Genomic DNA, 108,009 nt, shown 5'->3' with positions numbered 1-108,009 from the left:
TTTATGTCTGTGGTTTAACGTCGCAAAGCGACTCAGGCTGAGAGACGCCGTAGTGAAGGGCCCCAGAAATTTTGACCATCAGGGGTTCCTTAACTTGCACTGGCACCGCATAGAACAAGGGCCTCTAGAATTTTGCCTCCATCTAAATTCGACCGCCACAGCCGAGCACCATAAGCACTGAGCCACCGCGGCGGACACTCATTCCATTTTCTATGTCATCAAGAGGCTCGAAAGCAAAAGCGTCCAGCATTGCCATGAAAGTACGAAACTCTTTTCCTTGCCTGTAAAGGTTCACCAAACCAAGCTCTAGAATTTTTCGCCGGGTGCTCCGGCACCGATGATAGAAGCCTGCCTTTATGGTAACGCCTTCTCCAAAGACTCCCTGGAGTGCGTTCATGGTTACCCTTTCAAAGTCGTACACAACGAGATCCGGGTACACAGCCAATCCAACCAGAGTTCACTGATCTCGAAGTGACCTATACAGCTCTTTGTAGGGTTCTTGATCTTCCCTTGCCTTGGAGGCGCAAGCAACGGACACAACATCCTCGCCAAATGGTACAAGAATAAGGCGTAGCTGTACGAGTGTACGATGGGGGGCTAGTTGGTAATCCATGAACTAAGAACGAAAACCACGCAAAGGACGATACACAGGGAAGAAGTAGACAGGACGAGCGCGGACTTGCAACTGTTTATTGAAACACATCTTCCTTCCATCACTCTTAAATAATACTCTTAAAAATGAATCCCAATGACAACCCACAAGAGGTCACTAATGAAGTTTTAACGTCTTTTAAATCCAAGGCTTGCAGTTTGAATTTTACTGTAGAATTGCCTGAGAACTCTTGCTTACAGTTCTTGGACTTGAGATTGTTTTTCAGTGAACCGGACCACTTGTGTTGGATGTACATGCCTAGAACAAAAAAAGGCCCTTTTACCCTATGACTCCTGTCACTCGAAGCTTATTAAGAGAGGAATTGCTTCATCCTGCTTGAGGTCATCATTATTTAAGTCTTGTTTTCACAAGATTTCACTGAGCTTTTCCGCTCAAGTTGTACGCCTAAGTTCTGCAGGGTTTCCCTTGTCGCTTCTGCAGGCCGCTGCCGGGTCTCTGTTGAAAACCCTCGTCCCAACTTCTAGTGCTCGAGAACCTGGCATTCGTGAGAGCGGAAGTTTGAAGTACTGCCCTATGTACATGAGACCTCGCATGGCCTGAAGAGAGTGGCAAGGAAATTCGGTGTGGAAATCTTCATTTCGGCGCCTTGTAAGCTGTCCCGTTTGTGCGGGCTAACTAACAATGAATCAAGAACAAAATCAGACTGTGGTGTTAACCACAAAATCAAGTTTGTGTCCTGTAGAATGGCAGTAGTGTATGAAATCCCGCTTAGTTGCGGCTCAGTTTACGTCGGACAAACGGGACGCTGCATTAGTAAGCGCCTACAAGATCATAAAAATTCGTTGGGCTCTCACAGCGGCATGCATTTGCCAAAACACTTCCTTTCGTGTAAAAAAAAATGCACGCCACTCTTCGACCGTACAAAGATAATCGGAAGGGCCAAAGACCAGAAAACACGTGAGGTCATCGAAGCCTGGCAGATTGATAGATATGGGCCCGATAAGTGTGTAAGCGAGGCTTCGGTCCATCTGTACAAGAAGGAACTGAAGTTCCTGAACTCGATTAGATAGAGATTGCTTGTTGCGCATGCGTAGGGTTGGTGATGGAAGGAAGATGTGTTTCAATAAACAGTTGCAAGTCCGAGCTCGTCCTGTCTACTTCTTCCCTGTGTATCGTCCTTTGCGTGGTTTTCGTTCGTAGTAGCTGTAGGAATCCCTGGGGTGCGAGATGGAAGTTCCCGTCCGTAAACCATCTGCTACTCTCGGCTAGCAACTGCAAGCAAGTTGTGCTGCCGTATCATGAGTCGTTTGATGGCACCCGCTTAGATACCTTTTTTTTTTCAACTTTGCTACTGGAGACGTTTTTTTTTCTGGGGTTGTTTTTCTTTCTGGGGACCTTTTCCAGAGGCGTTTTTTTCTGGAACACCTAAGCAGCGTAACAACACGTTTAGGATTGCTTTTGTTTATTATAACTCTGCAGAAGAGTGTTTCATATTGCCGCAAACCCTTGTAAAGTTTATGTTTTCATTGCACGAAGCGGGCTGCGTGCGCCTTTTTAGCTTGTCACGACAGAGGCCACCGAATTTCTCGAGAATGACTGTTCCTACATTATTTGATATCGACGCAGATGTTGTAGACAGCTTATCTCGAAGGTTAGCAGTCATCTTTAAAGCTCAACGTTCTCGAAACTGAGAGAATAGGTTAACTTCGGTATCTTCGTTGTTTCTAAAGGCTGTCAAAATTCGCCAGGAATTAACGCACAGCCCGAAAGAAATATTTGGTCTCCCAGAAAGCGCCTGCATATAGGAAAGAAATTTCGAAACGATTTGCTGCTTTTGGAGTCGTTGCTGTATTATTACTTGAGAAGAACTGTTCTGACGCTAGAATGCACTAAATATCGATAACAACACTGAGAAAACAAAATGAAAACCTAAAAATAAGGGGAGCCCATACAACACCTAGGAAATTAAGTTGCACCGCTTGTTAGTAGGCGCACTTTCAGTCTTTTGTCTGCCTCATACCTGTAGTTAAGCAGTAGAAATTTCTTATACACTACATGATTGGTATTTCTCTAAGTCAAAAATCTTTTAAAGCTCTGGACAGGAAAGTTTCGCTCGAAGGTGAATCAATGCTTCCACTGACATTACATTCAGTAACACGTCATAACTTGTGACCCCAAAAGGTAAGGCGTACTCAGTTTTTATCATTCAGATTTTTCCTAGGGTCTTTGCACCCGCAGCCATCCTCAAAATAAGTGGCTCCCCCCTCGTGGGCGGACGCCACAGCAACCAAGCACAAAAAGCGAGCGTCTGGGGAGTTGCCATTCGACAGGAAGACCATCGCAAGCCCACATTCATTCATGCTGTGCCAAATAAAGAACTTTATGCAATGGTTTCCAAACCCATTAGCCTCTCTCACCCGATAAGCGTTTCTCTCACGCACGGTTACCGGAGGCGTGAAACAAAGGTTCTCGCTTGTTTGTTTTTTTGCCACGCAGTACATCCTCGCTGTGTAGTGGACGCTACCAGCAAAAATTGGACGCATTTAGGCATCGACTGTTCTACCCTCGAGCACGTAAGAACAGGACTCTAGTGCATGCCGTCACGTTCCGTTCGTAGCTGCGACTCTCCACAAGGAGGTCGGGTGGCCCTGACTCTGCACTAAACCACCTCAGACTTCTGTTAAAAATATCAAGGCCCATCGCGACAATCGGGTCAATTTGCTTGTTTTCGAAGACAAAAATATTTTCTCGCCATCACCGTCATAATAAGCAAACGATTGGGCAAGAAATTAAGTTATGGAAATCAATTGTTTTACGTATTTCACTTAAGCTTTTCCAGCTAAGTGAACGACATTTCTACTCCCAAAGATCACAAGCTCGCACCAAATCCGCGCATTCGGATATGAATAAAAAATTCAGAAAAAAGTACAACTTCTCAGGGATTGATTTTTTTCGATATATATTTTTTCTTACTGTATTAGTTATATCTACTTGTCCAAGCTCTCCAGAAGGTCAAAAGAGTGATCAAATATACAGGACTAAACGAAGAGAATTTACGCAAAAAAGAAAATTCTAAACTACTCTAAATATCCTTCTAGCCGTATACTTAGCCGCAAACGGCATACAGTGGGGACTGTAGCAAAGATATAAAATGCAGCGGATTCTAGCAGGCAAAAACACAAACTTGAACACTAGTCTTTGTTTTAGTCAAAAAGTAATGTTGAAGTTGAGTAATAAGGGAGTAATTACTCATTGGCATCCACCCAAGCGCAGCCATACGGCTACAAAGGAAAGCTTTACAGCTTTCTCAGAAACTTCGTAGTTAAAGAAAAGTTCGTCCTGGTCCGGGGTTCGAACCCGGAACCACCGCCACACCGGAGCAGTCGCTCTACCAACTGAGCTAACCGGGACGGCAAGCTTATGGTAGGGCGAGAGCGAATTGATCAATAACTCGAAGTGGGAACAGTGGATTTGGTGCGAGCTCGGGTGGATGCCAATGAGTAATTACTCCCTTATTACAAATCTACTCCACCTTGGGGGATTCCCCTAAACATTTGACCAACACTGTTCCCACTTCGAGTTACTGATCAATTCGCTCTCGCCCTACCATAAGCTTGCCGTCCCGGTTAGCTCAATTGGTAGAGCGACTGCTCCGGTGAAGCGGTGGTCCCGGGTTCGAACCCCGGACCAGGAGGAATTTTTCTTTAACTACGAAGTTTCTGAGAAAGCTGTATAGCTTTCCTTTGTAGCTGTATGGCTGCGCTCGGGTCGATGCCAATGAGCAATTACTCCCTTATAACAAATCTACTCCACCTTGGGGGATTCCCCTAAACATTTGACCAACGTTGAAGTTGAGTGCTAGTGCCGAAATCCGCCTCTACTCCCTGCTCGTTCTTCACTGCAACGCACGCCTCAGGCAAGGAGCAGCGAAAATTGCAGCCGATTCTGAAGTGTTGCAAGTGGTTGCCTCTAACCTTCGTCTTCGAAAGACTGGCTAACGTGTTGATGCATTTTCGAACTACTGAACCCTCTGTCTTCTTGTTCTGCAGAAGAATCCAGTACATACATTGAACGTGCTGAAATATGAAGCCTCAAAGGCTTCATATTTCACTCCGCCTGTGTAACTAAAATAGGAAAATATCAGTCTTATTTTCCCTTATTGTGGTCTCTGAATACTATTGCTGGCTTACGATCGTTTCACACTTCCAACGGCGTCATTCAATTCACTGTTGGCACGTGGAGTGGCGATGAAATATAATTCCTCCTTGAAAACCTGAAAATAATTTGTCACGAGAACTGCGCCTATCTTATTTATGCTTATATATTTCTCATAAATATAATTGGAAACGTTGCAGATTCAGCTAATTTTCGGTAGGTGAGTTATAAACTTCACTACATTTTTATCCGCCGTGGTCCAGAGCGGTTGATTAAGAGCACTGGAGGTTGCGCGCTCGGCTACTATTGCTACTATCTGGTTTTAATATCAAGAAAAAAAAGGTTTATTCCAGGCGTGTACATGCGCCACTTCCTTGTCTCTGTGAAAATAGAAGACACACTCAAGGCAGGAGCTCCAACTTGACACGAAGCTTGTCGTCCTCAACAAAGCCGTCATTCAGGAGATCCGCTAGGACAAACGACAACGCCGGCAAAAAAAAACCTCCATTGCTTGAAGTTTCGGGCTTTTGGCAATGCTTAGAAGATCGTCTTGTTTTACCCTCGACCTCCCGTTCGGCGCCATCTTGAGGGTGCACGACGCTCAGCTTGATCCTTTGTTCGAATGGCCACAGAACAACATCGTCCAGGTCGCCTTTGTACAAGTGGATGCGAGGATGCACACTAACCGAGTCGCCTCTTTTCCGGAAACTTAGGCCGGATGATATGCAAAAACCACGCAGGCACACGCGTTCGCTGCCATAGCTAGCAGCGCCCTCCTTCAGCGCTTTCTCTTCGAGGCATTTTACACCTTGTACAAAAAACTCGCACCGAGTTGCTTGCAGCTGAGCCAGTGTATGCACTTTTGTGATGCGCTCCAACGTTTTCTCACCATTCTCCCTCCCTTCTGTTCTGGCTTGCTCCAGGGCAGCTGTGATTTGCGAAATGCTTCCTGCAGTTTGCGTTTTCATATTACCCAACTGATCTGTCAGTTGTTTTTCTAATCGGTTCACCCCTGCGGAAAGATTGTTTACGGCGTCGCTGCGTGTGGTCAAACATTCTTTGATTTCCGCGTTTGAGGCCAAGATTTCGCGCAAGGTTTCCTTTAAGTTCTGAGGAGTTCGTACAGCAGCTGCCACTTCTTGCCTTAAAGCTTCCTTGAATGTGTTGATATCATGAGACATTTCATTCAACCTGTCACCGTGTGTGCTATTATCAGCAGCGATCCTTTCCAGACAGCCCATGATTTCTTCCGCCTTCGTTTCAAATGCTTGGCTGAAAGTAGCAAAAGACGCATTTCCATCCTTGGGCTCGCAATCGCTTTGGGATTCCAGCGAGGCGTTAGTCAACGAGCCGCAAGTTCCCGATCTGAGGTGCGCACACACTTCGCTACAGAGGACTTCGATCGAGCACTTTGGGCAGCAAGTGGAATGGTGCACACATTCCCGCTGGAAATGGTGGGCGATCATGGAAGCAGCCGCCACATGCTGGCAACCCCGTTCTGCATTCCAGCACTTGACCTGCAAGACAAAAAGAGTATATTCATTGAAATCACAATTACCTCTGCAACGATTGATTTTTTTTAACTTTTGTTTTTAAGTTAATTCTGCTGTGAATTCACGTCAGCACTTGGTTGAGCACAGGGGCCGTAGGATGTTATAGATTTGCTGATGAAAACCTGCAACTTTATATCTGCCACAAATGAAGTGCAAAGACACTGTTCCATTTTCACTTCCGCGCTAACCTCACTCTGATTCATAGCAGTGTAATGCACGAACTAAATTTAAATTACTATAATATTTACACCTTCCTGTAACCGGTGCCACGATTTTAGGTATCCCCATGTGCCTTCATTTTGGACCGAATGCCTACCTAGTACGTACAGACGTACATTGCAGTAAGCAGCAGCAGAGAATGACACTAAACAGCACCCATGTTTAATTGCGCGCATGCTGCATATATGGCCTCGTTCAGACAAGGTAGGATCATAGGATATCGTGCTCTCCAGTTAATCTGGGTAGCAGACGTTGAAGAGGTGGTAGACGGAGACGAAAACATTGTAAAACTGCTGCGACTCTTGAAACTGTGGTCTGAGAAACTCAACGACAAGATGATAAGATTCCTACCGCATGAAAGAACGCGTGATTGTAGTTTATTCTACATAAACCTACTACAGTACTGGATCATCAGACATCAGTTCATAATTATTAGCAAACGATGAAGAACAAGGGTTTGCATGCTACTGTTCAGAAAAATAAACTTTGAGATTCACTCTGCACGCTATATGTATTAATTGTTGGTAACGGAATACTCTGTATTGCTCTGTGAACGGGGTGCTGGCCTTTGTCAAGCCGTTACAGGCTTATTGCTAGCACCCCGTAGCATCACGCGTTTTGTAACATCATTGTTGATGCTAAATAACTTTGAATTTGAATTTGATGCATTAAACGGGAAAGGAAACGAGTTTCGTCTTTTGAAGCATTAAATAATGCTAAGTCTTCGAGCAACCTGGCGTTAGATACGGGTTTTAAATCATAAGCAAAAATATCGCGGCTCGTTATATGCCTTCGCTTAGGACCGAAACAATTACCACTGTTGGGGAAACTGTTCCGCTGCAAGGGCAGTTGCTGTAAAAAGACAAGTGTTCAATGAGCAAAACCACGCTTACGACAGTAGCGGCGACACGCTTAGCGAGTCGCTTTGATTTCTTACCAAAAAGGCGCAGTCTACTGCATACACTACCGTACTGCGGTGGACCACGACAGCAAGAAGATGAAAAAAACGGAAGCCTCTCTTCCTCGTGAAAAAGCAAAAATAGAGGTCTTTTTTTTTTAGTCATGAGCGCACCTGACTGACAGCGCTGGTTGTCCACGGTATATTTCGCCTCATATAGCATTACAATTGTTCAGATTAGCGAGCTGTCACTGTCATTAACGTACCGCATAACACTGCACCCAAGCAGCACAATCAATCGGCCCAATGTTTCAAATGAATGGTGTCATTCTGGTCCATTGTAGGATCGACCTTTGTCAATTATATTCGGTCTATCAGCTGTGCTGTTTGGGTACCTGTCGGAACTTCGCGGATAAGAAGGTAAATTAACAATCGCTTTTTTTCTATTTTGGCGCAATACAGAATACCATGACATACGATAAAACACTACGCCCGACGATCATCTTTAACTGCTAAATATTTGTTTTTTCCCACAGTCTTGTTTACTCACAGATTCGGAGAGCCAGATAGAATGCGAGAGTATTAAGAGGGAACTCCGTCCATGCCTGAGAGATCCTTCAATAATGCAGAAATACGTGTCCTTTCTTTCAAAGCTTCGAGGCTTCCGAGTAATCTCCGTGGCTCCATAGTGCGGCTACGTTACTACGCCATCTGTATCCACCATTCCGAATATTCGAGAAATGAGAACAGCACTCATTCAAGCATTTTCACAGCGCCATGTAAGGCCAGCCAAAAATTTGTATTAGTATCGGGTTCTGTCGAACAGCCAGTTCATCAGCGCCTTATCACCGCACACAGCGGCAAAATCAACGCGATTTGGCGGAGCGATGAATGCTGTTGCTTTGAGGAGCCTTGCCTGCCCTTGTCTGCACTTTAGAGAACCCCTTCTCCCCGGCTCTTCCCACATGCACGCATAACCCCCGCCACTATTGGTGCCGTCGTCGGAGAGTGAAAGCACACGCGCCACTTGCCTATTGCATGATGTTGCAGTATATCTTTTTTCGCAACATGCAGTCCTCGCAAACAGCAAAGAAGGAAAAAACACAACGCACTGAACGAAAAACAGACCTTGTAGAAAGAATAAAACGAAGGCAAAGTGTGCAAAGAATTAGGCTGTTTTGCATGAAAGTAAAAAACAAGGATGAACTTGGGGAAGCACTACACCGAATTAAAGACCACGATCACTTTCTCCGTGGTGAAGATTTCCAGACGGTTTCCTGGTGCGGACTGTACTAAGGTTAGGATACACTTAGTTCATCCCATGGTGAGCGAGTTTGACACCGCAAACCTTCCTGTCGGGGGCTAGTTTCTATTCAATGCACGGATATATTTTAATGTGACATCGTGAGTTAGGGAAGGCACTTAGTGCAGTTCAAGGGGTACGACAGTAGAGAACAAAATAACACACAAAAGAACGCGCTACCATGGCATACGGCAATACAGAACTGTACAACAATGGAGTGAAACTTTTTGGTAAGGAGTAAAAGCGAGTGGGTCCCTCTGTCCATTTCTTGTGCCGCGTGTGGCACTGCAACTTCTTTTGCAAACGTTATAAGAATTTTTTCTTGCCAAAAAGAATCAGCGACGATAGTACAAGACAAAGAGAAGGGCGGTAGTTGAGTGACTAACCTCTCGCCTCAGCAGCTGATCTGGAGGAAGGTCCCTCCACTCGACTTCGTCTTCGTCGTGCCACTCGTGGCCGTCCAGCGGACAGACGTGCATCTTTTCCTGGGCGCATTGTTCGTAGCACGAGTCGCACAGCACGTGCATGCAGGACAGCAGTGCGGTCCTCTTGCGCACCAGTCCGCAAGCACTGCACACCCTGTTCGTCGGAATGGTCTTCACGAAACTCAGAGGCCTCCAGTCGAGGTCCGGGCTGAAGCCGACGAGCGTATATTGGGTAGCGGCAGGAGGCATCACTCTTCACGTGCGCTCGCTCGCCGCCGCCTGAAAAAGTGCAGTTTTCCGCCCTCGCCGTGCGGGCTCTTATCTCGTTTTGTCGTCAGGGCGACTATCAGAGCGGCATCCGCTGCCTCTCGCGAAAAGTATTGTCTGCTGCGCCCGTTTGGCTGCCGTTATCTTTCGAGCTGCATTCACAAGCTCTTCTTTACGTAGCTTTAAACCAGGGGTCTTTCTTTCGGAAGGGTTCGAGCGAATAATGATTTCTGTTCCGTGGCTAATGGCCGAAATTAAATTTCCCAGCACATTAGAAAATGAGGTACTCGATGTGAATCGCTCCAGGTGTTGAGTGGGTATGTCATTGTAACATCGAATGGTAATGTTTCACTGTTAAAACTTCTCCGCCGAGGTGCGTGCGTTCGAGATTCGCGGGTTGCAGCCCGTCCGTGCCAAAGTTTCGACTCCAGCGAAAGCTCAAACATTCCTTGCAAAACTATCCCGCTTTGCGCTGAAAAACAAGTGTTATGATCGGCGTCTCGTAGTGCCCTACACCAACGCACGAATAAAAAACCGACAGAATCGGTTTAGGACTTCATGGCTGATATATCCTTCAGGATTTATTTATTTATTTTTCTTTAACTACGAAGTTTCTTAGAAAGCTATGCAGCTTTTCTTGTTAGCCGTATGGCTGCGCTTGGCTGGACATCTGTGAGTAATTACTCCCTTCTTACTAATCTACTTCACCTTGATGGATTCCCCCAAAACTTTTGACGAAATCGTTGAAGCATTGTGCTGGTATTTTAGAAATAAAGAGTTTTGCACGAATTGTTTGTTCCTTGTGAAACTGTATGTTCTTTGTGAAACTGTTAAACGCTCGAAGCCTCAAATTACTTGCAGCCAGGCCTACACAACGCGATAAAAAGGCTCCCGTGCTGGAAGTTTCATGACTGAACTGACCACATTGAGAAACTGCGGATTGGCGTGAAAATTAGGTACTGTGTGTAACACGATGAAGATTTGAAGTTTCCTCTGGCATGAATGTTCGCGTTCGCTGAAACGCCTCCGGCAAATTCTCATCCCGAAATACAACGTGAAGAAATTAATGAAGGGTTCATTTTGTAGCGTAATTTTTATTTTCGCAACTACCCAGCAGGCTACGGGCAGTCGGTACGGGTACAGCAGCAGAACACCAGCCGCTTCGTACACGAAGAGCAGAAAATCAAGTCGAAGCATATCCCGCTACTTATATTGGGATTCTTACATGCGTTAAAATTGAATACGGCTTTTTGGCGGTCGTGCTGGTGCATGAAGTCAAGTGAAGGAAACAGCGCAAAAGACAAGGAGACAACATTTCATTTCTTCATTTACTTCTGTCCCTATTAGGCACTGTTATACTCCGACGTAAATTGCGCGGAACTGCCACGTCAAGCTGTCAAAAGCGAGACCCTCTATAGTCCGACGCCGCTGGTCCACCGACGTGTTCGGAGGCTTCGGCGCGCTCTCACGGTGCTGGCGTCGAAATGGAACGTGTTCCCATTCTGCGCCGGGCGCGTCGAAGCAGCGAACCCAGAATGCACCGCGCGCGTCGGCTGCGGAGCACGTAGCCGCTGCTCGGAGGCAGCAGGCCGACGAACGGATTTCTGCGCATGCGCGCTGCTTGTCGGTCAGTGCTGTCTCGCATCGATGCGGCTGCATTATAGGGGTAACATAATAGTACCTTACCTTTTAATAGCACTTCATTTCTTCCAGTTTGCATCTTAAGCTTGATGCCACGTTTGGAAGCACCAAAGCCGTTTATTACAACACCATTGCCGAGGGCAAAATGCTTACTGACCTCGAAGTCAGCTTCGGCAAACCTTTCCTAGTTTGCGGTCTTGTATGGATGACATAGGGAGAACTTCAAGTGTCTAGTTACCCACAGTTAAAGCACCACTGACTAGAGGTCTGCACAATTCAGATAAACAAGCTCAAAGCATTTTGAAGCATGGAAGATTAGCTCTACCAAATACCAGAGCCATGCGCTCCCTGAAAAGCAGTAAAAATACAAATCGAAGCCCGTACGCTCTTCCCTTCAAGAGACCAACCTCCTCATTCTCTACGTTGCTCTCGAGCCTTCCAGCTAATATCTTCTGGGAAACCTTCGGAAAAGGCATTCTAGTGATGCGTCGTTCTGAAAGACTAGTAAAGGGTAGACTTAGCCGGTTCACCGTGTCGTCTACTCGTTGCGCGCACGCTTTCCGTAGCGCCTTCTTTTTTCGCACACGCATAAAAGCCCGCCCCGCCCGCACCACCCCTCCCCCCTTACCCCAAACCGGGGTTTTTAGTTACTCGTGCCAGTTCATGTATGCCTCAGGGTGTTCTGTGCGTGTACCGTGTCGCGTGTCGTAGAGGCTTCACCTTCGCTGGCGCACTCGACCGGTCCGCACACAACTGCTTCTCGCTCGTCCATCTAATCTACCTTGCCACTGTCCTAGTTTTCCTTGGCTTCGTTGAAAGGCAGGAACTTAGGAGCAGTGGAAAGACACAAACACATAGAACACAGCAACACACACGGAGCAGTGCAAACGTGCGTTTCCAAGAAATGTCGGAGGACGGTTCCTTGGTCTGCGCTTCGCCGTGCATTTCGAACGTAAGCGACTCCCGCCCCTCCGGTCCTGAAACGGTGGGGAGGCCTCACCAAAAAATAAGTAAAAAACGTGCACGAAAAAGAGTCTCGCTAACTCCGTCAGTGAAAAACACCGAACAGATATATCAAAAGATGCCGTCGCTAGCATGTTGAGGTGGTCGAGCTGATCGCGTCTCTCGATCGTTCATTGTGCGGAGAAAATGTAACCACACTGTTTCGTCGCTGCATGTGCACGCAGCGACTGGAGTCGAACCACGATCTGGCACAGATTTCCAGAATATTATGCCTTGAGTCGTGACTGACCCCAACGCATCTTCCTTCCAGACACAACGGTCACAAATATAGTGCTTGCATAAAAAACTTCACTCCGGACGACTACGTCCATGGTACAAGGCTGCTTCAGGCAATGAACAGCCTTCTTAACCGCGGCTGAAGGAGGCTGGGGCAAGGAAGTAAACTGGGGCGAGGAAGGACAAAGAAAAACAAAAGAGTGACGAAACACCGCGAGAAGAGTCCCCAAGGAGCAAATTAGAGAGGGCTTTCTGAGCCCCCCCCCCCTCCCCCAAGTAAAAAAAAAACCGGATAGCACAAAGCAAGAAAAGAATTCTTTTCAAGGCGCAGCCGTCAAGTAGACATGCGACGAATTCCACCATACATCCGGTCTCCCGCTAACACCAGTGGAGAAAGGCCTTATTTCCCTTGCGGAGCCTACTCGACGAGGCACGAAAGGGAAAAATGTCCGGGAGGGAACCGAAGGAGCGTACCGTGGCGAAGTAGCTAGATTGCGATGGCTGTAACTAGGCTACTAATGAGTCTTTTCAAAAAATATTTGCGGCCCCGCATTCCGAGGACGATGCCTCGCTACCAGAGGTATAGAAAATATTTTCAACCAGAGGGTGGTCAGTGGCCCTTTAACCAAATGAAGAGAGGTGAGCGAGTTGGTCTGCTATTGGTGGGTTACCAGCCACTTAGCAAGGGGGCGGGGGGGGGGGGGAGTGCGTTTTTAGGGGCGAGGTGTGTGGATGGCTGATGAGTAGTACTTTTAGGGACGCAGGTGGGTAGATGAAAAGTCCTGTGTTTGGGAGGGATGTGAAAAGGTAAGTACGGGGTAGAGCTTCAGGAGGGCAACGTGGTCGGGTGGTGTTAAGTTCGCTGAACTTTCTGCGGTGCCATCCAGCCTCCAGCACAGTGCATGGAACCGCGGACGCACAACGGACGCACCACGGACGCATGGCGCGACGCGTGTCGGTGGCTGCTCTGTTGTTGCTGGCGGCGCCGTCGCTAGAACGCTTGTTCTCTCTCCGGTTTGCCTCCCCACCACAGATACTTTCTAGCACGAAGCGTTCTACAGTTCAGGTTTAAACACCTGCGGTCGTCGTGTTTGTTTCCAATGGATGTTTTTTTTAACCTTCTCGCGTCCCTGCGGATTGCTGTGAGGACGCGGGTGTACGGTGGACGATCGGTGCGCGATGCGGCGCCGATGGGTCTGTGAGCGTCCGATGCTCGGAACCTCACCTTTTTCTAGGTATTTGATTGGCTGACGGAGGCTTTGTTGTCCTTTCCCTGGGCGTCGATTGGGGAAAAGTGTCGCCTGTTTATTATTGGTTGCTGTCCCCGCCAAGGGCGGAGACAGAAGGCTTAAAAGGGAACGCTCCCGGTTAAGAGAGGCTGATTTCGTGTGATCAACGTTTCAGTCATGGCGTAAATAGTTTTCTCCTTGCTTGCTTCTTCTCGTTTATTCATGTGTACTTAAATAGTTAACCTTGTTCAGCCGTCGAGTAACGTGACTTTTTGCGACTCCGAACCATCAAATCATCACCATCGTTTCACCACGTCTCCACGTAAAGGGGAAACTCAACTGGCGCAGTCGGCATAGGACCGCAATGTCTTTCTACTCGAGGCATTGGACGGAAGGTGAGAAGAACAAGTCGGTGGACAAGCTACAGAGTAGCACGTCCTAAAGGAGGAAACGTGAAGCTGCGTTGTGGAACAGACGTCGAGACGCTTCAAGAACGCATGTCGAGTTCGAGAGGACGCCGGAAGCTCAAGTCAGCGAGGAGCTGAAGGAGCTGGGCGAAGGCAAGTCTTCAAGGGTTCGAGACAGCAAGCTGCTGAAAGGAACCAGGCGTCCACATCGAAAGGTTCGGCGCAAGAACCAGGCGACAAAGTGCAGCAAGTCGAGTCGGCGAGTTTCTGAGGGAGCCAGGGCTCAACTCGTCCGCATCAAGGAGCCTGCTGTTGTCACTCAGGACGACACCCTTACAAAAATGACTTTTGAGCTTCAGTTGACGCCTTGTTGAGCTCCTGCTGAATCAACTGGAAGCCCACATGAACTCAATGTATGTTGAGCCTACTCAACACCTGCTACACGGAATTTTTGTTGAGCGTAGTCAAGAGATTTACTGTTGAGCAATTTCTGTTGAACTTAAGCTGAATCATCTCAAGGCAGCCGTTTCTATGCCTAACTAAATGAAATCATTTCGACAGGCATCGTGTAAACTGAACCTGATCACATTACACATATTAAGAACGCACGCAGCACCCGTTAACTCTCATAAACCGCTCAGTCATTTTCTTGCATAGAAAAAAGTGCAATATGCTCATTCAGGCATACCTACTTTGGATGATTCCTATCTGCTCTCATAAAAAAGGGCGCTTATTTATGCTTTATTTAAGTTGTTTATGAATGAATCAAGGTCGTCAAATAATAGACCGTTGCATATGAACTTCATTACTTCTACTACACATAAAATAAATAAATATGAATAGTAGTAACTGACATAACTTTGCTGATCGGCAGTCTACAACCTGCGCAGGTCCGGACACCCCTGAGTAGGACTATATAAGGGCGAAGCCGAGGTTGCACTTGTGATCGTGTGGAGTATCTGTTCTCGCTTCGGCGAGCGCGGCTTCGGCCGCTTATCTGATTTTTTCAGCAGCGTCCGCTCCGGCGGACGCAGTTGTTGCTGCGACGCGCGTCTTTTCTTGCCTTTTTCTCTTTCCTCTGATCTCTTACCTCTCCTCTATCTGCACGTGGCAGCGGTGGTGGCTTGGCTAGAGCCAGTAGCAGGCCCGTGCAATTTCCTTTTCATCCTTCTCTCAGTCACAACAACAACAACAACAACACTTGTGATCGTAAGATGAACTCTGTCAGTTTTTTCTATAGCCTCGTGTGCAGTACTGTCCCATGCTCTTTATCTGATGGATGTGTAGGGCTAAGGTGTATGTATGTATATATATATATATTGATATACATACGTGTTCGTGCGTATGTGTGGAGCACTAGGACACAGGGGATGACGGCTTCACGGTAACGAGAAATTGCAGCAATAAATACGAATATACCGCCGAAAATTGCATTGGTAGTCGGTCCATCTGGCGCAATACGAATGTATTCCCAAGATTTTTTTGCTTTTTTACCCCAGCCAAGATTCAGAATGGCGTGTTGATTCACTCCCGTAATTCCAACATGAATTCAACATGAACGCAAAGCAGAAATTTCATTGAGAATGCTCAACTCTAGCACAGTGGCCACTTTTCCAATGAGTTTCAACTCGGCCTCAATCATTCACCAACACTAGCCCATTCTGGTCACAACAAAAATTCAACATGGCGTGTTGAGTCTGCTCATGAGAACTTCAACACTGTCTCAAGAAGCATTTTTGTAAGGGCAAGATCACCGTGGCAGTGGAGAGCAACCAGTGAGGTAGGGGACCTTTCTGCTTTCTCCGAATTCACCCTGTCGATGTTGCGTTTACGTACTAGAAACGATAGCACGTAAATTGGAGATTGCTGCCTCACGGTATGATCGGGAGGGCATGATGCGATGCTTGGAGGTTGGGGAGGCAGAAAAGCTGCTTGAAATTGAGAACTTGAACTTTTACTTCAGCTAGAAAAGGCAAAGCTTGCGCAGATGCAGTTGAAATTGAACCAGGGAACGAAAGCTGATAGCGAAATCCTATTTGCGGCAGTTCAATATTTTCACTGCATGAAATATGGGCATTTAATGATTCAGTGTCCGAACTCGAAACGAGAACAAAATATTTCCGCTTTGAGGAGAGATGTGGGCAAACTAGCAGCCCATGTGGAGATGCGGGAGCCAGATAAGCTGTGTTCAGAATTGGAGACGACCTTTAATAAGATCAGTCAACCAGACAACACGGAAGATCAGGCATGCGGCGACTTGCATACCGAAGATCAGTGTCCCGAAGCCTGCGTGGATTCAGGGACTGAGAAAGAGCTTAAAGGAGAAATTATTCAGTCACTTTCCAGGGGTGAGGGCTCTGATAAAACTAAGTGGGAAGGTGCGTCTCTCCAGGTAGCAGAAGCTGATCTGACGTTTGTGCCAATGGCTATAGCTGTGAACGCTGCAGCGGTTAGTCAGCAGGGCCCAACCGTGTGTGCTGTGCCAGGAGAGATGGCTGAAGGCATAGGAGCGTTAGTCACGCCTGTGAAGCACTGCCTGCCAGAGCAGGTTGGCGCTAACTCCGAGGCCGCAGTAACGCTCGACAAAGAGGTAGAGCAGGCACCAATAGCGGGAACACTCATTGCAGGCGGAGGTAAGCTAGCTGCCGAAGATGAGGTGGTTAGCCAGACGGTTCTCACAACATGTGCAGTGGCAGCAGATGTAGCTGATGGTGTAGTGAAGTTGGTTACACCTGAGACGCACTCGCTGTTAGTGCAGACAGAAAGAGAGCGGCTACATGAAGAAAATGAGAGAGCTGATTACGAAGAGCATTTCAAAATTCTAGACAAAGCTGAGACGCCGGTAGAGCTTGAGGCCAATTCGGTAGGTGCAAAAGTTTTTGCAGCAGATTGTGAGCTAACAAGAAACGATGAGGCCGCGTCCGATGCCGAAGAAGGAAATCCTGAAAAGAGGAAGAATGAAGGCATGCTTTTCTTTGAAGGGAACGTTGGCGGGCAACTCTACAAATAGCTAGCGCTACCCGAAACGCAATGTAAAACAGCACGTGAGGTCGCCGATGACTACCCTCCGCATTCTTGGCCTGCATTTACAGGACACGGGGAAAAACAACCTTACACTGAAAGCACTAAAACAGTCCACCTACTCCGTCATCCATCTTCTTAGAAGGGTTTCACATTCACGAGCCGGTCTAGATGAAGCAGATAATCTCAAGGTACTGCATGCGTTTGTGCTTAGCCGCATTCTTTACGCCACTCCTTACCTAAACCTCTCCTGTTCGGATAAAGACAAGATCAATGCTCTTATCCGCATGGCTACCAAAGCAGCGCTAAACCTACCAAAGAGCACTAGCACGGACAGACTCTTAAAATTAGGAATGCACAACACTATACAAGAACTTATAGATGCACATCGCTACACACAGTACCTTCGTCTGGCTGGCACGGAAACTGGACGATATATACTGGATTCTCTGGGAATTCGCATACCGGCACACACGACAGACTTCATCTCTCTCCCTCGCGCCATACACTCCGCGCTTATTCTGAAACCCCTTCCTAAGAATGTCCACCCTGAATACCACCAATCCCGCCGAGTCGCGCGAGCCAAAGCTCTCCATAAAGAATATGGCACTTTAGAGGATGTGCGCTGGGTGGACGCCGCGTGTGGTACAGACCGTTCAGTAGCTGTGGCTTATCATCCAGCAGCCCCCCCATTTACCCATTTCATAGACCCACCTTGTACCCCGGAAGAAGCAGAGGAAGCAGCTATAGCAATAGCCATTGCCCAAACGAATGCGGCTTATATACTAAGCGATTCCAAAACAGCCATTCTTAACTTCGCCCGCGGACGCGTCCATCCCCCTGCGTGGCAGATATTGAGAATGTGCACCCTAAATCCCGATAGGCGTATTGAGCTCGTGTGGGTGCCGGCTCACTCTGGCAATCCCGGAAATGAGGCCGCCGATAACATAGCCCGAGGACTTATTTGTCGGGCAAATGGCGACCCCAGCCGGGATTTCTCGAGGGAGCGGGCACACACGTTCTCAGAACTAACTCAACAAGCACGCCTTGCCCGTCGACTCTATCCCCCTCCCCACCCCCGCCTATCCCACTCCCAACAAATCCTCTGGAGGCGACTCCAGACCCGAACTCTTCCTACCCCTCAGCTTCTATCCCACTTCCGCCATGTTTCCCCCGAGTGCACTCTCTGCGGAGAACCGCACGCCACCCTAGACCACATCCTCTTCGGCTGCCCTGCCGATTCTCCCCCGCAGGGACAGCCCGCCATCGGTACATGGGAGGAATGGGAGGCCCTCCTTGCATCGCAGGACCCGGACGCGCAACTTCGCTGTGTGAACCGGGGTGCCAGTGCCATGGCCCTACGTGGCCTGGACACATGCGCGTAATGTGAGGGCTGTGCGGTGGCCCTGAGACCTTGTACGGTCCAAACTCACTTGCTCAATAGTTTTCCATCCATCCATCCATCCAGGCGTCACCCTAACGTGAAGTTCAAAGAGGCGAACGCCGACGCAATAGCAGCAACAATCCTCGTTGCGCGTAGGCAGTCAGTGAGCTCTGTCTCAAGGAAAGTGACGAGGTAGACCTGATAGTGGCGGCAGCCTTTGCAACCGGCGTTGTTTGGGATAATTTGGAATTTTGGTCCAATCTTCTGGACAAAGTGCAAAAGAAAAGTTTTGTTTCGAGATGTAGGCGGCTAGAAGTTACTTCTGCCAGTTTGGGGCACCGATCGGACATGGTGGATTCTGGAATGTGCAGATTGGTTTCCAGCCTTGTGTGTGCGGGATCAAATAACCGCTGTGTGCGCGCATGTGTGCGTGTAGGTGGACCGATTGGACAGCTGTCGTAGTACATGTGCGTGTGTAGTTTTGTTGTCGGACACCGTGGTTGAGCTTTAATGTCCCACTGACAACGAGTGTCCGTGTGACATTCTTGGGTGGGAGGTGTTAAGTTCGCTGAACTTTCTGCGGTGCCATCCAGCCTCCAGCACAGTGCATGGAACCGCGAACGCACGACGGACGCATCGCGGACGCACGGCGCGACGCTCGTCGGTGGCTGTTCTGTTGTTGCTGGCGGCGCCGTCGCCAGAACGCTCGTTCTCGTGTTTGTTGCCGCTGGACGCTGGACCCCTCAGCGACAGCTTTTCCTTTTTCTTATAATAAAGAATCTTCGGCGGTGATTGTTCCCGTAGCATACGTTCATCCCGTGTGCACGTGTGCGGGAGGGGAAACGAAGAGGAAGGCAGAGGTTCGGAACGCGGCGAGTTGAGTGTTTTTTGTGTGCGTGCTCGAAACTTCTTTCCTAGGTATTTGATTGGCTCGCATGCTTTCCCCAGTATTTGATTGGTTGTTGTCCCCTCCAAGGGCGGATACAGAAGGTTTAAAATGGAGCGCTCCCGGTGAAGTGGGGCTGATTTCGTGTAATCAACGGTTCAGACATGTTGTAAATAGTTTTCTCCTCGCTTGTTTCTTTTCGTTTATTCATGTGTAAATAAATAGTTAACCTTCTTGTCCAGCTGTCGAGTAACGTGACTGCTTGCGACTCCGAACCATCAGTTCATCATCGTTTCCCCACATCTCCACGTAAAGGGGAAACTCAACTGGTGGGCAGCCTCTTTTTTAAGGATGTGGGCGGGTCTTCTGAAGAGGGACATGGGATGATGGATGATTGCTGATACTCCTGTAAAGTGTAGGTTGGTCGGTGTGTGGTCTTCTGGCTGGAGGAGGGGGGGGGGGGGGGGGTCGAGCCATCGGATGCACTTATGAAGGGCAGAAGTTAGAGGGTGAGTGGAGGGGGTGCTTCTGGAGGGTGAAGGCTCCACACGCTGCCCTCTTTCGGGAATGTCGCTCATACTGAAAATGAATTTAAAAAAAAGAGCGCTAGCTGGATTTCGCACCAGCGCCTGGCGTCGACTGCAATATATGTCTGGCGCGCGAAAAGTAACATTGGGGTACCGCGAAGAAAACGAGCGGCTCTACTCTTCTCGAAATACCACACAGTTCTACAGACTTAGCAGACGGGAATATCCAGAACCTCACAGGAAGATCAGCAAGAGAGAGGAAGCAGTATAGAGGCAGATGCAGGTGGGCACCTTTCCGAACACAGCCGCACTGCGTAGGTTCCTCCTGGACTTAAGCGACGGCAAAAGTAGGGCCTGTGGAGAGTGGGCGACCGTAGATCGTATGACGTGGGCATGCGCCCTATCGACCACTTAGTGCGCATTAGGGAGTAATGGGAGGTTTTTCCACGCATCCGGGACCTGGGAGAGCAGAAGACCATCATCAGACAAGACCTCGAAGCCTCCAAGTCCCAAGGAGTCTCGGCCGTCTGACAAGGACGGGAGGGCAAGCTTGCCCTCCTGGAACTTGATCTGAACTCAATAAAGTTTTTCTACGCTATGCCGGTAGGGAAGAAAGATTGAACGTGGGCATTCGATGGTGCTGAAGATATTTTTTCCACGATTTCCCCCGTCCCGTAAAACTGTGATCGCGACAATACGTCCTGCCATTTTAAACGTCATCTTCGTCATACTGAAAACAGAAAGCGAAAGCGGAGTGACAAAGAGACGGTGGAAACGCCCCATTCCTCCGTCACTGTAGCCACCCTTAGGTCAGGCAGAGTCCTTCAGACGCCACCAGCAGCCCATGCTATCAGTGCATGGGGTGTGTTTGATGGCGGCAAAAAGACGTGGGGCAGGCTGAAGCTTCGCCTTCCAGAGCTGAACGCCATACCGTTATCGGTTCCCGCTCGCACAGCTTATTCAATGATCTGATTTCTAATTACCATACTCATAAATAATCATGTACGCACCAGTACATGTTTCTACGGCACCTCACTATGACAAAAATCGCTACGCATTGACTAGGTTCGCCTTTATCCGGTTTTAACTAACGACGCTTTATGTCCAAAGGGTCTTAAGTATAGCGTTTTTTTTGTAAGTTTCCTGATTTGACAATAAAGAAATAAAGCTTTCGTGGTCTACGGAATGCGTGCCTTTTGCGCAATCCAAAATTCTTGGGTTCGATTCCCACCAAAACTCATATAACCAAAGTTTCTATTTATCTTAACTTTTCCAGGTGTTACTCCCACCCGAATTTTTTTTCTTACGGTAAACAACGCCGACGGCGATGCCGTCTTTTCTGTCGGACTGGACCCTTAACGCCATTCAATTGATACATCATTCTTGTGGGCATTTAAGCATGTTATTCGCTTTGGTTACAAATAAACAACAAATTGCACTGAGTATTTATGAAATGCTCCTAAAGAAAATATAAACCGTAACCGCTTGGCGTTTACGGAAGCAAACAGCAGTGATACTGAGCCAGTTTTTGTGGGCTGGTTCTTTGAGATGCAGCAATGTTCACTTCTAAGAGGAAGTTACTGCGTCCCTTTCAGCATTGAAGGCAGTAGTCTAATCAGGGGGACGGGGTAAGATTGGTCTATCTTTAAAATCGGTCATCTAAGGAAAAAATGCGCCTTTTGCCGCCCAAAGCGATCAGCATCTTTAGAAAAAGCAATACAATAGATTTTCAGAAAAGAAAGTACTGGACGCAGTTGTCCTTATTGCGCCCTTAACATACAGCAAGAGGCAGTAACTATGTCCGTTTCGGCCTTAAAGACAGGAGTCTACGGGGGGGGGGGGGGGGGGATTGTTGTATTTTTGAAACGAGTTATCGTCTTTTGCCGCCGATAGTTATCAGCATCTTAAGAAAGAACAATAGAATCGATTTTCAGAAAAGCAAATATTGGACGCAGTTATCCTTATCGCAACCTTAACACACAGCTAAATCGTTTGCTGTACTTCGAGATTTGTCTGCCTTTAAGCACTACCGAAATTCAGCAGGAATCAGCGCAGAGTCGGAAAGAAATACTTGTTCTCCCTGAAAGCGCCTGCGAGTAGGAAAGAAATTTCGGGACAATTTGCTGCTTTGGGAGTCGTTGCAATGTAATTACATGGGAAGAACTGTTCTGACTCTAGAATGCGCTACATATCGGTAAAGAACACTAAGAAGGCTGCATGAACCACTAAAAATAAATAGGGTCCATGCAACAACTAGGAAATGAAGCTATAGAGCTTGCTAGTATTCGTACTCCCAGGCCTCTGTTTGCATCGTTCCTCTAGTTATGCAGCCCGCCGCGGCTTCTCAGTGGTTGTTGCGCTCGGTTGCAGGCCCAACAGACGCGGGTTCGATCCCGGCCGCGGCAGTCGTATTTCGATGGAGGCGAAATTCTAGAGGCCCGTGTACTGCACGATATAAGAGCACGTTAAAGATCCCCGGTGGTCGTCGAAATTTCCGGAGCCCTTCACTACGGCGCCAATCATAACCGCAATCGCTTTGGGACGTTAAACTCCTGTAAACCATTAACCTCTAGTTATGCAGTAGAAATAATTAAGTGGTTACGGCGCTCGGCTGCTGACCCGAAAGACGCGGGTTCGATCCCGGTCGCGGCGGCTGAATTTCGATGAAGGCGAAATTCTAGAGGCCCGTGTGCTGTGCGATGTCAGTGCACGTTAAAGAACCCCAGGTGGTCGAAATTTCCGGAGCCCTTCACTACGGCGTCCCTCATAGCCTGAGTTGCTTCGGGACGTTAAACCTCAATAAACCAAACCAAACCAACTACATAATGGGTCTTTTTTTTTAATGAAAAGATCTTGAGCTATGAAAACGAAAATTTTTCAGAATGGGAATCAGTGGCTCCACTGACATTATATATAGTACACATGATAACCAGTGACCCCGAAAGTTAAGTCATACTCAGTTTGTAGAGTTTAAATTTTTCCTACAGGCTGTGCGCCGGCCACCGTCCTCAGACTAAAGTGACTCCCTCCGCGTTGGCGGATGCCACGGCAACTGAACAGAAGAAGCGCGTGTCTGTGGGGGGTGGTGGTGAAAATATTTATTAAGAAGGGACAGGACGTATGTTTGGATCAGCCCGTCAGGGACCAAGGCGCCCCTCATAACCTGAGTCGCTCTGGGACGTTAAACTCCTGTAAACCATTAACCAGTAGTTATGCAGTAGAAATAATTAACCACTACATAATGAGTCTTTTTTTAATGAAAAGATCTTGAGCTCTGAAAACGAAAATTTTTCAGAATGGGAATCAGTGGCTCTAATGACATTATATTTAGTACACGTGATAACCAGTGACCCCGAAAGTTAAGTCATACTCAGTTTGTAGAGTTTGTGGGAATCCTGGCTTTCCGCCGTCGCCTTTGCGCGGCTGTGCCGGCCTCCCGCGTTGTTTCTTCTCTTTCCCTTGCTCCCGCCTCAGGCGGTGGAGAGGCGGCTGGGTGACTACTCACTGTCATTTAGCCACAGCTCCGCCCCGGCTCCCCAAGGGCCTTTGCCATTGGCGCCTTTTGGCGGGAATTCGGGACCCGTTTTGGGCGGCCGCGTACCGCGCCACCGTCCGAGCGGGGCCCAGAGAGAGAGAGATCCCTCCGAGACAGCGTAAGGTGCGTACGTTACTGTTTGTCCCTGCCGGCCTTTGCCGCTCGGACCAGTGTATATACTCGAGCTCGCCCGCACGTGTCCTCTGACCTGCAGCGGCCCGAGCCTGTCCAGCGGGGCCCAGCGACCTCCGACAGGCGTACCTTGCGTTGATTGCCCACTCTCTCTCGCAACCGGCCCAACGGTTGACACGAGAGGGAGATCACAGCACTGCCGCGGGGACATTCTCCTGCAGCGGCATGCTAGCGGCGCGCATTACTCGAGTCGCTTCGTGCGCGCAGCGGAGCCTTGCTCCTCGAGCGCCCCGGGACGGGGTGACGATTGAGTGTGTGTGTACTGCTGAAGGACGACGTGAATAAACGTCTCCTTTGTGAACGTGGAGGCCTATTTCTTTGCGGCGAATCGCTCTCCTCCCAGCGGAGGTTGAGTGCGCTGCGTCGGTGTCCCAGTGTGTGTGTGGTGACGGCTGATCGGGGCCCTTGGCTCGCGCGAAGCTCGAACCCGCGGTGGGTGGTGGCCTGTGTCCACTTAGAAACCCACAACTGGCGCCCAACGTGCTAAGGCATTGGCGCTTACGCCTTTGATGGCACATTAGCCGAGCAGGTCGCCTTGCCGATCACGCTTTAGCACCGTGTCTACCACCCACAGCGGGGCACTCGGCAGCTACATGTCGGCTCCCTACGGAGTTGTAGCGTCGTTTGATCCGCTGGCTGCTGTTCCTTCGAATAGCTAGACACCGTGGTTGGTCGCGGCCCCCATTGGGGTTTACGGCGAAACAACCCAAAATGTCGACCACGCGGCTCCCATTGGAGCTGTATCGGAAGCACCCTGCGGTGCATCCGCTGGTCACATGCCTCAGCTGTGCACGCTTTCCGCCCAGTGCGAAAGCAGTTCGTGTCACGCTGCCGCAACCGGCAGTTTCGAACAGCAGCAGCCGTGCCCCGCGAGCAGTCAATTCTGCTCTGGGAACGGCGAGGCGCTGGCCCGGTTCCCTGCGGAAACCGCGCCGCTCATCGAACTAGGAGCCTTGCCTCCCTCGTTCGTGCAGCCCGCCCAAGCCTCCAGTGAGGCCGGAGCGCAGGCGCTGCTAGCCAGTGCTGCCCAGATGATCCAGTCGCTGTCAGGGGCTGTTGGGACGCTTTTGGCCACGCCGAAGTTGTCTCACCCCGCGGTCAAGTTGCCCATGCCAACATACCGCGGGTATGATGACCTACTCAGTGCCCGGGATTTCCTTGAGTCCCTCACCCATTATCAGAGAACTATGGGTCTTACTGACCAGGTGGTGCTTGCACACATCATCCCCGCAGCGCTGACTGACACGGCAGCTCGGTGGCATCGGCTTTCCGGCCACCGGGCAGAGACTCTCGAGGAGTTCCGTGCAGCATTCCTGCGCGAATTCCTGCCCGCTGACTACGAGCGTAGGATGCGGCGAGAGCTGGAGCTCCGTACTCAGGCTCCGGATGAGTCGCTGCAAGAGTATGTTCGTGCGATGGAAGACCTTTTCTCAATTGCCGAGCCCAGAGCCTCGAACGAGGAGCGTGTCGAAAGGACGATCAGGCAGGCACATCCGACCTTTTCGGCTTACCTGCGCGGCGGCCGATTCCGAGATTTGGAGGAGCTGGCCGCCGAGGCAAAGCGCATTCAAGGCGACATTCTCGCCGCGCGCGCCTATCGTCCGCCACCGCCGGCAAGCGAGGCCCTTGAGCCACGCTGTGCATGGAGAGGGGCCTTGCCCTTACCCAACCGGCGACCACCCGCACAACCTGCCTTTGCAGCTGTTAGCGGGCAAAACGAGGCATGGGAGTTGAGCGACAGAGCTCTCGATCCCTACTCGTACGGGAGACGGGCAGCCTGCGCTGCCCTGTTTTCTGAAGCGCGTGCTGAGGGGCGCCAAGCGCTCCAACGCACAGCGGAGGGGGAAACCCGACTCGGCCGACCCTTTGGTCGTGCAGAGGGCGGACCCAGTCAGGGAGAGGCGCCATTGTCTCGCGACCAAGCTCGCGGCGGTGTGCGCTGTTTCCGCTGCCAAGAGAGGGGCCACTTAGCAAGAGAATGCACCGTAGCCAGGCCTCCTGCGAGGCAGGGAAACGGCGGCGGGGGTCGGTCGGAAAGGGACCACCGGCCCAATCTCTGCTAATTCCCTCTGCGTACAGAGCAAGCTGCCTTGCTAATGCGCACGCGCCGTTTATTCCGGTCACCATTGCTGGCCGCGAATTTTCGGCGTTACTGGATACGGGAGCCAGCGCTTCCTTGTTCGGTGAAGAGGTGTTGTCCCACTTGCAAAAGCACTCTGTGCGCTTGCGGGACTGCCGTACGGCATTCAACCTTGCGAAAGGCGTAGCCCATTCGGCTGGCGCCGCGAGGCTGGCTGTCAGGTGGGGAGAGCGGACGAGACGCACGCGTTTCATCCATCTCCCAGGGCTCAGTGTGCCCATGATTCTCGGACGGGACTTTCTCCTGAAAACCGGGATCGTGGTGGACATTGCGAATGGCGGCTATCGCGACGGACCATTTTCCCAGCTTAAGCCGTTCATCAGCCCACCGGCGTCTGTATCTGCCTGCGCAGTGAAGGCGTTCGGAGAGTGCCACGCTCAGCGGACAGGGCCACGCCCTTGTGTCGAGCGTTCCGTGGTTCAGCCTCCCCATTGGGACCGAGCGGCGCGGCACGACCAGGCACCGCATCCGCTGGCCGCCTGTGCGGTAACATTGGATGACACACAGAAGGCTCGTTTGACAGCGCTATTGCGTCAGTACGATGAGCTCTTCACGGATCAACCTGGCTGTAGCACTTTAGTGAGCCACAAGATCCACACTGGAGACGCGCTTCCTTTGAAGTGCAACCCTAGACCCGTCAGCCTTGCGAAAAGGCAGGTGATTGATGGGTTGCTGGATGAGATGCTGTCGGCGGACATTATCCGCCGCTCGTCCAGCGCCTGGGCGTCTCCGGTGGTGTTGGTGCCTAAGAAAGATGGCAGCCACCGTTTGTGTGTGGATTATCGCCGTCTAAATGCGCTGACTCGCAAGGATGCCTATCCGCTCCCGACGATCAGCTCAATCGTAGAAAACCTGGGCAGCGCGCGGTACTTTTCCACGCTAGATGCCTCCAAAGGTTACCTACAGGTCCAGATGGCTGACACTGACCGGTCTAAGACCGCGTTCACGTGCCACAGAGGGCTGTTTGAGTTCACTCGTATGCCCTTTGGTCTCTGCAATGGTCCTGCGACTTTTCAGAGGCTCATGGACCGCGTCCTGGGGGAAGCTAAATGGTCCCACGCCATGTGCTACCTGGACGATATCGTGATTTATTCACAAACCTTCGATGAGCACTTAGGCCACATTGCCGACGTGCTCGAGAGGGTACGGGCTGCTGGGATGACTTTGAATCCTGCGAAAGCCCAAATAGCGCGGACCCGGGTTCAGTTACTAGGGTTCACGCTGGGCGAGGGCTCCATTGAGCCTGATGCGGAGAAACTTCGAGCCATACTCGAATTTCCCGCGCCCAAGGACGTACGCGGCCTCCGCCGCTTTCTGGGAATGGCCAATTTTTATCAGTCGTTCATCCCGTCCTGTGCCCGCGTGCAGGCACCCTTGACCAAGCTCTTGGGAAAGACTGCAGCGTGGCGATGGGGGCCCGAGCAAGAGCGATCCTTTCGCCTCCTGTCTAGTGCCATTGCCGAGACAGCGCAGCTCAGGCTACCCGACCTGACCAGACAGTTCGTAGTCCAGACTGACGCGAGCGATCTCGGTTTAGGAGCAGTTCTCCTACAGGAATTCGATGGCGTGTTGCAACCGCTGGCCTTTGCCAGCCGCTCCTTGCTGCCCTCGGAGAGGAATTATTCCGTGACCGAGAAGGAGTGCCTCGCCATCGTGTTTGCACTGCGCAAATTTGACGTCTACCTTGATGGAACGCAATTCGTGGTGCAGACAGACCACAGTGCGCTCAGTTGGCTGATGCGGCTCCGCGAGCCTGCGGGTCGGCTGGCGCGCTGGGCTCTCCTGATACAGAATTACGACTTTTCGGTGCAGTATCGAAAGGGGAGCACAAACGTGGTAGCTGACGCGCTATCCCGTGCCCCAATCGCCAGCGGCGCTTTGACGCCTGTAGGCGGAGGGGGCGAAACAGCGGACGAGCCGCCGGGCGGCAAGGAGGGGGAGCCCGGAAACGGGTAAACCCATTCCGCTAACCAGGCAAGCAGCGCTTCGCAAAGCGTACGAGAGGCAAAGCTCTTCGTGAGCGCCTCGGAAGTGCCGACGCCAACGGAAATTTTGGCTGCAAACCTGAGTGGGGACGAGACCATGCTCCCCTCTGGGATGACTGGAATCGTTTTCAGCCGTAAAGAGCTAATGAAAGCCCAGCAAAATGACCCCTTTTGTCGCGAGGTGAGCGACGGTCTCAGGGAGACGGAGCGCCGTGACGCTACTTGTATTGTAGCGGGCGCAGGGGGGCAGAAGCCAGCGTGTGTCGCGGCGAACCCCGGGGATTCATATTTGCTGGACAATGACGGGCTCGTGCTGAAATACATAGCCACCGATGACGAGTCCATCGACCCGTTCAAGGTGGGTATCCCCAAAAGTCTGAGGGGTGCACTGTTGAGATTCTCTCATGACGAACCACTGGCCGGTCATCTGAGTGGCTCCAAAGTTTTTGCAAAACTGAGTCAATCGGTGACGTGGCCCGGCATGAAGCGTGACATTTTCCGCTATTGCCGTTCCTGCCATGTCTGTCAAGCGGTGAAGTCACGGGGCGGCAAGCCGCCTGGAATGATGAAACCGATTGACAGTGTGCGTCCGTGGCAGATGGCCACCTGCGATTTGATGGGGCCTTTCCCCAGGAGCAAGCAGGGGTTCATAGACCTGAAGGCCTACGCGTCACGGTCTGACGAGCTTGCGCCGGTACCCATTGGTATCAAAGGCAAGCGCAAAGGCACAACGGTGCTGCGGAACGCAAGCGTACGGAGCACCGGTACAATCTGAGGCGACGGTCACCGGTGTGATTGATGCCGGACGGCGGACTTTTCCGCAACCGAAGGCACGCAGCCTCAGCTAGCTGGCGAGCTTTCTCGTCAGGCCCTACCCAGGCGAAGCACGACGTGTTATTTTTTTGTTGTTGTTGTCTTGGCAGCATGCTCAGTTCCAGCCTTGTGTATTTATCAGTTTATTTATTTGTTGGCTTGAGTCAGTTTCTAGCCACTTTCGTTTCCTGCTTGTTCATCTGTTTTCGTTATAACGTACCGAGATGTACATAGTCAAACTTCAGCCCTCTCGTGCTTGCTCTTATCTTCTAGAAGGAATAGATTGGATTAGGTGTCGTTTGTACAGCGCGCCTTTTCTCATTTCCGGCCCGACTGTGGGTGGTTGGCTCGTTAAGGAGCCGTGTGTCGCGGTGCGAGTTTTGTGCGGCCCGTATGGAGGGGAAGTTGGCGGGGCGTTTGGGGCGATGGGGGGCGGAAAGTGCACCCTTTGACCCTCGCCGCGGCGCCTCTGGACGCCTCTGATGAGGGGGTCGTTGTCGCCAACCAGCGTCCGCGCACGTGCCGGTGTATGAGTGTTTGTGGCTGTGGCTGTGTGCGCGCGTAACCATGAGCCAATGCGACGCCTGTGAGTTGTGCCGTTGTGTTCTTCTGCGTGAGCGCGAGGATGAGAAGGACCCCTCGCTGTGGCCAAGGTTACACATCAGGACGCCGCCGAACGTCCTCGCCCGTTTCAGCCGGCGTGAAGGGGGTGCACTAACTGTTTTGTGCCCGAACGTGATGTCGTGTCCAAGGGCGCGAGGTCAGTGCTCTGCCGCGGCCCCGTCGTCATCAACGGAAAGAAGACCGCCATCAGTCGTCGGCCCTCCCAAACCGTTAAACTTGAAGCCTGCGAGCGGTGAGTCGCCGACCGGCCCACTGGGCCGCGCCATCGAACTGTGAGGCTGGCATCCTCCTGTAACACAGCTGTACAGTTGTATTCACATCTCCTTGTGAACCGTGTATATAATCTGCACGCTGTTTTGATTTACTGAAGCGTATGCCAGTGTTTGTTTGTTTGCCTTGTTTTTCCCTTTGTTTTCATACGTTGTTTTGGCTGGAACTGAAGTGTAGCTAGTTTTTTTTTGTGTATTCATTTCTTTATTTTGGAACTGAAGTGTAGCTTATTTTTTTTTTGTTCATTGATTTCTTTATTTTCGCCGTGTGCTCTGCCGATGGGTAGGAGGGCATTTAAGGAGAGGGGGATGTGGGAATCCTGGCTTCCCGCCGTCGCCTTTGCGCGGCTTTGCCGGCCTCCCGCGTTGTTTCTCCTCTTTCCCTTGCTCCCGCCTCAGGCGGTGGAGAGGCGGCTGGGTGACTAATCACTGTCATTTAGCCACAGCTCCGCCCCGGCTCCCCAAGGGCCTTTGCCATTGGCGCCTTTTGGCGGGAATTCGGGACCCGTTTTGGGCGGCCGCGTACCGCGCGACCGTCCGAGCGGGGCCCAGAGAGAGAGAGATCCCTCCGAGACAGCGTAAGGTGCGTACGTTACTGTTTGTCCCTGCCGGCCTTTGCCGCTCGGACCAGTGTATATACTCGAGCTCGCCCGCACGTGTCCTCTGACCTGCAGCGGCCCGAGCCTGTCCAGCGGGGTCCAGCGACCTCCGACAGGCGTACCTTGCGTTGATTGCTCACTCTCTCTCGCAACCGGCGCAACGGTCGACACGAGAGGGAGATCACAGCACTGCCGCGGGGACATTCTCCTGCAGCGGCATGCTAGCGGCGCGCATTACTCGAGTCGCTTCGTGCGCGCAGCGGAGCCTTGCTCCTCGCGCGCCCCGGGACGGGGTGACGATTGAGTGTGTGTGTACTGCTGAAGGACGACGTGAATAAACGTCTCCTTTGTGAACTTGGAGGCCTATTTCTTTGGGGCGAATCGCTCTCCTCCCAGCGGAGGTTGAGTGCGCTGCGTCGGTGTCCCAGTGTGTGTGTGGTGACGGCTGATCGGGGCCCTTGGCTCGCGCGAAGCTCGAACCCGCGGTGGGTGGTGGCCTGTGTCCACTTAGAAACCCAAAAGTTTAAATTTTTCCTACAGGCTGTGCACCGGCCACCATCCTCAGACTAAAGTGACTCCCTCCGCGTTGGCGGATGCCACGGCAACTGAACAGAAGAAGCGAGTGTCTGTGGGGGGTGGTGGTGAAAATATTTATTAAGAAGGGACAGGACCTATGTTTGGATCAGCCCGTCAGGGACCAATCCTTACAAGCACTAGGCGGAGGTCCCTAGTATGGGACCCTAGTGGCGGTGGCCGCCGCCCGGGCGCGCCCGACTTGTTGGGCCTGTCGTGGCATCCGAGCGGGGTCGCCTCCCAGTCGTCCCGGGTTGGGTTGGGGATGGAGGGAATAGCCGGGTTGGTGGGGCAGGCCCACACCCTGTGATAGGTGTCAGAAGACACCGCACTACAATGCGGGCAGCTGCCGTTAAAGGAGGGGTCAAAATGTTTTAGTGCTGCCGGGCACAGAAATGTATTGGTGAGAATGCGGAGAAGGAGCCGCTCATCCGCCTTCTTCAGGCCTTTACATGGGCGAGGGTAAAGGCGATAACTGTCGTAATATTTTTGAATGTTTAGACCGGATTAAAATCGGGTTCCTGATCGGGTGGGCGCAGCCACTTCACATGAAGACCAGCGTCAGCACACATTCAGTCATGCTATGCCTAATAAAGAAAATCATGAAATGCTTTCCAAAATCCTTAGCCTCTCTCAACCCATCTGCTTATCTCACTCGCATGGTCGCCGGCGGCGCTGAGGCAGCAGTTCTCGCTGTTTGTTTTTTGTGCCTCTCAAAACCTCCTCGTCGTACAGTGGACGCTACCAGCAAATACTGAACGCATTTAGACATCGACTGTTCTACCCTCGAGCACGTAAGAACAGGACACCCGTGCAAGTCGTCACGTTGCGTTCGTAGCTGCGACTCTCCACAAGGAGGTAGGGTGGTCCTGACTGTGCACTAAACGACCTTAGATTTCTGTTAAAAATATCATAGTCTATACCGGCAACAGGGTAAATTTTCTTGTTTTGGAAGACAAAAATATTTTCTCGCAGTCATCGTTGTAAAAAGCTTTGGCTTATGGTGTTTAACGTCCCAGAGCCACTCAGGCTATGAGAGACGCCGTAGTGGAGGGCTCCGGAAATTTCGACCACCTGGGGTTCTTTAGCGTGCACTGACTGTACACGGGGCTCTAGAATTTCGCCTCCATTGAAATTCGGCCGCTGCGGCCGGGATCGAACCCGCGTCTTTCGGGTCAGCAGCCGAGCACCATGACCACTGAGCCACCGTGGCAGCCCCGTCGTAAAAAGCAAAGGATTATGCATGAAAGTAATTTAGGAAATCAGTTGTTTCGCATGTTCCTTAAGTTTTGCCAAATAACTCAAAGACGTTTTTGGGGCCAAAGATCATCAGCTCACATCAAATTCGTGCATGTGACTATGAATAAAAAATTTTGAATACAGTACAACTTCTCAGGGATTTCCTTTTTCCATATATTTCTGGAAAACTGAGAAACGCTTCATTTAGGTAAACATTTATTGCTAGTCGACGTTTCGGAACGAGCCCGTCCACTAGCAATAAATGTTTACCTAATTGAAGCATTTCTCAATTTCACATTTTACCTCTAGCAACCAAGTATGTTTACCTTTTGTGCTTTATATATATATATATATATATATATATATATATATATATACATATATATATATATATATATTGTGGCGGATGAAATGGTTTTTGTACAGGTGAAGGCTGGACGGAACACAGCTGGCCGGAAACGTCTCAGAGCCCAGATCAGTCTGCGCGCGCCTCCCTCTTCTTCCTCCAAGTCCTCAGTCAGCCATTACGCGGCGTAACACTTCCCCGTGTTCAGACGATTCTCGTCCACGAGAAAGTAAGGCAGATCGACGATGGCAGCGCTTCAAGCGGACCACATGAACGACTTGTGTCTTGCGGGAACGGCGTTTATCCGTCGCCACCTTGGCGATGACGTAATTTACGTAATTCAGTCGGTCTAACACGACGAAGGTGCTATCGTACTTATACAGAAACTTCTGATATAATCTTCTCCTGCGGGCTGCCGTCCAAAGTCAGATATATTCTCCAGGAGAGTAAGTGACTGCACGATAATGTAGGTCGTAGTATTCTTTCGAGCGGCGTTGAGAGGCCAGTGTACGTAAATGGGCTATACGACGGACTTCTGCGGCACGGCAGAGTATCTGGGCAACGAACGCGTTGGCGTTGAGTAAAAACGGGAAGATGGTATCGAGGAAAACTCGGGGAGTCCGGGCATATAGCCGATAGAAGGGAGAATACCCGGTGACCTCATGATTTGCCGTGTTATAAGCGTACGTCACATTTGGTAACACTGCGTCCCAGTTGCGATGGTCAGACGAGACGTACAAGGACAACATACGAGGGGGTACCCAAAAGAAACCGGAATAAATTTTTTGGTCGGAAATGCTTCTGTGGTACCGCGTTTTGCCACTAGGAGCGCATAGAACGAACATTCCAGAGTCAGTAAGCCGAGTGTCGTCGTTGAAGGAGGTCAGACTAGTTTAGGCAGAGTTTTAGAGTGACGACTGTTTTGTGTTAATGTCGTTTTTGCAATGGCTGATTTTCGTGAACAGCGTGCGCCGGGGAAATTCTGATTTTTGCTCGGAAAAAGCTGAATGGAAATGCTTGAAATATTAAGAAAGACATACAAGGACGATGCTATGGGGACAACTCAAGTGTTGCTGAATCGAATCCTAAATCAAAGCAACAATCATGCCAATGGAAAACTTCAAATTCACCTCGCCTCAAGAAAGCTGGTCAGGTGAAACCAAACCTCAAAACAATGCTGATTTGTTTTTTCGACGACGTGAGAGGAGTCGTCCATTGAGAATCTGTTCCGCAGGGTCATACAGTTAACCAGGCTTTCTACTTGGATGTTTTGAAAAGATTGGGCAACAGTGTGCGGTGGAAGCGGCCAGATTTGTGGCGGTCGGGTGACTGTTTTTTCCATCATGGCAGTGCCCCTGCTCCCACAGCGCTGTCTCTACGACAATTTTGGACCAAAAATGGCATGACCCCTATTCCTCAACCCTCATACTCTCCCGACCTTGCCCTGTGCTACTTTCTTTGTTTCCTAGAATGAAAAAAATAGGTGAATGGAAAGCGTTTCGCTGATGTTGCAGAGGTGAAGAAAAAACGACGGAGGCACTGTCAAGCATCACAAAAGATGAATTTAAACAATGTTTTGAAAAATGGAATGAAAGATTCGATAAGCGTATCATTGCAAGTGGGGAATACTTTGAAGGGAATTGAAGGTCTGTGCTTAAAATGTGACCAAATAAGTTCAAACAAAAATAAGTCCGGTTTCTTTTGGGTACCCCCTCGTAGTTGTGAAAGTGTGGTTGGTGCGTTCGGTGAGACCGTTGGTCTGCGGGTGGTACGGCGTGGAGTTCCGGTAGTCTGAGCCACAAAGGCGGAGCATGTCTTCCACGACATCTGCTGTAAATTGCCGTCCACGATCACTTATAAAACGGGGTGCGCCGTGGCGAAGAATAACAGAGTGTAGAAGAAACGACGAAACATCATCAGCTTTGGTAAGGTAGTCTACGCATACAATCACCCAGCGGTGTGACTAAAGACTTTGGGAAAGGGCCAAGCAGGTCAATTCCAATCTTTTCAAAAGGGGAAGCGGGTAGTTCGACGGGCTGGAAAGGACCGGCCTTCGTGGTGGTTCGTGCCTTAAGGCGTTGGCAGGGTGGCTTTGCAGGATGGCTAATGGCAATTGCACCGTCCGATTGTTAGTTTTTAAATCTCACAAGTATATTAGTAGTTGACAGCTCAAAAAAATGTGAATTTTATGATTCGCGGAAATATCTGTATCGAATCATCATCATCACACGTTTACGTCCACAGCACGGCAAACATATCTCCCATGTCCTTCCGGTTAACCCTGTGTTGTGCCCTGTGCAGCGCTGTTATTCACGCAAAACTTCCCGATTTTATCCGCCCACCTTCCTTTATGCCCCTACCCGCTAAGCTTGCTTTCGCAAAGAGCAAACTGAGCATCGACCACACTACAAAACAAAATATTAGAAACGCATAACAGTTAAGACGTATTAACAGAAACGTATCCACCGAAGCACGAAAGCACGAAGGCGCCTAACCATACGGCCAGAATTGAACTGGTGGAGCTATCAAAGTTAATAAACAAGCGCAAGGCAGCCGAAATAAGGAAGTGTAATATGACGAAAATTGAGCATGCTCTGGTGAACACAGGCAGGCTAAAAGCTGTCAAGCGAAAACTAGGCATAGGTAAAAACCAGATGTATGCACATAGAAACAAAGAGGGCAATGTCATTAGCATTATGAGCAAGATAGTTAAGGCAGCCGAAGCGTTCTACACAAATCTATACAGTAGCGAATGTAATCATCAAGATACTGAGAGAGGCAGTCGAGTACAGCAATAGGACATCCCGCCAGTAACGAAAGCCCAAGTAACGAAAGCCGTAGGAAAAATACAAGGAGTAAGTTGGTGGTGAGGATCAGGTAAGAGGGGGGATTGTGTTAAAAAAGCTCGCCCGCTGTACACGCAATGCCATATCACCTCGAGCCTACCAGAAGCTTGGAGTAACGGTAGCATTATCATAATTAATAAGGAAGGAGACCTCATAAACTTGAAAATTTGGATCGATCAGCTTACTGTCTGTTGCCTACAAGGTATTTCCAAAGGTAATCGCAGATAGAACGAGGACAGCCTTCGACTTTAATCAACCAAATCACCAGGCTGCCTTTCGTAAAAATACTCGACAATAGACCACATTCACACTATCACTGAGGAGATAGAAATATGCGCAGCATATAACCAACCCATAAATATATAACGTTCATTGATTACGAGAAAGCACTTCACTCATTGGAAACCTCAGGAGTCACGTATGCATTGCGGAATCTGGGTGTAGAAGTGTCTTGCGTGACAATACTGGAATATATCATAACGACTGCACAGCTATCATAGTCCTATATAGAGTCAGTATTAAAATATCAATAAGGAAGGGTTCAAATAAGAAAGCAGTTCCCAATTAGTAGCAAGGTGCCAGAAGTGCTAAGGGAATATACCTACTTAGGGCAGGTAGCGGCTGCTGATGCAGAAATAACTAGAAGAATAAAAATGGGGTGTAGCCCGCATGGTAGATTCTCACAGATCAAGAATTCAGTTTGCCATTATCCCTGAAGAGGAAAGCATACAACAGCTGAATCTTGCCGGTACTCACCTATGGGGCAGAAACGTGGAGGATAACGAAAAGGGTTCGGCTTAAGTTGAGGTCAACGGTGCCAGCTATGGAAAGAAAAACGATAGGTGTAACGTGATAAAAGACCGGAAGCGGGCAAAGTGGGTGAGGGAACAAACACAAGTTAATGAAATCCTAGTCGAAATGGAGGTGAAGAATTAAGCTTGGGCAGTGGCTGTAATGCGAAGGCAAGATAACCGCTGGCTTTTAGGGTCAGCGAATGGATCCAAGAGGAGGCGAGTGCAGCTGAGGGCGCCAGAAAGTTAGCTCGGTGCACGAGATTATGAAATCAGCAGGGATACGGAGAACGGAGCTGCCAAAAGACAGGGTTAATTGCAGAGACATGGGAGAGGCCTTTTCCCTGCATTGGGCGTAGTCCGGATGATTATAATGCTTATGATTTAAGCTCGATAGCCTGCTTTGCCTGGATACCGATAACGCATTCGTGGAAGCGTCCGCTCCCCTGAGCATGGGACGCAGGACTTCTATTTCATTCTCACTTTGGTCAATAAACCATGATGGCTGGCCCTTTATTTTGGTAACAAGAGAATAAAGAAAGTGTTTTATTACATGTACATAGGCGGAGCAATGGCAGCTCTCGGCCGCGATCATGCGTATAGCTGCGACATTGCAGTGATAACCACAACGCCGGGCCAGCGCACAGCATCCGGCACAAAGACGATTCATTTTGATGAACGTGCGCGAGGACACCGGCAAAGACAATACCTCCGTTTCACTGTTAAGGGTTGGCAGAAAACTTCAAACATCCTCAGCGCCACTCCAGTCGATCAATTTCTGCAGGAATTCCCAGGCGATGGTCTCAAAACTCGACGCGATTAGAAGGTTTAGGGGGCTACGTCTCATTTTCTCAGTACATGACGCATTTTTATGCCATGTGGAACTCGGCTTCCGGTCATGTAAATTTCTACACGCCTCCTGTCCCAAGAAGAAGACAGGCTAAAATCGTACAAAAGAGGGGTCACTGAGTGACTAGAAGAAGCCTCCTTTACAGCAGAAATTCACTAAACTATGCGTTGGTTGAACAGTGAAGATGAGCGCTATGACATTTATCTCACAATTTGATCGCGGCTCCCTTCAATGAAGATTTAGGTTATGGCTTATTTAGGTTTAACGTCCCGAAGTGTCTCAGGCTATGAGGGACGCCGTAGTGAAAAGCTCCGGATATTTTCGGCCACCTGGGGTTCTTTAACGTCGACTGGCAACGCACCGTACACGGGCGTCTAGAATTTTAACTCCATCGAAATCAAATTTGAGCCCTGCGGCCGGGACCGAGCCCGCGTCTTTCCGGTCAGTAGCCGGACGCGATAACCACTGATGCACCACAGCGTCTCTGCAAAAAGGGGGTGCGCAAAGCCTGTCGCAAGCACCGCTCATTTAAATCACCGTATAATGTGTGAAAGCTAAGTGGCGGCCAGAAGTAAGGACTTTCCAAAGGAATATTATTGCCGGAATTTTATTCTATCTTTTCCGCGTTTGTAACCGGATTTGGGTCTTGCCCTTGTTTGATGAAAGTATTGGTCGTCCGCAGGTTTAAAGGACACTTTTATAAAATGATTTGGTTTGCCCTATACGAGAGTAGACATGGCATAAGGATAGTTTTTCCTTCAGTTAACACAAGAACGTCGCTGTATTCTTTTCAAAAATATTATGAACACGCAGGCTCCTTTTATTCCCAGAAATATGGCATACACAGCTATCGATGTGAAACTGGGTATGAGCAGAAGTGAAAGCATTCATTTCCAAACAAAATTTCTGAGTGGCAACGGAAATTATAAGATGCTAAAAAGCAGTGTTAGGAAGGGCAAAGGAGCAATGACGTCGAATGCACACCTTGGTAACTGGCATTTAAACGGCAAATTTATTATAAAGAAAAAAAGGTTAAATATTGCAATGGCCACAGAGCTTCATTAAATGTTTGTAGTATTAAAAAGAAAAAAACGTTTAATGCCCTGGACATGCGCCACTTCCTTCTCCCTGTGCCATTAGAAGAGAAACTCAAGGCAGGAGCTCCCACTTGACACGAAGCTTGTCGTCTTCAACAAAGCCGTCATTCAGGAGATCCGCTAAGACAAACGACGACATCAGGAGACAAATACGACCATTGCTTGAAGTTTCGGGCTTTTGGTAATACTCCGCAGAACGTCTTATTTTATCCTCGACCTCATGTTCGGTGCCTCCCTCCGGGTGAACGACGCTCAGCTTGATTCTTTGCTCGAATGGCCACAGAACAACGCCGTCCAGGTCGCCTGTGTGCAGCGTTAAGCAAATATGCACAGTAACCGAGTCGCCTTTCTTCCTGAAAACTAGGCCTGGTGATATGCAATAACCACGCAGGTAAACGCGCTGATTGTAATACCAAGCATCGCCTTCCTCCAGCGCTTCCTCTTCGAGAGATTTCACATCTTTTACAAAAAATTCGCACCGCGTTGCTTGCAGCTGAGCCAGTGTATGCACTTTTGTGATGCGCTCCAACGTATTCTGACCACTCTGCCTCCCTTCTGCTCTGGATATTTCCAGGGCAGCTGTGATCTGCGAAACGCTTCCTGCAGTTTCCGTTGTAATGTTATCTAAGTGATCTGTCAGTGCTCTTTCTATTCGGTTTACCCCTGCGGAATTATTGTTTACGGCGTCGGTGCATGTGGTCAAACATTCTTTAATTTCCGCGTTCGACGCTAGGATTTGTTGTCTTAAGGCTTCTTTGAATGCGTTGATATCATGAGAAATTTCGTTAAACTTGTCACCGTGCGTGCTATTATCAGCAGTGATTCTTTCGAGACAGCCCTTCACTTCATCCGCCTTCTTTTGAAATGCTTCGCTGAAAGTAGCAAAAGACGCATTGCCATCCTTGAGGTCGCAATTGCTTTGGAATTCCAAAGAGGCGTCAGTCAACGAGCCGCAAGTTCCCGATCTGAGGTGGGCGCACACTTCGCTGCAGAGGACGCCGTTCGAACACTTCGGGCAGCGAGTAGAATGGTGCACACATTCCCGCTGGAAATGGTGGGCGATCATGGAAGCAGTTGTACATGCTGGACACCTTGTTCTGCATTCCAGCACTTGACCTGCAAGGCGAACAAGAGTATTTTCATTGAAATCTATTACGTCTCCAACTATTGATTTCTTAATTTTGTTTTTAAGGTGATTCCTGCGGTGATTTCACGTCAGCTCTTGGTTGGGCGCAGGGGCAGCAGGATCTTGCAGCTTTGCTCTTCAAAATCTACAATTTTATAGCTGCAACACAGGAATGGCAAAGACACGGTTGCGCTTTCACTTCTACGCGTCCACTCACTCCGACTCCTAGTAGTGGAATTCATGAAGTAAATTATAGTGTTATATTTGCACACTCCTGTCCCCTATATCACAATTTTTGTCCTCCCTATGCGCCCTGATTTAGCTCCTTCTGCCTGGCGACTGACGTACATAGCAGTAATTCTAGAGGCCGGTGTGCTGTGCGATGTCAGTGCACGTTAAAGAACACCAGGTGGTCCAAATATCCGGAGCCCTTCACTACGGCGTCTCTCATAGCCTGAGTTGCTTCGGGACGTTAAACCCCAATAAACCAAACCAAACCAAGTAGCAGTAGCGAACAATAGTAGACACCATCCATTTCTATTTGCGCGCATGCGGCATATAAGGCAGCGTTGAGAGAAGGTTTGGCTTTTTACGATGTCTTTGTGAGCTTCGAATAGGAAGAGAAAAGAATTTTGGACTAGGACGATTTCCTCCAATAATACACTCGCCTCTATGGGAGCCCTCGGAGAACTAGCGCAATGAAAATCAACCTTACTGCACATTCAAATGCCTCGCTGCATTTCCTGCAGTACTCCAATGCAACGGGCAGCAACGATTAACCTGCGGTAATTTTGTCCGTCCGTCCACAGAGGGACGTGAATTACAATAGAACATCGCCCTGCATAAAAATATCACCCACGTATTTATAAGCCCAGACTAGTTTGATGATGACACATTGCGCACCGTGCATACAAAGCAGCGTAAATCCTAGTACAGGACATCCATGTGGTCCACCTGCTCTCGGCAGGAAACAAAAAGGTTACAGGTAAGAAAGGAAGCGTATCGCCAAGATAAAGCATATTATTCTGTGGGAGCCCGCCGCTTAACCTAGATATAAATGCAGGCTCAAACAAACCTCAACATCAGGAGAGTACCGATGCAATTTCAAGCCTACATTCTAGACAGAGCACGTATTGAGCAAATTTTTTTAATAGTGGGTACATATGTGCGAGGAGGAATATTGTTCTTGAGGTGGACTTGGAAGGATTAGTAAAGCTGGCATAGATATGATACAGGAAATTAGGTGTTTGCCAATTCAGAGCATGGGACAGCCTTGTATGTGCGCGCTGTATATATGGTCGCACAGGTAGAATCATGAGATACCGTGCTGTCCAGGTACTCGTAAGCTGGGTAGAAAGCGTTGAAAAGGTGGTAGACCAAGAAGACAGCTCAAGAAAACACCTACGCCTCTTGGAACATCAGTCAGAGAAACGCAACGACGAGATTCCTACCGAATGAAGGAATGCCTGATTGCCTTTTATTTCATGTAAACCTACAACCGTACTTGATCACCAGACGTCAATTCATTATGAAGAGTAGAAAACAACGGTTTGTATGGTAGGGTTCTGAAAAGTAAACTTCGATAATCACATTACCTCCTAAATGTATTATGTGTTGATCACGGGATACGATACACGAAAAGGGAAAAGATAAGATTTTCATCTTTTGAAGCATTAATGAATTCAAACTATTTGAGCAACCCTGCAACAGACGTGTGTTCTATACCCGTAGGCAAAAATATCGTGGCTTAATCCGTTTTGTTTATGTGCCTTCCGTCGGGACCGAAACCATTCTCACTTTTAGAGAAATAATTCAGCTGCAATGGCACTTCCTCTTGAAAGACAACTGTTATATGATTATGGTGGTGGGCTCGGTAGCTGTGTGTCAGCACAGACTACTAATCCTCTGCTTTTCGCAATGCAGGTGTTTACCCTCGCCCTGAAACTGCTTTTCGCCGCTCTACCGTCTGCCTCCTGTTCATCAGTGTCTACTGCCGCCGTGAAGTATCATGAAGAAGACTATTTTTATCCGCCTGCCCCATCACCATTGCTACCCCATCAACTGCCCTCATCGCCGCCAGAGTACGTCATCCTGGACCACCAGTGGCCAGCCCCATCGCCAGGAACATCAACATCTGATAATTTTATCAGGCATATAAAGCCCATGCTGTCATCGCCGCCGCTCTTTGGGCTCGGTAGCTGTGTGTCAGCACAGACTACTAATCCTCTGCTTTTCGCAATGCAGGTGTTTACCCTCGCCCTGAAACTGCTTTTCGCCGCTCTACCGTCTGCCTCCTGTTCATCAGTGTCTACTGCCGCCGTGAAGTATCATGAAGAAGACTATTTTTATCCGCCTGCCCCATCACCATTGCTACCCCATCAACTGCCCTCATCGCCGCCAGAGTACGTCATCCTGGACCACCAGTGGCCAGCCCCATCGCCAGGAACATCAACATCTGATAATTTTATCAGGCATATAAAGACCATGCTGTCATCGCCGCCGCTCTGTGGGCTCGGTAGCTGTGTGTCAGCACAGACTACTAATCCTCTGCTTTTCGCAATGCAGGTGTTTACCCTCGCCCTGAAACTGCTTTTCGCCGCTCTACCGTCTGCCTCCTGTTCATCAGTGTCTACTGCCGCCGTGAAGTATCATGAAGAAGACTATTTTTATCCGCCTGCCCCATCACCATTGCTACCCCATCAACTGCCCTCATCGCCGCCAGAGTACGTCATCCTGGACCACCAGTGGCCAGCCCCATCGCCAGGAACATCAACATCTGATAATTTTATCAGGCATATAAAGCCCATGCTGTCATCGCCGCCGCTCTGTGGGCTCGGTAGCTGTGTGTCAGCACAGACTACTAATCCTCTGCAGGTTAGTAACAAGTTTTCCCTATTTGCTAAAAGAACCAGTAACTACTTTTTAATGCAGCTGCCGAGCCCTCAGTGCTGCTGTAGTATCGTTGCCGAGTGTTCACGTGTTCTCCGTTTTCTTTTACTATTGTCAGGCGATGTCGAATCTAACCCAGGCCCCGACCGTTACGATTGCATACTTTCCGAGCTCCAAAAACTAACTACCGGGCAAGCTACGTTAATTTCCGATCTACAGGACATTAAAGATCAACTAAACACTACCGAAACAACCTTGACCGACTTAAACAAGCGCATGGACACCCTGGAATCACACTACGCCACACTCTCCAGTCTTCATTCTGAGATAGACGCCCCGAAAACTTTAAACACCAAACTTACCTGTAAGATCGACAAACTTGAAGCACGCATCGACGATGCAGAAAATCGCTCTCGCCGTAACAACCTCATATTTTACAATATTCCTGACACTAACCCCACTGAAACGTATGCAGACTCGGAAGAAACAGTCATTCGTCATTGCTCCACTCAACTAGATTTTGCCATCGAACCCAATCTAATCGAGCGTGCTCACCGCCTCGGGCGCCACTCAACTGATCGCACTAGGCCAATCATCGTTAAATTCACCTTATCGAAAACTAAAGAAAGCATCCTTTCTTTAGGTACTAAGCTTAAAGGCACCAACTACAGTATTGGCGAAGACTTTTCCCTTCCCGTTCGTAACGCCCGCAAACATCTTGTAACCTTTGCCAAATCAGTATCCGATAAGTTCTCCTTGCGCTTCAAAACATTACATATTGGTCCCAAACGCTACATATTCTATGAATCATCACAAACAGTAAAAGAAGTGAAATAGCAACCATCTCAGCACCTATCGACAGGTCGTTCGAAGCATGCACAGCAAGAAGCACTTTCGTTGTCAGCGATCTTTACTAACGTGAGGAGTTTCATTTCAAAGCGCGACATTATTTCCCATATTGTCACTTCATCTGCTAGCAACATACTAGTCTTGACGGAAACGTGGCTGAACAGTGACATTCCTGATAGTGAAGTACTTGCTGACTTGCCTAATGTCAGTGTTTTTCGGAAAGATCGCCCAGATCGAAGGGGAGGGGGGGTACTGATTGCAACCGCTCGGGATCTATCATGCTCAGCTGTTCACCTTTCATCAGATATAGAAATATTATGGCTTTTATGCCATGCCTCACCTACATCAGTCGTGATTGGCGTTTGCTACAGGCCTCCTAGCTGCCCAGACTTCCCTCGAAAACTTCATAACGCATTAAATGAAATTAAAGCTAAGCACCCTAACACCTGCACTCTCCTATTCGGAGATTTCAATTTTCCGAGCATTGACTGGCATAATCTAACTGCTACAGGTAATAAGGATGCTAATGAATTTCTAGACGTCTGCCTTAATTTTAACCTCGTTCAAACTATATCCGAACCAACCCGTGTAACTGTAGACTGCGCTAATATCCTGGACCTAATATTAACGGATAATCCTGAATGCGTTCATATCATCACGTATCTACCAGGCGTCAGCGATCACCACGTCATACATGCCGGCTTCACGATTAAACCGTCCTTACGCGTAACTACTAAACGAACTATCCGACTGTACGATAAAGGAAACTACACAGCAATAAATAATGAACTTCGCGCATTTTCACCAGTATTTCAATCCAGCTTTCATCAAAAATCCATCCATGATAACTGGTCCTTGTTTAAGAGGAAAATCGAAGATTTGGTCGACAGGTTTATTCCAAACATAAATATACGAAATAACCCTCAAAACCCATGGTTCACAAATACACTCAAACGTCTTGAAAATAAAAAGAAGCGTCTTTTCCGATCAGCCAAGTTGCTTCGTAGTCAGAACGCTTGGAACAAATATTATGCAGCCGAAAAAACTTATTTATCAAGTATTCGAGAAGCCAAACGCACTTTTTTTAACTCCGATCTGCCTAAAATGTTGTCAACTAACCACCGTAGGTTCTGGCAAGTCATTAACCCTAAGCACACAGACACTGTTTCCCTCACTGATGCTTCGGGTGCAACTGTCTCTGAAACTGAATGCGCCAACATGTTCAACACAGCCTTTTCATCCGTGTTTACTAATGAAACAGAGCCGACATTTCCTCCAAACCCCCCAATTATTCAAGATACTATGCCTCCTCTTATATTTTCTTCTGCAGGAATTTTGTCACTAATAGAAAACATTAAATATCATCCTCTGCTGGAATTGACAATATCAACGCTAAAATACTGATTAATACCAAAGATATATGTTCATCTCTGTTGTGCTTGTTATTCGCTCAGTCACTCTTCACAGGTCAACTGCCCATAGACTGGAAAAATGGGAAGGTCGTTCCAGTCTACAAATCAGGTAACAAGAACTCCCCGCTTAATTACCGCCCCATCTCTCTAACTAGTATTCCGTGCAAAATCATGGAACACGTCATCTATACCCACATCATGACATTCCTTGATTCGAATAACTTCTTCCATTCTGCTCAGCACGGGTTTCACCGGGGTTACTCCTGCGAGACCCAACTCGCCACATTCATTCATGATCTGCATGCTAACCTTGATTCTAATCTACAGACTGATATCATTTTTCTAGATTTCGCCAAAGCCTTTGATAAAGTACCCCATAAACGCCTGCTGATAAAACTTTCTCGATTAAATTTGCACCCCTATATTTTGAAGTGGATCGAAGAATTTTTGACTAATCGTTCGCAGTTTGTCTCCGTTAACAATAAAAACTCTAACTCACTCTCAGTAACGTCGGGCGTCTCTCAGGGATCTGTGCTTGGCCCACTACTGTTTCTTATATACATTAATGATCTGCCTTCAAATGTAACACCTAACATACGCATGTTCGCTGACGACTGTTTACTTTATCGTGCTATTCTCACCACCGCTGACCAATCTTCTCTTCAAAATGATCTTAATGCCGTTCAGGAGTGGTGTAATAAATGGCTAATGGAACTTAACCCACGTAAGTGTAATCTTTTATCCATTAGCCGTCGCCTTAATCCTTTAACCTTCTCTTACGTAATATCTGAAGTTCCCGTACAACTAGTTCAATCATACAAGTATCTAGGCATAACTATTTCTAGCGATCTTTCTTGGAGCCTGCATGTTACTAATATAATATCGTCAGCAAACAAGACATTAGGTTTCCTAAAGCGCCATCTTCATCATGCTCCCCATCATGTCAAGTTATTAGCTTACAAGTCATTAGTCAGGTCCAAACTAGAATTTGCGTCGCCCATCTGGAATCCTCATCAAGCATATCTCATCAATGCCCTCGAATCTGTTCAGAATCGCGCTGCTCGTTTCATTCATTGAGCCTACTCTTATGACATCAGTGTTTCGTCCTTAAAAACAACATCCGGATTATCACCCTTATCGCTCCGCCGTCGCATTGCCAGCATGTCTTTATTTCACAAATTCTTCCACAGCCCTATGCACATCGCACCTTATATTCTTCCACCCGCACGCATATCTCACCGCACCAGCCATCACCTACAAGTTTCCCGTCCACGATCACGCACCGTCACTTTTTCTAATTCCTTCTTTCCTCGTGCAGCCGCAGACTGGAACGGCCTTCCAAACAACGTTGCTATCATCACCTGCCCACGACTTTTCACTGATAATGTAGAAACTTTCCTGTCATTGTGAATTTGTGCTTTTATTCTTGCCACCCCTTATGTAACACCCCTTTTAAGGGGCCTTTAAGGTAATAAAATGAAATGAAATGAAATGAAATGAAATGAAAAACGTGCTTGCGACAATAGCGGCAACACGCTTACCCAGTCGCTTTGATTTCTTACGAAAAAGGTGCACTCTACTGCATACAGTACTGTATTGCGGTGGACCACGACAGCAGAAAGATGAAAACAGAGGGGTCTTTTCGTCGCGAAAAAGCAGAAATAGGGACTTTTTTACCCTCTAGTCGTCAGCGCACCTGACTGACAGGGCGTGTTGTCCATGGTTTTTTTTACCTCATCTAGCATTACAAACGTTCAGAGTAGCGGGCTGTGGCTGTCAATTGAGGCACAGCATTAAACTATACTCAACAGCATAATGGTTGGTTGGTTTATGGGGTTTAACGTCCCAAAGCGACTAAGGCTATGAGAGACGCCGTAGTGGAGGGCTCCGGAAATTTCGACCACCTGGCGTTCTTTAACGTGCACTGACATCGCACAGTACACGGGCCTCGAATTTCTCCTCCAAAGAAATTCAACCGCCGAGGCCGGGATCGAACACGCGTCTTTAGGGCCAGCAGCCGAGCACCATAGCCACTGAGCCACCGCGGCGGCTCAACAGCATAATCAATCGGCCCAATATTGGAAATGGATGGTTTCGTTCTGGTTCTCTGTAGGACTGAACCCGTTTTCAATACATTTCTAATATTGGGTCAATTACCTGTGCTGTTTGCGTCCCTCTCGAACCTTCGCGGATAAGAAGGCTCATAACCATAGCTTTTTTTGTCTCTTTTAGCGCGACATAAGAAAAAATATTACGCACCATGATCACCTTTACCTACTAAATACTTTTTTTCACACACTTTTGATCACTCACATACTCGGGAAAACCAGAAAAAATGCGAGCGTGTTAGGCGAAACTCGGTCCATACCTTACAGTGCCTTAAATATTGCAGAAATACGTGTCCTTGTGACGTGACGTTAAGATATCGGAAGAGGGCGGAGTGGGTGAGGGAACAAACGCGGGTTAATGATATCCTAGTTGAAATCAAGAGGGAGAAATGGGCTTGGGCAGGGCATGTAATGCGAAGGCAAGATAACCTTAGCGGTCCTTAAGGGTAACGGAGTGGATTCCAAGAGAAGGCAAACGTAACAGTTAGGTGGGCGGATGAGATTCAGAAGTTGGTGGGGATACTATGGCCGCAACTGGCAAAGGACAGGGTTCATCGGAGAGACATGGGAGAGCCATTTGCCCTGCAGTGGGTGTAGTCAGGCCGATGATGATGATGATGACGTGTCCTTTCCTTCAAAGCTTCGAGACGTCCGAGTAATCTGTGCGCCTCTGTAGTACGGCTTCTTTAGTGTATCCTATCTATTCAGCGTCCAAAATAATCAGTAAATGAGATCAGCATTCATTCAAGCATTTCCACAGCGCCATGCAAGGTCAGCCAGCCATTTTTAACTGTATCGGGCACTGTCGAAAGGCCAGTACTTAAGCGGCCTATCACCGCACACAGCGCCGAAATCAGCGAGATTACGCGGAGCGGTGAAAGCTATTGCTTTAGACAGCCTCGTCTCCCCGGCTCTTCCCACATGCACCCACACCCTCGTCACCATCGGTGCCGTCGTCATCGGACAGTGAAAGCACACGCGACTGCAGAGTGGTTATCGCTGCTCGCTTACTGCATGATGTAGCTGTATTTTTTTCTCCGCAACATGCATTCCTCGCATACAAGAAAGAGAAAAAAATAAAAACGCACTGAACGAAAACCGGTGCTTGCAGAAAGAATAAAACGAAAGCGAAATTGGCAAAGAAGGCAAATAACTTGATTGTTTTGCGTGAAAATGAAAAACAAAGGTTAACTTCTGGAGTGGCGATCCCGAATTAAAGAGCACGGAACACATTTTGCGTGGCGAAGATTTCCAGACGGTGTCTTGGTGCGGGCCGTGTTAAGGTTAGGATACACATAAATCGTTCCGCGGTGTCCTCGTTTGAATGATCCCGCAAACTCTCCTGTCGGTGGCTGGTTTCTATTCATTGCATGTATACATTTTGACGTGGACATCGGGAGTTAAGGCAAGTACTCTAGGGAATTTAAAGCGGAGCACACCGGAGAAGAAAATAACAGACGTAAGAATGCGCTACCAAGACAAACCGCAATACTGCGCTGTACAAAAATGGAGCTAAACCTTTCGGTAAACAGTCAGAGCGACTGGTTCCATCTGCCTATGTCTTGTCCCGCGTGTGGCACTGCAATTTCTTTTGCAAACATTGTAAGAGTGATTTCTTGCCAAAAAGAAACGGGGAACGATAGTACAAGATAAAAAGAAGGGCGTAAGTTCCTTGACTAACCTCTCGTCTCTGCAACTCATCTAGAGGAAAGTCCCTCCAGTCGACGTCCTCTTCGTCGTGCCACTCGTAGCCATCGAGCGGACAGACGTGCATCTCTTCCTGGGCGCATTGTTCGTAGCACGAGTCGCACAGCACGTGCATGCAGGACAGCAATGCGGTCCTCTTGCGCACCAGTCCGCAAGCACTGCACACCCTGTTCGCCGGAATGGTCTTCACGAAAGTCAGAGGCCTCCAGTCGAGGTGCGGGCTGAAGCCGACGAGCGTGTATTGAGTAGCGGCAGGAGGCATCACTCTTCGCGTGCGCTCGCCGCCCCGCCGTCTGAAAAACTGCAATTTTTTCGGCTTCGCCGTGCGGGATCTTATCTATTTTGTTTTGTAGGCGGTCGCTGGGGCAACTAGCAGAGCGGTATCCGCTGCCTCTTGCGGAACTTATCGCCTGCTGCGCCTGTTTGGCGTTCGTTATCTCTAGAGCTGCATCCACAACATCCTTTATACGTAGCTGTAACTCAGGCGGCTTTTTTTCGGAAGGAATCAATCGAGTAACAAATTTCTCTTCCCTGCCTAATGGCGGAAATAAAATTTCACAACATATTACAACATGAAGATACTCGGTGTGAATTGCAGCTGGCGCTGAGTGGCCATGGCGTTGTAACACTAAATAGTAATATTTCGTGGTTGCAACTTTGCTGCCGAGATGCGCGGGTTTGATTTTCGCGGTTTGCATCTCGTCCATGCAGGAATTTCGATGCCAGCGAAAGGACAAACTTTCCGTTCAGAACTGTCCCAATATACATATGTTGAAAGAGTAGTGGTATGATCGGATTGCTACAGTGTTCGCCACCAAGGCACGACTTAAAAACCGACAGTCTTAGTTTAGGATATTAAGAGCAATAAATCCTTCTGGCATTCCGGTGGTATTTAAGAAAAATAAAAGATTTGCACACATCTAGTCTGTACCGTGTGAAATTGATGTCAAAATCAAATTTGTCCCGTGCAAGCTGCGACACAGAGTTCTATCAGTATGGACAACAAAATATTTCAGGTGATAAATTTGTGTGCGTTGTCACCGACACGTTATAATATCGTGGGGACATGTAAACTGTTAAAATTACGTACCTCAGCTTTCACGCACCTGGCACTGTAATGACCTACTTGGTGTTTTTGGCTTATTTTAACGACGACGACGACGATGATGATGATGATGGTTTTATGGCGCAAGAGCATCTGCGGCCAATTTACAGACAGTGTCTTCGTCTACACATGGTGGGGTCAAGGCGCCGTTTCCTGAGCATTTCAACGAGAATGAGTAAAGCACCACGCAAGGGAAGACAGACAGCAAACTTTACAGGTGCCTTGTGATTATTGACCTAGGTCTGGGAAACAAGGGCCAGCCGAAAGCCAGGCCAAAGCTTCTGCCCGTTGGTAAACCCGTGGGTAGAGAAAGACGCTTCCGCCTAATTTGGCAAATTGTTTTTCGAAATTGTAGAGCACAGCCACACTGTTCTAATCAGACAGACGGCAATTATTACGTCTAACATTCGCGAAATATTTACAGAGACGACAACCTGCGACTTAACCACTCTCCGTGTCAGAATTAATCATAATGACCTTGCGGGAACTACCGAGACAAGGAAGAACTCGACTGAATAGCTGAACCAGGAGAAGAACCAATGCACAAGCCGAACTCGCTAAGGATTTCCTAGAGGAGCTGCATTCCGCTCAAAGAGATCTAGACCGCGATGTGAAGTTTTCGTGTACGGACAGATTAACGCTTGGTGATGATGACGAGGCTATGTCCACTAAACAGGGAGCTTTTTTTTATCTTAAATGGTCTTAAAGATTATACAGGAATTGCAACCGCTTGGCGCTTTCGCGAGTAAACAGCAGTGACGTGGCGGCAGTTTTTGTCACCCGGTTCCCTGAGCCTAAGCTCTAGCAATGGCCGCTTCTAAACGCTACTACCTGCGCTCTTTTCAAACAACCTTGAGGGCACAAGACCAATCGGTTTGCGTGAAAAGGTTTGTCCATCTTTGAAACGAGTTATCTAAGGAAAAAAATGTTGCGCGTTTTGCCCCCGACAGTCATCAGCATCTCAAGAAAGAGCAATACACATATCCAGCAATTCTGGACAAATGCATTTCAGGATGGGAAACCATTTATTAATGGAATTTTTTCGCAAAATGTTATATTTCACTGTAACAATCAATATATCAGCACATCATCCGACGGCAGTCTTGAATTTTTTTTTCTATTAACCTTTTTGCTATCATGAAAAGCGTTCCCCATTGGATTTCTAAGGTACTATTAACACTTCGATGCGATCAATTGAAACACTATAAAAGGAAGATTTTCTTACGTATCAAAATCTTATACATTACATTACATTACATTACATTACAAAATCTTCGAATTTCCCAATTTTAATATTTTTTTGTCCGAGAATGTTGGACTTGATCGATTTTTACAAAAACAAGTATTGGACGCAAGTCGTCCTCGTTTTCAAAATAACTATCAAATCTATGGCTTGCCGTGTAACAATATAAACCCTATCGCAATTCAACCGGAATAAAAGCAGAGTAAGAACTTAATACATAGTGTGCCAAAAAGAGCGGGCAAGTAGGAATGGAATTTCATAACACAGCTACATTGGAAGTCTTTGCAATAAGTTTACAGGAACTGAACTGCTTTGAAGCAAGAATTTGCTACATATTGATATCACAAGAAGAGGCACATGAAGAAATGAAAGTAAGGAGATCTCATACAACAGCTAGAAATCAAAGTTGTAGCGCTTGTTAGTATTCGCAATTCAAACACTTTGTGTGCCCCTTTCTGTACTTTAGTAAAAATTATTATAAAAGTACAGGCGCGCCATAAGTAAGCGGAGCACGCTATTGCGTTCGAAGTGCAATCACGCTTTATCCATTGGTAATGAAGAAGCGTTGTTTACCTACAAGAAAGCCCACCAACCTCCGCTACCAGCATGCACGTGCCATTGCTGGAAATTTCAATTAGGTGACGCGTGAAAAATATTCGAAGACAGTTGCGTGCTCCGTTTACTTTTGCCCGCGCATGTACATGACAGGTCTCTTTCTAATGCAAAGATCTCTTGCTCTCGAAAATAAAGTTTTACTCAATGTCAATCGCTGGTTTCACTAGCATTATATTTGGTAACACGTGATAACTTGTGACCCCGAAAGTTAAGTCGTACTCAGTTTGTATCCTTCAGGTTTTCCCTACATGCTGTCCAGCGTTCAGCGTCCTCAGACTAAAGTGGCTCCCCCTTCGTCGGCGGACGCCACAGCAACTAAACACAAGGAGCGAGTGTCTGTGGAATCGCCATTCGACAGGAAGACCAGCATCAGTACACATTCAGTCGTGCTATGCCAAATAAAGAAAATAATGAAATGCTTTCCAAAGCCCTTAACCTCTCTCACCTGATTGCGCGGTTTCTTACACACAGTTACCGGAGGCGCTGAAGCAGAAGTTATCACTGTTTTGTTTTTCTGCCCTAATCCGCAACCTGAGCGATGGCCTCGAACAAGAGATCATCAGCTTTCTTAACAAACATTGGTAGGCGGAGACGGTTCCCGAAGATTAGAAAAACGCCGAAGTTATAATGATACCTAAACCTGGTAAAAAGCTACAAATTGAAAACCTCAGGCCCATATCACTCACGTCGTGCCTTGGCAAGCTTTACGAACGGGTTGTAACTTTAAGACTGCAAAATTACATGGAAGATAACGACTGTGTACCACATACCATGTTCGGCTTCAGAGCGAAGCTCTCGACGCAGGACGTTCTCCTCCAAATACAAGATGTCCTGCGAAACGTACCTCGGACGGGAGAAAATGTCATTATGGCCCTGGACATCAAAGGGGCATTCGATAACGTCAGCCACGAAGCGATCCTCACGGGCCTACACAACCTGGATTGCGGACGCAGAATCCACGGCTTCGTGAAAGCCTTCCTGTCCGATAGAACTGGCAGCATCGGCATAGGAGACCTTCGATCGGACAAAATCCGCACTCCAAACAAGCGAACGCCCCAAGGGTCAGTTATCTGAACCCTACTCTTTAACATAGCTATGATAGGCCTAGCTCGAAAAGTAGATAACATCGAAGGCATCAGGCATGCAATTTATGCTGACGATATAACAGTCTGGACAAACACAGGCTGTCTCGGAGAGAAGAAGAAAGGCTACAGCAAGCGGCCTCTTGTGTAGAGCAATACATCGCAGAAAGAAGACTCGCATGCTCGACCGAGAAATCGGAACTGCTGAGAGTCTGGAGAGGCAAGCAAAACCGGACCGTCTCAACCAACGATGACCTAAAACTCAACGTCTACCTAGAAGGGGCGCCCATACCCGAAAAGACAACAATAAGAATTTTGGGCATGTGGGTTCAATCCAACCAGAGCAGTACTCACAGTTTACCCTGCTGAAAGCAACAACGCTACAAGTCGCACGCATGATCACCCGCATCACCAACAGGCGACATGGCATGCGTGAAGAGGACACACTAAAACTAGTCAGAAGCCTAGTAGTTAGTCGAATCACGTACAACCTACCCTACCAGTGCCTCAACAAAAACGAAATACAACAAGCGGATGCCCTGCTACGCAAAGCGTATAAGACAGCGCTCCGACTACCACGCAACACGTCTACAGAAAAACTCATGGCCCTGGGATTACATAACACCTTTCAGGAGCTACGAGCGGCGCAGCTTGAGTCGCAAAAACTCAAGCTGTTGCAAGCGACGACTGGAAGAGCGCTCCTGCAGAGGCTCGGATACCGCGAGCAAATGCGAGAAATGTCGAGTACGGCAACGATCCCCGACGAGCTTCGCAAGACCCTCAAGGTAGCGCCAATACCAAAAAACATGGATCCCAACCTCCATCGAAGCAGAAGAGAAGCGAGGGTCGAATTTATTGAGAAAACATACGCTCCTCAAGCCACGACCGTGTGTGCAGACGCGTGGGGCAGCGGCGGTGGTCGGTTCGTCTTTACGCGAAATGACCAGCGCGTCTCTTCGAGGCTGCACAGCTGCAGAGTCCGCGGAAGTAGCCGCTGCTCTAGCGGCGGCGGAGGGCTATAGAACCGGGCGGTCACTAACAATACTCACGGACTCTCAAACAGCCTGCCGAAATTACATGAATGGCAGGATAGGTCGTCACGCGCTCCGTATACTCCTCGCAGCGAGCGCCAGAATTAAAAAACAGAAAGAACAAAACGACAAGATCCCACACAAAATTGTGTGGGTACCGGGGCACACGGGGGTGGCAGGGAACCAAGAGGCCGAGAGGATAGCTCAAGGATACATCCGAGCATCCGACGAGACCGCGGAACTCGCGCCAGCACCCAGGGAATACTCGGCCATACTACAAAACTATAGAGGCAGAAGAATGCGATATCCCCCACCGCAGAAATCTCTCAGCAGAGAGGAAGCTGTGACTTGGAGACAATTACAAACAGGCTCTTTCCCAAACATACATATGCTAAACAAAATGCACCCTACGATATACGCGGACATATGTCCCTGGTGCGACGAAAAACCCACTCTATATCACATCACATGGGCCTGCCAAAACACAGACGTGGTCCCCATAATACAAAACCCGAGTGCGGAGCAGTGGGAGACTCTGCTGTCCAGCGACCGCTGTGAAGACCAACAAGGTCTGGTACAGCGAGCTCAACGGGCGGCAGTGGCCAGCGGAGCCCTGGACTGAGGGCAACCGACCATTGATTAGAGGCGGACGACTTCGCCAGAGAATGCTCCTGGGGGTAGAACCAAGACGTCTCTGAAGATGCCCCCAAACCGCAGGAAAAAGCATTAGTGAAAATAAAGTTTTCCTTTCCTTTCCCTTCCTTCTGCCTCTCAAAATCTCGCTGCGTAGTGGACGCTACCAGATAAAACTGAACGCGTTTAGTAATCGATGTTTTACCCTCGAGCACGTGAAGACCGGACACCTGTGAAAACGCTCACGTTGCGTTCATAGCTGCGACTCTCCACAAGGTGGTCAGGTGGTCCTGACTCTGCTTTAAACCACCTCAGATTTCTGTTAAAGAAATAGTGTTCCTATGCGGCAATAGGCTAAATTTTCTCTTTTTGAAGACAAACATATTCTCGCCGTCATCACCTCAAGAAGCAAAGGGCAGTGCAAGAATTGAATTCATGGAAATCAAATGTTTTACGCCTTAAGTCTTTCAACCTATCTGGAAGGCATTACTTGCGACAAAAATCATCAGCTCACACCAAATTTACCCATTTAGGCACATTTATTGTTTTTTAAATACCATACGCAAACGTGAGTCTTATTTCACATTAGTGTGGCGTCTGTATACCGTTTCTTGTTTCCGATCGGTTCACACTTCCAGTGACGTTATTCAATTTACTGTTGCACGTAGCCTGGCAAAAAAAAAATTAATTCTCCTTAAAAACTGAAAACAATTTTTATCTCCCGACAACTTCACAAATCTTATTTATGCATATATTTATCACAAACATAATGGAAAACTTTGAAGATTCAGTTAATTTCTGGTTGGTGAGTTTTCGACTTAACTACTACGTTTTTGTCCCCCGCGGTGGAGACTGGTTGCCCACTCAGCTACTAAGCCGGACGACCCTGGTTCGAACCCGACCGCGGCGGCCGCGTTTCGACGGAGCCAGAACAGAGAACGGGCCCGTGTACTCTGCAATCTCAGTGCACGTTAAAAAACCCCTGGTGGTCGAAATTGATCCGGAGACCTTCACTAAGGCACCTCTTTCTTCCTATCTTCTTTCACATTCTCTTCGATCTCTTCCCCTACAACGAGGTACTGGTGCCCGCCGAGATGTATGAGACAGTTACTGCTTCATTTCCTTTCCCAAAAAACAACCAAAATTAATTTGAAGCCCCCCACTATGGCCTCCGTCATAGCCGATGTTTTGCTTCGTGGCATTAAATCCTCACAATCAGCATTTCACAAAGTGCTTCGTTCTCAAATCCCCACAAGGACACAGTACGAGTACTAGTCAGCGGAAAATGGAAACAAATGGCTTCACTGAAACGCGAGCAATATATCTTCGCCGATGAAAATATATTAGGACCGGACGTTACCTGCCGTCCGCATTATTCCAGCTGTTTGACTGAATTGTTCGCTGCACTGAACAGTGAAATTGCAGTGCGCTGCATGGTTGTTAAGGATAATTGCACTCTCCGATTCTTCATATTTAATTCTCGCAAGTACGTTGCTCGTTGACGCATCACAAAAATGTGAATCTTGTGATTCGCGAGAATATCTATATCAATTCATTATCATCACACAATTACGTCCAATATACGACAAAGGTATCTTCCATTGCCTTCCGGTTAACCAAGACTTGTGCCCTCTGCAGCTCTGTTAATAACGCAAAACTGTCTGATGTTATCCACCGACCCCCTACCCACTTCGCTTGCTTTCTCAAAGAAAAAAAAAGAACATCGACAACACTAAAACAAAATAGTAGAAACGTATAACGTATTAACAGAAACACGAAAGCATGAAAGCGTCTAACCGTACGGACAGAATCAAGCTGGCTGAGCTATCAAAGTTAATAAACAAGCGCACGGTAGCCGAAATTAGGAAGTTTAATATGAAGAAAATGTAGCATGCTCTAGAGAACGGAAGTAGCCTAAAAGCAGGAAGAGGAAACTAAGCATAGGTCAAAACCAAACAGAGACAAACAGGGCAATGTCATTAGCAAAATGGATAAGATAGTTAAAGCAGCCGAAGAGTTCTACACAAATCTATGCAGTAACCAATATAATCACAACGTCAGTGAGAGAAGCAGTAGTGCTCATCACTGGGACATCCCCCTAGCAACAAAACAGCAAGTTAAGAAAGCCATAGGAGCACTGCAAAGTGGGAAAGCAGGTAGCGATTATTAGGTAACAGGAGATCTCTTGAAAGACGGTGCGGGGATTTTGTTAGAAGAGCTAGCTGCCCTGTAAAAACAATGCCTTGTGACCTATAGCGTACCAGCAGCTTGGAGGAACGTTAGCATTATCATCATTCAGAAGGAAGGAGATGTCAAGAACTCGAAAAATTAGAACGAAGCCGCTCACAGGCATGCCCGAGCTCTTCTATACCGGGCGTCTCCCCCTGATGACCATGAAGGGTGCCGTGACCTGATAGGTTTAGCAGTGTATGCTGACAATCTCGCGCCATACAGAACAGCCAGAAAGGAGTACCCAACACCACACAAATCCCTCAATAAGTTAGAAGAGAACACCCTTAGGAGACTACAAACCAACACATACCCAACACCAGCTAAATTACACCTGTGGTACCCTACACTATACTCTCCGAAGTGCCCACACTGTGGCGAGGTAGCTAACCTCTACCATATGGTGTGGGCATGCCAATTTAATCCCTTACTTGACCCCATTCCCAACCCCTCGGAGGAGCAGTGGGAGGCTATTCTGCTCAGCGATGATCCTGACCGTCAGCACTGGCTGGTGGGGAGGGCCACCGCAGCAGCAGCAGCCAATGGACTACCGGACTAGGCGGCCCACCCACATGTTCTGAAAATACTGAATAAATAAAGATGTTTTCAATCAATCAATCAATAGACAAATCAGCTTACTGTCCATTGCCTACAAGGTATTTCCAAAGGTAATCGCAAATAGAACCAGCATAGCCTTCTACTTTAATCAACAAAACCACCAGGCAGGCCTTCGTAAAGGAAACTCGACCATAGACCATATTCACACTATCAACTAGAAGATAGAGAAATGCGCAAAATGTAACCAACCCCTAATATAGCGTTGATTAATTACGAGAAAGCACTTGACTCAGTGGAAACCACAGGAGTCATGTAGGCATTGCGGATGCAGGGTGTAGAAGAGTCTTATGCGAAAATATTGGAAGATATTTATAACTATTGCACAGCTACCATAGTCCTTGATAAAATCAGCAATCAGGAATAAAATTCCAATATAGAAAGGTGCAGGTAGAGAGACACTATCCCGCCAATGCTATGCACCGTCCCTTTGCAGGAGGTGTTCCGAGGCCCGGATTCAGAACAGTTGGGGATAAGAGTTAACGGAGGATACCTTGGTAATTCGCGGTTTGCTGATGACGTTGCCTTGCTAAGTCATTCAGTAGATGTAGATGAGGTGCAAAGCATGATCACTGGGCTAGGCACTCAGAGCAGAATAGTGGGTCTTAAATTTAAGATGCAGGCAGCCAGAATAATGTTCAACAGACTCGCAAGGGAAAAGCAGCTAACAATTGCTTAATAAAGTACAAGGCAATGCGTATACTTATATCAAGTAGTGGCCGCTTATCCATGTCAAGAGTGGGAAATAAGTATAAGAATGAAATTTATGTGCAGTGCATAAGCCTGGTTCTCTTAGATCACAAAAGGCTGGTTTTGGTTTTGTGGGGTTTAACGTCCCAAAGCGACAAAGGCTATGAGAGACGCCGTAGTGAAGGGCTCCGGAAATTTCGACCACCTGGGGTTCTTTAACGTGCACTGACATCGCACAGTACACGGGCCTCTAGAATTTCTCCTCCAAAGAAATTCCAGCCGCCGCGGCCGGGATCGAACCCGCGTCTTTCGGGTCAGCAGCCGAGCACCATAGCCACTGAGCCACCGCGGCGGCACAAAAGGCAGTTAAGCAATATCCCCCAGGGGATAAGTATACAACAGCTGTATCTTATTGGTACTCACCTATGGAGCAGAAACATGGAGCCTAATTAAAAGTGTGCAGCTTATGTTGAGGACAACGCATCCAACTACGGAAAGAAAAATGATAGGGTGTAATGTTAAATGACCGGAAGCGGGAGGAGTGGGTGAGAGAACAAATTCGAGTTAATAACATCATGGTCGAAACCAAAAGGAAGAAATGGGCTTGGGCAGACCGTGTAAAGCGAAGGCAAGATAACCGCTGGTCTTTAAAGATAACTCAGTGGATAGACGAGGCGAGCGTAGCAGGGGCCGTCAAAAAGTTAGGTGGGCGGATGAGACTACGAAGATGGCGGGTAGAGGGTAGACGCAGCTGGTAAAGGACAGGGTTAATTGCAGAGACATAGACGAGGCCTTTGCCGTGCAGTGAGCGTAGTAAGGCTCATTATGATGCGGATGACGGTCATATTAAAACTCGCCTGCTTTGCCTGGATACCGCTGATGCATTCCTGGAAGCGTCCACCACTCTGAGCATGGGACGCAGCACTAGCAATTTCCATTCACCTTGGTCAATAAACCATGTTTTTTGGCCCATTATTTTGGCAACAAGATAATAACAAAAATACTATATCACATGTACTTAAGTAGAGCAATGGAAGCTCTCGGCCGCTATCATGCGAATAGCTGCGACGTTTCAGTGATAAGCAATACACAGGGGCAGCGCACAGCGCCTGGCAAAAAGATGGTTCATTACGATGAACGATTTCGAGGAGACGGGCGAAGACAAAACCTCCGTTTCACTGATAAGCTTTGGCAGAAAATTTCAAAGATACGCAGCGTCAAAGCGATGGAACAATTTCGGTAGTAATTCCCGGACAATGGTCTGAAAGCTAGATAGTGTTTATGGCATTTGATTTTGCTGCCGTGTAAATTTTTACATGCTCCTGTCCCAAGATGAAGACAGGCAAAAATAGTAGTAAAGAAGGTTCACTGAGTGACTGGAATAAGGCTCGTTTTCTGTACAAATTCACTAAACCACGCGCTTATCTTCCTATGACATTTATCTCAAAAATTTGTCGCGGCTCCCTTGCAAAAGAAGGGGCGAGTAAAAGCCTTTCCATGCAAACATGGTTGCAACCGCCGCATAATATATGAAACCTAAGTGAAGGCCAGAACTAAGGACATTCAATAAGAATGCTGTTGGCGGAGTTACCTTTACACCTATTCCGTGTTTGCAACCAGATTGGGGCCTTGCCTTCACTTAATGACAGTACTGGTGAACCCAGGTTTCAAGGGCATTATTTTAAAGGATTGGATGGCCCTATACGCCCGTAGATACGGCAGAAACACAGCTTTCTATCCAGTTAGGAAATGAACGTGAGACTTCTTTTATGGCATGGTAACATGAAACACGTAGGCCTAGTTTATTCCCAGAAATATGGCATTACAGCTATGGTTGCGAAATTGGCTATCAACACAAGTAAAAGCTCTCATTTCCAAATCAATATTGCGAGTGCCATATAGTAGATTATACGACCCTTAAAGGCAGTCTTATACCCCTGTCACACGGCCAGTTTCAATGGCCATCGAGTCGAGGGCCATCGAGATTTTCGATCGCCATCGAACTCGAGGGAGTTGTGGAGCTGCTACACGGCAAATCTCAATGGCCATTGAAATCGTTCTCGCGTCTTACGCCAAGCTCGTGTGGCGCCACAGTCGCTACGTTCGGTTTCGCGCAAATAACAAAAATATATTGAACTAAATGTTGAAATACACTTTTTTGCAGTCATAAGGCGCGTTCACACTAGTTGAAAAATCTGGCAAGCGAAGCGGATTCGCTCGCCGCAAAAACTAGGACCTGTTCTCATCTGTTGACGCCCGGGCGAGATGGAACGGCCGCGCCGCTGCTGCTTCTCGCTGTGCGCACCACGTCGTCGCTCGCGGCGCACACAGATACAGTGAGAAAAGAGCATAAATTTATGCTGTCTACGTACCACGAGCGTATGCACGCTTACCTACGCTAAACGCAGGCGCACTCCCACATTTAGTTCAGCGTATGCTAGCAGAGACGCAAAAATAAACTCAGCCTCTAGTGGCGCCATCTGGTTGTCAAAACGGGAACCATTACTTTCAACAAACCGACTCTCTTAGGCTTAGCAGCTCCAGAATCGTCACTCTAAATAAAAAATAAAGCAAATTTATCACTTATACGTTTTCTTGTAGGCAAGAAGCGACAAAGCGAAAGACCGATGCCCCATTTATGACCAGTGAACGGACAGAAAAAGGCAGCAGCAACGAGAATTCAGTCCGAAGCGAGGGGTCCGGCTTTGAAGGGCGCCGTCATGTTTGTTGTCATTAGAAGCAATGCTAGCAACCTTGGGCAACGCTCGAAGGCCCTCGAAATCTCGATAGAGTTCCGGGCTGCTCCGTCGACTCGATAGACTATTGACTCGATGGCCATTCAAACTGGCCGTGTAGCAGCGCTCTATCGCCTTCGAGCCGATAGACTGTCGATTCGAGGGCCTTCGAAATGTCCGTGTGACAGGGGTATTACGAAGGTCAAAACAGCAGTGACGTCGAATACAAACCACGGTAACTGACATTTAAACTGCAAATTTATTCTGAAAGAAATGGTAAATACTGTAGTGGCCACGAAGGTTTCTTCAAATTTCGTGTAGTAACTAGAAAAGCAAAAGTTTATTCCTGCCATGTATATGCGCCACTTCCTTGTTCCTGTGCCGTTGGAAGAGAAACTCAAGGAAGGAGCTCCCACTTGACACGAAGCTTGTCGTCTTCAACAAAGCCGTCATTCAGGAGATCCGCTAGGAAAAACGACGACGTGAGGATGCCAAAGCCACAATTGCTTGAAGTTTCGGGCTTTTGGCAATTCTTCCAAGCACGTGTTGTTTTATCATCGAACTCACGTTCGGCGCCATCTTGCGGATGCACGACGCTAAGCTTGATTCTTTGCTCGAATGGCCACAGAACAACGTCGTCCAGGTCACCTTTGTTCAGCGCTAAGTGAATATGCACAGTAACCGAGTCGCCTTTTTTCCAGAAGTATAGGCCGGGTGATATGCAATAACCACGCAGGTACACCCTCTCGTTGTAATACCAAGCACTTCCTTCGTTCAGCGCTATCTCTTCGAGGGATTTCACACCCTGTACAAAAAACTCGCACCGCGTTGCTTGCAGCTGAGCCAGTGTATGCACTTTTGTGATGCGCTCCAACGTCTTCTGACCATTCTCCCTCAATTCTGTTTTGGCTTCTTCCAGGGCAGCTGTGATCTGCGAAATGCTTCCTGCAGTATCCGTTGCCATATTACCCAACTTATTTGTCAGTTCTTTTTCTAATCGGTTCACCCCTGCGGAGAGATTGTTTACAGCGTCGCTGCGTGTGGTGAAACCTTCTTTCATTTCCGCATTTGACGCTAAAATTTCACGCAAGGCTTCATTTAAGTTCTGGGGATTTCGTACAGCAGCTGCCACTTCTTGCCTTAAAGTTTCCTTGAATGTGTTGATATCATGAGACATTTCATTCAACCTGTCACCGTGTGTGCTATTATCAGCAGCGATTTTTTCGAGATAGCCCTTGATTTCTTCCGCCTTCGTTTGAAATGCTTGGCTGAAAGTAGCAAAAGACGCATTTCCATCGTTGGTGTCGCGATTGCTTTGGGATTCCAAAGAGGCGTCAGTCAACGAGCCGCAAGTTCCCGACCTGAGGTGCGCGCACACTTCGCTGCAGAGGACGCTGTTCGAACACTTGGGGCAGCGAGTAGAATGGTGCACACATTCCCGCTGGAAATGGTAGGCGATCATGGAAGCAGCCGTCACGTGCTGGCAACCCCGTTCTGCATTCCAGCACTTGACCTGCAAGACGAACAAGAGCGTTTTCATTGAAATAACTATTACGTCTCCAACGATGGATTTTTTTTTCAATTTCTGTTTTCAGGTTAATTCCTGCGGTGAATTCACGTCACCACTTGGTTGAGCACAGGGACCGTAGGATGTTATACAGATCTGTTCTTCAAAATCTACAACTTTATCCCTGGGACACATGAAGTGCAAAGACACTGTTCTATTTTCACTTCTGCACTAACCTCACTCTGACTCATAGTAGTGTAATACGTGAACTAAATTACAGTGTTATATCTATACCTTCCTGTACCCGCTGTCACGAATTCAGTTCTCCCCATGCGCCCTTATTTTGGACCGTCTGCCTACGGTAGAGACGTTCATTGCAGTAAGCAGCAGCAGAGAACGACGCTAAACAGCACCCATGTAGGCATGCCGCATAATGGCCGCGTTCAGACAAGGTAGGGTCATAGGATATCGTGCTCTCCAGTTAATCTGGATAGCAAATGTTGGATTGGTGGTAGACGGAGACGACAACATAGTAAAGCAGCTGAACCTTTTGAAACTGCAGCCAGAGAAACGCAACGTCGAAATTCCAAACGTACGAACGAATGACTGATTGTGGTTAATTCTATACAAACCTGCCACCGCACTGGATCACCAGATGTCAGTTTATGATGAATAGTAAACCATGAAAAACAAGGGTTTGTACGCTAGTGTTCCGAAAAATAAACTGACATTCACTACGCATGCTAAATGCACTACGTGTTGGTCACGAAATACGATACATGAAAAAGGAAAAGAAATGATTTTCATCCTTTGAAGGAATAAAGAATGTTAACTATTTGAGCAACTCAGCGTCAGATAGGAGTTCTAAATCTTATGCAAAAATATCGCGGCTAGTTGTGTTCAGCTCATCTGCCTTCGCTTAGGACCAAAATAAATACCACTGTTGGGGAAATTGTTCAGCTGCAATGGCAGTTGCTGTTCAAAGACAATCGTTCAATGACCAAAACCATGCGTGCGATAGCCGCGATGACACGCTAAGCGAGTCGCTTTGGTTTCTTGCCAAAAAGGGGCACTCTACTGCATACAGTACCGTATTGCGGTGGAGCACGACAGCAAAAAGATGAAAAAAAACTGAAGCCTCTCATCGTCGCGAGAAAGCAGAAATAGAGGTCTTTCCTTTGAGTCATGAGCGCACCTGACTGACAGAGCTTGTTGTCCATGGTCTATTTCGCCTGATCTAGCATCACAATTGTTCAAATTAGCGAGCTGTCACAGTCAATTAAGGCACAGCATAACACTACACCGAAGCAGCATAATCAACCGGTCCAGCGTTGGAAATGAATGGTTTAATTTTGGTCCGTTGTAGGACCAACCCTTGTCAATTATATTCGGCCTATCAGCTGTGCTGCTTCGGTGCCTCTGGAACCTCCGCGGATAAGAATGTTTATTAACAATCGCTTTTTTTCTCTCGTTAGGCGCAATACAAAATACCATGACATACGATAAAACACTGCGCACGATGATCACCTTTAACTGCTAAATATTTTTTTTCGCACAGTCTTGATTACTCACACATCCGGAGAGCCAGAAAGAATGCGAGAGTTTTAAGAGGGAGCTCGGGCCATATTTAAGAGTGCCTTCACCAATTCAATACGTGTCCTTTTCTTAAAAGCTTCGAGACATCTGAGTCATCTGTGACGCTCCATAGTGCGGCTTCTTTAGTGTATCCTGTTTATGCAGCATTCAAAATATCCGGGGAATAAGAGCAGCATTCATACACACATTTCCATCGGACCATGCAATGTCAGAGAGCCATTGTTAACGGTATCGGCCACTGTCTAACAGTCCGTTCATCAGCGTCTTATCAGCTATTGCTTTAGGCAGCCTCATCTTCACGGCTCCTCACACATGCAACCATAACCCCCGCCACTACTACTGTCGGTGTCATCGGACAGTGAAAGCATACGAGACTCCGAATGATTGTCATCATCAGCCTGACAGCGCCCACTGCAGGGCAGAGACCTCTCCCATGTCTCTCCAATTAACCCCTGTCCTTTGCAAGCTGCGGCCGCTGCATCAACGCGAACTTCTCTTATTAACCACCATTAATTTGGAAGTCATCAACCTTCAAACGCGCGTCAATGATATCCTAGTCGAAATCAAGAGGAAAGAATGGTCTTAGGCAGGGAATGTAATGCGAAGGCAAGATAACCGCTGGTCCTTAAGGATAACGGAGTGGATTCCAACAGAAAGCAAGCGTAGCAGGGGGCGGCAGAAAGTTAGGTTGGCGGATGAGATTAAGAATGCTTATCACCGCTGGCTTATTCCATGATGCGGCAGGATTTCTTTTCTTCGAAACATGCTTTCCTCACAAACAACAAAGACCATAAAAAAGACCAACGTACTGAACGAGAAACAGAGCTTGCAGGAAGAATATAAAGTAGGCAAAGTTGGTAAACAGGGCAAAAAAAATTGGATTGTTTCGCGTCGAAGTGAAAACAAAGGATTCACTTGGGGCGTAACTATCCCTAATTAAAGACCACGACGACTTTCTTCGTGGCAAAGATTTCCAGACGCTTTCTTGCTTCCGGTTGTATTAAGGATAGGACGTACTTACGTCATTGCGAGGTATACGCCTTTGAATGATCCTGCAAACCCTCCTGTCGTGAACTTGTTTATATTCATTGCACGGTTATTTAATGACGTTGGCATCGTTAATAAAGGCTGGTACTCAGGCAATTCAAAGCGCAGTACACGGCCGAAGAAAATAACACACGAAGCAACGGGCTGCAATGGTATACCGCAATAGAACGTTCTAATACAACGGAGTGCAACTTTTTGTTAAGCAGTCAGAGCGAGTGGTTCCGTCTGTCCACTTGTTCCGCGTGTTGCATTTTGATTTCTTTTATAGACGACTTTTTTCCGGAACAAATGAAGGTTATCGACAGCTCCAGAGAAAAAGTGGCTGTGGCGTAACTCACCTCAGCCACCATAAACTGAGCGAGAGCTCCTAAGCATGGATATACACTGTCCAGCTTTGGTTCACCTTTATTTTTTCAAGACTTCAGCGAGAGCAAATCACGTGCCACAAGTGCAAGATCAAGCGTACAGAGCGGCGGTCGGGGCAGCGACAAACGTGACCGCCAATCGCAAGAGCGAGTCAGGTGACTCATCACGTGCGGCCACAGGCGAGAAGGAGCGGCAGAGCCAAGGTGGATGTAGAATGGTGGCGAAGGCTGGGCCCAAAAACGGTTGAGCGCGACTGCAGCACAGCCACTTTGGGCGGCCGAAACACTTATATAATGAAATTCAAACGCACAGATAAAAATGCGATAAAACAACAAAAAGAAATGAATATTTTAATGCCACGTTTTATAAGTTAGGTAAACTATTTCAGCTAAACATTACGCCGAATTTTGTAATTTTTTTCAATGCTCTTGTTGCGCCCTCTGTTGATGAGTGTGCGGTGCATTTGCAGCGCGACTTTGCAGGCCTTGTTTCGGTACCAGGCCACAGTGGCTGCGGATTGCGGGAGCTTACGAAGCGATTTCTTGTCTCCAGCTGCCTGCTATGGCGCGCCTTGGAAAGCGTGCAAATTAAGCTCGCCGGTCTCAAAATGGCCCCTTTAAGAAGTTTTTGTCGTCCTTGCCCGTCGCCTCTCTGTCACCATTTGGCAAGATCTGCACCCCGCTGCACCGCTGCAGCGTTTCCTTCCCTGTACGGCCAGTGCGAAACCTTTTTCCGAGGCTTCGCGCTCATCGCTTCAAGCGCTTAGCTCTGCATTTCAAGATGAGCTTGCGGCATGTGAAGAAACCTTGCTCCGTGGCACATTGTGACAGCGTGGGTTGTACCGTGGGTGTCTTACCAAGACTACACCGCTTCCCTCTGGACTTTCGCAGGTGAGCTTTTGCCGTTGTCGTCTGCTCTAGATATGCTTTTGTCGGGCTTTCCGCGCCTATCGTAGCTGTAACCGTTTCATACGCACTTGGCTTCATGTTATCGGAAGATTTTAGCAAATTGCAGGGCACGCACTTGCAGTCATAAGATGTGCAAAAGACACAAATCATTTGTCTTATTTGTAGCTAGTTTCGTGCAGCCAACTCTCACCAACGTGAAATTGATACCGGGCTCTCGTGAGCAACCACGTGCCCTCTACTTGCCGCATGGTCAATTTAAAACCAACTGCGCTGCCTAACAGCTCTGGGCATGACATTAATGGGTTTTGCAGCACCGTGAAGCCAATTTGAGGATCCCCTCGCAACTGACAGTATCGAAACTCAACCATGTGTATATGCGCCGCATTGACTGTGCCTTATCTAAATTCGGCCAGCAGTAGTTATTGCCGTTATACGTATACATGACCGTCAATGTATTTTTAAACTCATTTCGCTGCATCGCTCTCGTCACTCTTTGAGCATAGAAAAGCAGCTAGCCGCGTAGTATCACGCGAGCGTAACCGCACTCTGAGGCGCTGAGGCTTGGCGCGAGCATTTTCAGCCATAGTTATAACGTACTGCATTTAAGTGAAATGAATCTTGGCGTATTGACGTTTGGAGTGTATGGTATTCATTTGGGTGCAGTTGTATAACGTGGACGCTGCATCATGTCCAGGTGCAAAACGTGGGTGCAGTTCTGCCGCAACCTCAGCCTGGAGAAGACGCCGTGCCAGCTGCGAGACCTGAGGGTTTCTTCCAAGCACTTCGACCTGTTTCTGTATCTGCGGCCAGGATGGCTGCGTCTCGATGCTGTGCCTACTCGAGGAAGGAGTGGCTGTATTAAATGTTCTTGCACTTCTCTTTAAACTGCACTTCATGTATATTTTAGTTCGATTAGAATTGCTTCAAATTTCTCCGGTTAGCGACAAGAAGGAGGTCTCGGGGTTGTGCGCAGGCCCTATGTCTGGTGTAACGCTCTAGCGTTGAGCAGATGTGTTGATGCTAAAGCTTGTTTTTAATATTGTCATGCAGGTGTATACATAGCTGTTGTATTCTTTCAGTTGAAGAAATGAAGTGTGAAGAGTAATCCCTGTGTGCTGCATGGTCAATGTGTTGATGCGCCTACTTATGTCATGTCATGTTTGCCTCATTGGAAGCTTTCGTAGCATTGTTATCTATACTTTTCAATTTCCTACCTGGCAAAGTTCGTGGAACTTCAGGGCTTTTTCCTATCCGCACTGTGACCATTGAGATAAATAGCCAGCTTAAAAAAACTACTGCTTGAGCTGCCTGTGACGCACATTTTTTTGTTGGTGGGCTTTTCACTGTATTTGTTTGGTTGCTGTAATAAACCATGAATATGAAAACGATACTTGCTGCACACTGCATTGCAACCTGTGCACTTGAGCCTGTGCTTTGTGCATCATACCTTCATGTACTCAAAAGTACTAGCACCAGTATTTTCACCAACGTTTCCACTACGAATCATGCATGCTTAGCCAGCGTCTGAAAGTGTTGCAGCCTTTCTATGCTACTTTCTTTGCCAGTCACTGTCATTGGGTTCCCAATTGCACATTAACAAGGTCATAACTAGCAGGAACTCGAGCACATTTGACTGGCAAAGGTTGGTGCGCACTGAAAGGCAACCTTGAAGTGACACCGGCTCGAAAATGCGGGTTCTATAAAAAGACCACTTTATAATTCGCGCCAAAAGATACATATGCGTGACGTCATTCAACGTCACTCATAAGTAGGTTGCCCCCCAAAATGGGGGCGCTGGGGTGCCCCATGAGCCGCCATTATTTGGACCAATGGGCGTCTATGGAGCCTTCGCTACCATGGTATATCTACCTTGCCCGTTCCCTGCGCGAGCCGCTCCTCGACGGAAGTGACGAAGCACCCGCTGCTGTCACATGAATATCAGTTAAGAGGTGATGGTAGGCCTGCGGCAAAATGTGGGTCCGTCTCACTGGCGCTCTGTCTCAGCTTCCAAGCACAGATAGTTCAAGATCCTACAGCTAGGTAGCGCCCATAAGCAATTCTGCGTAGTTCTGCCAGCGTTCCTGTGGTCCGTATTATTCTGGCCGCGCCTGTACATTCAAAAGACGCGCACGGCGGAGGTATTTATCATGACGCGCGTCTGCCCCGGCTATAGGTGTTCACCATTGTTCTTTCCCTTATCGAACTTGCGACAGAGAACGCTATTCGCCTAGCCAGCCAATTAGACTATCGCTTTTCGCCTGTTTGAGCTGTAACATTAATGGTAATGAAATGGTAACTGGAAGCAAAAGTTCAAAGTAAGCTGTTATTTTGTCATACATCGCAGAACGCATTGCCGTTATGATGCATGTCGGAATGCGCATGGCTCTAGGCAGCCAGATTATTTATCGGGATGCGTAGTTCGCTGTTATCGCCATTCAATGCCCAGAGAAACACCCCCTCTCAAGCTTACTTCGCTCATGCTGTTCGTTTGCCGCAAACATCTGTCTTTTGATCACAGAGTTCACAGACACATGCGACCCTCGTCGTTCCTAAATCTGACACACTGACGTTCACTTCATACGCACTTCGCAATGCGCGCGAGGTGCAAGACAATATTGTTATATCTACCGCCGCCCGAAAAGCTGTCACAAAGGTTACGAAACATTTTCGCGGGATTTTCATCGGAACAAAAGCATAGAAGCGTGATAATGATTGCTGAACTGGCACATGCGAGAATGCAGGAGTATCTCTGGTTATCGAAGCGCAAGAGTTGTTAAAGGCGGATGTTCAAATAAGCGCGCACCTAAAATCGGTAGAATGCGCAAGCTCTCCGTAACAGCACACAATTCCGTGTTGCTTTTCACGCAGCTTTCGGCTGTACTCTAAAGTTATAAGTGCGACGCGGCTGAGAGGATATGCTCTCATACGAGCAAACGACTCATTTGTTCCATTTTTACTGACATAGAAGTCCCGTGCTCTCCACGTTATGTCTCAAAGTTCCGAACTTCCAACGAAGCGAGTAATAAAGCCTACAGTCGTATTTTCCGACTTATTTTTCCATCTCGCTTACCTCCCTTCGAAGCATCTCCTCTGCAGGGCAGTCCCTCCACTCGACGTCCTCTTGCTGGCACTCGTAGCCGTCCAGCGGACAGACGTGCGAGCCTTCCTGCGTGCTGTGCTCGTAGCAAGATTCGCACAGTACATGGATGCACGGAAGTAACACGGTCTTCTTTCGCACTATTCCGCAGGCGGCGCACACTCTGTTCGAAGGCAGAGGCTTGGAAAAGCTCAGGGGCCTCCAGTCGAGCTCCGGGGAGAACCCGACCAACGTGTACTGCGTACTTTCAGGCGGCATCGTTCGACACGGACGCCCGCTGCAGTGAGCACTGAAGGAACTTCCAAGGTGGATGTAGAATGGTGGCGAAGGCTGGGCCCAAAAACGGTTTAGCGCGACTGCAGCACAGCCACTTTGGGCGGCCGAAACACTTATATCATGAAATTCAAAAGCACACATAAAAATGCTACAAAACAACAAAAAGAAGTGAATATTTTATTGCCACGTTTATAAAATAGGTAAACTATTTCTGCAAAACATTACGCCGAATTTTGTAATTTTTTGCAGCGCTCTTGTTGCGCCCTCGGTTGATGAGTGTGCGGTGCATTTGTAGCACGACTTTGCAGGCCTTATTTCGATACCCGGCCGCAGCTTACGAAGCGATTTCTTATCTCCAGCTGCCTGCTATAGCGCGCCTTGGAAAGCGTGCAAATTACGCTCGCCGGTTTAGAAATGGCCCCTTTAAGAAGTTTTTGTCGTCCTTTCCCGTCGCCTCTCTGTCACCATTTGGCAAGATCTGCACCCCGCTGCACCGCTGCAGCGTTTCCTTCGGTGTACGGCCAGTGCGAAACCTTTTCCCGAGGCTTCGCGCTCATCGCTTCAAGCGCTTAGCTCTGCATTTCAAGATGAGCTTGCCGCATGTGAAGAAACCTTGCTCCGTGGCACATTGTGGCAACGTGGGTTGTACCGTGGGTGTCTTACCAAGACTACACCGCTTCCCGCTGGACTTTCGCAGGTGAGCTGTTGCCGTTGTCGTCTGCTCTAGATATGCTTTTGTCGGGCTTTCCACGCCTATCGTAGCTGTAACCGTTTCATACGCACTTGGCTTCATGTTATCGGGATATTTTAGCAAATTGCAGGGCACGCACTTGCCGTCATAAGATGTACAGAAGACACAAATCATTTGTCTTATTTGTAGCTAGTTTCGTGCAGCCGACTGTCACCAACGTGAAATTGACACCGGGCTCTCATGAGCAAGCACGTGCCATCTACTTGCCGCATGGTCAATTTAAAACCAACTGCGCTGCCTAACAGCTCTGAGCATGACATTAATGGGTTTTGCAGCACCGTGAAGCCAATTTGAGGATCCCCTCGCAACTGACAGCATCGAAATTCAACCATGTGTATGTGCGCCGCATTGACTGTGCCTTAACTGAATTCGGCCAGTAGTAGTTATTGCCGTTCTACGTATACATGACCGTCAATGTAGTTTTAAACTCATTTCGCTGCATCGCTCTCGTCACTCTTTGAGCATAGAAAAGCAGCTAGCCTCGTGGTATCAGGCGAGCGTAACCGCACTCTGAGGCTTGGAGGCTTGGCGCGAGCATTTTCTGCCATAGTTATAACGTACTTCATTTAGGTGAAAGGAGTCTTGGCGTATTGACGTTTGGAGTATATGGTATTCATTTGGGTGCAGTTCTATAACGTGGACGCTGCATCATGTCCAGGTGCAAAACGTGGGTGCAGTTCTGCCGCAACCTTGCGTCTACTTGCAATTTTGGCAGTGCTACCGATAGCATGATTCGAGACCAATTACTGGAAGACACTTCGTCACGAACAACACGTGAACGCATGCTTTATGAAGGGTCTTCGCTTACATTGCAGCGTGCTGTTGACATCGGGAAGCCAATTGAGCAAACACAACAAGAGCTCGGGGAATTCGCGCATAGCACTGTGAACAAGATTCAAGATGTGCGAAAAAGGTCAGACTCTGAGCAAGGAAGTTGCTACAGGTGCGGCTCGTCATCGCATATGGCTAACTCGACTGCATGTCCGGCGAGGAACAAGCGTTGCCACTCTTGTGGGGTAGAAAAGTTTTGTTACGTACGGACCACCAGGCACTGGTGACGTTACTTTCAGCTGCCGGTACAGGACGCCGACCTTTGCGTATATCCAGATGGTCAGCTCGACTTTTGTATTATAATTTCGACATAGAGTACCAAAAGGGATCGCAAAATGTCGTGGCCGATGCGCTGTCACGCCTACCTCTTGACTGATTCGTAGCAGACGATGCAGGAAGAAATTGTGTCCGTTGTATCAGAGTGCCTAACAAAGGAACGGCTGCAGGTGGCCACTGCTGTAGACAGCACACTGCAGCAGGTTGTTGTGCACGTGGTACATGGTTGGGCGCCTAGAAAAGCTTTGCCAGCAGAAGTAATGCCGTACTTTAACGTGCGAGAAGAGCTTTCTTTCGTTGATGGCCTTTTGATGCGCGGCGAGCAGGTAGTTGTTCCGAGTGAATTAACCTCGCTCCTGGTTGGTTTTGCGCACGAAGGTCACCCAGGAATTGTGAAGGCGAAACAGATGTATGCAAAACAGTATACGGACAGGAGGCGAGGTGCGAAAAGACCAGCCTTTAGAGTAGGGAACTTCTTTCGTGTACGCAAGCCAGCAGGTGGTGGGAAAGCGTCGGTAAATTACATGGGACCTTTCAAGATTGTCGGCAGAAAAGGCAAAAATAGCTTTTTGATGAGCGACGGTCGTTGCTGGAACGCGTCTAAACCAGTTCGGGTTCCCTGCAATCAACCGCAGACAATAGAACAATGGGCATGGGAATTGCCTCATCACTACTCGGGTACCGCTGGGCCTGAAAGCCGTGCAGGCGCTGAACAGGGTGAATTGTTGCGATTGCCGGAAACAAGTTACTGAAGAAGTGGTTGCTCCTTTAGAAGATTCGGTGGAGCAACCTTTGCGTCGAAGCACTAGGGTACGCCGACCTGTAGAAAGATTTGGGTTTTCTTTACCTGAACAATAAGTGTTTAGTTCGTGTTATTTTGGTTGTTGCAAATTACTATGTTGTATTTTCAAGCGGGAGGCGATGTTGTATTCTTTCTTGTTTCAGTTTTGTTTCTTTCAGTGATCACATCGTCATCGTCATTCAATATGATTTCCTATATAAGTGGCTTCACTGTGACGAATAAAGGAGAGTGTTTCTGCATACTGCGCTTGCGTGGTCCGGTGTCATGCGTCTGGTCTGAACCAGACACCACACTCAGCCTGGAGAAGACGCCGTGCCAGCTGCGAGACCTGAGGGCTTCTTCCAAGCACTTGGAACTGTTTGTGTATCTGCGGCCAGGATAGCTGCGTCTCGATACTGTGCCTACTCGAGGAAGGAGTGGTGTATTGAATGTCCTTGCACTTCACTTTAAACTGCACTTCATGTATATTTTATTTCGATTAAAATTGCTTCAAATTACTTCGGTTAGCGACAAGAATGAGGTCTCGAGGTTGTGCGCAGGCCCTATGTATGGCGTAATGCTCTAGCGTTGAGTAGATTTGTTGATGCTAAAACTTGTTTTTAATATTGTCATGCAGGTGTAAACATAGCTGCTGTCGTAGCATTGTTTTCTATACTTTTCAATTTCCTACTTGGCAACGCTCGTGGAACTTCAGGGTTTTTTCCTATCCGCACAGTGAACATTGAGATGAATAGCCAGCTTAAAAAAACTACTGCTTGAGCTGCCTGTGACGCGCATTTTTTGTTGGCGTGCTTTATTACTGTATTTGTTTGGTTGCCGTAATAAACCATGAAAATGAAAACCATACTTGCCGTACACTGTATTGCAAACTGTGCACTTGAGCCTGTGCTTTGTGCATCATACCTTGATGTACTCGAAAGTGCTGGCACCAGTATTTTCACCAAGGTTTCCACTACGAATCATGCATCCTTAGCCAGCGTCTGAAAGTGTTGCTGCCTTTACTGCCTTCTTTGCCAGTCACTTTCATTGAGTTCCCAATTGTACATTAACAAGGCCATAACTAGCAGGAACGCGAGCACATTTGACTGGCAAAGGTTGGTGCGTGCTGAGAAATGCGGGTTCTATAAAAAGACCACTTTATAATTCGCGCCAAAAGCATACGTATGCGTGACGTCATTTAACGTCACTCACACGTAGGTTGCCCCCCGAAATGGGGGCGCTGGAGTGCCCCATGAGCCGCCATTTTTTGGACCAATGGGCGTCTATGGAGCCTTCGCTAGCATGGTATATCTACCTTGGTACTTCCTCATGCACACCGCCAAAGCCCGCTCTTATCTCTTTTTTTCTAAGGCGTCGTCATGGGGACAATCGCTAAACCGTGGCTATACACACTCTCCCTGATAGCTCCGTGCAGTCCGCGGCTGGCTAGGCTTGGGTAATCAGTTCTGCGTCCGCCGTGTGGTTTTCAGCGTTCTTCTGGTTCTTCCAGGACCGTTCATACCCATCGATATCTCGTTTTCTTTGTTTGAAGAAAAAAAGGCAATACAGGTGTGTAGAATAAAGTGTCTTTTGGCACTTCACAACTACAGCCGCACTTATTCTATGTCATTGGACTAACATTGTTGCTGCACCTGGCTTCGTACCCAAATGTCAACAGGCACAACTCTGATATCACATTCTCTTAGCCGAGCACAACGAGTGGGTTTGTTAATTTCAGTTGTCTGAATGCGTGCCTCACTGCTTTCGCATTTTAGAGGGAGGACAAAAATGTAATATCCATAAGAGAACATTTACGACCATATTCTTTACCGCTGCTTGAATTGACATTTACTGACACTTGTGGAAGGAAAGTGGTAAGTTTTTAGTTCGTACGAACAATTATTTAAAAAAAGTTAGTAGCAAATGAAATTATTTTGGTGTAAATAGAATGAATTCCTAGAATGCAGAAGGGTTATCGCCTCGTATTTCAAGGACATGAAAAGAACTTTCAAAGCAGAAATAGGCGTGACAGTGATGCTGTGTGACACAAGCACAATAATGAGTTTGTTACAGCAAATTCATTTCAGTCATGGCTCGTTCCACAAGTATACAATGCTTTCTGCTGCGTATATTCGGCCTTAAATTCTGTACTAAAGCATCGTAGTCAAGATTGAAAAGATATATCAATTCAGAGCTAATAGAGAGTTTTATCACAGCTGTACAACCGCTCTACCAATAGTAACGCGTCGGTGTTGCTATTAGACACCTTTAGCATACCGGCCGCCGCGGTGGCTGAGTGGTTACGGTGCTCGGCTGCTGAACCGAAAGACGCGGGTTCGATCCCGGCCGCGGCAGTGGAATTTCTTTGGAGGAGAATTCATAGAGGCGCGTGTACTGTGCGATGTCAGTGCACGTAAAAGAACCCCAGGTGGTCGAAATTTCCGGAGCCCTCCACTACGGCGTCTCTCATACCCGTAGTCGCTTTGGGACGTTAAACCCCATAAACCAACCAACCAACCTTTAGCATACCGTGTACCGTGCTACCGGTACCGGAGTACCGGGGGCCCACGCGCAGCCAATGCTCATGCTCAAATTGCCTGGACGGCGCCCGATGGCGCCACATATCCGACAGCTGTGCTCGCGCCCGCAGCGTCGGAACCAATCAGCGCGTGCTCAGCGGTGGTGCGCGGATCCCGATACTCCGGTAACGGCAACGGTAAAACGATACACGGTATGCTAAAGGTGTCTATTGTTTCAGTTCTTACTAGGCCGTTTTACTATGCAGTCGTGGTTGCCGTAATTTATCATACAAGCCGGAGTACCCGAAATCGAAGCCGACCGCGGCGGCCGCGTTTCGATAGAGGCGGAACGATAAAGGCGCCCGTGTGCTGTGCGATGTCGGTGCACGTTATAATGATCCCCAGGTGGTCGAAGTTATTCCGGCGCACTCCACTACGCCACCTCTTCCTTCCTTTCTTCTTTGACCCCCTCTTTTATCCCTTCCCTTACGGCGCGGTTCAGGTGTCCACCGAGATATGTGAGACAGCTACTGCGTCATTTCCTTTCCTAAAAACCAATTTTCACTTTCACACAAAAGACTGCGGTATCCAGACTGCCAGCGGGCTTCGCTCGGTCGAAGAGCGTGCAAGGTGTCCAATGGTGTGAAGTAAACACACATAAAACAGAGGCGATGTGGCAGCGCGGGCTTGCAACGAGTTTCAGATGCCACTCTCCAGTGGCGCGCGGGCGCTCGCGCTCTCAAAATACACGCACGTATACTAAATGTCATGAGTCAATGTGTGCACAGTACAGTAAACCATATAATATGCGAAAATCAAAAACCAATACCAGCGTAGTTAAAACATCATCACTCCTGGTACCGCGATGCAGTTACGGGGAACTAGGCAAAGGTCATACAAGCAACAGCGATGAGCGGCAAGGCACGTAGCGTTGTACCGTTGGCGATAGGAACAAAAATAAAGAGAAATTGAGATAAGGAGATTTCTGCGCAGCAGCAGCGCTGAGAGCTAGATAACCATGTCGATGATAACGCTTCCGCGAATGGCGACAAGCTGCTCACGGGTTCGCCATTTTCTTCCTTTCTTCCCCGTTTGGAGTTGCGGTGACGACATTAGTTATGGTCGGTTCGTTGGTAAATAAAAACTACAGAGAATGTTCACGACATTCAAATCGGTGTGAAAGCACGGATTTGTGCACGTATACGACGACGATGAGAGGAAGAAGCTCGGGAGCACCGGCACACCGCAGGGATCGGTCATTTCGCCGATGCTGTTCAACCTGGTAATGATCGGAGTGGCCGAGAAGCTCGCGGACATCGAAGACGTCAGGCACACCATCTACGCGGACGATATCACACTGTGGGTGACCGGCGGCAGTGACGCCCACATCGAGGGCGCTCTGCAAGCAGCCGTCGACGCGATAGAAGACCACCTGGAAGGCACCGGCTTGAGATGTTCGCCGAGCAAATCGGAGCTCCTCATACTCCCACCTACCAACAATGGCAGATGCAAGACCAGACAACGCGAATGCGAAAAAATCAGAATCGTAACCAAATCCGGCAACGTGATCCCCGAGGTCAGCAAAATCAGGATCCTAGGCATGGTCATCGAAAAGCATGGAAGAAACGGCGAAACCATCGCCCGTCTCACGGCAAAAGCGGCCAACGCTATGCGACTCCTCAAAAGAGTCACTTCCCGGAAGGCTGGCATGAGAGAGGAGAGCCTAATCAGGCTCGTCCAATCCTTCATCATCAGCCACGTCGCGTACGTTGCAGCCTACCATAGATGGCTGCAACACGAACGCAACAAAATTAACGTAATCATCAGGAGAGCGTACAAGGCGGCGCTGGGCCTGTTCGAGTCCACGAGCACGACCCGCCTCTTACAACTCGGGATCCACAACACGCTCGAAGAAATAGCCGAAGCGCAACGGACCTCTCAACTGGAGCGGCTGTCCACGACCAAAGCCGGGAGGAAGATACTGGACGACCTGGGAATAGGACACTCGAACGACGCGCAGACGAAGCTCCCCGTCCCCGAAGAGGTCCGACGCCAGACCAGAATCGACCCCATACCCAAGAACATGAACCCCGAGTATAACAAGGAAAGAAGAGCGGCGAGGGCCAAGGCTCTCATCGACCTGCACGCCAACGACGAGCACGCGCGGTACGTGGACGCGGCCGAATACCAACGGAACGCCTTCGCAGCGGTCGTCATACAGGCGTCGACCGGCGCCACGAGGACGGCAGCGAGCGTGAGAGGCGCCGGAGCGGAACAAGCGGAGGAGGTGGCCATCGCCCTGGCCATTGCCGACGCAGACTGCTACACGGTGCTGAGTGACTCGAGACAGGCGGTGCGAAACTTCGCCAAAGGCCAAGTCTGCAGGGAGGCCGAGCGCGTACTACGAGCGACTAAACTGCAAGACAGAAGAGTAAGAATCAAGTGGTTTCCGGCGCACGCGGGCGACGCGTCGGAACGCAGTGCGAACCACAATGAGACGGCACATGCAGCGGCGCGAGCGCTAACCAACCGCGCCCCGGCAACACACCGTCCGACGTGGTTCGGAGCCAAGGACCGCATGACCGACTACAGCGAAATCACGAAGGCCTACCGCCTGGCTCGCAGGACTCTCCCACCCCCGCACCCGAGGCTGAGTCGAGCGGAGGCGGTACTACTGAGACAGCTCCAGACCGGATCGCTACCGAGCCCGAGACTGATGCATCGCATGTACCCCGAGACCTACCCGACCGATACGTGTAGAGTCTGCCGGAGGGAGCCGGCAGATCACACGCACATCCTGTGGGACTGCATAAAAAATCCAAAGGAAGCAAGATCAGGAACAATCCCGCCGCGGCTGGAGGCAGCCGCGAAGAGCAACGACCATGACCAACAGCTATGGGCCGTCCAGCAGGTCCTCGGGGCGCTCGAAAGGCAAGGATCCAGCGAGCCGGCAACGGCGAGCGGAGACCCGCGCCGAGTAACGGCAGCCTCGTAGACGACGTAGGCCCTCGTCGGGGCGCGCGAGCGTCCAACTGCAGGCACAAATAAAGTTTACCCCAATCCCAATCCCAATCCCAGTACGGCGAGACGGAACGCTCACGCTAGGCCAGCTGCGAAACGTCTAGGGAACAGACAGTGGACGATATTGCTCGGGGTTGGTACTCACCGGATTAGTGCCTACACACCAATAGCGCATGAAGTTCGTATTTAATTCTTCAAAGGCAAATTTGCATTTAGCAGGAACACAGAGCATCACGAAGGAACTGCTTCAAAGCCGTTCGTTAGGGCTCTTCTTATTAGAGCGAAAAGCTGCTCCTCCCATGCTGAGACTGAAGGTCATCTGGCTCCTAGATTTGACCCACATCGGCTCCGCACAAAGACAGCGGAATTCGCCAATCGCCAGCATCATCAGCCAAAATTTCACCACCCACGGATCTGCGAATGTGAGCGCTGCACGCCATCAATTTTTGGCCCGCCTACGCCCTTTTTCGGGCACCCACGGCCCTTTCTTCTCTGTGACCTCTCCGCCTGAGCTAGGCCTACTCCGACGGACGCTTCCGCCACCAACGCCATCATGGAGGTGCAGGTGCAGGGAGAGGTTCTTAACCCCAACGACTACGACCCAAGGGTCTGGACGCACATTCTTAGTGTGCCTGCTCGCTCCAAGGACGTCCTTTCAACAACCCGACGCCAGGAGGGCGCAGCCTCTGCTACCGGTACCCCCAAGTCTCCATGCCTTGAAAAGTCAGCGCACCTGCAAGCAACGCGCACAGCTGCGCAGCGTTCGCGGCAGCAGCCACCGCTTCCTGCTGCAGATTACAAGATCGTTTTTAGATCACGAGGCGGGCTGCAGCTGGACCTGCTTCCACCCTGACAACTACGAGAGGCCATCCTCCAAGCGGCGTCCCAGCTTAAGGAGCCAGCGCGTACCCAAATCAGGGTACACCCGGTCAACAACACCTGCACCGTAAGCACGCCCCTAAAGGATGACGCGCTCGCTCTGGTTCGGGTGAACACCATCACACACCAAGGCAAGGAATTCGCCGTAGCACCTTACATAGCCCCGCCGGACGGAGCAGTACGCGGAGTCATCTCCAATGCTTATTGGAATGAGACCCCGTCAGAGCTCCTGCAAGACCTGCTCACCGGCAACCCAGACGCCCTCATCGTGGACGCCCGCCGAATGGGCTCCACGCGTTCCATCTTAATAACTTTCCGGGCTGGACCTGTCCCACGCGCCGTCCTTTATGGAGGAGCCCTCCACAGGTGCACACCCTATCGAGGGCATATAGACGCCTGCACAAACTGCCGCGTCCCTGGTCACCGGGAAGACGTGTGTGTCCACCCAAGATCCCATAAGTGCCCCCGCTGTGGGCAGTCCCACCCAAAGGAAGATGCGCCCTCATGCACCCTCAGCTGCATTCTCTGCGGAGGCCCTCATATGACCGGCACCGGGAACTGCAAGGGAGGGGGCCGCAAACTAGCGTCCCCGAAGAACGCTCTCTCTCCTCCGGGTACATCGCGGCTTTCCCGCTGCGATCAACCAGGCACAGCCAGCAGACGCAGCTCGACGGCTTCCCGGTCGCCTTCTACAAGCCGGCAGAATGGCAGCAAGAACGCCACGCGTCTCACCTGGGCAGACCGCGTTTCCGGCAAAACCACCCGTCAACCCCCGCCACCCCAGTCCTCCCAAGCAGACCCGAGAGACCAGGAACTCAAGGCCTTGCGTGACGAGGTAAGCCGCCTTTCCTCTCTCCTAAGCACCCCCGCCCCCTCCATGCCCCCTCAACCCGCACCCCCTGTCATTAATTCGAGCTCATCATCCACAGACACTTCGAGCACCCCTCCTGCAAAGAAACAGCGCACCACAGACGCCACACCCCCTCCCGTGCCCCCAGAAATAGACGCTAAATTAGCAGCACTCGAAGCAAAATTTGACCATAAACTAAAGGAGCTAGACGCCCGCCTCGAGGCCAGATTCAATCACCTTGCCGCCGCCCTCACCGAAAAACTTGAGCAGCGCATGAACGCTATGCTTACCAAGATGATGGAGCTCTTGGAGCATAATCTTACCCATCGCTTCACCCAACTTCAAACCCCCTCCACTCCCCCCATCCTACCTCCACAAGCACAAAACTACTTCCCTGAGCCACACATACCAATTGACACCCGTCTTAATACCCTCCTCAATCCCCCCACCATCCAATATGGCGGGGGGGAACACTAATTATCTCCCCATTATAACTTGGAACTGCCGCGGCTTCCGGGCAAAGCGCGCACCTCTGCAACTTCTCCTTCCCACCATCACACCCACGCCCCACATACTTCTTCTCCAGGAGACTGCACACCGAGCAACCCTCCCCAGCTACACATCTACACACTCGGATACCACTAACACACCCAGGGCGTCCACACTCATCCACCGCAGCCTCACCTACAAAACTCATCACATTACGTCTGAGACGCCCTGCGTGATCACGGAAATTATACATCACACACATTCACTTCCTTCTATATTTATAGCAAACATATACCACCCCCCGTCCCTGCCGATGGCCCCGCTAGAATCACTTCTGCGAAAGCTACACCATCTAGCAGGGAAACATCCCCTACTCATCGGTGGGGACTTCAACAGTCAGCATACTGACTGGGGATACACAACCACGACACATCGAGGTCGCAGGCTCTGGCTGCTCCTGCAGAACCTCCAACTCACTGTGCACAACACGTTTCAGAGGCCTACGCGGATCGGCAACAGTGTCAGCATGGACACCAGTCCGGACCTGACGCTGAGCCGCTGTATCCGCGGCGTTACCTGGAACAGAACACAACATACACTGGGCAGTGATCATTACATTATACAAATCACTGTCCCATACAAACCACCCCGTCACGCAAATATGACACACGAACTCATTAACTGGGATGCCTTTCGCGCTGCACGCACCGCCCTCCCAGACACTCCCATCGCAGACATCGATGCATGGGTGCAATCACTCAAGCATGACGTTCACCACAACACACGACACATTGAAACTACAACCGAAACACCGACCCTTGACACACGCCTAGCCCACCTCTGGGAGGCTTATCACAGCATCCTGGAACGCTGGAAAGGCAACAAACACAACAGAACGCTTAAAAAGCGGCTGGCCGCGCTGCAGACACAAATCCAACAGCACTCTGAGGAGCTCTGTCGATCCAACTGGGGACAGATATGTGACGGCATCGCCGGAAACCTGTCCAGCAAACGTGCATGGCAACTCCTCCGACACCTCATTGACCCCACACGCACCAAATCAGCAGCACAGCACCACGTGACACGCCTCACACATGAACACATTGACGATCCCGAAACCCTTCTAGACACACTTCAAACCATGTACACATCTCCAGGCGGCGCCATACCTCTACCGCACTACACAGGACAAGAAAATCCAACACTCGACACCGACATCACGGGGACGGAAGTCAGAGCGGCCCTCCTGACTTTCCGCGCCAACTCCGCACATCACAAACTCCATGCTCCGTAATCTGGATGACCAATCGATCACCCACATTACGAAATACTTCAACCAGTGCTGGAGGGAGGGTAACCTCCCGCAGTCCTGGCGCCACGCGAAGGTAATATTTATACCAAAACCCAACAAACCACTCACCATTCAAAACCTTCGCCCGATTTCGCTAACCTCATGCCTCGGGAAGCTCCTCGAGCATGTTGTGTTAGCGAGACTCACAAGTCACATGGCGGACAACAATATCTACCCACATAGCATGGTGGGATTCCGCCCTCATCTATCCGCACAGGATGCCATGCTGCAACTCACACACGACCTTTTTGACCCGCTTCTTCCAGGTCACACCAAGGCAGTCTTAGCTTTGGATCTCTCCAAAGCTTTTGATCGCATTGAACATCAGGCGATCATGACTGCTCTATCCCCATTGAATGTGGGTGTGCGCACGTATGCCTACATTCAAGCATTCCTGACTGACCGCACGGCTGAGATACACTTCGGGCCTCTGTCTTCCACCTCCTACACACTTCAGAGTATCGGCACCCCTCAAGGGTCCGTCCTTTCCCCCTTTCTCTTTAACATAACCCTCATACCCATCGCCCGGAAATTGGCAACTATTCCCCACCTCAAGCACACTCTTTATGCCGACGATATCACCCTGTGGACCACCCACGGCAGTGACGGCGACATAGAGAACACCTTACAGGAAGCAGCCACCCTCACCCAAAATTACGCACGGACCATCGGACTATCTTGCTCCCCAGAGAAGTCCGAACTGCTCCTCATCCGGCCTAAGAACCACCGCTGTCCCCGCTCCCCCATTGTCATTGAATTGAATGGTTACCCGGTACCTGAGGTTGGCACCCTCCGTGTATTGGGCTTGCACATCCAGAACGATGGCAAAAACACCACTACCCTCAAGAAACTCAAGCAGGTTGCAGGCGCGATATCGCACTTCATCCGCAGGGTTTCGGTACATCATAGAGGCATGAAGGAGCGCGACCTATGTCGCCTCATTCATGCCTTTGTCCTCAGCCGTGTACTGTACACTACCCCATACTTACAACTATCCAAACATGACATAAACGCTTTGGATGCTTTGATTCGCAAGGCATTCAAGGTAGCACTTCATCTTCCCCTCAACACACCCACAGACAGATTACTAGGCCTGGGCCTCCACAACACGATCGGGGAACTGGTGGAGGCCCACCGACAGGCCCAATACATCAGGCTCACAAAAACTTCCACAGGTCGGTATATCCTGGACTCCCTGGGAATCAAAATACCGGCCAACGACCCAACCCTTCTCGCCATCCCACGATCCCTTCACCGAGAGCTTCTCATCAGGCCGCTCCCGAGGAATATGCACCCGTCCCACCATGAGCAGCGCCGCAGAGCCCGTGCGAAGGCACTCCATCGAGCGTACGGCCCCCAGCCGCACGCCGTATGGGTGGACGCTGCCTGCACGGGTGATGAAGCGACAGCAGCTGCGGTGGACTCCTCTTCATCCACCCTCCTCACACTACCTCTCCCTCCAGATACGTCCCCAGAGGCTGCAGAGGAAGCCGCCATTGCACTTGCTATAACCCGCACGGAAGCCCGGTATATTTTAACTGACTCTAAAACTGCGATTCTAAATTTTGCTCGAGGCCGAGTTCATGTCCCTGCTTTTGGCATACTGGACTCGCCCGATGCACCCCCGCCCCGCCAAGTGGAGCTGATATGGGTGCCTGCGCACTCCGGGAATCCCGGAAACGAGGCCGCCAACCTTTTAGCCCGAGGTTCTTTAAACCGGGCTCAGGTGGCCTCGGATCGGGGATTCACGAAGGATCGCATGCACTCATTCAGTGAGCTGACCCAGGCATACAGAGTCTCTCGCCAGCTCTACCCCCCGCCCCACCCCTCCCTAGATAACAGACACGCAACACTCTGGCGCAGATTACAAACACATACTCTCCCCTCGCCCCTTACCCTAACCCACTATCATCCCTCCTTCCCCACTCCTGCTTGCGCCCTATGCCCAGAACCCTTCGCTTCTTCCCTCCACATCCTTTCCCTCTGCCCGGCGGACCCTCCCCCGCGGGACCTAGAGAACCTCAAGACCTGGGAGGACTGGGAGACCCTGCTGCATTCGGAGGACCCGGCCGTGCAGACCATCGCCACCGGCCGTGCTGCCAGTGTTATGGACCTCAAGAACATAAACAATTGAGTGCAGTGGGGTCGTGCGGGGACCCTGGGGCGTGCCCCGAATTCCTTTGTAAATAAAGTTTTCTCTCTCTCTCTCTCTCTAACGGGACGCGCCGCATGTGCAAAATCGCGCGTGACAGGTGCATCGATATTCTTCTCCATCGACGCCATAGCTACGGGCTTGACAGTCACGTACGCCGCTGCGCCGATTCAATGCGAGCCGAGGTAGCAGCGATAGCGCTTGCTGCCGCCCACGCAAATTCCAGAATCATCATCACGTACTCCCGAAAAGCATGTGATCATTACCTGGCAGGGGAGATCTCCCCCTTAGCCGCTTGTATTCTAAGACGGGCTGCCACTGATCCAACACCGAAATAGTCATTTGGGTTCCTGGCCATCAGGGCTTACGAGGTAATGAGGCCGCTGACGCGCGTGCCCGAGCGCTTACTCACCGGGCTCTTCATCCCAGCTCTTCTGGATCGGACACAAACCAGCCGCTGCTGCGGTTCAGGGAAATCATAACACATTACAACGACAACCACCGCCTTTACCTGGCCCCTGAAAAGGGGCTGAGTAAGACGGAGGAGCGAACTTTAAGGCGCCTGAAGACAGGTACTCAACTCTGTGCTGCAATCATCGAACATTACGATCCTAACATGGATGGGCGATGCCCGCACTTTGGGGAGACCTGTGATATCTTCCACATGGTGTGGGCATGTACTCCAAATCCCCACCTCCCCCCTTCCGCTACCCCATCCCGAGAGGCATGGGAGACTGCCCTCCTCAACTGCTCCTCGCTTGAGTCCCAAAAGGCTCTGGTGAAACGGGCGAGAGACGGAGCCTCTTCATATGGTGCTCCGGACTAGGGACGCCGACCTTGTAGAGGGCCCACTCTGTGGCTCTCAAACTCTATTCCGCCAAATAAAAGTTTTCTCCACCACCACCGCTGCCCCGGCCGCCGCTCTGGAGGCTGGCTCTTGCACTGGAGGCACGGAAGCTAGGCATCACGTGATTTGCTCTGGCTGAAACGATTTGCTCTCGGTCATGAAGTCATGAAGCAATAAAGATGAACCAAAGCTAAACCGTCGCTAACCATGCTTAACAGAGCTTTCCTGGCTTAGAGAAGTTGAACCACAGCCACTTTTTTGCCCTGTGCTCCCAAAATACTCGGAACATAGCGAACGTCGATGGCTGTCGGCGGCAGGAACGTTGGCGGTAATTACCTGACCCACTACGCAAGGGCCCCGGTTCGTTTCTTATATTATATGAATTTTAGTTTCATCGCAAACTGTTTTCATTCCTATATGTTATAATGGTGTTTGCGCCATGTGCCGGCCTTATAATCCACTACAGAAGATTTCATTTTTGCACCCCAGGGGTGTACGAACTTTACTGCTATCGCTATAAAATCGACCGAAACTCAACGTAGAAGCAAAGTTACGCGTGATGCATACATACAACAACAGCAACTCTCTCAGCGAAAAAGGAAATGGAAAAATTCCCCGACGTCTCTGAGCGTCGGGCCTCGCACGGGACGAGTATCTCGAGTTTTGACGTCATACAGCCTTGCAGTTGACGAAGAGTTAGTCATCAAGCAAACTACCGGATTGAAATTAAGTCTTGTAAAGAGCGGAAATGCGATACCCTTTCCCTTTCCTGTCTTTCTCCCTGCCGTTTTAATTTCCATTTTTTGTTTTTTTATTTCATTTCCGATTTTTATTTCTGTCATCATCACTATCATCATCATCGCTATCACCAACTATCACTATCCTACTAGGTATCACTATCTCTAGCCCTATCACTGACTATTTAGCACTATATAAGTAGCTATCATTATCAAATCAACATCATCGCTGCCATAATCTGTTGCTAATCAACGTTTACTTTTTATTCTAATTACCATACAACTTATGATTGGCAGTTCGTGCGGACACTTTTGCGGACAATTTCCGTCTCCAGCTTATGTCACAGCTTCCGTCCACGACACTCATGCGCCAGGAAAGGCTGTCGCCTCAAAATCGGTGAGCGAATTGGTTGAAGCTGCCAGAGCTCTGGACCTAGGTATTGATTAAGCACATTGTATTACTCATGATGTGTTCTTCTTCATGAAAGTGTGTGTAAAATGGGCACCACGTAAGCTGACATCACAGCTGAATTGGGACGTTGTGACGTCTGTGAACTTGTACGGCGATTTGAAGAAGTTGATGATTTCGCTACCAGGCTTTTTACTGGGGTTAGAAGATGGGCTTATTTCCATATCCTAGTAAGAAATGGAGCGCGTATTGAATGACATTATTGTTCATCCGCGAACCGAAAAAAGGTTCTCACGCCACCCCCTCTTTTGAAAGTTACGCTTTCCTGCTGAAATGCTTCAATTGTTTTTCAGTCTGAAGATAATAATTTAGTGTACAGAGGGCAAAACGGTTGTCTGGAACACGTTCTGGGCTTGTTTCAGTCTGAACACGTGGTATCTAGCAATAGCATTTGATTAAAAATGACCTGGATGTAAGCATTTTAAGCTAAAATCGTAGGATTTCTTCTTCATTTCTTGCTTTCCTGGTCGCCGCTGCTTTGGGATCTGCGGAAGACACACTTCGCTCATTCTAAACACGAGTTTTGCCCTCTGTACCTTTCACGCCTTCCGACAACGAAGTGAGATAAAGGAAGAACGGAACAGAGCTAATTACTAAAGCCCACGTCACACGAGCTCCGCCGTGTTATCAACGGGGTATACATAAAAGGCCGCATTCTACGATTGTCTCCATGGCAACGGCTCGAAGTAAGAACTAATCAGAGCGGACTTCGGCGGGCCGTAAGAGGACGTTCTTTCATTTCCAAGCGAAGCGAACGGACGTGTTGAACAAGATTCCTCTAGGAGGCACGCTGTACACGCTTGTGGGGTTTTCTCCAGAACTCGACTGGCGGCCGCTACTCTTCGTCAAGCCTATTCCACAGCACAGGGTGTGCAGCGCCTGTGGATTGGTGCGCAAGAGGAGCGCATTCCTTCAATGCATGCACGTGCTGTGCGAGTCCTGCTACAAGCAGTGCGCTGCGCAGGCCTCACACATCTGCCCGCTGGACGGGTGCGAGTTCCAGGAAGAGGACGTCGATTGGAGGGACTGCCCTGCAGATGAGATGCTTCGCAGAGAGGTAAGGGATGAGAAAAAAAATCAAGTGGACGTGCGCTTTAGGATTTGATTCCATTAAGCATCGCATGGTTGAAGGTGACTTTCACGCAATCGATAGCTATATCGGATGTATCAGCGAACACTGCCAAATTTTTTTTTCAAATATAAGCTTTTTGGGGTAGAATTGACTCTTTTCAAAGCTGAATTTAGTTTTGCTGGTCCACGTACCGCGCTGTTGTCTATGTTGCGTCCTGGAAGAAGCGAGCCTGTAAACCACGGTCATGGTACACTAGATTAACTACGGTACTCTGTACAGTACTCTCGAAAGATTTTATAATATTTGCGTAGTGGAGGATTCGTATACCGTAAAAAAAAAGAGCAGCAAGAAATCCTATTGAGAGGTGTACAAACTAGTTTCTCCGAAAACCAACACGTGACCACACATTGTAAACTAAATTTCAGCACCCTCCCCGCATACCAACTTTCAGAAGCTCTTCGGCGCGCCATTACTTACAGCTGACCTCTTTTTTCCCAGGCCGTTGGCGCCGTCCAGTGGGCAGACGCTACCAACTTCCTCTCCGCACTACGCTGAACAATAATCGCACAGGACATGCATGCAGGGAAACAGCGCGCAAAGGTTGTGCACCAGTCCGCAAGCGCTGCATATACTGTTCCTCGGAATCACTATCACTAAGTGCTGCGGCCTCCAGTGAAGTTCGGCACCAGAGTCGACCATTGTGTGTGCAATGCTTGTGGGAGGCATACCACCCTGCGTTCGCTCAAAAGCGCGGCGCTCAAAAAATTGTGCCGCTCGAACGTCGTCTCCAGGGATCTAATAAATCCCTTCCGTACCTACGGGAGGAATTTGTTTCGTAATATATGCCGACGCCTAAAAGGCACAGAAGCCGCTGGAAAGAGTGTGGAGTCTGGCTTTCTGCGCGGCCTAACTTACGAAGTCTGTGAGCGAACTAGGACTCAGTATTCATTCCTGAAAGATCATAAAATTGGAGCTCATAGCGAGGTGTAGACAGTTTTTTTACATACATCTGAGTTGCTTTAGAGATTAAAGAATAACTGAAGGTTTCTTTTACTTCCCCGCATTACTTGTTCGGAAGTATTTAATCAGCTCATTTGTGGTAAATCAGTTTTTAGAATGTCAGTAAAAATATTAGAATGCTCGTAAAGCTGATTTCTATAGGCCAGAGAATCTATATGTAGATAATTGGGCTCAGCCCCGCTGGAACTGCATTTTGTACACCGCGTAAAAACGAGGTCTAAGAAAGAAACACGCACACACACGAAACGCGGTGTATGCGTATTTCCTCATTTTTTCGCACTGTGCAAAATGCAAAACATTCACTAACTTGCCAACTTTTTGGTTCCGGAGGAATAACCTGTTCTAAGCTATTAAAAGCGAATTTTTCTTTCCCACTAGGTCCAATGGTGCATAATTTCCTCACAATTAGGAAATTAACTTCATCTGTCCTTTTGGACGACTTAATCTGTCTTCCTCACTATCACGATCATATGGTAAAGCTGAACCAGCAGCCGATGCGTCCACGCTGATGCTCCAAAAGCACTGCTCCCAGCGCTGGCGCCCTCTTTTTTTGCTAAAGCAACACTACGTAAGTCACCGAGCCATTTCGCGGAGCTGACGAAAGGCCATACTGCGCACGCGGGAGGAGCAGTGACGTCACATGGCGCACAGCTGGTGCGCCGCAGCCGTCGCTGCACGGGGGACTCAGAGGTGCCGCCGCCGCGCTCGCCAGTTGCGCATGCGCAGTAGCGGCGCGTAGGTAGCGTGCCGGGGCCGCCGCCGCTGCCTCGCGCTCTCCATCGCCTCTCTGTCTCTCCTTGTTGCATTCGCAATGCTCCAGGTTTAACGACAGCTAAACCACTGACAATTTTTTTTTCGAGGTTTATTTACCAATTCATAGTTGCTCTACGCATTCAATCACAAATACGCAGATCGTCGTTTCATATAAAGTGTTAATTATCTTGCTTTTTTTATATTTCAGCTCCTACTTGGTATGCGAATTCTTCCCGAAAGAAGTTTTTGAGAGTGTTGGAGTGAAACATCTGTTTCAACATTTGTTTTAAAGTAAACCAAGTAACCTGTCCTTTCCTATCTACGACCTCGCCCTTGCGCCGTTTCATCAAACACCCAATGTTGATGAATGTTGATCGCCCAACTACCCCGCACCTCAACTCTCGTAACTAATCAGCTTGCCGATGTTCGGTGCTGGTATGAGAAGCTATCCGAGCTCTCGATGGCATGGGTCCGCGTCTGGTTTTCTAAGCTTTAAACCACGAAACGGGCGGTCTTCTTGTTCTTAGGGAAGCTCTTTCAGGTAAGTGGTTACTCAGTCTGACGGAGTCAATGAAGCACAACTACCACAGCTAAAAATGAAAAACGCAGTGGCGGCCCGCGGGCGCCGTCGTAAGTATAAAGACCAAAGTTGGAGCTTTGCTTTGCAGTTGTGGCGCCAGCGTCCGACACTCTCCGATGAGCGCGTTGGCTCTCCCATTTGCGATCATACCTGACTATCTCCAAGGAGAGAGAACATTTGAATCATAAACAAAGGGGGCACATGCCTACGCTTTATTTACTTGACGGCAGTGTTAGTAGCTGAAATAATTCCCATGGCTGCTTTCCATAAAATTTCTCCGGATTCCGAGAGAAACTAGCAGCTATCCAAGAACACTGAGTGCAGTATATTTCACTGCGACCGGCAGTAGTGTCGTTTCCCAAATCATGGTGTCGCCTCCGATATGTCGAAGCTTCAGCGTTGAAGTGAGCGCAGGGGAGAAGGAAAGGCGTTTTTCGGGTGGCTAGCCCTGTAATGCGAGGTGATAGTGATTCTGATAGTGCAGGAGAGGGGGAGGGAATCACCTCGGGTGGAGCCGCCGCGGTGGCTCAGCGGTTATGGTGCTCGGCTGCTGACCCAAAAGATGCGGGTTCGATCCCGGCCGCGGCGGCTAGAATTTCTTTGGAGGAAGGAAGGAAGGAAGAGAAGGGAAAACTTTATTTACACTAATGGTTTTTCCTGCGGTTTGGGGGCATCTTCAGAGACGTCTTGGTTCTACCCCCAGGAGCCTTCTCTGTCGAAGTCGTCCGCCTCTAATCAGTGGTCGGTTGCCCTCAGTCTAGGGCTCCGCTGGCCACTGCCGCCCGTTGAGCTCGCTGTACCAGACCTTGTTGGTCTTCGCAGCGGACGCTGGACAGCAGAGTCTCCCACTGCTCCGCACACGGGTTTTGTATTTTGGGGACCACGTCCATGTTTCGGCAGGCCCATGTGATGTGGTATAGTGTAGGTTTTTCGTCGCACCAGGGACATTTGTTCGTGTATATCGTAGGGTGCATTTTGTTTAGTATATGTAGGTTTGGGAAAGAGCCTGTTTGTAATTGTCTCCAAGTGACAGCTTCCTCTCTGCTGAGAGATTTGTGCGGTGGGGGATATCGCATTCTTCTGCCTCTATAGTTTTGTAGTATGGCCGAGTGTTCCCTGGGTGCTGGCGCGAGTTCCGCGGTCTCGTCGGAAGCTCGGAAAGTAATGTATCCTCGAGCTATCCTGTCGGCCTCTCGGTTCCCTGCCACCCCCGTGTGCCCCGGTACCCACACAATTTTGTGTCGGATCTTGTCGTTTTGTTCTTCACGGTTTTTAATTCTGTCACTCACTGCGAGGAGTATACGGAGCGTGTGACGACCTATCCTGCCATTCATGTAATTTCGGCAGGCTGTTTGAGAGTCCGTAAGTATTGCTAGTGACCGCCCGGTTTATATAGCCCTCCGCCACCGCTAGAGCAACGGCTACTTCCTCGGACTCTGCAGCTGTGCAGCCTCGGAGAGACGCGCTGGTCATTTTGCGTAAAGACGAATTGACCACCGCCGCTACAGCGATTTTGGTATCTCCTCCTCTCCAAGACGCGTCTGTATACACGGTCGTGGCTTGAGGAGCGTATGTTTTCTCGATGAATTCGGCCCTCGCTTCTCTTCTCCCTCGATGGAGGTTGGGATCCATGTTTTTTGGTATTGGCGCTACCTTGAGTGTCTTGCGAAGCTCGTCGGGGATCGTTGCCGTCCTCGACATTTCTCGCATCTGCTCGCGGTATCCGAGCCTCTGCAGGAGCGCTCTTCCTGTCGTTGTTTGCAACAGCCTGAGTTTTTGGGCCTCAAGCTGCGCCTCTCGTAGCTCCTCAGAGGTGTTGTGTAATCCCAGGGCCATGAGTTTTTCTGTAGACGTGTTGCGTGGTAGTCGGAGCGCTGTCTTATACGCTTTGCGTAGCAGGGCATCCGCTTGTTGATTCTAGAGGCCCGTGTACTGTGCGATGTCAGTGCACGTTAAAGAACCCCAGGTGGTCGAAATTTCCGGAGCCCTCCACTACGTCGTCTCTCATAGCCTTAGTCGCTTTGGGACGTTAAACCCCATAAACCAAACCATAAACCAAGCCATCACCTCGGGTGGAGAAAAAGGAGGATGATAACGTGTACTATCAGTAGTTGACGAAACGCGAAGAAGGAAACTGAGGTGACATCAAAAAAACACCATAATATTAGCTCCTGGAGACGAAATGCAAGCGAGGTTGATAACACTTCTGAAAAAGAGTATTCGTGCCTCCGAAGTCAGAAGAGCATGAGATATTATTGAGATTCCCCTGCCTAAAATAATCTTGTTTGGCGTCTCGTGGCTCAGTTGTCTTGTTCGCGTTTCATTCCTCGCGGATAGTACAAACGCGAAAGCACCGCATGGAAAGTGAGTGGGGGTGTGAAATGGCTGCTGACTGTTCGTCATGTGGAGGATGAAAGAGCCACGGTGTGCCGGGGAAGGGGGAAGATAGACAGCTATAGCTGCAAATTCGAACAGCTTAAGAGGGGAGGGAACAGCGAAAGGGATGTTCCGAGAGTTCACAAGCGCAACGTAAGAAAAGCGCTGGCGGGCTCACGTCATTGCGTCGCGCCGGGATTGACTGACAGCCTTTTGCCAACCAATCGCACACCAGACCACGTTAACGCCATCACCTGTCAAAAAGCTGGTTGATTTGGTTGGTTTATTGCGGTTTAACGTCCCAAAGCAACTCTGGCTACGAGAGACGCCGTCGTGAAGGGCTCCGAAATTTCGACCACATAGGGTTCTTTACCGTGCACTGACATCGCACAGTACACGGGCCTCTAGAATTTCGCCTTGATCGAAATTCAGCCGCCGCGGCCGGGATCGAACCTGCGTCTTTCGGGACAGCAGCCGAGCGCCGTAACCACTGAGCGACCGCGGCGGGAGAAAAAGCAGTGCTTCATTTGCTTTTACCCAGAACGGACGTGTTTTTGCTGGTAGACATCATATATACAATCAAAGGCAACCACCACGATCATTGGCTTAAAGTTCATAATCATTGCTGAGCAAAATCTGAACGCCCCGTGATCCGAACACACTGCGCCGGACGTCAAGAAAATCACTTCTCCTAAGTGCGAAAGAAATAAACGCAAAATTCAAAAGCCTCCTCTTATCAGAAATTCGCTGCATCAGTCCTTGTGAGAATCCGCCAATTTTTATTTTCTAGACACATCCTTTGAGATACACCGCAATACACAAATCAGCATTCGCATCACAAAAAACGTCCAATGTTCTTTAGAGGGCACGAAATTTCAATACAGGAACGGAGGCGCCATTGAACTGGAGCCGCCTGTGCAAGGAGTGAAACTGGGGACGTCTTGCCCAGATATCATTCTACCATAATCACGTAAACAACGTGACTGAAGTTAGTGCCCCAGCGGCAACACACTAAAATAGCTACATCGTGTCTCTATTGTTCTCAAAGATCACTGCCATGAGAGAAGACAAATGAAAATGTTTACATTTTATAGAGAGTTTACAAGGTATTGAAGTCTGGATTATCAAATTACAAGCAATACACTGTTGACATTGATACAGGCTCCTTCAAACCGAGGGATTGCAGTGCTTATTAAAGTTCATTTCAAGGCAGTAACTCGAACTGAACCAGAAGATTGTCGCTTTCAGCGTAGCCGCTAGTAAGAAGTTCACTGAGGCTGAGCGAGTTATAAGAGAAGTAAACACCTCTGTTGCGCAGCTGCGTGGGCTTCTGGTAATATTTCTTGCGAGGCGTTGGCCCCACTTCGTACTCCCGTTTCGAACCGTCTTTGGGGTGCACAATGCTTAGCCTTACTTTGTGGTGGAATGGCCACGTAACAGACTCGTCCAGGTCACCTTTCCAAAGGTTCATCCGCGCAAACAGCTGCACAGATTCACCGCATTTTTCCAGGTAGATCCCAGGCGTTAAGCGGTACCCTCGCAGGTATACCTGCTCGCTCTCATATTTCGCCCAGCCAGCCTTTAAAGCTTTTTTTTGGAGTGCTCGAACACTTGGTACAGTAAAGTTGGACACCGTTACCAAGAGTTGAGGGTGCCGCAAGAATTCTCCGATTTTGTCTAGTGTCTCGTCGTTATTTTCCTTCAAATCAGCTTTAATGCCAGTCACAGTCTGCGTCATATGGTCTCGAGTCCCGCTCGTCGCGTTGACCAGTTCATCTCTCAGCGTTTTTTCAAGGCTGTTGATGCTTGCTGAAGCAACTTTAATCTGAGTGCCCTGTGCGTCCCAAATCTTTTCCGCTTCCTGTTTAAAGACGGTGAGGTCACGTATCTTCTCATTAAAAATGTCTTGAGTTTCCTGTCTATGAGTGGCCAGTTCTTGCTCTAGAATTTCTTTCAGAGTGTTTATGCCCTGACAAAGTCCGTTGATCCTGTCATCATGTGTGGCGCTACCAGCGACCATTTGCTGAAGAAGTTCCCTCATTTCCTTCGCCTGCTTTTCAAACGCCGCTCGGAAGGATTCAAAGTACGCTTTGTCGTCCTTGAAGCCGACTGGTACTGGGTCTTCGATTTCAGCACGCCTCGCAGGCGGCAAGCAGTCTGATCTCAGATGCAAGCCTACGTCACTGCATAGAATCCTGGTAGAACACTTGGGGCACGATACAGAGTGGTGTCCACAATTCTGCTGGAAATGACGGGATATCTCCGAAGCTGCTATCACAGTCTCGCAGCCATACGGCTTGTTCCAGCACTCCACCTGCAAGAATAAAGGCGTCAGTATTTGTTATTTAATTTTGTTACCTTAAACGATCAAGGATAAGAATGTTACATACGGGTGGGAAGTACTGGGTTAACATTGCTATGATAGTACGGATTTTTTTTTACACTTTGAATGATCTCAGATGAGTAGGTCACACAGTAGATAATGCTGCTAATCGGTGTACAGAAATGTGGTTTGCTCGCTGTTATGTACTTCATACTGAGGATTGAGTGCGGAACTTCAGAAAGGCTCCCCCACCTGCTTTGCTAATACGTCTTGAGGTCCGTCAAGTGAGAGTACATTTTAGGAAAAGGAGCAGGGAATAAGTAATACACTACCAATGAATGATCTCAATTATATATAACTCGCGTACTTTCACTACCAAATGTTTAGGACGACCATGAGGAGATTATCATCGCGTAAATACATGCATGCAGCAAACTGCCAGACGAGAGGAAGCTGGATGCCTAAATCTTGAACCATGCAAAGGCACAAAATGGATCATGGAATAGCGAATTGCTATTGCTGGTTATTGTTCAATTAAACCAGGTAAATTTTTTTTATGAGGTGTTATTCTTTATGTGCCTCAAATCCGCCACTGCTCAAGCCCCTGACTGAGTGCAGATGCAGCCTCAGGAGCGGTTGAACAAAGTCGTTAATCTCGCAAACAATGAGCACGTCTTACCTATTTTCTATTTCCTCCTTACCAGTGAGTTCTGAGTAGTTTACACGTTGTGTAGTACACTGTAGATGTGCGGCATTGCTTTATGGCATTCACGGATCCTTTTGAGTGTTCAGAAACTGCAAGTTTCTCGTTTGCCTTTAAGCAATTAAGACCTGCTACAGTTTGGGCAAACTCTAGTCTACATCACTGCTCTGTTCAGCTGGGGTTAAACGGCATCGTGATAAGAACGTGGAGCTACTGTCACGCATTGGAGCGAAAAGATACAAGGCGTAGATAACTTTAATTACTTAGGCCCACGTTCATGCTTCTGCTAAAAACTGGAGGGAAGGTGTAAAGAAAAGACTTGGTGGTACAAGCCTGGCGAGCAACAATTAAAGGAACAGTAAAGGGGATTGTTAACTCTCCTTTTTACCGCGGGAACTCGATCTACACGCTCGGAGCATGCTAAGAAACTTCGAATTACTGACCTGTGCGGTCGATTTCATCATTAAATCAAATTAAATGTCTCGGCTCCCGCCACTTTTTTTTTTTTTTAAACTCACCTTCGAAAAGAGTACGAGTCAGCCAACGCGTGGAGTACCTTTCAGCTGGTCGCGTGGCGGGCTGCCGCTCTGCCATCGGCGGAGTGAAACGTTGCGGTCGGCGAAAGCAAAGAATCCACGCGTATTTTTATTTCCGCGGGCCTAACTTGCAGCTATGTAGCCTCTGACAAACTATTTATTCACGGAAACCTGAAAAACAGTATAAAAGCGAAAGCAAAGCCGCCACGCGACTGTAGGAAAGGAACTCGACGTGTTGGCTGACTCCTGCTCTTTTCTAAGCTGAGTTAAAAAAAAAGGCGGCAGCCGAGACTTTTAATCCGATTTTAATTATGGAAATCGGCCGCAGAAGACAATACATCGAAGTTTATAAGAACTCGGAGGGTGTAGATGGAGTTCCTGCGGCAAAAAAAGACGATCTCAGATTCCCCTTTAGCGCACCTTTAAGCGGTCATTCACAGAAGCCCATAGCGATAAGAGAAAGACACAACGAAGAAGTGAGCACCCCCCCCCCCCTCCCCTCCCATATTTTATTTACCCCTCAAAGCAATCCACGTGATTGGGAAGTTACAAATTTGACCCACACCAGGAAATATCACACTCACAAAAATATCTATTCTACTTGGCTGGTTGGTTCATGGGGTTTAAAGTCCCAAAGCGACTAAGGCTATGAGAGACGCCGTAGAGGAGGGCTCCGGAAATTTCGACCACCTGGGGTTCTTTAACGTCATCGCATAGTACACGGGCCCCTAGAATTTCTCCTCCAAAAAAATTCTAGCCGCCGGGGCCGGGATCGAACCCGCGTCTTTTGGGTCAGCAGTCGAGAACCATAACCACTGAGCCACCGCGGTGGCCTGTTCTACTTCAATACGTCATTTTAACTCTTTGTGGGGGATCTAATGGTGGCGAGCACTGCTGGAAATTTTCTTAGAAAATTGCTGGCTCATCCGGTGACGCAAGCAGACAGAGGCCGGAAGGCGGTGCTTGGTGTCGCCTGCTAGAACGTTTGAGCAGCCTGTATCGTGCTTCCGCCTCGTAGCAGACGACACGAAGCACCGCCTCCAGACTCTTGTATACGCCTGGATTTGTCGCTTCGCTTCGATGTGCGGACACTGTGAGCCTTGTTCGTACTAAGAGTGGACGACCTTGTAGAGGTGCGGCCAGAGTAATTCGGAGCACGCGAAAGGCGGCGAAACTAGAAGAAACCGCATATAAGCGCCACCTACAACCACCAGAAAAGAGCGCCTCGAGGGAAAACAGGTGGACGGCCTCTCGTTCAGAGCGCCCAACTCAACGCATGCGGAGGAGGTGGCGGTCGCCCTCGCAGCCTCCCATCCCGACTCTAAATTCATCCTCACAGACTCTCGCGGAGCCTGTCGTAACTTTGAGTTCGGTTGGATCACTCCACTCGCTCACCAAATTTTACACCGCAGTACTCGCGACGGCGATCCAACTCATCGCTCAATCATATGGGTCCCCGGCCACCATGGCATGCCAGGTAACGAAGCCGCCCATGAGGCAGCCCGCGCACTCACTCACCGGGCACCAGGCGTCCCTTGGGAGGAGCTTAACCCAGATCACAGCCCTCACCTTTCTTTAAAAGAAATTACTGAGCACTATCGTGCCGAACACCGGCGATACCCAGTTCCTATGAAAGGACTGGGTAAAGCTGGCGAACGAATTCTCCTCAGGCTCTTTACAAACACCCTGCTGTGCCCGGCGGTTCTCAAGCACTTTAATCCTTTTGACGGCCGCTGCTCATTCTGTGGGGAGGTGGCCGACACCTTCCACATGGTGTCGGGAGAAAAAATCCTTCTCTTCCCCAATCACCCCCCTTCCCCTACCCGAGAGGACTGGGAGGCGGCCCTGCTCAGCTGCCAGGAACTATCGGCCCAACAGGCCCTGGTTCGGGGGACTTGTGTAGCGGTCTCGACCAACGGGATCCCAGAATGAGGGACTCCGCCTAGTATTGTAAGGGGTGAGACCCATTAGAGGCCTCTCCCCGAGCACCTCTCTGTAAATTACTAAATAAATGCTTTTCACCACCACCACCACCTCGCTCCTAACGCGCAGCGATGGTGCCCGCCGCCATTACCACTTCTTTGCTGCAAGCCTGGCGTTATCAGTGTGCGAAAGATGCTGAGCTGTTTCGGGCTACACCGCCAGTAGTGCCTTCCTCCAAGTGGGCTGAGTTTAGCGTCGATGTCGGGCTGAGTTTAGAGTCGTGAAAGCGATGGCCGCACGGCCGTGAGCGGGCTAGATAACTCGCAGTGCCAGACGGCAGTCCTGCGCCCGTTCCCAGCGCGAGCCGCTCCTCGATGGAAGCGTCGAAGCGTCCGCTGCTGTCACGTGAATATCAGTTAAGAGGTGATGCTGGTAGGCCTGCGGCAAAATGTGGGTCCGTCCCACTGGCGCCCTGTCTGCGCTTCCAAGCACAGATAGTTTAAGATCGTACAGCTAGGTAGCGCCCATAAGCAGTTCTGCGTAGTTCATGAGAAAAACAGCGCTTGCAGACAAAGGACCCAAACAAGGACACACAACTGCGCAGTTGTGTGTCCTTGTTCTGGTCCTTTGTCTGCAAGCGCTGTTTTTCTCAAGATGTACCCCAACCAACTCGCCCAGCAACACACCCTACGTAGTTCTGCCAGCGTTCCTGTGTTCCGTATTATTCTGGCCGCGCCTGTACTTTCAAAACACGCACACGGCGGAGGTATTTGCCATGACGCGCGTCTGCTCTGGCAATAGATGTTCGCCGGTGTTCTTTCCCTTATCGAACTTGAGACAGCGAGCGCTATTCTCCTAGCCAGCCGATGGGACTATCTCTTTTGGCCTTTCTGAGCTGGAACATTGATGGTAATGAAGGTAACTGGAAGCAAAAGTTCAAAGTAAGCTGTTATTTTGTCATACATCGAAGAACGCATTGCCGTTATGATGCATATCGGTATACGCATGGCTCGAGGCAGCCAGATTACATATCGGCATGCGTAGTTCGCAGTTATCGCCATTCAATGCCCAGAAAAATGCCCCCTCTCAAGCTTACTTTGCTCATGCTGTTCGCAAACATGTCTTCTTGATTACAGAGTTCACGGAGTTCACAGACACATGCGACCCTTATCGTTTCTAAATCTGATACACTGACGTTCCGTGCATACGCACTTCTCAATGCGCGCGAGGCGTAAGACAACATTGTTACACCTACCGCCACCCAAAAAGCTGGCAAAAGGTTACGAAACATTTTCACCGGTTTTTAATCGGAGCAAAAACACCGGAGCCTGCTAACGGCTGCTGAACTGGCACATGCGAGAATGCGGGAGAAACTCTCGTTATCGAAGCGCCACAGTTGTTGAAGGCGCATGCGCAACTCGGCACCTAAAATCGGTAGACTGCGCGAGTTCTCCTGAAAGGCACGTAATTCCGTGTTTCTTCTCACGAAGCTTTCGGCTGTACTATAAAGTAATAAGTGCGAAAGGACTGAGAGGATACGTTCACATACGAGCAAACGCGTCACTTGTTCCATGTTTAGTGACAGAAGTCGCGTGCTGTCAATGGTATGTCTCCAAACTCCGAGCTTCCAGCGAAGCGGGTAATAAAGTCTACAGACCGTGTGATGAGATTCACTGGTCACTGACCGTGGTCAAACACAAATGACCTTCCGGGAGCGCTACGGCTCTCTTGTTCGCAAAACGTTTGTGAACAAGGGAGCCGTAGCACCCCCGAAATGTGATTTGTGTTTGACCATAGTCAGTGACCAGCGAATCTCATCAAGCCACGATTCCTGACCAGGCGGTATGCCGTCGAACCCTCGAATACCTGCAGACCGTGTGTTCCCACTAATTAAGGTGAAAGCCTTTAATGCCTCATACTGTCGTGACCGAGACGTGTTAGCAAATGTGTCCGCGTTTCGGACGCATGCCTAAAAACAAAACCGAGTAGGAAATTGGTCGTGCGAGACGAGCGCGCTAACCACTCCGCCATGCCAGCTCGATGGTATGGGATGAACAACTAGTTAATACGACGTCTTCGTTCACTCCCATCTTCCTCCCTTTCCTTACGGCTAGGTTCAGGTGTCCACCGATATATGCGAGACAGATACCTTTCTTTTCCTCAAAAACCAATTTACCGTCGAGCGAGGCGTAGAGCTGAACAGGCGATGCCGTTCTGTGGACTCCCTGGAAGCGTCGCAAGACACTGTCGCGTTCCTCTCTTAGAGGCGAATCTTAACATCTTAACCACACATCAGTGACACAAGTAGCAACACCGCGCTAAAGGCTTTCGCCTCACCGCACTTTTGGTCAACAAAGTGCCCCCCTGAATTTTTTTTTCATCTCGCTTACCTCCCTTCGAAGCATCTCATCTGCAGGGCAGTCCCTCCACTCGACGTGCTCTTGCTGGCACTCGCAGCCGTCCAGCGGACAGACGTGCGAGCCTTCCTGCGTGCTTTGCTCGTAGCAAGATTCGCACAGTACATGAACGCATGGAAGAAAAGCGGTTTTCTTCCGCACTATTCCGCAGGCGGCACACACTCTGTTCGGAGGCAGCGGCTTGGTAAAGCTCAGGGGCCTCCAATCGAGCTCCGGAGAAAACCCGACCAACGTGTATTGCGTACTTTCAGGCGGCATCGTTCGACACGCACGCCCGCGGCAGTGAGCACTGAAAGAACTTCCTCTTACACCCCGCCAAAGGCCGCTCTTATCTCTTTTTTTCTAAGCCGTCGTCACGGCGACAATCGCTAAACCGTGGCCGCTACACCCTTTGGCTGATAGCTCCGTGCAGTCCGCGCCTGGTTAGGCTTGGGTAATCAGTTCTGCGTCCGCCGAGTGGTTTTCTGCGTTCGTCCAGGACCGTTCGTACCCATCGATATCTCGTTTTCTTTCTTTGAAGAAAAGAATGCAATACAGGTGCGTAGAATAAAGTGTCGTTTGCCACTTCACAACTACATGCACACTTATTCTGTGTCATTGGATTAACATTGTTGCTGCAGCTAGATGCATATCCAAAATCTCAACTCGCACAACTCTTACATCACATTCTCATAGCCGAGCCTAACGAGCGGGATTGCTAAAGAAATTTCATTTCCGTTGTCTAAATGCATGCCTCACTGCATTCGCATTTTAGAGGGCTGAAAAAAAAAAGGCAAATTCCATGAGAGAACATTTGCGCCAAAATTCATAAACACTTCTTGAATTTGCATTTACTCACACTTAATGATGGGACAGCGGTAAGTTTTCAGTTTTTATTAACCACTGTTTAAAGTAAGTTACCAGCAAACGAAATTATTTTGGTATAAATACAATGAATTACTACAATACTCAGGTGTGATCGCCTTGCACTTCAAGGATATGTGAAGAACTTTCAAAGCAAAAATAGGAGTGGCAGTGATACTGTGTGACACAAGCCCAACAATTAGTTCGTTACAGAAAATTCATTCTAGTCATGGCTCGTTCCACAAGAATACAGTGCTTTCTGCTGCGTAATCGGCCTTAAATTCTGTACTAAAGCAGTCCTAGTAAAGATCAAAAAGATCTATCAATTCAGAGCTAATAGAGAGTTTTATCAGAGCTGGACAACCGCTCTGCCAATACGGCAACGCGTCGGTGTTGCTGTTGTTGCAGTTCTTACCAGGCCATTTTACCATGCAGTCGTGGTTGCCGTAGTTTATCGTACAAGCTGGACTACCTGGAACCGAAGCCGACCGCTGCGGCCGCGTTTCGATGGAGGCGAATCGCAAAAGGAGCCCGTGTGCTGTACGATGTCTGTACAGGTTAAAGATCCTCAGGTGGTCGAAATTATTCCAGAGCCCTCCACTACAGCAGCCCTTTCTTCCTTTCTTCTTTGACTCCCTCCTTGTCCCTTCCTTTACTGCGCGGTTCGGGTGCCCACCGAGATATGTGAGACACCTACTGCGTCATTTCCTTTCCTGAAAACCAGTTTTCCTTTTCACACTAAACACTGAGGTAGCGAGACTGCCAGCGGGCTTCGCTCGGTCAAAGAGCGTGCAAGGTGTCCAATGGCGTGATGTAAACACACACAAAACAGAGGCGACGTGGCAGCGTCTGAGGAAATAATAGATCGGATTTTGTTTTGCTTTTCTTGTTTCCTGATAATGCGCCGGATGAATGAGCTTGGGTAGGCGTTCTTTTGGAGGTCAGAAATGACTTGGTTCTTCTCCTTCCTTTTTTCTTCACGCATGCCAGAAGCGAAAACGTGTTTGCATCCCCTACGTGAGAGGCGTGAGCGAGACGCTGGCTCGCATTCTCGGAAAAGAAGGGGTGCTGGCAACGCACAAACCGACCAGCACTAACGGTCGCCTTCTCCCCCGCCCGAAAAACCGGCAGCCCAGAGAAAAGGCCCAGGGCGTCGTGTACAAAATTCCGTGTTCCGTCTGCCCGGCGTCGTACACAGGGGAAACGAAGAACTTCGCGGAAAGGATGAACCAACACAGAGCGGACGTCCGTCACATGAATTGTCAACGCAGCGCCGTGGCCGAACACTGTGAAGGGTGTGACCAACCACTTGACTTCAACAGCACCATTGTATTGGAAACGGAAGCTAACCCACGCAGGAGGCTTCTACTCGAGTCGTGGCACATTCAGCAAACACGAGAGAATGTTAATCGTTCCCTGGGGACTCTCCCCTCATCCTACGTCCATGGGCTGCGGCCATTGACCCGCAGGTCCTCCACACAGGGGCTTAAAAAGCCAAGCTGCGCTCGCCCGTAGTCACACCGTGAAGAAGGGGCCGAGCCGTTCCCGAAACGTAGTGTTTTTCCTGTATTTTACTTGGTTGGCGTCACCTACCTTCTCTTAACATTAAATTTCCCAACCAGACAGAGTTCTGTCGAATGTTTTCTTTTGAGTCTATACGCCAAGACTTCGGCATCGAGACCCTGCAGCTTGTGAAGCGGTACGTCAACATCACCAAGAGTATTGCTGTCTTCCGGACACACCTCCACTTCAAAAAGACCTGCAAGGAAAAGGATGTGATACCCGTGAGCCTTCGCCTAAAGCGCCCTGTAACCACCGCAGAAGGTCTACAGCTGGTGTCCAAAACAGAGCAACAGTTATTAAGTGCGTGGACACACGATTGCCATTCCCTTCTCCGCAAAAAGGAGCTGGACCGGTTCTTCGCCCGCCGCCAACTAGAACACAGGATGCCTGAACTCTTCCCGCGTGTGGACGCCTTTGCCATGGAAGCGGCTTCCACTGCAGAAAACAAACATTGCGAGTGTCAAAACAAGAAGTTGTTTGGCCTACAACAGCGGCAGAAGAAACAGCCTGACCCCCATAACTCTGGCTTTGTAAAGAACCTCTCCTCCCGTCGCTTAACACCGCCCGAATCATCTGTTCTCGCAAAAGGACATGGGTTCAACATATCATCTGGTCCCGCCCTCCCAAAACTAGTCGCGGCTGTTGAAGATGCGATCCAGCACCTGGAGCCGCACGTCAGGGAAGAGGTCCGCCTGAAAGCGATTGGTGTCATCGCCAAGGTACCCCCAAATTTCCGAGCAATCTGTCTCAACTGGAACGAAAAGCCCTACGCGGTCTCAGGGACGACACCGACAACGTCATCCTCCCGGAAGACAAGGGCGACTCTACAGTGGCGATGGACCGACGCCACTACGAGGAGAAGGCGTCAGCCCTTTTGAGCAGTGGGGCGTATGAGAAGGTTCGCAAGGATCCGACTTCAAACACTCAGGCAACACTCAACAAAACCCCGGTAGAGATATTCAAGCGGCACCCTGATTTCAAATGGCTTTACCTCCGCCTCACCTCCAGAAACCGCTCAGCTCCAGGCATTTACGGGCTACCTAAAATTCACAAACCTGGCGTCCCCCTTCGGCAAATTGTAGACTTCACCCTGTCTCCTCTGCGACGTCTCTCGGACTACCTTCACAAGGTACTGGCGCCGCTCGCCGGCAGAACACCCACACATGTACAGAAGTCGCGGCATTTCCTCCAACTTGTCTCGAACCTTACCGTGGAGGAACACGAAAGCCTAGTCTCGTTTGACGTGGTGTCGTTATTTAACTGCGTACCGGTTCCCCTTGCTGTGTCCGTTGCTCGCCGCGCACTCGAAAACGACAAAACGCTGCACGAGAGAACGGCACTCAACGTCGATGAGGTATGTCGCCTTCTCGACCTCAGTCTGCGCAGTACCTTTTTCACCTAAAACGGAGAATATTTCAAGCAAACAACCGGAACTGCTATGGGGGCATCGATTTCAGCCACAGTGGCTAACCTAACCATGGAAGACGTCGAAAGCCGGGCCCTCTCCTCCTTTAATCCCAAGCCAATGTTATTCCTCCGTTATGTAGACGACTGCTTTTGTGCGGTGAAAACCTCAGAGATAGAAAACCTCCAGAGTCATCAAAATTCACTTGAACCGGCCATACAAATTACTGTTGAACATGAACAGCAGGGCAGCCTGCCTTTTCTGGATGTCCTACTTACAAGGCACGACAAAGGCCTGTGGTTCTCGGTGCACAGGAAGCCAACCCACACAGGACGGTACCTACATTTCGATTCGAACCATCCCATCCCGCACAAAACATCTGTCGTTACATCATTACTGAAGAGAGCCGACTCCATATGTTCCTCACGTGAAGAAAAAAGGAAGGAGAAGAACCGAGTCATTTCTGACCTCCAAAAGAACGGCTTCCCAAGCTCATTCATCCGGCGCATTATCAGGAAACAAGAAAGGCAAAACAAAATCCGATCTATTATTTCCTCAGACGCATGCCAGAAGCGAAAACGTGTTTCATCCCCTACGTGAGAGGCGTGAGCGAGACGCTGGCTCGCATTCTCGGAAAACAAGGGGTGCTGGCAACGCACAAACCGACCAGCACTATCGGTCGCCTTCTCCCCCGCCCAAAAAACCGGCAGTCCAGAAAAAAGGCCCAGGGCGTCGTGTACAAAATTCCGTGTTCCGTCTGCCCGGCGTTGTACACAGGGGAAACGAAGAACTCCGCGGAAAGGATGAACCAACACAGAGCGGACGTCCGTCACATGAATCGTCAACGCAGCGCCGTGGCCGAACACTGTGATGGGTGTGACCAACCACTTGACTTCAACAGCACCATTGTATTGGAAACGGAAGCTAACCCACGCAGGAGGCTTCTACTCGAGTCGTGGCACATTCAACAAACACGAGAGAATGTTAATCATTCCCTGGGGACTCTCCCCTCATCCTACGTCCATGGGCTGCGGCCATGGACCCGCAGGTCCTCCACACAGGGGCTTGAAAAGCCAAGCTGCGCTCGCCCGTAGTCAAACCGTGAAGAAGGGGCCGAGCCAGTCCCGAGACGTCGTGTTTTTCCTGTATTTTACTTGGTTGGCGTCACTTACCTTCTCCTAACATTAAATTTCCCAACCAGACAGACTTCTGTCGAATGTTTTCTTTTAAGTATAGTGTGTTTACCTCGCAAGAACGACACCTGGTGAAGCAGTTGTCTAGCTTTTAGTCACTTGCTACATTTTCATCTATTTGCAGTTTTCCTTCTTGGAACGCAAAAAGGATCGCAATGCACCCATCGTAGTTATCAGTAATTACGGATAAAAAATTTCTTCAACATAGCGTTGATGTGCTTTGGCATCTTGTCACATGATGGCGCTACCGTTTACGCGCGCCCCCGTGCGGCCAGCTAAAAGCGACACCCCCCAAAGACAACATGCTGCTCGCCCGTTTCGGCCGAGAAACCCGAAGCCTAAGCCTCGGTACTATAGTGAACTAGAACTCGGTACCCTCGGAGCGCCAAACGCTCGTCTTTCCGGGAAGCACGACGCAGTTTTGGTGGTCAAGCTACAGTGCCAGAGAGAGCTCGCGAGTGTCTCTTTCGGCCGGCGTGGCTCCGTCCAGAGTCACGTGACGCCCGCTCCGGCTCTCATTGGCCCTCTGTCGCTGCCCTCTCCCGCCGTCGGCGCGGCGGCGACGTTTTTTTCTGTTTCGACAGACACCGACGATTTGGCAAAAACGTCCTCTCCGGCGGCAAAAAAAAAAACGCTCCCGTGCCGTCGACACCGACGATTCGCCCGGAAAAACGCTCCATGCGGGCCACGCTTGAGTCACCCGTGCAGCGACGGCGGCGCCGCACCAGCTGTGCGCCATGTGACGTCACTGCTCCTCGCGCGTGCGCAGTATGGCCTTTCGTCACCTCCGCGAAATGGCTCGGTGACTTCCGTAGTGTTGCTTTAGCAAAAAAAGAGGGCGCCAGCGCTGAGAGCAGTGCTTTTGGAGCATCAATGCGGACGCATCGGCTGCTGGTTCAGTTATACCACATGATCGTGATAGTGAGGAAGACAGATTAAGTCGTCCAAAAAGACAGATGAAGGAAATTTCCTAATTGTGAGGAAATTATGGACCATTGGACCTAGTGGGAAAGAAAAATTCGTTTTGAATAGCTTAGAACAGGTTATTCCTGCGGAACCAAAAAGTTGGCGAGTTGGTGAACGTTTTGCATTTTGCACAGTGCGAAAAAATGAGGAAATACGCACACACCGCGCTTCGTGTGTGTGCGTGTTTCTTTCTTAGACCTCGTTTTTACGCGATGTTCAAAATGCAGTTCCAGCGGGCTCAGCCCGAATTTCTAAATATATATTCTCTGGCCTATAGAAATCAGCTTTGCGAGCATTCAATATTTTTACTGACATTATAAAAACTGATTTACCACAAATGAGCTGATTAAATAGTCTCGAACAAGTAATGCGGAGAAGTAAAAAAAACCTTGAGTTATTTTTTTGATCTCTAAAGCAACTGAGATGTATAAAAACTGTCTACACCTCGCTATGAGCTCCAATTTTATGATCTTTCAGGAATGAATATTGAGTCCTAGTTCGCCCACAGACTTCGTAAGTTAGGCCGCGCAGAAAGCCAGACTCCACACTCTTTTCAGCCGCTTCTGTGCCTTGTAGGCGTCGGCATATATTACGAAACAAATTCCTCCCGTAGGTACGGAAGGGATTTATTAGATCCCTGGGACGACGTTCGAGCGGCACAATTTTTTGAGCGCCGTGCTTTAAGCGGACGCAGGGTGGTATGCCTCTCACAAGCATTGCACACACAATGGTCGACTCTCGTGCCGAACTTTACTGGAGGCCACAGCACTTAGTGATACAGATTCCGAGGAACAGGATATGCAGCGCTTGCGGACTGGTGCACAACTTTTGCGCGCTGTTTCCGTGCATGCATGTCCTGTGCGATTATTGTTCAGCGCAGTGAGGAGAGGAAGTTGGTAGCGTCTGCCCACTGGACGGCGCCAATGGCCTGGGAAAAAAGAGGTCAGCTGTAAGTAATGTCGCGCCGAAGAGCTTCTGAAAGCTGGTATGCGGGGTGGGCGGTGCTGAAATTTAGTTTGCAATGTGTGGTCACGTGTTGGTTTTCGGAGAAATTAGTTTGTACACATCTCAATAAGATTTCTTGCTGCTCTTTTTTTTACGGTACACGAATCCTCCACTACGCAGATATTAGAAAATCTTTCGAGAGTACTGTAGAGAGTACCGTACTTAATCTAGTGTACCATGACCGTGGTTTACAGGTTCGCTTCTTCCAGGACGTAACATAGACAACAGCGTGGTACGTGGAACAGGAAAGCTAAATTCAGCTTTGAAAAGAGTCCATTCTACCCCAAAAAGCTTATATTGGAAAAAAAATTTGAAAGTGTTCGCTGATACGTATGATATAGCTCTCGACTGCGTGAAAGTCACCTTCAACCATGCGACGTTTAATGGAATCAAACCCTAAAGCGCAAGTCCACTTGATTTCTTTTCTCATCCCTTACCTCTCTGCGAAGCACTTCATCTGCAGGGCAGTCCCTCCAATCGACGTCCTCATCCTGGAAGTCGCAGCCGTCCAGCGGGCAGATGTGTGAGGCTTGCGCAGCGCGCTGCTCATAGCAGGACTCGCACAGCACGTGCATGCATTGAAGGAATGCGCTCCTCTTGCGCACCAATCCACAGGCGCTGCATACCCTGTGCTGTGGAATAGGCTTGACGAAGAGTAGCGGCCGCCGTCGAGTTTTGGAGAAAACCCCACAAGCGTGTACAGCGTGCCTCCGAGAGGCATCTTGTTCTACACGTCCGTTCGCTTCGCTTGGAAATGAAAGGACGTCCTCTAATGGCCCGCCAAAGTCCGCTCTGATTGCTTCTTACTTCGAGCCGTTACCATGTAGACAATCGTAGAATGCGACCTTGGATGTCGCCCGTTGATAACAAAGCGAAGCTGGTGTCGCGGCGGCTTGAGTAATCGGTTCGGTTCCGTTCTTCTTTTGGCTCACTTCGTTGTCGGAAGGCGTGAAACGTACAGTGGGCGAAACTCGTGTCTAGAAAGAGCGAACTGTGCGCTCCGCAGATTCCAAAGCAGCTGCGATCAGGAAAGCAAAAAAATCAAAACGAGAACCAATGAGTTCAGCTTAAAATGCTTACATCCATTCCATTTTTAATCGAATGCTATTGCTAGATACCGCGTGTTCACACAGAAACATTCCCAGAACGTCTTCTAGGCAAAGCGTTTTGCATTGCAGCATCTCAGCAGGCAAGCGAAAAATGAAGTATTTCAGCAGAAAAGCGTAACTTTCAGAGAAAGTGATGGTGTGCGAAACTTTTTTCGGTTCGCGGATGAACAATAATGCCATTTAATACGCGCTCAATTTTTTACTAGGATATAGAAATGAGCCCATCTTGTAGCCTCAGTAACAAGCCTGGTAACAAAATCATCACCTTCTTCAAATCCCCATACAAGTTCTTCACAGACGTCATAACGTCCTAATTCAGCTGTGATGTCAGCTTACGTGGTGCCCATTTTACACACACTTTCATTAACAAGAACACATGTTGAGGGATATAATGTGCTGAATCAATACTAAGGTCCAGAGCACCGGGAGCTTCAGCCACGGTCGCTCACCGATTTTGAGGCGACAGCCTTTTTTGGCTCACGAGTTGCATGGACGGAAGTTGCAGACAGAAGCTGGAGACAAGTTGTCGTCCGCAAAAGCGTCCGCATGAACTGCCAAACATAAGTTTTATGGTAATTAGAATAAAAATTAAAAGTTGATTAGCAACAAATTATTGCAGCGATGATGGGGATATAAGGATAGCTACTGATATAGTGCCAAATAGACAATGACAGGGCTAGAGATAGTGTTGCCGAGGAGTATAGCGATAGCTGGTGATAGCGATGATGGTGATAGTGATAATGACAGAAATAAAAATCAGAAATAAAGTAGAAAAAAAAATTGGAAATGAAAACGGCAGGGAGAAAGAGAAGAAAGGAAAAGGGTATCGCATTTGCGCTCTTAAGCAGACTTAAGTACAATCCTGTAGTTTGCTTCATTACTAACTCTTCGACAGCTGCAAGGCTGTATGACGTCAGAACTCGAGATACTCGTCCCGTGCGAGGGCCGACGTTCAGAGTGCGGGCATCGCCCATCCATGTTAGGATCGTAATGTTCGATGATTGCAGGACAGAGTTGAGTACCTGTCTTCAGGCGCCTTAAAGATCGCTCCTCCGTCTTACTCAGCCCCTTGTCAAGGGCCAGGAAAAGGCGGTGGTTGTCGTTATAATGTGTTATGGTTTCCCTGAACCGCAGCAGCGGCTGCTTTGTGTCCGATCCAGAAGAGCTTGAATAAGGAGCCCGGTGAGTAAGCGCTGGGGCACCCGCGTCAGCGGCCTCATTACCTCGTAAGCCCTGATGGCCAGGAACCTAAATGACTATTTCGGTGTTGGATCAGTGGCAGCCCGTCTTAGAATACAAGCGGCTAAGGGGGAGATCTCCCCTGCCAGGTAATGATCACATGCTTTTCGGGAGTACGTGATGATGATTCTGGAATTTGCGTGGGCGGCAGCAAGCGCTATCGCTGCTTCTTCGGCTCGCATTGAATCGGCGCAGCGGCGTACGTGACTGTCAAGCGCGCAGCTATGGCGTCGATGGAGAAGAAGATCGATGCACCTGACACGCGCGATTTAGCACATGCGGCGCGCCTCCCGTTAGAGGTCAAATCTAGGAGCCAGATGACCTTCAGGCTCAGCATGGGAGGAGTAGCTTTTCGCTCTAATAATAATAGCCCTAACGAACGGCTTTGAAGCAGTTCCTTCGTGATGCTCTCTGTTACTGCTAAATGCAAATTTGCCTTTATAGAATTAAATACGAACTTCATGCTCTATTGGTATGTAGGCACTAATCCGATGGGTA

General features: G+C 49.1%; 4 protein-coding genes and 1 pseudogene across 4 annotated transcripts; 1 reads left to right on the top strand and 4 right to left on the bottom strand.

The window, feature by feature from the left end:
* Nucleotides 1–4,447: 4,447 nt before the first annotated feature.
* LOC149329530 (uncharacterized) lies at nt 4,448–9,851 on the bottom strand. Its single transcript, XM_089560291.1, has 2 exons — nt 9,128–9,851; nt 4,448–6,285 (listed from the first exon to the last, which is right to left on the bottom strand). Exons 1-2 carry the CDS (start codon nt 9,413–9,415, stop codon nt 5,170–5,172), a joined length of 1,404 nt encoding a protein of 467 aa, XP_089416417.1. The 5' UTR covers nt 9,416–9,851; the 3' UTR covers nt 4,448–5,169.
* Nucleotides 9,852–36,844: 26,993 nt separating this feature from the next.
* LOC149329529 (uncharacterized) lies at nt 36,845–48,040 on the bottom strand (annotated as a pseudogene).
* A 12,005-nt stretch (nt 48,041–60,045) lies between these two features.
* LOC149329528 (TNF receptor-associated factor 6-like) lies at nt 60,046–68,553 on the bottom strand. Its single transcript, XM_089562282.1, has 2 exons — nt 68,230–68,553; nt 60,046–61,248 (listed from the first exon to the last, which is right to left on the bottom strand). The coding sequence occupies exons 1-2, from the start codon at nt 68,512–68,514 to the stop codon at nt 60,133–60,135; spliced, it is 1,401 nt and encodes a 466-aa protein (XP_089418408.1). The 5' UTR covers nt 68,515–68,553; the 3' UTR covers nt 60,046–60,132.
* Nucleotides 68,554–70,503: 1,950 nt separating this feature from the next.
* On the top strand, nt 70,504–86,929 carry LOC149329527 (uncharacterized). Its single transcript, XM_089559260.1, has 3 exons — nt 70,504–70,615; nt 85,187–85,542; nt 86,056–86,929. Exons 1-3 carry the CDS (start codon nt 70,504–70,506, stop codon nt 86,110–86,112), a joined length of 525 nt encoding a protein of 174 aa, XP_089415386.1. The 3' UTR covers nt 86,113–86,929.
* Nucleotides 86,930–91,024: 4,095 nt separating this feature from the next.
* On the bottom strand, nt 91,025–98,481 carry LOC149329526 (TNF receptor-associated factor 6-like). The gene is made up of 2 exons (XM_089562281.1): nt 98,162–98,481; nt 91,025–92,600 (listed from the first exon to the last, which is right to left on the bottom strand). The coding sequence occupies exons 1-2, from the start codon at nt 98,444–98,446 to the stop codon at nt 91,491–91,493; spliced, it is 1,395 nt and encodes a 464-aa protein (XP_089418407.1). The 5' UTR covers nt 98,447–98,481; the 3' UTR covers nt 91,025–91,490.
* Nucleotides 98,482–108,009: the final 9,528 nt, after the last annotated feature.

Source organism: Amblyomma mixtum, chromosome 9, assembly GCF_055824585.1.
Source record: "Amblyomma mixtum isolate Tamu chromosome 9, ASM5582458v1, whole genome shotgun sequence".
Lineage (NCBI taxonomy): Eukaryota > Metazoa > Arthropoda > Arachnida > Ixodida > Ixodidae > Amblyomma > Amblyomma mixtum.
Note: the sequence above shows the minus strand (reverse complement) of the source record. Positions and strands in the feature narration are given on the sequence as shown.

Excerpts from the sequence above, each read along its gene's own strand:
- LOC149329527 (XM_089559260.1), top strand. The coding sequence starts at position 70,504 with ATGCAGGAAGAAATTGTGTCCGTTGTATCAGAGTGCCTAACAAAGGAA. Across the intron at positions 70,616-85,186 it reads TGTTGTGCACGTGGTACATG|AGCGGACTTCGGCGGGCCGT; the intron begins GTTGGGCGCCTA and ends AGAACTAATCAG. Across the intron at positions 85,543-86,055 it reads ATGAGATGCTTCGCAGAGAG|GCCGTTGGCGCCGTCCAGTG; the intron begins GTAAGGGATGAG and ends CTTTTTTCCCAG.
- LOC149329526 (XM_089562281.1), bottom strand. The coding sequence starts at position 98,446 with ATGCCGCCTGAAAGTACGCAATACACGTTGGTCGGGTTTTCTCCGGAG. Across the intron at positions 92,601-98,161 it reads ATGAGATGCTTCGAAGGGAG|GTGGAGTGCTGGAACAAGCC; the intron begins GTAAGCGAGATG and ends TTATTCTTGCAG.
- LOC149329530 (XM_089560291.1), bottom strand. The coding sequence starts at position 9,415 with ATGCCTCCTGCCGCTACCCAATATACGCTCGTCGGCTTCAGCCCGGAC. Across the intron at positions 6,286-9,127 it reads ATCAGCTGCTGAGGCGAGAG|GTCAAGTGCTGGAATGCAGA; the intron begins GTTAGTCACTCA and ends TTTGTCTTGCAG.
- LOC149329528 (XM_089562282.1), bottom strand. The coding sequence starts at position 68,514 with ATGCCGCCTGAAAGTACGCAGTACACGTTGGTCGGGTTCTCCCCGGAG. Across the intron at positions 61,249-68,229 it reads AGGAGATGCTTCGAAGGGAG|GTCAAGTGCTGGAATGCAGA; the intron begins GTAAGCGAGATG and ends TTCGTCTTGCAG.